We start from the raw sequence: 144,179 nt of genomic DNA, 5'->3' as shown, positions 1-144,179 counted from the left end.
GTGTAATTTGCTAGAAACTAAATGGCTTGAATTACCTAGAGTTGAGGATGGATGAACGCTCTCTCCTTCATCCCTTCCGGAGGTAGAAGCTTCTTCTTCTTGCTCCGAACTTGAAGAAGAACTCTCCTCCTCTTCTTCTTTAGATGTTGAGTGGCCCTCAACTTCTAAATTCATTCCTCCATGAAGTGAGCTACTTGGCTCACTTGACTCCTCTTCATGACTTGAAGTGGAGTTCTCCTCATGGAACTTTGCCAAGTTGTTCCACAACTCCTTGGCATCGTTATATCCACCTATCCTACACAAAACATCATTAGGTAAAGAAAATTAAAAAATTTTCAATACCTCATCGTTGACTAGGGATTGGTGGACTTGTTCCTTGGTCCACTCCTTCTTCTCTAGGGTTTCTCCTTTCTTGTCCATCGGAGGCTTGAAACATAATTGAACACAACTCCAATTTTCAAGGTTAGTCATAAGAAAGTACTTCATTCTTACCTTCCAAAACGCGAAGTCGTCGCGATCGTAGAAAGGTGGAATTGTGATGCCTTCTCCAAATAACTCCATTCTCTAGCTCGTGCTCCCCAGGGTGTTGATCCAACGAAGAGCGACCTCGCTCTGATACCACTTGTTATGATCGATGGATTGCGGCTAGAGAGGGGGGGTGTGAATAGCCGCCCCCAAATTCGCGTTTCTTTCTACAAATCAAGGTTAGCGCAGCGGAAATAAAAATAATAGAAACGAAAGCGGAGAAATCAAACCTCAACACGCGTTGATGTAACGAGGTTCGGAGATATACTCCTACTCCTCGGCGTGTCCGTAAGGTGGACGAAGCCTATCAATCCGTCGGTGGATGAGACCCCGGAAACCCGGCTAATAATCACTCCTTCTGGGTGGAGAAACCTCGCCACAATGTCTTGCAACAGCAAGATAAACAGGAGTACAAGAATACAGCAGGAAACTAAGTACAATACAAAAATGTAATAACCCTAGCTTGCCTTCTTGTCGACTGGATGAAGCAGCAACTAAGAATCCAGCAAGAAACTAAGTCCAATTCACAAATGTAATCACGCGAGCTTGCCTTCATGAAGAGCTCAACAAAGCTCAAGCGAAAAATACTTCAGCAGTCAGTAGGAAGAAGAGGAAGAAGTAGAAGATGTTTTGTAGTGCCTCTCGATCCTTTTATAACCTCCGATATCCCGAGCCAACCTGCGAACCCGCAAGGCAAAAAGGCCGGAACACAGAAGCCTGCGTTGAGTCACAACGGCTAGGCCTGGACCGATCAGGCTCCACCTGATCGGTCCAGGGTGCTGTTGATCGGTCATGGGGACCGATCAGGCTCTATCTTGATCGGTCCCTAGACCGATCAGAATGCTTCACAGAGAGTGCCCAACTCTGGCCATGTCCTGATCGGTCCGGGGACCGATCAGGCTTCATCTTGATCGGTCCCGGACCGATCGGTAGTTCAGAGGCATCGCGATCACTTTACGATCGGTCTCGGACCGATCGAAACCTGATATCCTGGATCGGTCTGCCGACCGATCAATGGCTAGGTTAGAGCTTGACTCTAAACCCTAACGCTGGTCTGAAGAGCGAGCTACAGGCCCTCTCGACCTAGTCCGGAGGCAGGCTGGGGCCCTCTCGGCCTGAGTCAGGAGGCGAGCTCAGAGCCCTCTCCGACTTGTCGGTCCGGAGCGAGCTCAGAGCTCTCTCCGACTTCCCATGCCAAGTTTTCATACTTGGACTTCTCCGTGCCAAGTCTCCATACTTGGACTTTTCCGGCCAAGCTCTCTGCTTGGACTTTTCTGATGTCAGTCAGTCAATCTTGACCCATCTGGTTTTCCTTGGTTTCACTCACGGGACTTTCCAACTTGCACTCACGGGACTTTCCTGTTGCACTTCACTCACGGGACTTTCCCACCGCCGGCTTCACTCAGGGACTTTCACTTTCACCTAGCTTCACTCACTAGGGTTTCACACTGCCTCACTTCATTCCAATGCCTGGCTTCACTCACCAGGACTTTTCCGTCTGCCTGGCTTCACTCACCAGGACATTCCAGTCAAGTATCCGGTCAACCTTGACCTATTTGACTCTTCTTCATTCAACCTGATCAGACCCTGATTAGTATCTCTCCGCATGGACAACTGCACCTGCATTGTCCATGTCTACATGTCTTTCTGTATTGTCAAACATCGAAACCATGACCAAGGTTTACGCTTGGTCAACTAGGTCAACCTTGACCTACTGGAAATTGCACCAACACCTTCATGAGGTGAACCTCAATTATTTCTCTCCCTCTTTTGTTCCTTGGTGTGGCCGGCCATCATCATCCTCTCCCTCTCTTCCTCTTGTGGTGGCCGAACCTCTCTCTCCCCTTGGAGCTCTCGTGGTGGCCGGATACTACTTGGAGAAGAAGAAGAAGAAGGAGAGAAAGCTAGCATCTCTTGGAGCTTGGTTGGTGTTTTGATTTTCTTCCTTGGTGAAGTTTCCTTATTGTGGCCGAACCTAGCTTGGAGGAGAAGAAGGTGGTTGGTGGTTTCTCATCTCGGAAGATCGTTGCCCACACAACGTCCGAGGTTAGAAGAGGAATACGGTAGAAGATCAAGAGGTCTTTCTAGAAGGTATAACTAGTAGTTTTTCCTTTTCCGCATCATACTAGTTATTTATGGAAATAATACCAAATACAAGAGGCTTACGTTCTAGTATTTCGAATATGTTTTTTCGAAGTTGTGTTCTTTTGTTTTATTTTTCCTTGTGATTTGATTGTTCTTTTCGGTTAACCTAAAGTTATTTTAGGAAATTAAATATTAGATTTCTATAAAAGGTTTTGTCTAGTCGGTGGTGGTTGCTCCCATATCCAAGAAGGTCATGTGCCTCGCCACGTCAGTACTGGGAACCAATTATGGAAATTAATATTTAATGGAATTAATAACTTAAGGTGATTTGGGTCGAACGTGTTAAGTTCCGCAGAACATCCAAGTCAAAACCTAAAAGAACAAATAGATTAAATTTTGGATCAAACGTGTTAAGTTCCGCAAGCGATCCAAAATTTAATTTAAAAGAACACATGGTAGCTAGGAAAAGGTTCAGACCTTTGTACAAAATTTTTGTACAGTGGAACCTCTAGGCTTTCCGAGTAGCAACCAACATTGCATTTCTGTAAAACTTTTAACGATTATAGTTGTTGCCCAAAGTAAATGCTCAACGAGCGTGGACCTTGGAGTAGGAGTCGCCCCAGGCTCCGAACCAAGTAAATTCTTGGGTCGTTCTATGTCATTGTTCTTCTGTTATTATTTCCGCTGCTTAAACTCTCAATTGTTTTACGATTCCGAAATGAGTGAAAGTCATGAGCGCTATTCACCCCACCCCCCCCCCCCTCTAGCGCTTTCGATCCAATAATTGGTATCAGAGTCAGGTTGCTCTGAATTGGTGAAACCATCAATCAAAGCAGGGGGTTACTTTCATTTTTTTCCCTCCAAAACTGTTTTCGAAAAATTAATTTTCGTCTTTTCACTATTGGTTGGAATTAATAAAATATCGCATTTAGCAAAATTTGAGATAATATTTTTTTTAATATTTTTTAATAATATTTTATTATTTTTTTAAAATTCGTGAATTCCTATTTCTATCTTTTTCCCGCACTACTAATCCAAGACCAAGTCTTGGAACAAGTTTTATTTTGTTTATTGTGCGAGATTCCTTCTTAATGGACTACGAAGATGGGTACAGCTCCACATGCCTACCACTTCTGTCTGGTGAAAATTTTACATACTTGAAAGACCAGATGGAGCACCAATTGAAGACCGAAGTAGAAATATGGACCATAGTCCATATTGGATTTATTCTCCCCACCGAAGAAGGTGTACCCATCACCTGTGACAAGTGGGATGCACAAACAATAAGAACATTCGAGGCAAATGCAAAAGCAACATGGAATCTCCTTTGCGGACTAACAAATTCAAAGCTTGATCGAGTCGGAAAGTTCAACAATGTTAAGGAGCTTTGGGAGAAATTTCTCAACCTTCATGAGATTCCTTCAGAGTCAGAAGATCAAGATAAACCAGAGTTTGAATCCGAGCATGAATTTCCAGAATCAACCTCTGAACCAAACTCAAAAGAATCGGATCAGACCGATTTTATAGCTTAATGGCCAGAGAAGAAATTGTTGAATCTGAGTCTGAATTCAAGACGGCAACAATCAAGGAGGAGGATCATGTCATGGATCAGAAAGGTAAAATTGTAAATTCAAATTTTAAATTTCACATAACGTATTTCAAGTGTAGGGAGAGAGGGCACTATAGAAACCAATGCCCTACTCGTAAGATTCGGTCGACACAACTAGAGAAGAAATCGATCCGGAAAGGGAAGATGTACATTGAATGCTCCAAGTGTAAACGAATGAGTTACTGTAAAAAATAATGTCCAGAAAGAAGATCCAAGGATCCAGAGGAAGAAATCAAGGTAAGTGAATTTACGTTACATGAAAATCTAATTTTTGCAATGCATGCTTGTCCCCTAACTAAATCTTCTTGCTCTAGTATAGATTTCTCTAGAAAATTAGACATACATGCTAACAATACAATGAATAGAGTTAATTCAAATCTAAATAAGAAAAACTCAAAATCATTTAATAAACATAAGAAATTAATGTTTAGAAAATTAGAAAACCAAAATAATATTTTAAAAGATAAAATAGATAAGTTAGAAAAGATTATTAATAATTTAACTAATCAACAAAAATAATATACTGGTCCCAACTATATTGATTGGAAAAGGAACCTGGACATTGTTCTTACTGCTGAAGCTATAAGTTTGTACTGACTGAGGCTTGCCCTGATGCACCTGACGGTGACTCTACCTCAGAGGAGATTGAGTATCATAAGAAATGGGTAAAAGCTGATGAGATGGTGCGGTGTTACATTTTGGCATCAATGTCAAATGTATTGCAATATCAGCATCAAGATTTACCAACAGCTTATTGTTGGTGCGGGAAGCATCCGACGATCGAACTCAAGTTTTGATAATGGCAAAGGGATTCAAAGTTAAGTTTAATTGTTATCTAATGTGTATGATTGAGTGTTTCAGGAAAGTCCTAGCTGCGGTTAGGCAAGGGGAAAATCCTAGGGGATGGTAACCCTAGGTCATAGGAGGTGGTAACCTTATGCGGAAAGTCTTGGCGGGTCAGAACTTCGGGCAAAATCCTAGGGGAAGGTAACGCTAGGTTGAAATCCTAGTGTCGCGAACCGTGTAGAAGTCTGGGCGGGTCGTGAACCGGACGTCCAGCATGAAGACCGGAAGCATCGGACGCTGAGCAAAAGTCCAGTCGGTCTGGAGGACCGAACTGGCAAAAGGTAAACTCTCCTGAGTGGAGTAGGTGAGGACGCATTCCCCGGAAGAGAGAACAGTAGGTGTCGGTTCGACCTAGGATTTCCAGTCGAAAATCCGAAGTCAGAACCGGACAGTCTGGAGACTGTCAAATTTATTTCTATATATTATCATTTGTGTTCTAACTCTGTTTTACATGAAACTAATATTTTTATGCAGAGTTAGGACTGACCCGGATCGGTCGACCGAACCCCCAAAACAGCAGAATAGATTTCCAGAGGTTGGACCGGGCTCGACCAGGGGATCGATCGACCGAACCTAGGGATCGGTCGACCGAACCAAGGCTGGGCGTCGACTAGATCAGGCCGGCTAGACTGAGTCAGAGCAGCTGATCGATCGATCAAACCTGTTTATCTGTCGACCGAACATGGGATAGAAGTTGACCAGATCGAAGCGGAGCGAGCGGATCGGATGAGGTGGAGGTCATCTGATCGGTCGACCGAACAGGGGATCGGTCGACCGATCCGGTTCGGGTCAAATCTAATCCCGAGGTTTGAGGATCTGGATCAGTCTTGCAGAGGCTATAAAAAAAGCCTTGGGGTGCAGCTTCAGCACAGAACTCGAATAGAACAACCTGTGATCTTCCGTGTGCTGCTCCAAACACTTCTGCGACGCTTTGCTACTCCGACAGTCAGCGACTACGTCTACATCTATTGTACTGTCGGTATATTTTCATTAGTGCACTTATTGTAATAATCAATTGTAAACTTTGCGATATTATAGTTGTTGCCCACCGGAAGCGATCTACGATCGCGGGCCTTGGAGTAGGAGTCGCTCAAGGCTCCGAACCAAGTAAACCTCTGGTGTCTTCTGTGTTTGCTTCTTTTCTTCTATCATTTCCGCTGCGTTACTATTGAATGATTTCCGAATACGAAAATTGTGAAAGCCACGAGCGCTATTCACCCCCCCCCCCCCCTCTAGCGCTTTCGATCCAACACTTATGATATAATGAACAATCTCAAAGAACTCTTTAGGCACCAGAGTCGAACTGCTAGGCAAGAGGCAATGAGAAAGTTAATGACAGCCACCATGTCTGAGGGGACACCCGTAAGGGATCATATCCTCAAAATGATGGCCTATCTGAACAAAATACAAGTTCTTGGAGGAGAAATCGATGGGGAACCCCAGGTCGATATAATTCTCCAAATGCTACCCAGAAGTTTTGAGCAGTTCCGCCTGAACTATAACATGAACAAAAGAGAGTATATGTTGGCGGAACTTCTGACAGAACTACAGGCAGCAGAATGTATATTTCGTCAAAGTTCTCAGATTCACTATGTAGAAAATGGTTCTACTTCTAAATCGAAAGGCAAGAAGAAGAAGAAACAGGTCTTTTCAACAAAGAGAGTGAATAAACCTCAGGGACAAAAAGCTGGAATGAAGAAGTCGAAGGGCAAGTGCTTCATCTGCAAGCAGTCAGGACATTAGAAGGCGGATTGTCCTCGTAGGAATCAGAACAATAAAGGTATATCTCATGCTCTAGTAGTTGAAACATGTTTAGCAGTGTTATCTACCAGCACCTGGTGTGTAGATACGGGAGTCACTGATCATGTCTGCAATTCTTTGCAGGGGTTCCAGGAAACCCGACGACTATTTGATGGAGAGATAACCGTCTACATGGGCAATGCTACTAAGGTGGTGGTTGTTGCAGTGGGAGACGTCTACTTATCTTTTGATAGAAATAAAAATTTGGTTTTAAGAAATTGTCTTTATGTACCCAGTTTTAGAAAGAATTTAATTTCAGTTTCTAAACTATATTTAGATGGATATTCTGTTTCATTTAGTAACAATGTCGTTATAAAGAGAAATAAGGTGATTATTTGTTCTAGTGCATTAGTTGGTAATTTATATACTTTAAATCCAATTTCTCCCACAAAGTAAAATATGGAAATTAATAACACATCTTCTAACTCTAATAAAAGAAAAGAACCTTCGGAAATGAACCAAACGTATCTTTGGCATCTAAGGCTTGGTCATATTAACTTAAGTAGGATTCAAAGGCTTGTCGCCGATGGACTCTTGGGTTCATTAGAGTTGGAAAACTTTCCAACATGTGAATCCTGCTTGGAAGGTAAAATGATCAAGAGACCTTTTAAGGTCAAGGGGTATAGAGCCAAAGATGCGTTAGAACTGGTTCATTCTGATTTGTGTGGTCCTATGTCTATCTAGGCAAGAGATGGTTATGAGTACTTCGTCTCCTTTATAGACGATTACTCAAGATACGGATACATTTACCTGATGCGCCGCAAGTCTGAATGCTTTGACAAGTTCAAAGAGTATAGGGATGATGTGGAGAAACGTCTTGGTAAAAGTATCAATACACTACGGTCTGACCAAGGTGGCGAATACCTCTTTGGAGAGTTTAGGACTTACTTATCAGAAGTCGGGATTCAATCTCAATTGTCTGCACCTGGTAAACCCCAACAGAATGGTGTGGCAGAACGAAGGAATAGGACTCTTATGGAAATGGTTAGATCGATGATGAGTTATTCAGAATTACCAAATTCGTTTTGGGGATATGCTCTGGAAACAGCAGTGTACATTCTGAATATGGTACATTCTAAAATAGTTTCTTCTACTCCCATGGAATTATGGAATGGGCGTAAGCCTAATCTGAATCATATCCGGATATGGGGTAGTCCAGCACATGTGCTGAAGGGAGATACTAACAAGTTGGAATCACGTACAGAAATTTGTCTGTTTTGGGGATATCATATCCTAAGGGAACGACAGGTGGTTTGTTTTATAATTCTAAAAATCAGAATATCATTGTTAGCACCAATGCTCGATTTTTAGAAGAAGATTATGTAATGAACCATAAGTCCATGAGTGAAATAATTCTAGAAGAAATAAGAGAGGATACGTCTGTTTTAATACCAACAGTACAAGATAAAGTACTACAAGAAACTGCAACACGTGTCACACATGATACACAACCAGAGACAGTGCCTCGTCGTAGTGGGAGGGTTGTGAGGCAACCTGAGAGATTCATGTTTTTGGGAGAGTCTTCGGACTTGATCCCGGGTAAACATAAACCTGATCCCCAGACATATGACGAAGCACTCCAAGATATAGATGCAGTATCTTGGCAAAAGGCAATGAATTCAGAAATAGAATCTATATATTCTAATAAGGTCTGGGAGCATGTAGAACCACCTGATGGTGTAAAAGTCGTTGGATGTAAGTGGATCTACAAAATGAAAAGAGAGATAGATAGGAAGGTAGAAACCTTCAAAGCAAGGCTTGTTGCGAAAGGGTATACTCAGAAATAGGGAATCGATTATGAGGAAACTTTTTCAGCAGTAGCTATGCTTAAGTCTATCCGGATACTCTTATCCATTGCCGCTCATATGGATTATGAGATTTGACAAATGGATGTCAAGACAGCATTCCTTAACGGAAGTCTTGAAGAAAACATCCATATGAAGCAACCAGAAGGGTTCATTGAAAAAGGCAAAGAGCATCTAGTGTGCAAGCTCAATCGGTCCATTTATGGACTGAAGCAAGCTTTAAGATCTTGGAACATCCGGTTTAACGAAGTAATCCAATCATATGGATTTATTCAGTGTCCGGATGAGTCTTGTGTATATAAGAAGTGTAACGGAAACGTAGTGGTATTTATTGTACTATACGTAGATGATATTTTGTTAATTGACAACAATGTCAAGGTATTATCGGACGTAAGGGTATGGTTGTCCAAACAATTTGATATGAAGGACTTAGGAGAATGTGCACACATTCTTGGGATCAAAGTTATAAGGGATCGCAAGAAAAGAATGTTGTGTCTATCTTAAGCTTAATATATAGATACGGTCCTTGCTCGTTTTAGCATGCAGAACTCCAAGAAAGGTTTCTTACCTTTTAGGCATGGAGTAGCCTTATCTAAAGAGATGTCTCCGAAGACATCAAAGGAGATGGAGGATATGAAAGCAGTTCCTTATGCTTCGGCTGTAGAAAGCCTTATGTATGCAATGTTGTGTACGAGACCTGATATCTATTTTGTCGTGGGAATGGTTAGCATATATCAGAGTAACCCTGGACAAAGACATTGGACTGTTGTAAAGCATATATTGAAGTACCTGAGAAGGAATAGAGATTATATGTTAGTTTACCAAGCAAACGATTTGCTCCCTGTGGGTTACACGGATTCGGACTTCCAATCAGATAGGGAAAATAGTAAGTCTACGTCAGGCTATGTGTTTACTCTAGGAGGTGGAGCCATTGCATGGAGGAATGTTAAGCAGAAATGTGTCTCGGACTCAACCATGGAAGCTGAGTATGTGGCAGCCTCTGAGGCAGTTAAAGAAGATGTATGACTCAGGAACTTTCTAATGGACTTAGATATGATTCCTGGTTTGCCCAAAATCATCACAATTTATTGTGATAATAGCGGTACAGTTGCAAACTCGAAGGAACCACGAGCCCATAAGGCAAGTAAACATATAGAGCGCAAGTACCACCTGATACGAGACATCGTCAAGCGAGGAGAAGTGGTCGTCGCCAAGATTGCATCGGCAGATAACCTGGCAGATCCTTTCACTAAGGCCCTTCTGGCGAAAGCTTTAGATCGGCATGTGGAGGGGATGAGAATCAGATGTATGGCAACAGATATAGCAGCTTAGTCTTTTAGTATAAGTGGGAGATTGTTGGAGTGTATACTAAAAGCCTAGCTTTTGTAAACATTTATTTTTGAAATAAAAGAATCACATTGGTCGATATCTACATTTATTTATTAAATGTAATTATTCAATTAATTTATATAAGTAGATAACATGGTGTGTGGTGTCACACTCAGAAGATCATGTTGTCGGTTCATTGTAAATTATAAACAATTGCTCACGACTAAGATGGAAAGGAACAAACCATCGGAATTGTTAGGTTTTTCGGGCCGCGAAAACCGCTTTTCGCGTCGCGGAAACCCCGAATCGCCCAAGCCACGGATCTCGTGCAAGGTAAAACCGAACGAAAATATGAGTACGAGTTTGAAAACTTTAATCTACAGTAGATCTACATAAGGATAAATCATTTATACCTTTGTAGCGAAGCCCTTCGCAATCCCGCTTGTCCTTGGTTCGCCGGATCTCAAAAGTGTCAAAGTAGACACTTCTCTATTTGTATCCACACAAGCAAGAGATGGAGAAGAAACCTTAGAGTGTGCTAGCACTCAAGCAAGGTCTCGGCAAGAAGGAGAAGAAGGAGAGAAGAATTGTGAGCAAGAGGAAGAAGATGAAAATCAATTAGCCTTGAATGAAAAATAAAACATTCATTTTACACTCAAAGTGGCCGGCCACATTAAACCTTGTAACCCCCATGGAATATCAAGAGTCACAACTCTTGGTAACTCCCATGAGGTGGCATTTGGTCAAGTCAAACTTGACCAAATGAAGAGGCCTTGATGATGTGGCATTGATCAAGTCAAAGTCAAGTCAAAAACATAACTCTTCATCTTCCTACTTAAGTCAAGTCAAACTTGACCACTTCTATTCCTTGTTTGATCTAATCTAACCATTGGTTCAAGCCAATTTTAATTTAATGAATCTCTATTCATTGAATTAAATTAATTAAATGAGTCTAAGTCCAAATTAGACTCACTTAACACATGAACCAACTTGAGTCCAACTCAATTATCCTACTTTGGATTACTCTTAATCCAATTTGGTTCATCATATGAACCTAATCATTTAGGTTCATCAAATGAACCTAGTCTCCATCTATTTGCCCTTAGTGTGTGACCCTATAGGTTCTTGTAACGTTGGCAATGCCCCTAAACCCATTTAGGAGCATAAGTAATGAGCGGTATCTAGCAACACATCATTACTACCCAAGTTACAAGAATGTCGAGATCCGACATCACCTTGTGACTACTAATTGTGACTCCTCACAACATGTGACATTGTCCTTCTATCCTAGACATCTAGATTGATCAATATGAGGCATAGACCGTGTCATCCTCTAATCAATCTAAATCTCCAAGTTAGACTCACTCGATCAAATGAGCTCAACATCTAATGTTGACTCATTTGGGCATATCCATGCACTTAGTGGTCTCACTCTATCAAGAATACCGATGTCGCTCCCGTCATATGGGAGGGATAGATTCCATCTACATCACTCACATCCCTCTGCATAATTCGTTATATACCCAGTAATCGCCTTTATAGTCCACCCTGTTACGGGTGACGTTTGACGAAACCAAAGTACATAACTCCTTATGTAGGGATCCATGGTGACTTCAGGTCAAAGAACTAATAGTCATACTAATAGCCACATGAGAAAGTATATGACACTCATATAATGATCCATGATACTTTCTCATGGCGGGTCATTCAGTATACATTCTCTAATGCATACCCATGTGTCAGCTTGATATCTCTATATCCATGACTTGTGAGATCAAGTCATCGAGCTGACCTACATGCTAGTCTTATTGTATTAACATTGTCCCTGAATGTTAATACTCGACTAGGAATAATTTAGAGTAGTGTTCCCTATATCATCTCACTATCGATTCAACTAATCGATTGATATAGGTATGAACCTTCTACTCAAGGTCTGAACCTAGAGGTTCCACTGTACAAAAATTTTGTACAAAGGTCTGAACCTTTTCCTAGCTACCATGTGTTCTTTTAAATTAAATTTTGGATCGCCTGCGGAACTTAACACGTTTGATCCAAAACTTAATCTATTCATTCTTTTAGGTTTTGACTTGGGTCTCCTGCGGAACTTAACACGTTCGACCCAAATCACCTTAAGTTATTAATTCCATTAAATATTAATTTCCATAATTGGTTCCCAGTACTGACGTGGCGAGGCACGTGGCCTTCTTGGATATGGGAGCAACCACCACCGACTAGACAAAACCTTTTATGGAAAGCTAATATTTAATTTCTTAAAATAACTTTAGGTTAACCGAAAAGAACAATCAAATCACAAGGGAAAAGAAAAAAACAAAAGAACACAACATCGAAAAAACATATTCAAAATACTAGAATCGCATGCCTCTTGTATTTGGTATTATTTCCAAAAATAACTAGTATGATGCGGAAAGAAAAATTACTAGTTATACCTTTTAGAAAGACCTCTTGATCTTCTACCGTATTCCTCTTCTAACCTCGGACGTTGTGTGGGCAACGATCTTCCAAGATGAGAACCACCAAGCACCTTCTTCTTCCTTGCAAATTTTGGCCATCAAAACTTCTTCTAGGATGAAGAGGTTCGGCCACCACCACCATGCTCCAAGGGATGCTAGAAAAGAGGCTTCTTTTCTCTCCTTCTTCTCCTTCTTAGTTCCGGCCACCAAAGCTATCTCCACCATGAGAAAATTTCGGCCACACAAAGGAGAGGAGAGGAAAGAAAGGGCCGGCCACACCCAAGGAAGAAAAGAGGGAGAAAAATAATAGAGTTGATCACCCATGAAGGCACCTCTACCCCCTCTTTTATAATCCTTGGTCTTGGCAAATAAGGAAATTTAATTAAAAACTTCCTTAATTCTTTTGCCATGAAAAAGAAAAATTATTTTAATTAAAACAATTTTCTTTTTTTAATTGCAATGGCCGGCCACCACTTTCCCCAAAACAAGGAGAGTTTTAATTAAAACAAAAATTAAAACTTCCTAATTTGTTTCTAGAAATTTATAAAAATTTCTCCAATAATTTTCATCCCTTCATGATTGGTTAATAAAAAGAAATTTTATAAATTAAAATCTTTCTTTTAAACATGTGGATAATTTCCAAAAAGGAAAGTTATCTCTAAAAATTAAAATCTCCTTTCAATCTACAAATAAGGAAAGATATTAAATCTTTTCTTAATCTTTTGTAGAAACTAATAAAAGAGAATTTTTAATTTTTAAACTTTCTTTTAAATCATGAATATAATTAAAAGGAAAGTTTTTACCAAAATTAAAATCAACCTTTTAATCTACAAATAAGGAAAGAGATTTTAACTCTTCTCTTAATCTTTTGTAGAATCTTATAAAAGGAAGGATTTAAATTTTTAAACTCTCTTTTAAATTATATTATCCACATAAGAAAAAATTTTAAAATTAAAATTCCTTTTTATTTTAATAGGACCGCCACATGAATTCACCCATGAACATACCCATGGCCGGCCCTAGCTTGGTCTCCAAGCTAGCTTGGCCGACCCCTATAGGATGGGTAAGAAGGTGGGTATAGGTGGGTATAGTACTCTATAATTAAGAGGCTACGATAGGGACCGAAAGGAGGAATTGGTTTTGGTCTCCCGATAAAATTAAGCATCCGTGCTTGAACACATAACTTAATTTTATCAATAATAATTCATTCCACTAGAGAACTATTATTGAACTACACGCAATCCCAAATTACATTTTGGGCTCCTTCTTATCATGAGTGTGTTAGTCTCCTGTTTAAGATATCGAATGTCCACTAATTAAGTGAGTTACTGACAACTCATTTAATTAATATCTTAGTCCAAGAGTAGTACCACTCAACCTTATCATCATGTCGGACTAGGTCCACCTGCAGGGTTTAACATGACAATCCTTATGAGCTCCTCTTGAGGACATTATCAACCTAGTATCTCTAGGGCACAGTTTCCTTCTATAATCAACAACACACACTATAAGTGATATCATTTCTCAACTTATCGGGCTTATTGATTCATCGAACTAAATCTCACCCATTGATAAATTAAAGAAATAAATATCAAATATATGTACTTGTTATTATATTAGGATTAAGAGCACACACTTCCATAATAACCGAGGTCTTTGTTTCTTTATAAAATCAGTATAAAAGAAACGACCTCAAATGGTCCTACTCAATACACTCTAAGTGTACTAGTGTAATTATACAGTCAAGATAAACTGATACCTAATTACACTACGACTTTCTAATGGTTTGTTCCTTTCCATTTTGGTCGTGAGCTACTATTTATAATTTATAAGGTACTGATAACATGATCTTCTGTGTGTGACACCACACACCATGTTATCTACAATATAAATTAATTGAACAACTACATTTATCACAAATATAGACATTTGACCAATGTGATTCTTATTTCTAGATAAATGTTTTATACCAAAAGCTAGGCTTTTAGTATACATTCTAACAGACTTCAGGTCAAAGAACTAATAGTCATACTAATAGCCACATGAGAAAGTATATGACACTCATATAATGATCCATGATACTTTCTCATGGCGGGTCATTCAGTATACATTCTCTAATGCATACCCATGTGTCAGCTTGATATCTCTATATCCATGACTTGTGAGATCAAGTCATCGAGCTGACCTACATGCTAGTCTTATTGTATTAACATTGTCCCTGAATGTTAATACTCGACTAGGAATAATTTAGAGTAGTGTTCCCTATATCATCTCACTATCGATTCAACTAATCGATTGATATAGGTATGAACCTTCTACTCAAGGACGCTATTATACTTAGTCTATTTGGCACTAATACAAATAAGTATAATAACCAAACAAATGCCTTTTATTAATATACAAGAATATGATACAATGAGTCCATACAATCATCAAATGATTGGCTCTAGGGCTCTAACTAACAATCTCCCACTAGCACTAGTGCCAATCAGTATAGGCTCTAAGGCCTAATGACCTAGTGTGACCATCATGCTTCCTCTGTGCCAAAGCCTTGGTCAAGGGATCTGCGATGTTAGCCTCTGTAGGTACTCTGCAAATCTTCACATCTCCTCTATTGATAATCTCTCGAATGAGATGGAAGCGTCGTAGTGCTTGGTCCGCTGGTGTGGCGAGGTTCCTTCGCTGTGCTATAGCTCCATTGTTGTCACAATAGAGCTCAACCGGTCAGCGATGCTAGGAACCACCCCAAGTTCGATGATGAACTTGCGGATCAGCGCCTCCTTTGCCTCGATGCGACAATGTACTCGACTTGTTGTAGAATCGACTCTTGTATCACCTTGAACTCTTCCGGTGTGGCACCACCATTAATGCAAAATCTGAACCCCGATTGCGATCTATAGTCATCTCGGTCTGGAAGCTAGCATCATTGTAACCCTTTACAGCTAGCTCATCATTGCCTCCGTATATCAAGAAATATTCTTTAGTTCTTCTTAAGTACTTAAGAATATTCTTGACCGCTATCCATGACTTTCACTTGGATCTAATCGTATCTGCTCGTCATGCTCAAGCATACGAGACATCAGTCGAGTACATAGCATGGCGTGCATGATCGATCCTATGGGAGGCATAAGGGATCTGATCCATGCGGTCTCTCTCTCTCTAGAAGAGGACTTTGAGTCTTGAAGACTCACGCCATGTGACATCGGCGAAATCCTTCTTGGAGTTCGCATGGCCCGAAGGAGTACCTTGTCGATGTATGTACTCGACTTAGGCCAAGCAATCTCTTAGATCTATCTCTATAGATCTGTATCCCTAGAATGCGGGATGCCTCACCTAAGTCCTTCGTTGAGAAGCAACTCCTAGCCAGTCTTGGACTGAAGCATAGGGATGTCCTTCCCAATGAGTAGTATGTCATCCACATATAATATGAGGAAGACAACTATGTCCCCTACAACCTTCTTGTAGACACAAGGCTCATCTTCGTTCTTGATGAAACCAAACTGTTTGATCGCATCATCGAATCGAAGATTCCAGCTCCGAGAAGCTTGCTTTAGTCGATAAATGGACCTATGCAGCTTGCATACTCTACTAGTATCTGTGGATCTACAAAACCCTCAAGTTGTGTCATGTACACATCCTCGAGTAGGTTTCCATTCGAAACGCAGTTTTGACATCCATCTGCCATATCTCATAGTCATGGTAAGTTGCGATAGCAAGCATGATCCGAATGGACTTAAACATCGCTACTGGAGAAAAGGTTTCATCATAGTCAATACCATGAATCGCTTGAAACCTTTAGCTACCAAGCGACCCTTATAGATAAGTCCATCCATGTGGTCTTTCTCTTAAAGACCCACTTGCACCCAATGGGTTCCCTTCGGTGGATCAACCAAAGTCCATACTTGGTTGGTGTACATGGATTCTATCTCGGATCTCATGGCTTAGCCATTTCTCGAATCTGGTCTCATCACAACTTCTTGATAGGTGGTAGGCTCATCCTCTATGAGCACAATGTCATCATGGTCGGACAAGAGAAATGAGTATCTCTCGGTGACGACGTACCCTATCGGACTGCAAAGAGGTATGTCTACATGAGCCGGTTGTTGTTCCTCAACTCCTTGTGAAACAACATCATCCACAACACTTTGTGGTTCGATTCAATTTCCATCGTGGCATGAGTGCTATTGTTCGCATCTTGAATTTCTTCAAGATCGAACGCGCTCCACTAGTCTTTCTAGAAACAAAGTCCCTTTCTAGAAAGACCCGATCTTGCCACAACTACCTTGTGTTGAATGTAGAAGTAATATCCTTAGTTTCCTTGGGATATCCGATGAAATAGCACTTGTCGGTTTGGGTCCTAATTTGTCGAGACTTGGCGTCGTACGTAAGCCTCACAACCCCAAATCCTCATGAAAGACACATAGGCATCTCTCCCATCCATATCCTATATGGTGTCTTTATCACGGCCTTTGATGGAACTCGGTTGAGTATGAAAGGCGTGTCTAGAGCATATCCCCATAGATATGTCGGAAGATCGTGTGACTCATCATAGATCGTACCATATCTAATAAGTGCGATTCCTCCTTTCGGATACATCATTCCATGTGGTGTTCCGGGAGGAGTGAGTTGAGATAAAATCCCACACTCGGCTAAGTAGTCACGAAACTCATGGCAAGTATTCACCACCTCGATCTGATCAAGTACCTTAATACTGGCGGGTCGTTACATTCATTCTTGAATTCTTTGAACTTTTCAAAGGATTCGGACTTATGTCATCAAGTACACATAACCGTATCTACTGAAATCATCAGAAAATGTGATGAAGTACCTATAACCCCCTAGCAACAACATTGAAAGGGCCACATACATCACTATGTATGAGTCCTAACAAATCGATTGCTCTCTCGCTATGCCTATTAAAGGCGTCTTGGTCATCTTGCCTCGTAGGCATGACTCGCATATCTCATATGATTCAAAATCAAATGAGTCCAGCAAACCATCCTTATGGAGTGGGATAAGCGCTTGTCATTTAAGCGACAGTGCAGAGGTAGGTTTGGTTCATGTCATTTGACTTGAACCTCTTGGTACTAATGTTATAGATGGGGCTCTCAAGGTCTAGAATATAGAGTCCGTTTATTAGAGGTGCACTACAATAGAACATATCTTTTAAATATACGAACAACATTTGTCTTTTATTATAAAAGTATCCTTTCTTGTTTAAACAAGAAACTGAAACTATGTTCTTAGTAAGGGCAGGCACAACAATCATCTAAATCTAGTACAAGCCCGGAGGGCAGAGATAATGATAAGTTCCTACAGCAACAGCAGCAACTCGTGCTCCATTGCCTACTCGTAGGTCCACCTCGCCCTTGCCAATGCTCTGCTATTTCTCAGGCACATCAGTACAAATGTGAGAAGCACATCCGATATCTAATACCCATGATGTAGAAATAGATAGATTGACTTCATAACATATATACCTAAAGTGGAAGTCTCACTTCGCTTCTTCTTCAGATCCTCCAAGTATACCTCTTCCAGTGCCCGGTCTGACCGCAGTGGAAGCAGGTAGCATCCTTGGCGACCCCTCCTTTAGGCTTCAGTGCCTTGCCTTTGCCCTTGGTTTGAGACTTTCCCTTACCTTTGGGCTTGCCTTTGCCCTTGTGCTTCTGGACCATCAGAATGGGCTTAACCTTCTTAAGGTTAATCTCAGCAGTTCGTAACATACTAAGTAGCTCGGGCGGTGGCTTGTCAATCTCGTTCATGTTATAGTTGAGAACGAATTGACTATAGCTATCTGGCAAGGACTGCAAGATCAAGTCGGTGGCGAGCTCTTGGCCAAGTGGGAACCCAGTCTTTGTAGGTTCTCTATGTACCCAATCATCTTGAGTACATAAGGACCTACAGGGGAGCCCCGTCGACATCTTGCACTGAAACAATGGCCTTGAGATCTCAAATCTCTCATGCCTCGCTTGTCCCGATATAGTTGGCGAAGATGCTCAACCATATCAGCGCCCATCAACTCATGTTGCTTGAGCTCGAGTTCATGGTCATGAGCATTAGACAGGACACATCTAATGCGTCGTCTTGATGCTTCTTGTAAGCATCTTTGCCATCTTGGGGCATTGGCGGGAGGAGCCTCGGAATGGGCTGCTCTAGAAACGTTTACGCTCCCGGTGAGAACTATTCTCAAGTTCTGCATCAGAAATTCTTCGTTGAGCTTGTCCTTCTCAAGGACGGATCGCAGGGAGAAGGAATTAGTGTTCGACGTCATGGTTATCTACAACAGAAAAATTTGCAGAAATAAATATCATATTCTTTAAAAATCATTTAATTAGGCCTTTTAATTAAATGATGCTCCCACTGAATTCTATAATTCTTGTGGGACAAGATCTACATCATACTAACCCTTGAGTTAGCTTTGGCTAATACGCCCAAGGCTTAGTATGATCGGTAGGTAACGATTACCAATTACATCTCTATGCAACTCTTGTTTATAGAATCAATATCCGCATTTATATTAAAACTCGAGTTAGCTTTGGCTAATACGCCCGAGAGTTAATATAGATGTGATATTGATCTATCTTTCCAACTATTGGAAGAATGCCTATAGTTGACTCGATCCAACCGAGTAACTATGAATACTCAATCTAATTGAGTTTGTATTCACCCATGCGTTGATAGACGGGACCAAGATTGTCCCTCCGTATCCTACCAAGATAATATGTATTGCTCTGCTTTGGCAGATTCAACAATACATATGATCGAGGTAGTGATAGGTATCACGGCACGGTTAGGCATTAGAGTTGAGTCGATTGAGATCTAATCTAATCGAGAAGGGATGCATCTTGTGCACGACTTAGATCTAATCTAATCGCAAGGGTGCATCATGTGCACGACTTAGATCTAATCTAATCGTAAGGCACTAATTAATTAACTACTTATTAAATATGCATCACATACACAAGCAATTAATTAATCTATTTGTGATTTAGTCATGGCCCTACTACGATCTTCTCAAGCCAATGAGAAGATCAATTGGTCAACCTAGGGTCAATAGCTTCTTCAAGCTACTCCCTTTTGTTGGTGCAGTCCCAACTGGTCCGCGTGGACCCTCCACCGCTCCAATTTGTACATTACAATTTGAAACTCGAGTTACATTCGAGTCTAGATCTAATTTACAACAAGAAAATAAGATAAGGCACGACGCCAGGTCGTGAATATAATACAACACTCGCAAACACACAACGGCACGCAGTCAGTATTATGAATACAACACAACCAATCATATTGGGCTTTGGGCCATGACTATCACAAATTAATATATAATTCAAAATTATATATTTTCATAATTTTCTATAATTTTAAAATTAATTTTACAATTTTTAATAAAATTTCCGGCGGTCCCGTTTAGCGGTTTCGGACGCAATCGCGGAACGGGTGGTTAGGGGCAGTACCCCTATCCGCGATCTAACCATCGCGAGGGTTCCTTTGCGATCCAACAACGCCTAAACCGCTGTCCCAAAGCGATTTGGGTCGAGACATTGCCGTTTCGGAAAAATCTTCCGCGGGTTCGTTTTAGCGATTTCGGTGCGATCGCGGAGCAAATCCTCTTGCGGGGGGAGTACCCTACCCACGATCTAACCATCGTGAGTTGCTCCTTTGCAATCTAATGGCACCCAAGCCCGCTGTCCCAAATGGATTTGGGGCAAAACGAAGCCGATTTTGAAAGATCTTTCCGGTAGCCGAAGAGACACTTGTGCTTCGCTTCTACGGAAAAAATTACCCATAAAATCATAAAAACTAATTTTACAGAAAATCACAGAAGGTTTTATTTTCATAAAAATAAAACAAACTCATACAAGCCTTGCGTGGCTCGATACCCTTTGTTGGGTTTTCGACATGGCAAAACCGCGTCGCGAAACCCGAATCGCCCAAACCACGGATCTCGTGCAAGGTAAAACCGAACGAAAATACGAGTACGAGTTTGAAAACTTTAATCTACAGTAGATCTACATAAGGATAAACCTTTTTATATCTTTGTAGCGAAGCCCTTCGCAATCCCGCATGTCCTCGGTTCGTCGGATCTCGAAAGTGTCAAAGTAGACACTTCTCTATGTGTATCCACACAAGCAAGAGATGGAGAAGAAACCTTTAGAGTGTGCTAGCACTCAAGCAAGGTCTCGGCAAGAAGGAGGAGAGGGAGAGAAGAATTGTGAGCAAGAGGAAGAAGATGAAAATCAATTAGCCTTGAATGAAAATAAAGCATTTCATTTACACTCAAAGTGGCCAGCCACATTAAACTTGTAACCCCCATGGAATATCAAGAGTCACAACTCTTGGTAACTCCCATGAGGTGGCATTTGGTCAAATCAAACTTGACCAAATGAAAAAGCCTTGATGATGTGGCATTGGTCAAGTCAAAGTCAAGTCAAAAACTTGACTCTTCATCTTCCTACTTAAGTCAAGTCAAACATGACCACTTCTATCCCTTGGTTGATCTAATCTAACCATTGGTTCAAGCCAATTTTAATTTAATGAATCTCTATTCATTGAATTAAATTAATTAAATGAGTCTAAGTCCAAATTAGACTCACTTAACACATGAACCAACTTGAGTCCAACTCAATTATCCTACTTTGGATTACTCTTAATCCAATTTGGTTCATCATATGAACCTAATCATTTAGGTTCATCAAATGAACCTAGTCTCCATCTATTTGCCCTTAGTGTGTGACCCTATAGGTTCTTGTAACGTTGGCAATGCCCCTAAACCCATTTAGGAGCATAAGTAATGAGCGGTATCTAGCAACACATCATTACTACCCAAGTTACAAGAATGTCGAGATCCGACATCACCTTGTGACTACTAATTGTGACTCCTCACAACATGTGACATTGTCCTTCTATCCTAGACATCTAGATTGATCAATATGAGGCATAGACCGTGTCATCCTCTAATCAATCTAAATCTTGAACTCCAAGTAGACTCACTCGATCAAATGAGCTCAACATCTAATGTTGACTCATTTGGGCATGGTCATGCACTTAGTGGTCTCACTCTATCAAGAATAGCGATGTCGCTCCATATGGGAGGATAGATCCCATCTACATCACTCACATCCCTCTGCATAATTCGTTATATACCCAGTAATCGCCTTTATAGTCCACCCTGTTACGGGTGACGTTTGACGAAACCAAAGTACATAACTCCTTATGTAGGGATCCATGGTGACTTCAGGTCAAAGAACTAATAGTCATACTAATAGCCACATGAGAAAGTATATGACACTCATATAATGATCCATGATACTTTCTCATGGCGGGTCATTCAGTATACATTCTCTAATGCATACCCATGTGTCAGCTTGATATCTCTATATCCATGACTTGTGAGATCAAGTCATCGAGCTGACCTACATGCTAGTCTTATTGTATTAACATTGTCCCTGAATGTTAATACTCGACTAGGAATAATTTAGAGTAGTGTTCCCTATATCATCTCACTATCGATTCAACTAATCGATTGATATAGGTATGAACCTTCTACTTAAGGACGCTATTATACTTAGTCTATTTGGCACTAATACAAATAAGTATAATAACCAAACAAATGCCTTTTATTAATATACAAGAATATGATACAATGAGTCCATACAATCATCAAATGATTGGCTCTAGGGCTCTAACTAACAGGAATAATCGTAGTGTAATTAAGTATTAATTTATCTTGATTAATAAATTACACTGGTACACTCTAAGTGTATTGAGTAGGACCATTTAGGTAAATTCTTTTTGTATTGACTAAATAAAAGAACTAGACCTTAGTTATTGTGGAAGTGTGTCCTCTTAATCCTAATATAATAACAAGCACATATATTTAATATTTATTTCTTTGACTTATCAAAGGGTGAGGTTTAACTTGATAAATCAATATGCCCGATAAGTTGGGAAATTATATTACTTATAGTGTGTGTTGTTGATTATAGAAGGAATCTGTGTCCTAGTTATCTAGGCTGAGAATATGCCCAAGAGGAGCTCATAAGGATTGCAATGTTAAACCCTGCAGGAGGACTTAGTCCGACATGACAATGAAGTTGAGTGGTACTACTCTTGGAGCTAGATATTAATTAAGTGAGTTGTCAGTAACTTACTTAATTGGTGGGCATTCGTTATCTTAAACACAGGGAGACTAACACACTCATTATAAGAAGGAGCTCATAATGTAATTTGGGATTGGTGCGGTAGTGCGATAATAACTCTCTAGTGGAATGAGTTATTATCAATGAACTTGAATTGTATGTTCGGGGAGAACACGAGATACTCAAGCTCATCGGAAGGCCAAAACTAATTTCTCGTCTAAGTCCCTGTCGTAGCCTCAGTATAGCCTCAAGTCCATCCAAATATAAGTCCATCTTGGTGTCCAAGAAGGGGGTTAGACCAATGCTTGGTGACCAAGCAAGGATCAGCCACATCCTCTTCTATAGGGGCCGGCCCTTTGCTTGGTGACAAAGCATGTAGGGGTCGACCACAATAATTCAAACAAGGAGGGGTGTTTTGAATTTTTAAAATCTTCTCTTTGTAGAAAACTATAAGTTTTAAAAGAGAGATTTTAATTTCAAAAACTTTCCTTATTTGAATTAGGTCACATATTTTAAAAGAAAGTTTAAAAGATTTTAAAACTTTCCTTTTTTTTAATCATCCTCATGGTTTAAGAAAAAAAAAGATAAGTTTTAAAATTTAAATTTTCTATCACCATTTTAAAAAAGGAAATTTTATAAGAGAAGTTTTAAATTTTAAAACATAGTTAGAACTTTCCTTTTTTAACTCCTACTTTAGGAAAGAGAGCTTGTAAAATTTTATAAGAGTTTTTCTTCTTATAAAATTTTATAAAAAAAATTATTTCCTTCCTCTTATAGGGGTCGGCCACCCTTGCTTGGTGCCCAAGCAATGTGGCCGACCAAAACAAAAAAATAAAATCATCATCCAACTAATTTGGTGATTGATTCAATCAAAAGGAAAGAAAAGGAAAAACTCTTGAAAGATTTTAATTTTTGTAAAAATTATTCCCTTATTTACCTTGGGCAAGTATTATAAAAGAAGGGGTGAGGAGGTTTCATGAGACAATTCTTATTCTCTTGGAGGAGTCTCTCTTGGTGGTGGTCGGCCCTCTCTCTTCTCCTTTTCCCTTTGCTCTCTTCTCCTTGGTGGTGGTGGTGGCCGGATTTTAGAGGAAGAGGAAGAAAGCTTTTGGGTGGTGTTCATCTTGGAGGATCGTTGCCCACACGACGTCCAAGGTGAGGCGAGGAATACGGCAGAAGATCTCGAGGTCATTAGCATACAAAGAGAATGTATAATTAGCAATTGTTTTCCGCATCATGCTAGTTATTTCTTTTTGTAAGAATTCTAAACACAAGAGGTATTAGATCTAGTTTTTCAAATTAGTTTTTCGAGTTTGTGTTTTCTTCTTTTTCGAATTTGTGATTCAATTGTTCTTTTTGGTTAACCTAGAGTTATTTAAGGAAATTAAATATTAGTTTTTCTTAAAAGGCTTTGTCTAAGCGGTGGTGGTTGCTCCCATATCCAAGAAGGTCATGTGCCTCGCCATGCAGTCTTGGAAGCCAATTTTAGAAATTAATATTTAATGAAATTAATAACATAAGTGGATTTGAATCAATAGTGTTAAGTTCCGCTTGCGATTCAAATCTAAACCATTAAGAATAGATAAGTTAAATTTGGAATCAATGATGTTAAGTTCCGTCTACGATTCCTAATTTAACTTCTAAAGAACACAATAGGTTATTTAAGGAAAGGTTCGACACTTGTACAAAAAAAATTTGTATAGTGGAACCGGTACGTTTTCCTAGGACTAACCAACACTTGGCATGGCCGTGTGAAACTCACACGGCCATGGCCACTTCCTTTCCTGCTGCAACCACACGGGTGGTGATCCTCACACAGCCTGGGCAACCCCCCATGGCAGGGCCGTGTGGCACACAAGGATGGTGTCTTCCTCTTTTGGTTTACTTGCAGATCTGGCCACAATCATAAATCCTTCACCAAATACGACTCCTGTGTATAGAAAATGCACAAAAGCAGATCTCCGAACAAAAAGAGTAAATATGCTAAAAGCAAAGCTAGAAGTACGAAAATACATAGATAAAACATGTGCAAAATATATGAATGTACTTCAAAACATGTTAAACAAGAGTATACAATCTACACACATCAGTCTTATACCTCCTCAGCTCGGGCGGAGGTGGTAAGGCGGTTTGCCATTGGGTTCGGAAGTGTGGCAGCCCGGGAAGACGTAAGTAGAAAAAATAATCCTTCCAGTGCTTATTGGAGGAAGGCATTCTATCAAAAAAGATTAAACCGATCTGAGATTGAAAAAGGAAATAAAGTGCCCAGCTTGGATTGCTTAGGGTAGTAAAAGTAATGGAAGATTTGAGGCTTAAGGGGAATGTTGTGTACTTTAAATAGCACGATCACGCTGCATAACAGGCGGAAAGAGTTGGGAACAAGCTGGGCGAGCCAGATTCGAAAATAGTTGCAAACCTCGATGATGAACGGATGGACAGGAAACTGGAGACCGGCCACGAACTGGTCCCTGAAGAAACAAATAGTGTCGGTCGACGGGTTGTGTGGCCGATCGAACGGTCCGGCCAGGATGATCTCATGGTCGGATGGGATGTCAAAGGCTTTAATAAGGTGTGTCGCGTCGCCCGCATCAAACCTGGTCTCCATGGTGGTATACCAGAGACCAGGAGCAGGGTCGACCAACTAGGAGGAACTGGCCATAATCAAAAAATGAAGCAAAAGGATTCGTTAAGAAGATCGTCGGAAAAACAGAGGGAGGTTCACCGGACAAGATGGTGGAACGTCAGAAAACACTAAAGGGAGAGGAAGGAAGAGGAAGGAGCATAAGGGGGAGCTTACAGGAAAAGAAAGCGTTGGAGCACCGAACGCGGACAACCGCTGGAGCACTGGACGCGGACAATCGCCAGAGCACCGAACGCAAAAGAATCGCCGAAGAGAACTGTCGGGGAACACGGAGGAAGCACAAAGGAGGAAATGGCGACGCTAAAGCTTTATAAAGATAGGGTCCGGCTGAGCGGAGTCGTCCGATCTAGGGCACAGGAATCGGAGTGCACATCCGACCATTGAATTCGAACCGCCAAACATCATATCAGCAGCTATCACCTCGGGCGTGCGGCGACTGCGCCAACGACACATGGCATCCTCCCACAAGACATCATTTAATCGGCGCGTGCTCGGCCTTAATGGAAGTGATTTGTACGCATCACGAGGAGATTCGGACGGCGTCAGCATTAGCTGACCGGCCCGCGCCCCTTCGAAAGCGATGAGGAAAGGTATCCAAAATATCCAAGTACAAAGACACGAAGCACCGATCGGGGGAGAAAGATCAATCCTTCGGAGACCGAGCGAGATCCAACTCATCTATTAGCCGACCGCCCAACCGTTCACCAGGCTACTTGTCCAGTCAGTCGGACTTGCAGCCTCCTTCGACTAGACTTGAGAGGGAGGCACGTGATCCGATGGTAAGATGAGGCCCACCCGGTAGGAAGTCAAAGTGGTCAGCATCTAGGGTAGGCAGCCGATCGGGTGAGATACCTTCCCGAGCGGCAGGAAGAATACCCGACCCGGCATCTCGACAGCTCGGCTCGGTGCCGAGTTTCCGACGCTCATAAGGCAAAGCAGGAAGAGACGAAGGCCGAACGGACATCCCGCTCGGCTAACCAGGAACAGGACATCAACCCGACAGTTAAGGCTCCCTCGCCCGACAGGGCGGAATCGGACATCAAATCATCAGTCGAGCGGGCATCCGAGTCGGTCTGACCTTGGTGTCACTTGGAGGGCGTTAGCCGAGCGGTTCCTTCGCTCGGCCAGGGAAAGGCGTTAGCCGAGCGGTTCCTTCGCTCGGCCAGGGAAAGGCGCTAGCCGAGCGGTTCCTATGCTCGGCCCGATAAAGGACAAAGGGAGCAGTTGGCGATATCTTCCTAGGAACCAGTGCTGCCGACAAAAGGCATGGTCGGCGGCATGGTCAAATAGGAAATCGTACGGTGGAAAATTCCACTATCACGTCAGAGATATGCTCGTGCTACTAAGGTATGGCGTCAGGCACGCTTTTCTGACACATCTATTCCAGGTATGCTTTAAGGAGCATGCACGCCTTGGGGAGCGTGCACGCCTTGGGGAGCGTGCGAGCGCCTCTGGGGAGCCTTATATAAGGACCCCCAGACTTCGATGGAGGTATGCTCATACATATACTGTAGCTACAGTTCTCGTTTCTTCTTTGCTATACTCTTTTTTCATCGGAGATCTTACTTGAGCGTCGGAGGGCCGACGCCGGGGAACCCCTCCCCGGCTCGGCGTTGTGTTTGCAGGTCCATGCCAGCAGGATACTTACGCCTTCAAAGTCCTCAACCAGTCAACAGGAGCGTCACATCCCCAGCGTCCATCGACTCAGCTCTCGGACAGGATCAGGTAGACTACCTACTCTTAGACCGCAGCGACTGACCGTCTCCTTACCGTCTGGTGATACATTGGACGTCACTCAGGAGGTCAGAGGTTGCCCGTTAGACTTTGCCAACATGGTACACATGGTTGATTTATTAGTACTGGAAATGGCCGAGTTCGACATTATCCTTGGCATAGATTGGTTGTCTGCATATCATACCACGGTTGATTGCCAGACAAGAGTGGTCACATTCCGACCTCCGAACCAACTCTCGTGGGATTTCACTGGCATCAGGGACGATGGTATATCGACCATTTCTGCGATTCAGGCTCAGAAGCTGTTGTCGCATGGTTGTCAGAGATTTCTTTTGTCTTTAATTAATACTAACGACAATAGTAGTTCCAAGCTCTCAGACGTCCCAGTGGTCCGAGAGTATCTGGATGTATTTCCAGATAAGTTACTAGGCTTGCCTCCCTGAAGGCGACGAAGAATGCGATCGGGCGTTCGAAGATCTGAAAACATACTTGAACTCTCTTACTGTGCTAGCCAAGCCAGCCATGGGTGAGCCACTTTGTATCTATTTATCTTCAACTGAGCAGGCAATCGGCTCGGCACTAGTAAGGGCGAGCGGAGAAGAACCTGTGTATTTTCTAAGTCATATTTTAAAAGACACTGAATCTCGCTACACTGGGCTCGAGAAGTTGGCTTTCGCTTTGATCCTCGCCGCTCGGCGCCTCCGTCCCTATTTCTTGGCTCATACTATCATCGTTCGAACGAATAGTCCCTTGGGAAGAGTGCTGTTGAATCCAGAAGCGTCTGGGCAGCTCATCAAATGGACAACGGAGTTGAGCGAATTTGACATTCAATATCAGCCCCGTTCGGCGATAAAGGCTCAATCCTTGGCAGATTTTATCACCAAAGTGCAAAGGCTATAACCCGAAGCCATGTGGAAAATATTCGTGGACGGATCGTCCCTCGGCTCGGAAGCGGGATTGGCGTACTATTACTCTCTCCTCAAGAAGAAAAGATGCACTTATCCGTCCGGCTGGATTATAGAGCTACAAATAATGAAGCAGAGTATGAGGCCCTTATAGTCGGCTTATAGGCCGCCCGGCATGTGGGAGTCGGACGGGTGATGCTGCATTCAGACTCTCAGTTGGCCGCTCAGCAACTCTCTGGTACTTTTGAGATTAACAACGCTCGTCTCAAACTCTACGCTGAAGCCTTTGAGAAGCTTAAAGTCAATTTCAGAGAAGTCATTATCCAGAAGATACCCCGAGCGGAAAATCAAGCGACCGATGAGTTAGCCAAACTCATAAGTTCAATAACGCTGGTCGTCATCCAGCAGCCAATTGAACAAGTATCTTTGGTGGCGCACGTCGACCGGATGGAGGGCCTCTCGTTTCCGAGTGATTGGCGGACATCCATCATAGAATTTCTCCACTCGGGTACTACCCCGTCGGATCGGGATGAAGCCCAGCTTCTGAGGAGGAGAGCTGGTCGGTTCACACTTATTGGAGATCAACTCTACAAGAAGGCTTTTTCCCGCCCGCTGTTGAAATGCGTGAGCTCGGAAGACGCGGCGTACATCCTCAAAGAAGTGCATCAAAGATCGTGCGGAGGGCATCCGGGCGGACGATCGCTGGCTAAGAAGATCCTGCTGGCCGGATACTTCTGGCCAACTAATCTTGGACGTCCCGTACAAGTCAAGAAAACTAAAAATCATCTCCACACAAATTTCCCTAGCAATACCTAGAAGATAGTAAAAAGAATTTAACTAAGAACATCTTAAAGATCACTAACAATCATGAACACAATTCAAACAATAATCAGTAGGTATGATAGTTTCAATCCAATTGAAAAATTAAGCAAGTTACATTCTCACAAGGAATTTATCTATTCTAGCCCTCACACTCAAAATAGCATATATGTGGAGTTCACTCAATGTCACTCATAACATTTCACTACCATAAGCTTGCTTATTTTCTAATTCTCCACCACTATAAACATAGCATACATGAATCAAAAGGATTTTATCAACAAGAATTAAAATGGAAGCAAAAAGAACAATTTAAGTGAATGAAGTGGCAAAGGAAAAAAACTTAAATGAAGAAAATGAGAGAATGAGAGTATGGAAGGAATATACTTGATGAGTTGACCAATTTTGATGTGTAAAAGATGAATACCATTTGTTTTTATCAATACAAAGTATCAAGTTAACCTCCCCTTCAATTTGATGGCAAACAAAGAATCTTGATACTCTTTTGATTTACTTTTTGGATGTGCCATTTTTCTCCTCTTCTTCACTGTTTTTTTTTTTTTTACTAAAGCACTGTTTTCCACTTCAATTCAGCACTTGAAACTCAAAAATAATCTCAAGTCATCTCATGGAGAAGAACTCCCTCCCCCACACTTAAACTTTGGCCGTCTCGGACAATAAAGAACTCATTATGGCACTCATCTAACCACTTAAAAATACTTTCTTCATCAATTCTGCAGGTTTTTCTGATCCTCTGTTTCTGTCTTTGGCAGAATCCATTAAGACTGATGTCTCTGCTCTTCCTTCTAATGAACGTCCTCAAACTAAAATTGGCAGACATAAATCAAAATGTTGCTAAGACTTTGCAGTTAGGTTAAAGGCAATTGTTCCAACAGCAAGCTTTCTCACAGAACTCAGCATCAATCAGCACAGAGATAGCTCTGATTAAGGTTTAGCATGCATTGATTTAATACAATAAGCTGTGTTTCCTGCAGCTTCATTCAGTTTCAATGAAATATCTGTAATTCAACAATTAAGAAACTTAATACAATAAAGTTCCAATTCAAATCAGTTTCGATAAGTTTGCTGATAACATTTTTGCACATACTTGATACAACTCAAAATTGAATTCTGTAAACTTCCAGCTCTTAAAACCTCCTTACAACTGCTATATTCTTAACTCCAAGCTCACTGCCAAGTCCATTAACCAAATTCAGTTCAAATACTAACTTCTATGGCCACAATTTCAGTCACCTTCCTATCTGCAGAATTGTTTATTCACTTCAATTCTCAAAACCCAGTTTTCACCTTGTGCCAATATTTGTATCAAACTCACAATCTGCATATTAATTTTACAAATGAAATGCAAGATCTTATTTATCAACATTCAGCAATTAGCTGACTTCCAAAGTCCAATGATCACATGGCTTAAAACTTCCAGATTACCCATCAAAATGCAGATACTTATTTTAGCACAAATGCACTCACCAACTGTCTCAGATTCCTTGCTACTTTCGAAATCAGTGATATTATTCAGCCTTTCATTTACTATGGAATTCTTTAGTTAAAACTTCATAATAATCATTTCAACTCCTGTTCAGCAACATCAGCAAGTTAGCTCAGCAATAAACAGTGCAATGCACTTGAATAATTCCATAAATCAGTTAGTACACTCTTGCTGAATTTCAACAGCTTCATCTATATTTCTGCACTTTTAGTACTAAAATTCTGAACAAATGTTCAAGCATCAGAAATAATTTCCTGCATTTTGAAACTCCCTTATGCATTTCTGTTTAAAGCCTCAACTTCACCTTTTGTATAGAATCCTGATTCTGTAAAATTTCAAACTTGAATTACCCATATCTTCCAAAAAGAAACCAAACAATTAACATTAAAGCAACAAAGGAGAGAATTTTGTTTGGCATGCAACAAATTTGAAAATAAGCAGAAATCAAAATCAGAGTTCTGTATGCAGAAATCAGCATCAATTTCCAGAAGAAACAGAATTCTTGCTGCTATTACACAAAATTCAGCATATCATTAGGCACAAACAGGAACTCTTTCAGTGTTCTTCCAATTCTGTATTTATTATCAACAATTCTCTGAATTCAATGCTTTTGCACTAATTTGGAAACATTCCCCTATAGCCTGCAACATCCTCCCAAATTGGTGTATATGCAACAATACCATTCATTTCTTTTTACAGATTCATTTAACACTTTGTAAGCTCCTTGATTCCATTCATTACTTGTCTAAAACAACAAAAAGAATTAAATTAAATTTCTAATACATCACAGATTCTGCACAATTTCTGTATTTGTCAATCTGCATAATTTCCTTTCTTTCTATTTTTTTCTCTGTGGTTTTTCTGGTAAAGAGCAGCAATTAGCAATTGATACACTAATAAATTCTGTCCTCTACTGTTAATGCAGACTCCTATTTCCATATTCAGATTTTCCAACTTTTCTAGAAAATAGCACAACACAATTTTGAATTCTTCATTTCTCAACATTTCAGAATTCTGAATTAGGAAATATTTAGGCTTGGTTCTGCAGCGGTTGGAACTAGGTAAGGAACTCATTTAACACTCAATCATTTTGATCTTGAATCCAAATTTCTGTAATTCGAAAACAGCACAAAGTTTTGGCACAAATCAGCATTACATTTCTGATTTCTTTTCTGCACTTCCTGCCAAAGTTCCAAATCTGATTCTTTGAATTGCTGACCACTCCTTGAAGTTTTAATCTCCCTACAACAACTTATTAAGCATCCAACAAACAACATCTCAAATTCATTCCAGCTCAACAAATCAATTTGCAGATTAGAATGACCCTTCAACTCAGCCCTTTTACCATTTCAGACTCCATAATTCGAATTCAGCATTTGCAACTCCATTTCCATTTCCTAATCACTTGATATTCATTGTTACAGGATAACATTTCAAATGCTCTTGGCAGCTCTCAGCCATTTTCAGAAATGCACATAATTCTGAATTTTCAGATTGGTCAGACTCAACAAATAAAATTGGCACTGAACAGTTCATTTCCTGAATATTTCCTCACTTCTACAGCTTCCTGCTTCCTTCATTTACCAGTAAAGAGTCCCAAACAAGGTTTAATACTCCAACAGTAATTTTTATACCGAGCTCCCAACCACTTATGCAACTAACAGCTCTTGAATACTTAGCCGGATCATGAAATTAATCTTGGAAGCAACATCATACAAACAGGTTCCTGTTCTGTAAATCTGCAATCCTCCAGCACTTTACGATTTGTTCATCAAATTTAAAGAATTTAGGTTCAGATTGCTCTAAATTCTGGCAGATTTGAAAAGATTGAGAGCTTGAATGAACTCATAACTGATTTAAAGGCCACAACAATAACAAATTCTGTGAATTGGATTTAGACACTGCTTGTGCCAATTTCAATTGTAGAATGCCCAATTCTTGTGTAGCTTCCTGAATAAAGTGTCAGAATTCTGAAATTCAGAAACAGTTCTTGATACTTCTAGTTTTGATCTGAATTTAACTCTTGAATTGCAATACTACTGTGATACAATGTGATCAGCTTCTGACTCCACACAGTAGCAATGTGCAGTCCAATTCCCACAGCCTTTCTTTTGTGTTACAGATTCAATTCCTTGCTCCAGATCAGAGAAAATTTTTTCCATTACATACCTACACTTCATCACTTCTAATTGTTAACGAAAGGGCAAAGCTTCCTTTAAAAGAAAACCACACTTTGTCACTGAAATGATAGAGGTTAAACTTCATGTTGCTGCTAGTTGAAAAGAGCATATATCTTTAGCACAACATTGACACTAAGCACTTCATTTACATATTCCTGCAGCCTCAATTTCCTGCAATTAAGCTTTTGAGACAACCTTTTAGAAACTTGGGTGTTGAAATGCTGAAATTGATATCAACAAAAGGATTCTGAGCATTGTAAGAAACATTTCTGAATTTTCAGCCAGACCTAAGGTCAATTCTCATGAAGCCATCCAAAACCTTCAACATCTTCAAATGTATACCAATCCTCCCCCACACTTAAACCTTTACCCATCTTGCAACTCTAACTCATCAAGTATTCAACCAAAACTCTCAATTAAAGAATGACAAGCAAAGATTATCAAGAATTAAAATGCTAGATAAGAATGTTTCAAGAAAATTGTGGAGAAAGGAGTTAGAATTTATGATGAAACGAAAATGACAAATATCCTTCATTTCATGCATACATATGCTATTGTGACTTTGAAAAGAAGCAAAGCAAGTTCTAGAGTTTAATTTGCTATGAGTGCATGCCACACAAAGATAAAATAGTGTTTAGGCTTAAAGTGGTCCTCACTTGGTAATTTTTTATGCAATTCATGCCTAATTGATCAAATTGGAATCCACCACCAAATTAACCAATATCATGTAAGTAGAGCATCCAATCATGTCACATGACCTAAATTGATGATCAAATTTAAGAAGCTTTTACCATCTTAAAAATATTACTTAGAAAATTTCCATGGAGAATCTTATCCAAAAATGACATGCTATGTAAGCAAAATGCAAAGTATGGAAGCAAAGTGTGAAAGCAAAATACAAGTATAAGAAAATGATACTAAAGGAATTTATAAAACAAAAAGAAATAAAAGCAAGGAACAAACTCCCCTTGATTCCGGACGGTTGAAGTAGATTTAAAAGAAGAATCCATGCCGGCAGTGGAGTGTCCTTGGTTGCACTCAATTTCTTTTTATTAACCATTTTTCCATCAAAAGCTTTTTCTGGAGGTCTTAGGCGGTTCAGTGTAAGCATCCACTCCGGGAGCTTGTGTTCTCCTACAACATCATTAAAAGACAAAACCTCCCATGCAAATGTGGGGTAAAAAGAAAATATGAAAGTATTAGTGTGGGTATAAAATGTATTAAGAAATGAATCACAACTAATAAAATCAACAATTGGTACCTCAATCAAATTTTCTGAAAAATCACACAAAATACTCACCTTGTCATTTTGAAAGGTACTTGGAGTGGTGGTTGTTACCTCCTTTTCATCATGATATGGCTCAAGCTCTTGTTCTGGTGATTGTACATCCTCATGTAGTGATTCTTGGGTACTTGGTTCTATAGCACAAGTCCCTACACTTACATCTTCAATCCTTGGTGATTCTTGAGGTAATGCTTCCAGTAAACACTCCCCTACACTTAAATCATCTTCAAAATAATGTTCAGAACCTGATTCACTAACAACATCATCAACAACAATATCATTAGGATCAGAAATTTGCATAATGACATAATCATCACAAAAAATATTAGAAAAATCATGTGAATCAATGGAAGTAGGGTCAGGCCTGACAGAATCACTACTTTCCATCTCTCCACTGGAGTTTTGTGCTTGCAGCTGATTGATGGTTGATGCAATTTGATCTATCTGACTCTGTATGTTCTGAATCCTTGAAAATTGCTGCTCTTGATGCTCACTCATTTGTTGCATAATTTCTTTGAGTTTCCATGTTGACTCATCCATCTGAGGAACGTTTTGTTGAAAAGAATTTGGCATAAATGATGTTGAAACTTCTTGAACCCCATATGAACTCTGGAAGACTGGATATGGTTCAACAAATGGTCCTTGTGCACTTTCATAACTGAAACATGAATTATCTACCCAATTAGCATTAAAACCATTTGAAAATGAATCATACCTATTTTGTTGATCCAAATTTGGGTAAATTTGATACTCAGGCTGGAAATGTTGATAACTCTCTATTCCACCTCCAAAATTCTGAAAATATGGATCCATGCTAAAGAAATCTCCTGTTCTTCACTACAACACTCAAAAATCAAGATTAGAAGATTCAAGAGCATAAAGTTTCATACACATGAAAACATGAACAGTAAAATCACTAAACATTTCAAGAACAACCCAACATGAAAATACAAAAGAGAAATAAGCAATCAAATCAATCAAGAAAGATGCTAACAAATAAAATCACTCAATGATCATTCTAAAATAAACACACTACTAGTTAGTTTCTTCCCCGGCAACGGCGCCAAAATTTGGTGTCAACCATTTCGCATGTCACGAGACACTCCAAATTAATAAAGATTGGAACTCATTGTAATTAAAGTAATCACATGTAGTAAGGAGTCCCAAGTCGTATTTTTCCAAGGGCTAACTAGTAAATGTGTGAGTTCTAGAATTGGTTCCAATCAAATTATTACATCAACAAAGTCAATTAAGTTCATCCTTTGACTTACAAATCAACTTGTCCTCATCTAATGCATTCAAGAATAGAATTAAAGAATCATTCACCATCACAATCAAAGTAAACACTCAAACACTACATTTTCAATTCTCAAACATATTCTATAATGCCAAACAAAGATGAATAATGAAGACATTTTGTGATCATTCCAATATCAACTTCAGCGCAGTACCACAAAGTTTAAGAATCAAATCAACTCTAATAAAGGAAATCCAAATTAGTAGCTAGACATTCAAAACAAAACTCTAGATAAGCTCTTGTTAGTGACTAAACATTAGCTAGCTTAACCTAAAATTAAGAACACAAAATAAGAAATAGATTGCAAACTGAATTAGTAGCTTAACATGGGTGGAGTTACTGAAATTTGAAGTAATCAGAAATGCAAGTAAACAGAATTGAATTGCAAATAAGAAGATCTAATAACAAAACTAAAACTAGAATTCATAAATTGCAAGATTTAAATCTAAACCATCTCTACCCAAATCTACTCTTCTAATGAGTCTTCCCTTGCCGTCACACAAGGAATCTGAATGGTGAAGGAGCTCTCGATCACTGACTCAGTACCATCTCATCCAGCACCGAAGAAATGCTTCCAGGAAAAGCTGGTGAAGATTAACACTACCGAGCTTGAAATTCTGCAGATCTGAGGAATGCAGTCTCTGGATCGATGCTCTCTGATGGAGGCGAGCCACTGTCACCAAGGAATTCCTCCGATGATGGCTGAAACAGAGGAAATAATCGCACAGATCTGAGCTCCGGAGAGGAAATCGCCGGCGCGTGCAGAAGATCGAGACTTGGAAGCCAATGGATAGAAGCTCCAACGCCAACGAGAATCACTGAAAAGTAGATCTGGAGAAGGATGGGGAAGCTGTGGCGTCGCGCGAAGAAGATGACACTGTGCTGGAAAATCGCGACGCCGAGCTCCCTGTAGCTTCTCACGCGAAGCCCCTTTTAAATCTCCTCAGTTCAGATCCAACGGCCTAGAATCATCTGAGCTTGATCAACGGTGGAAAATGTCTCAAATCTGGATCCAAGTGTACTGATCTTCATCTACGGTCCAGATCTGCTCTCCCTTAGATCGGATGAGCCCGATCTTCAACGGATGACCCAGATCTGCTTGATCTTCAACGGACGGTCCAGAACACTCTAAGGCTTGATCACTTCGTTTAGCCCTAGATTTGAGCCCAAGTGTGGACTGATCTGATCTGGTACATGACCCTTTTGATGCCTACAAAATAATACACAAATATTAGGACCAAATACCATGAAATTAAACCAATTTGCAATTAAGTCCAAGATAAAATGAAATTATGAAATAAAGAATGAATATGAATTTAAGATATAAGAATACCATTAAAAACACGCATTACGAATCAAGATAATATAGCCAAAATCATGGTTATCACCAACCCTACAAGCAGACGCCGCTCGGACCGTTGCAACGTGCCTTTCTTGCCAAAAGTACCATAACTTCTCCCACCGACCGACGGAGGAAATGAAAGCAGCTACCGTGTCCTGTCCATTCGACCAATGGGGAATGGATATTGTGGGTATGTTTCCTATGACGACCGGGCAGCGGAAATTTCTACTAGTGGCGGTCGATTACTTTTCCAAATGGGTGGAGGCCGAGCCGATAGCCAAGATCACCGAGCAGATGGTCAAGAAGTTTATCTGGCAACACATCATCTGCCGGTTCGGCATCCCTCGTCGACTTGTTTCCGATAACGGGCGGCAGTTCGCGGGAAAGTTTCTCGAAGATTGGTGCAAAAGCTATGGCATCGAGCAACACTTCACGTCCGTGGCGTACCCCCAAAGCAATGGTCAAGCCGAAGTAGCCATCCGGGAAATTCTTCGCATTCTGCGCGCTCGGCTCGACCATGGGTGGATGAAGTGTCGGGCGTCCTATGGGCCATCCGAACGACCCCGAAGGAGGGAACGGGTGTGACGCCATTCCACTTAGTCTATGGGGGTGAAGCAGTGATTCCAGTTGAAGTAGGTGTCGAGTCCGCCCGGATCCAGAATTATGATAATGACAACGCCGAGCGGAGGAACATGGAGCTGGATTTGGTCGACGAGGAGCGAGCCAAGGCATCCGTCCGGCTGATGGCGTACAGGCAAAGAATGAAGCAGAACTATAACCGGCACGTGATCCCTAGAGCATTCCAAGTTGACGATCTCATCTGGAAAAAAGTAAAGCCAGTCGGCGACGTCGGTAAGCTGGAGGCTCCTTGGGCGGGCCCCTTCAAAGTCATTGAAAAGCTCCGCTCGGGTGCTTATTATTTGGAGGATGAAGACGGTCGGCGGCTAGATCGACCATGGAGCGCGAATCATCTCCAGCCGTATCGAGCTGGGTGAGAGGTGCGCTGATGCAATTTTATATATGTTTTGGTCGTCTATGTCCTTGTAATGCAGGAAGCAGAAATAATTAAAGGATGACAAATAGCTTCGCCGAACGGCAGTGTCAAAATTAGCCTTAATGGTCGTCGAGCTCCGACGTTAAAAATCGAGAGACGAGCCGGCGTCTATAAACCCTCCGAGCGGAAGATCGTCGAGCTCCGACGTTAAAAATCGAGAGACGAGCCGGCGTCTATAAACCCTCCGAGCGGAAGATCATCGAGCTCTGACGTTAAAAATCGAGAGACGAGCCGGCGTCTATAAACCCTCCGAGCGGAAGACCGTCGAGCTCCGACGTTAAAAATCGAGAGACGAGCCGGCGTCTATAAACCCTCCAAGCGAAAGACCGTCGAGCTCCGACGTTAAAAATCGAGAGACGAGCCGGCGTCTATAAACCCTCCGAGCGGAAGACCGTCGAGCTCCGACGTTAAAAATCGAGAGACGAGCCGGCATCTATAAACCCTTCGAGTGGAAGACCGTCGAGCTCCGACGTTAAAAATCGAGAGACGAGCCGGCGTCTATAAACCCTCCGAGTGGAAGACCGTCGAGCTCCGACGTTAAAAATCGAGAGACGAGCCGGCGTCTATAAACCCTCCGAGCGGAAGACCGTCGAGCTCCGACGTTAAATATCAGGTCACGTTGACTAAGATAATAAAGTCAACTGAGATATCGTTTTGCCGAGCGGCCAAGAAACCAAAGGTACTTGGCGAATAGCTTGCGAAAAATTCCATTTGCGAAAAAGTAGACCTTCATCGGAGCAGACTATCCACGCGAAATACTTCATAAAAACCCCTTTCGAATACAAGAAAGGTGGGATGAAAGGGAGAACTACGAGGAGAGGCAGGCGAATATAAACGGTAGTTAGCGAGCCGAGTGGACAACACGCATATGGATTAGCAAAGGGAAAGGCATAGCATTATAGAAACTAAGGCCGAGCGGCCAAATTACAAAAAAGGTAGTCTTCGCCTGAGCGGCTGAATTACATCTAAATTTCTTATTCAAGATAATCGTATAGATCCTTCGGGATATTGTCAAGAAGACTTCAAATATGTCATCGTGGCGGTCATAGCAAGGTCAAACGCAGTATACATCCTCTCGCAGACCTTCTCCGAAAATTCGGCCGAACGGATGTATTTCTGTTGCAGGGCAGCGACTCGGCTTGGTTCGGCCTCCTGCTATTCTTTAAAGGCCGCTCGGGAAGCATCGGTGGTTGCCTTGTGCTCTTGTAAAGTCGCCTCGAGCTTTGCCACCTCGTCCGTTCGGGAGACCTTTTCTTTGGCCAGTTGGTCCATGAGCTCCTTCACTTTCTGCTCCAGCCCCCGAGCCTCGACATTCTTTTTCTCCAGATCGGAGATGGCCGTGTTTTTCCGAGTGGTGGCCAAGGTTATCTTTTGGTCGAGCGTCTTGACTTGCCGCTCGAGCTCACCCAAGGCGTGGGCCTGATTGGTCGTCTTCTTCTGCTCGGCCGCCAGCAAAGCTTGAGCCTTCTTCAGCTCCTTCTGCAACTCGACATACGAGGGGCCTTGAGAGTCGGGCGGACCGCTTGCAGCTTTCAGTTGTCTCAATTCCTCGTCCACCATCGCCAGGCGGTTAGAGATAGCTATTTCCTCCACCCATCTCTGACGAATAAGAAAAAATAGAAGTTGTAGGTGGCCAATCGGAAGGAATGCATACAAAACTTGGAAGAAAACGAATTTACCCCCGTGGCCTCTTGTATATGGTTGTTAGCCAAATTGCGGAGGGGGATCATCGCGACGCGCGCCCGAGCGTCGGCCCACATCTCGGCTAAGGGCCCCTTCAGGGTAATTGTGTGCTCGGGCGCGGTTGGGCGATCGTCCTCGGGTAGCAATTCTTCAGTCGGAAGGTGAAGTGTAACCCGGACAGTGCGGCCATGACCGGGGGTTGTCCGAGCGGATGACGGGAGAGGATCGGAAGCTGGCGCCGAAAATTGAGATAAAATTGTTGAACGCTGGACTTGACGGGGAGCGGGCGGAAGGACGCTGACTGGAACGGCCTCAAGAGGGTCCGCCGGCGCGTCCAAGTGAGATGGAGTCAGGTCGGAGGAAATAGCCTCGACCTTTGGAGCCTTGCCGCGAGCGGTTGCAGTAACGCGCTCGAATGGTTGGACCGCGGACGTGGCCGATCGGAGTGGAGTCTCCACTCTACGCCTCTTTTGTCCGGGTTGTTCCTCTCCCCGAGCCGAACCTTCCTCTTGGACAGTTGGTCCTCCGCTGGGGGTGGCTCTGCTTGCCACGTTCTGATGAGAGGCCTGAGCGGCCGACTCTTCCTGAGTCTCGCTCTCCCCTTCATACGAGCCGACCGGTTGGATGCCGAGCGTCTCCATTTCTTTGGCTGCCGCGGCTTCGAGCGCCACCGCCTTTCTCTTCAGAAGACCGGCCATCACCAACTCCATGACAATATTCGCTGCAAAGGAAAAAGGAAAAAATCAGTTAGCAAGCAAGGCAAATGTACAAAGTGAAAATCTTACCGAAGCCGCTCGGGAGAGGTGTTCTGATCGGACTCAGCCCGAATATGTACATAACACCTTCTGGAAGAAATTTGTTGATATCAAAACGCAGACCGGCAAGCATGTTGGCGGCGTGGAGATAATCCGGTCGGGTCTTGAACTTTTTGAGCTCTGGGGGGAGAGGAAGGCCGACCTGCCACTAGGTTCGGAAGGTAGGCCGTTCGGAAAGGCGAATGTAGAAGTAGAATTCCTTCCAATGCTTATTGGAGGAAGGTAGTTTATTGAAGAAGACCAAGCCGGGCCAGGCTTGGAACATGTAGGTGCCCGGCTCGGATTGCTTGGGGTAATAGAAGTAATAGAAGACCTCCGGCCGGAGGAGAATGTTATAGATTTTGAAGAGGACGACTACACCGCATAAAAGGCGGAAAGTATTGGGAACTAGGCTTCCGAGCGGAATGCCGAAAAAGTTGCAAACTTCTACAAAGAAAGGATGAATGGGGAGTCGCAGACCGGCCGTGAACTGGTCGCGGAAAACACAAAACGGTCCGCGCGGCGGTTTGTGTGGCCGAGCGGAGTCTGTGGGTAGGATGATTTCAAGGTTGGAGGGGATCTCAAAAGTATTAATCAGAAGGTCGGCGTCGCGCCGATCGAAGCGCGACTCCATGGTAGTGTACCATGGGCCGAGGGTTTGGTCTTGGGATCGGGAAGATTGGGCCATTGTCCAAGCGGACGAAATCAAAAAAGACAAGGCAGAGGATAAAAGCAAGAAGACGGCAACAAAACAGTACCCCGAGGATGAAAACTTGGGAAAGAAATGCAAAGAAAACGTCGGAAACAAAGAGGGAAAGAAAGAGAGCCTTACAATGAAGACGAGGATCGAAAAAGGAGCACCGGAGATCGCTGAAACCAGAGGAGCGAGATCGCCGGAAAGCTGGAACGCGAGAAACTGGAAGGCACGCAAGAGCAAGGGTGCGGCGAAGGAAGAAGACAGAGCTTTTATAGGGTGGAGCCCGAGCGGCCTCCACCGTTGGATCCAGGTCGCAAGAATCGGAGCACGCATCACGCCGTTCATTTCGAACCACCTCAATCCCATCAGAGCACCATGCCGCCGCCATACGATGACGGCAGCATCGCCACGTGGCAGCCAGCCACTAGAACGCATTTAATGGGCGCGTGCTCGACCTTAATGATAGAGATTGGCGAAAACTTCGAAGAGATGCTGAGAAATGTGGCCGTTGACCGGCGTTTTAGCTACCCCCTTTGTTTCCGAGCGGATAACAGTTGAAGGATGTCGCTCGGTTCAACTGATGGTCTAGTCAGTTGGACTAATCGCCTCCTTCGACTAGACTTGAAGGGAAGGCAAGTGATCCGGCGGTAAGAACAGGGGACCCCCCGTTCCGAGGAGTCAACGCCACGTGGAAGTCAAAGGGCCAGGTGGTCGATCGGACAAGGATGGACCGACCGGATGACCGAGAAAAGGTTGGATCGACCGGCTGACCGGAGAAGGGTGGACCGGCCGGCTAACCGGTGTCTAACTGATAGCAAAAGGCGCCCCGGCGGGAGTCGGGGTTCCGACGCTCATGTTGAACAAGGGCGTATGGCCGAGCGGGTGGCTCGCTCGGCCAAAGGCATAAAGTAGTAATACTGCTAATAGTCCACGGAGCACACTACTGGGATTCTCCCGAGCGGACCGACCGGCCGAACTTGATGGAATTGCCGACCGAGCGGACCGACCGGCCGGATGCTCGGCATGAGGTAAGAAGAGACAAAAGGACAAGGAAACATCTTCTGACAGCGGGCATGTCCGACGAGCAGGCCATACGCAGGATCTTATGACAGAGGGCTCCGCTGTCCCATCAGAGACGTGCTCAGACTGTAGCAGTATGGTGTCAGGTAAGTTTGTCTGACAAGCCCAGGCTGAGGTATGGGCTGGGGACAGGTACGCGCTTCGGTATGTGTGCACGAGCCTCTTCGCGGCTCTATATAAAGAGCCTCACCCTTCATTGGAGGTACGCCTTCTGGCATATTGGGAGCCACTTTTTTGCTGTCCACTTACCTGACTTGAGCGTCGGAGGGTCGTCGTCGGGAACCCCTTCCCGGCTCGACTTCTTTGCAGGTTTGCCGGAGGGCCGTACGAACGGTCGGAGATCTACGTCAGCAACTCGGAGAACGCCACGTGCCCAGCGTCCATTGATTCAGCTTTCGGACAGGATCAACAGATAAAGAAACAGGACCACAGGATTGAGTCCTTCTAAGATTGTCAATGGGCGAAACTCATATGGGGTTTTGGACTTAGCCTTGTTCCACGTGTGAGACGATTTAGTCCTAAAACAGATGATATGACAGAGCATCTTCGAACATTCATGAGCAGGTGAAACTGATAATTCTAAATAGCAATACCAAGTACAAAACTCAAATTGGCAGTCATTGTAGTCAGGTACTTTTTAAGGTAGGAGATTTTATCTTGATTATGTTAACTCATGATCGTTTCCCTGTTGGCGAGTACAATAACCTGAAGGAATAGAAGATTGGACCGTATGAGATATTGCAAAAGATCAATGACAATGCATACAGGTTGCACCTTCCTAATCATTTGAAGACGTCTAATATCTTCAAGCACTTGACTACGTACTCGGTGGATGTTGATGATGCTACTATGAGCTCGAGAGCAAATTTTTTTCAACTCGAGAAAACTGATACATGATCAACCCAACATGACCCCTTGAACTTCAAAGGGTAACTTTTGACTCGGAACTCAGAATCAAACTTTGTCGAATCTCATGTGTGTAGAATTCAGAGACCTACATTTATTATCGAGGAACTTGTAACCACCAAATTTTAGGCCCAAAAAGCAACGTTTAGACCATTGCCCGAGCCTTCAAAGATTTTATTATTATTTTTCAATTATCTTTATTTTTATTTTTATTTTTATAATATTTAGGATAATTTTGATATTTCTGTTAATTATGGGTTCTTGTTTGTTTATATAAGCGTCTTGTTCTATTAATTTTTATTTTTGTCAAGAGATTTCCTTTTTTGAAAAAATCTCTTTTCTTTCGATTATTGTTCAGAGATTTCCTTTTCTAGAAAGATTTTTTTTTCTTTCTCTACTACTAGATTGAATTGAAAGTCCATTATGATTTCTTTCTTTTCTTAGTCTTAGTGTCGCGGTCAATATAAATATGTTTTATATATATTTAGTGATTTGAGAAATTAATCCTCTATTCTGAATAATAATTTTCTTTTTTGGTAGTGATCCTGTCCGAATGCTGAACCAACGGACGCTGGGCACGGGGCACTCTCCGGCTGTCGACGTGGATCTTCGACTGGTAACACAGCTCCGGCGAACCTGCACAGAAGTCGGGCCGGGAAGGGGTTCCCGGCGGCGACCCTCCGACGCTCAAGTCAGGCGAAGCTCAAGAGAGAAAAAGTGGCTCCAGAACTCCTAGAAAACGTACCTCCGGCGAAGAATAAGGGCCTTTATATAGGGCAGCGAAGAAGTGAGTGTACGCCTTCCGAGGTGTACACATGTCCATAGCCCATACTCCAGTAAGGACTTGTCAGTGAGTTTCCCTAACCCATACTGCTACAATCTTAGCATGTCCTCGATGGGACAGCGGAATCCCCGAACACAAGATTTGGAGCATGGCCCCCACGTGAAACATACCTGCTGTCAGAAAAAGATGTTCCTTTTCCTTTTTGCTCCAAATCTAGCTTCCGGACAGACAGCTCTCTCAACATCCGGCCGAACATATGCGATGGTTTACTTGGGGAGATCCTCCATCACGTGCTTTATGGGGACTATTAGCAGTGTTACCTTATGGCTTTGGCCGAGCGTGAGGTCCGCTCGGCCCATGACCTTTTCCACTGAGCGCCGGAACCCTGATTTCGACAGGGCGCCTTTAACCATCAGCCGTATATCGTCCGGTCGGCAAGCCGATCGGACCCACCCCTCTCCGGGCGTTCGATTCCATTGGCCGGCCGGACGTCCGGTCGGACCCGGCCCTCTCCGGATGGACGATTGCCACTGTGGCTTCCACGTGCGCGTTGACTTCACAGGGCGGGGCCCCCTGCCCTTACTACCGGATCACTTGCCTCCCCTTCAAGTCTAGTCGAAGGAGGCGGATAGTCCGACTGACTGGACTAAGAATCCGGCCGAGCGGTTCCTCCGTGCTTGTATCATCCTCTCGGCCGACCATAGAGGCAGCCTTAAGCGAATCAACAATGGTCTTCACCGGATCTCCTCGTATTCTGCGCCAATCTTCGACATTAAGGTTGAGCATGCTTTCATTAAATGCTCCGAATGATTGAATGCCACGTGGAGCAATGCCATCGGTGTACGGCGGCGGTGGCGTGGTGTTTTGATGTGATCGAAGCGATTCGAAATGGACGGCTCGATGCATGCTCTGATTCCCGTGACCTGGATCCAACGGTGGAGGTCGGCCGGCCTCCGCCCTATAAAGCCTTCGTTTCCTTCTCTCCCTCATTTGCTTCCGCGATCTCGACCACTGCCTCCAGTGCTTTGGAGCTCCGGCGATCCTGTTTCTGCTCTCCGACGCTCTCTGGCTCCTTTTTCGCGATCCCTTTCCTCGCAGTAAGATTTTATATCTTTCCTTCCTCCTTTCCGGTGTTTCCTCCGCATTTTTTCCTCAGTTTCGATCCTTGAAACCTCCTTTCGTTTGCTGTCGTTTTTCTCCTGCCTTTTTGCCTTTTGATTCCTTCCGATCGGCCAATGGCTAGTTCTTCAAATCCCGAAGACCAGTCGCTCGGCCCATGGTACACCACCATGCAGTCCCGATTCGAACAGCGGGACTTTGATATTTTGACTGACAATTTCGAAATCCCAGAGGATTTCGAAATTCGTTTAGCCGGTCCTTCCGCTCGGCCTCATAGGCCGCCGCGCGGAGCTTTCTGTGTCTTCCGAGACCAGTTTACCGCCGGTCTTCGCTTCCCTGTACATCCTTTCATCATAGATGTCTGCAATTTTTTCAGTGTGCCGCTCGGCAGTCTAGTACCCAATACCTTCCGTCTCCTTTGCGGTGTTGTCGTTTTGTTTAAGATTCACAACATCCCCCTTCGACCGGAGGTCTTCTTTTATTTCTATTACCCCAAGCAAGCCGATCCGGGCACCTTCATGTTCCAAGCTCGACCCGGCTTGGTCTTTTTCAACAAACTCCCTTCTTCCAATAAACATTGGAAGGATTATTTTTTCTACATCCGCATGCCCGATCAGGCCACCTTCCCGACAAAGTGGCAAGTCAGCTTGCCCCCTACTCCCGAGCTGAAGAAGTTCAAGACCCGACCGGACTACCTCCACGCTGCAAACATACTAGCCGGTCTGCGACTCGACATCAATAAGCTCCTTCATGAAGGAGTGATGTATATCTTCGGTCTGAGTCCTATACGGACTCCTCTTCCGGCCAGCTTCGGTAAGAACTTTACTTGGACATTTGCTTTGATCGCTAACTGATTTCCTTTCTTTCTTTTGCAGCGGACATCGTCATGGATTCAGTGATGGCCGGCGTTTTGAAGAGAAAGGCGGCCGCTCTGGAAGCCGCGGCGGCCAGAGAAATGGAAGCTTTGGGTATCCATCCGGTCGGATCCCACGAAGGTGAGAGCGGGACTCAGGCTGAGTCGGCCAAATGTGGCCAGCGGAGCCACCCCTCCCCAAGAACGAACTGCACCCGAGGAAGGTTCCGCTCGGGAGGAGGAGCAGCCTCTACAAAAGAGGCGCCGAGTGGAGACTCCTCTGCGCTCGGCCACGTCAACGGTCCAACCGTCCGAGCGAGCAACCGCCGCCGCTCGAGGTAAGGCGCCAGAGGTCGAAGCCATTTCGTCCGACCGGACTCCTTCTGAATGGGACGAGCCGGAAGCCCCCATTGAGGCTATTCCGGTCAGCACCCGCCCACCCGCTCGGCACCCGGTTAAGAGCTCAACTATCCATTCGCAGTTTTCTGCGCCGGCTTCTGATCCCGGTCGGACAATCCCTGGTCACGGCCGCACAGTACGGGTCACCCTTCATCTCCCGACTGAAGAATTGCTGCTAGAGGCAAACCGGCCAACCGCGCCCGAGCATACCATCACCTTGAAAGGGCCCCTGGCCGAGATGTGGGCCGACGCTCGGGCACGCATTGCAATGATCCCCCTCCGGAACTTGGCCAATAGCCATATGCAGGAGTCCACGGGGGTAAGTTTTCTTTTATTAAGCTTCACTTGCATTTTTCTGCTCGGCCTTTGACAATTTCGCCTTTTTGCATCAGCGATGGGTGGAAGAGATAGCCGTCTCCAACCGCCTGGCTATGGTGGACGAGGAGCTGAGGCAACTGAAGGCGGCAGGCGGTCCGTCCGGCTCTCAGGGCCCGTCTTACTTCGAGCTGCAAAAGGAGCTGAAGAAAGCTCAAGATCTGTTGGCGTCCGAGCAGAAGAAAACGGCCGATCAGGCCCACGCCCTGGCCGAGTCCGAGCGACAAGTCAAGTCGCTCGACACAAAATTAACCCTGGCCACCACCCGAAAAAATACGACCATCTCCGATTTGGAGAAAAAGAACGTGGAGGCTCGGGGCCTGGAGCTTAAGGTAAAAGAGCTGATGGAGCAGCTCGACAGAGAGAAGGTGGGTCGCTCGGCCGACGCGGCAAAGCTTCAGAGTCTGAATGAGGCCCTCACTGGCTCCCAGGCGGCCTTCAAAGAATATCAAGATGCCGAGCCGAGTCGAGTTGCTGCCTTAAGACAGGGCTACATCCGCTCGCCTGAATTCTCGGAGAAAATCTGCGAGCGGATGTACACAGCCTTCGACTTGGCTATGACCGCGACCACCAACTATCTGAAGTCCAAGGGTCTTCTTCCAGAGTCCACTACCATTCCGACCGGCGATCAAGTGGCGCTCCTGGAAAGCATTCCCAAGACCCTTTACGATTACATAGAGTAACTTTTGTAATTCGGCCACTCGGCTAGATATGATCCTTTTTGTACTTAGGCCGCCCGGCCTAAAGTTTTAATTTGAATGCAGTGTTTTCCTTTTGCACGCTGTCCTTTTAAGTTAGCATGTGTGTCGTCCACTCGCCTATTATCACTCTTCTGGCATTCGAAAGGGAGTGTAGCGAAGTACTTGGAGTTACCTTTCCGCTCGGCTATTTATTTCGAGTGTAGCGAAGTACTTGGAGTTACCTTTCCGCTTAAGTACCTTTGTGCTCTGAGCCGAGCAGGACGTGGAGTCGGTTTTATCGATATTGAAGGCGAGTTTCCGGAGGAATTGCATCCTTCTTATTGGCCTCACCCACACGACGATCTTCCAATCGGGCGTTTATAGACGTCGGCTCGTCTCTCGATATTTAACGTCGGAGCTCGACGGTCTTCCGCTCGGAGGGTTTATAGACGTCGGCTCGTCTCTCGATATTTAACGTCGGAGCTCGACGGTCTTCCGCTCGGAGGGTTTATAGACGTCGGAGGGTTTATAGACGCCGGCTCGTCTCTCGATATTTAACGTCGGAGCTCGACGGTCTTCCGCTCGGACATTTATAGACGCCGGCTCGTCTCTCGATATTTAACGTCGAAGCTCGACGGTCTTCCGCTCGGAGGGTTTATAGACGCCGCCCCTCGATATTTAACGCCGGAGCTCGACGGTCTTCCGCCGGACGGTTATAGACGCCGGCCTCTCGATATTTAACGCCGGAGCTCGACGGTCTTCCGCCGAGAGGGTTTATAGCATCGGCCTCTCGATATTTAACGTCGGAGTTCGACGGTCTTCCGCTCGGAGGGTTTATAGACACCGGCTCGTCTCTTGATATTTAACGTCGGAGTTCGACGGTCTTCCGCTCGGACGTTTATAGACGCCGGCTCGTCTCTCGATATTTAACGTCGGAGCTCGACGGTCTTCCGCTCGGACGTTTATAGACGCCGGCTCGTCTCTCGATATTTAACGTCGGAGTTCGACGGTCTTCCGCTCGGACGTTTATAGACGCCGGCTCGTCTCTCGATATTTAACGTCGGAGCTCGACGGTCTTCCGCTCGGACGTTTATAGACGTCGGCTCGTCTCTCGATATTTAACGTCGGAGCTCGACGACCTTTACGGTTAACTTTAACTGATTATATATGCCTTGCCGAGGGGCGAGGGGCCTTCGTTATCGAGCGTGCGGCTCATATATTTATATGCCCCGGCCGAACGGCCAGGGGTCTTCACGCAGTAAGCAGTTCGGCGGAGATTGCTCAATGTGTTTTCATCTTTTTGCTTCCTGCATTACAAGTACATAAGCGACTAGCATATACACAAAAATGAATTATATTCGTGCACCTTTCATCCAACTCGATAAGGCTGGAGATGATTTGCACTCCACGGTCGATCCAACTGCCGTCCGGCTTCATCCTCCAAATAATATGCTCCTGAGCGGAGCTTTTCAATAACCTTGAAGGGGCCCGCCCACGGTGCCTCCAATTTGCTGACGTCGCCGACCGGCTTGACTTTCTTCCAAACAAGATCGCCGACCTGGAATGATCTGGGGATTACGCGGCGATTGTAATTTTGCTTCATCCGTTGCCGGTACGCCATCAGCCGGACGGACGCCTTGGCTCTTTCCTCTTCGACCAGATCCAGACTCCGCTCGGCGTTGCCCTCATCATAGCTTTGGATCCTAGCGGATTCGACTCCGACTTCAACAGGAATGACTGCTTCACCACCATACACCAAGTGGAAAGGCGTGACGCCCGTCCCTTCCTTTGGAGCCGTTCGGATGGCTCATAGGATGCCCGGCACTTCATCTGGCCAACTTCCTCCCAAATGGTCGAGCCGAGTGCGCAAGATACGAAGAATTTCTCGATTGGCCACTTCGTCTTGACCGTCACTTTGGGGATAAGCCACGGACGTGAAGTGTTGCTCGATGCCGTAGCTTTTGCACCAATCCTCTAGCATCTTCCCTGTGAATTGCCGCCCATTGTCTGAGATCAAGCGGCGAGGGATGCCGAACCGACAGATGATGTGTTGCCAGATAAATTTTTTGACCATCTGTTCGGTGATCTTGGCTAGCGGCTCGGCCTCCACCCATTTGGAGAAATAATCAACCGCCACTAGCAAAAATTTCCGCTGCCCGGTCGCCATCGGGAATGGACCAACAATATCCATTCCCCATTGATCGAACGGACAGGAAACTGTTGATGCCTTCATTTCTTCTGCCGGTCGGTGGTTGAAGTTATGGTACTTTTGGCATGAAAGGCACGTCGACACTGTCCGAGCGGTATCTGCTTGTAAAGTCGGCCAAAAGTATCCAGCTAGCAGGATCTTCTTATCTAGTGCTCGTCCGCCCGGATGTCCTCCGCACGATCCTTGATGTACTTCTTGGAGGATGTAAGCCGAGTCCTCCGAGCTCACGCATTTCAACAACGGGCGTGAGAAAGCCTTTTTATAAAGCTGATCACCGATGAGTGTGAACCGCCCGGCTCTCCTCCTTAGCAGCTGGGCTTCATACTCATTGGATGGTGTGGCGCCCGAGCGGAGGAACTCTATGATGGGCGTCCGCCAGTCGCTTGAAAATGTGAGGCCTTCCATCCGGTCGACGTGCGCCACCAACAATACTTTTTCAATTGGCTGCTGAATGGCGACCGACGTTATTGAGCTCGCGAGCTTGGCTAACTCATCGGCCGCTTGATTTTCTGCTCTGGGTATCTTCTGAACAATAACTTCTCGAAAATCAGCTTTGAGCTTCTCGAAGGCTTCAACGTAGAGCTTGAGCCGAGCGCTATTGATTTCGAAGGTACCAGAGAGTTGCTGAGCGGCCAACTGCGAGTCCGAGTGGAGTGTTACCCGACCGGCTCCCACATATCGTGCTGCCTGCAAACCAACTATGAGGGCCTCATACTCTGCCTCATTGTTTGTAGCTTTATAATCCAGCCGGACGGACAGGTGCATTTTTTCTTCTTGTGGGGAGAGCAGCAATATTCCAATCCCGCTTCCGAGTCGAGTGGACGATCCATCCACATATATTCTCCACATAGCTTCCGGCTCCGGCATTTGCACCTCAGTCACAAAATTGGCCAAGGATTGCGCTTTGATCGCCGAACGGGGCTGGTATTGGATATCAAATTCACTTAACTCCGTCGTCCATTTAATGAGCCGTCCGGATGCCTCCGGATTTAGTAGGACACGTCCGAGCGGACTGTTGGTTTTGACAATAATGGTATGCGCCAGGAAATAGGGACGAAGGCGCCTAGCGGCGAGGACCAGAGCGAAGGCTAGCTTTTCGAGCCCAGTGTAGCGAGATTCAGCATCTTTTAAAATGTGGCTCAGAAAATACACCGGCTGCTCATCGCCGCTAGACCTCACCAGTGCTGAGCCTACAGCATGCTCAGTTGAAGACAGATAAATATAAAGTGACTCACCCCCGATCGGCTTGGCAAGTACAAGCAGAGAATTAAGATACGTCTTCAATTCTTCGAACGCCCGATCGCATTCTTCGTCCCAGTGAAATTTTGTAGCTTTGCGTAAGATCTTGAAAAAAGGAAGGCTCCAGTCGGCCGTTTTGGAGATGAATCTGGATAGAGCGGTTATCCGACCGGTCAAACGTTGTACTTCCCTTGTATTTCTTGGGGGCGGCATGTCTTGTAGGGCTTTCACCTTGTTGGGATTTGCTTCAATTCCCCGCTCGGTCACTATGTACCCTAGAAAACGCCCCCCTTTTGCTCCGAACAGACACTTCTGAGGATTTAGCTTGACTCCATATTTGCGCAGCGTTCGGAAGGTTTCCTCCATGTCTTTGAAGAGATCTGCCGCTCGGACGGATTTGATGAGAATGTCGTCCACATAAACTTCTAGGTTCCGCCCGATCTGCTCTCTGAATACTTTATTCATTAAGCGCTGATATGTGGCTCCCGCATTTTTCAATCCGAACGGCATCACATTGTAGCAATAAGTGTCGTCGGCCGTCACGAAGCTGACCTTTTCTTGATCTTCACGGGCGAGCGGCACTTGGTGATAGCCCTGGTAGGCGTCGAGCATACAGATTAATTCGCAGTCGGCCGTAGAGTCCACCAGCTGATCTATCCGGGGCAGGGGGTAAAAGTCTTTCGGGCAAGCTTTGTTGAGATCCCTGAAACCTATGCACACTCTCCATTTGTTGCCCGGCTTGGAGACTAATACTACGTTCGCCAGCCAGCTCGGGAACTGAACCTCGCGAATATGGCCGGCTTCCAGAAGCTTCTCCACCTCCACCCGGATGATGACGTTCTACTCGGCGCTGAAATCTCTTTTTCTCTGCTTTACCGGCCGAGCGTCCGGTCGGACATGTAACTCGTGTTGCACTATGCTCGGCGAAATTCCGGGCAGCTCATGTGTCGACCAGACGAAGACATCGTGATTTCTTCGGAGGCATTGGATCAGCTCCTCTTTCTGCTTCTCCTCCAGATCGGACGCAATAAAAGTCGTGATCTCCGATCGGATTGGGTGAATCTGTACCTCCTCTTTTTCTTCATAAATTAAAGAAGGTGGCTTCTCAGTGATGGCGTTTACCTCGATTCGGGGCGTCTTCCGAGCGGAGTTGGCTTCTGCTCGGACCATCTCGATATAGCATCGCCGAGCTGCTAGCTGATCTCCCCGTACTTCTCCCACTTTGTCCTCCACTGGGAACTTGATCTTCTGATGGAAGGTTGAGACGACCGCTCGGAATTCGCTGAGCGCCAGTCGTCCCAAAATGACGTTGTAGGACGAGGGAGAGTCGACCACCACAAAATTTGTTGTCCTTGTCCTTCTGAGGGGCTCTTCTCCCAGCGAGGTAGCCAGCCGGATCTGTCCGACCGGCTGAACTTCGTTTCCCGTAAACTCGTAGAGCGGAGTTGTCATGGGTACCAGCTCGGCTCGATCAATTTGCAGCTGATCGAACGCCTTCTTGAATAAGATGTTGACTGAGCTCCCTGTGTCAATAAATACGCGATGAATTGTGTAATTAGCTATTACCGCTTTGATGAGCATAGCATCGTCGTGGGGTACTTCAACTCCTTCCAAGTCCCCTGGCCCGAAACTGATTTCCGGTCCGCTCGCCCGTTCTTGGCTGCAGCCAACGGCATGGATTTGGAGCTGGCGGACGCTCGCCTTTCTAGCTCGGTTGGAGTCTCCTCCGGTCGGTCCGCCAGCAATAACGTTGATCTCGCCTCGAGAAGTATTGCTTCTATTTTCCTCTTCCCGAGTGGACGGTCGGGACCGTTCTCTAGATGCTCGGCGATTCTCCTACCTTGGAGAACGATGCCGATCGGGAGTCTGTTGCTGCTGTGGCCTATCAGCTTGCGTCCGACCGGCTTCATGAGCTCTTTGTCTCCTGTCGACGGAGGGAGATCGTCGTCTGGTATTCCGGGGGACGGGGTGAGCCACGAAGGGGAGACTTCGACAATCCCTTGTATTGTGCGTATCCGTCCGGTGGAAGGAGCAGAACATCGGGGTCCATTTCTTCTTTGGCTTTGGCCGAGCGGCAGCTACCTCTTGCACATGGGATCGGACATGGAGGGATCGAATTGCTTCGACCCTTGGTCCTCTGGGCGGCTGATGAGTGGCGTGTGGTTTTCGCTCGGCCAGGGGAGCCCGCTCGGTTGGAGCTTCTTTTTTCCTAGCCGCTTGTGCTTCTTCCATGTTGATGTATTCGTTAGCCCGGTGTAGCATGTGATCATAGTCTCGGGGCGGCTTTCGGATGAGCGATCGGAAGAAATCCCCATCCACCAGGCCTTGTGTGAAGGCGTTCATCATGGTTTCTGAGGTGGCCGTTGTTGGTGCAACCTTAGGTCAAGGTTGACTTGGTTGACCTGACTCGAGTTGACCTGACTCGAGTTGTGTTTTGATGTTTGACGATGTTTGACGAGAAGAGAGTTGTATTCTTGATGTTTGACAAGAATAGGTGTTCGGGAGATTGTAGGTGCAACATTAGGTCAAGGTTGACCTGGTTGACCTGATTCGGGAAAAGTCCAAGCAGGGAGCTTGGCACGCGAAAAGTCCGAGCAGGGAGCTTGGCATTGGAAAAGTCCAAGTATGGAGACTTGGCACTGGAAAAGTCCAAGCAGGGAGCTTGGCACGCGAAAAGTCCAAGCAGGGAGCTTGGCATTGGAAAAGTCCAAGTATGGAGACTTGGGAAAAGTCCAAGCAGGAGCTTGGCAAGTCCAAGTATAGAGACTTGCACGGAAAAGTCCCAGTAGGTGGCAATGGAGAAAGTCCTAACTGGGATGTTAGGCGGTTGGAAAGTCCCGTGAGTGAAGCCGGGCAGAGTCCTAACTGGGATGTTAGGCGGTTGGAAAGTCCCGTGAGTGAAGCCAGCGGTGGAAAAGTCCTGATGATGTTAGGAATGAGAAAGTCCTAAGCGGGATGTTAGGCGGTGTGGAAAGTCTGGTGAGTGAATCCGGGCAGGGAAAATCCAGATGGATCGGGAATGATCGGACTTACGGTGTTGGAAAGTCCAAGTAGGTCAAAAGGATTGACCGGACACTTGGTGAGGAATTAGCAGGTCGAGGAGTGACCGATGCTTGGGATGAAGTACCAATAGGTCAAGGTTGTTGGATATTGGTTTGGAAGTCTTGGAACTTGGTTTGGGCAAAACCGACTGGATCGGTCACCGGACCGATCCAGGGATGTTGCCTCGATCGGTCCGGTGACCGATCGATCTCAGAAACTCTACGATCGGTTCATCGACGGCCTAGTGACCGATCGGCAACAGAAAAGAAGGCGGTGATCGGTCCACGTCGGGCCATCGATCGATGCGACGGTCCGGGACCGATCTGATGATCGCGGGACCGATCGAGAGACGATGTCGGAAGCGGATCGGTCGCGGACCGATCCAGAGCCCGATCGGTCCGCATCGATCGTAGTACGCATGTAGGTTCTGCACTAACCGATCGGCACGGGGACCGATCGATAGGCCCGATCGGTCCGTAGACCGATCAGGTTTCTAGCCGTTATGACGCAACGGCTAGTTTCTTCGCCTTCTTCGCAGTATAAAGGGGTCGAGGGCTGCTGCTGCGCGACAACTTCTTCCTCTTCTCTTCTGCCAAGTGCTGCTGGTGCTTGAGCTTTGTTGAGCTCTTCTTTGCAAGCTTCGCGTGAGCTTGTAGGTGTTCTGAGGAGCTGCTGCTTCAACGAAATCCAGTCGGCGAGGAGGCAAGAAAACCTGTGTTTTTACATTCATTGTTCTTGTCTTCTTGTATTTCTTGTTGTATTCCTTTCTTGCTGTTGCAAGAATATTGTGGCGAGGTTTCTCCACCCACAAGGAGTATATTGTATTAGCCGGTTCTCCGGGGACTCATCCACCGACGGATTGACTGGACTCGTCCACCTTACGGACACGCCGAGGAGTAGGAGCCCTAATCTCCGAACCTCGTTACATCGACGCGTTGAGGTTTGATCTTCTTGTTTTCGTTTCCTTGTTTGTTTTTCCGCTGCGCTAACGAATTATAGGAAGAAAAACGAGAAATTGGGGTCGGCTATTCACACCCCCCTCTCTAGCCTCGTACAAAGGATCCTAACAAGTGGTATCAGAGCGAGGCCGCTCTTCGACGGATCAACACCCGGGGGAGCACGGGCTAGAGATGGATCTCTATGGAGAAGACATCACCATTCCACCCTTCTACGAATGCGGCGACTTCGCGTATTGGAAGGTAAGGATGAAGTACTTTCTTATGACTAACATAATGAATTGGTTTTGTGTACAAGAAGGTTTTACTCCTCCGGTGGATAAGGAAGGAAAACCACTTGAGAAGGAGGAGTGGACAAGAGAACAAATTCACAAATCCGAAATCAACGAAGAGGTAACGAGAATAATTGAATTTTCATTGCCTACTAACATCTTGTGTAAGATAGGTTACAACAATGCCAAGGAATTATGGGATAACTTGGCCAAGTACCATGAGGAGAGCTCCACTTCAAGCCATGAAGAGGAGCCTAGTGAGCCAAGTAGCTCACATCATGGAGGGAGCGAATTGGGAGTTGAGGGCTACTCAACATCCAAGGAAGAAGAGGAGGAGAGTTCCTCTTGTTCAAGATCGGAGCAAGAAGAAGATTCTACCTCCGGAAGGGATGAAGGAGGGAGTCATCCATCCCAAACCCTAGGTAACTCAAGCATTTTAGTTTCAAATAAATTACATATATTATGCTTTGAGTGTAGGGAGTATGGACATTACAAGAGCAAATGTCCAAAGAGAGTTAGGAAGACTCCACCGGCGCCAAAGGTCAAGGTAGCCGGAGTCCCAACACGCAAAGGCAAGAAGCACGTGGTGTGCTTTCAATGCAAGCAACGGGGACACTATAGGAGCCATTGTCCGAGGGGGAGGCAACCTCACAAGGGCAAGAGACCGGGCACATCGATAGGGGGAGCTAAGGCAAACCCTAAGGTATCTTTTAAGGCTCATTCGTGCAAGTCTAGTAGGATACATGCTAGTAATTTTATTGCATTAGTCAATAATGATAAGCATGTTAACACTAGAAATCAATACATGTGCTTAGGTGCTAAACATGTCAACCTAGATAGGGATACTACTAGGAATGCTAACCATAGGATTAACACTTCTAAGGTTAAGGAAAACCTAGGTAGAAACCCCAAATCAACTAGACACATGCCTAGGAATGCCTCAAAGAAGAATGACAAATCAAAAATTGAGGTATTAGAGAAGGAGAATCAAGTCTTGAGGTCAAGACTTGATACTGGGAAAAGGCTCTTAAAACTTGGAGAAGTCATCTCTAGGGTTTAAGGGTCAAAAACCAATGTCCAAGGACAAAAAGGGTTTGGGTCACAAACCTAAGTCCCAAATGGTCAAGCCCACCTATCATAATGTTCCATTCGATTATGGAACAAAACCTAAGGCTAGGAAGACCATTACCAAGGTCACAAGGGAAGTCACCCCTATAGTTGACCTTGATGAGACCCAAATGACCAAGGCTTTAAAGCCTAAGAGGGTCATTAGGAGGGTTGCTAGGGAAGTCATCCCTAGTGAATTTTTAGTGAACCCAATGAGCTCAAGTAGGTATTGGGTTCCTAGGAGCATTTTTCTACCCCATAGATGGGTTAGAGAGTGTCAACTCCAATAAGAAGGGTAGTTAACCCAACTTTGAGGAAATTGACACTCAAGGAGCATTTTCAAGGTTTTGGGAACCTTTGAAAATGAAATGGAATAATCTTTATCATTCACTCCTTGGAAGAGTAAAGTGTGCCAAAGTGAGAATATATTAATCTTACTTTAAATTGACACAATGTGGAAAAACCTAGAGAAATATCAAATTGGGATTTTTGATATTCTCTTAGGTAATCAAGGCAATCCGGGCCTTAATTTAGAAGTGCTACTCTTGTAAAATTTTTAAAATGGTATAAATCAAACAAGAGATCAAGAAATGCCAATTTGGGTTTTGACATTTTCTTGGAGCACTTTGGGCAATCTAGGATTAGAATTTAAGTTAACTAAGTGATTAAGGATACTTAGATAGGTAATCTAGGTATTTTATTTGTGTTAACTTACCATGGTTGTTTGCCATATGACATGTCATGACATCATGTTTAGTTTTATCATCATTTGAAATGTCATGATAGTGCTTAGGCTAGTTTATATGTCATGCTCTATTTAAGTTTTCATACTTTATGCCATGACATCATGACATTGGCACATGTTTTCCATTTATGATATCATTTATGCCATGTCATCATCTCTTGCATTAATAATCAATTGAATTGATTTAAGGATGAAGAACACATCTTGATATTGAGATCAAATTTGTGTTTAGAAAATGCATGAGACCTTAGCCTAAGTTGACCTTAACCCATATCTCACATCAAATTGACTTGAATGTGGTTTGATGCACCTTAGATGTGTGTGAGATATTAGGATCATGAGTTAGGATCAAGGTGCATAGTCATTGTACCTAGATGACCCTAATTCAAGAAATTAAGGATCATAGGGAAAGCTTGTGTACAAGTCATGTACATCTAGCCCTAAGATTATGGTCCTAAATTCAAATGGTTTTAAAAACATTTTAAAATTGATTTGAAAAACCTTGATGAAACTTTCCTAGTGATAGCATTCTTCATTGAGCAAGATGATACAAAGATGACTTAAACTTGAACTATTTCAAAGTTTTTGAACTTTGTATCAAGATTGAAAAATGGAAACTATTTTCATAGAAAATTATTTTTCCGTGATAGTATATGGTATGAGGAGTGTATCCTCAAAAATTTTACGATTTTTGGAATTTTCTGGAATTTATTAGGAGTTTCTGAATTTCCGGGAAGGGAAATCAGAAATCTCTGATTTCAGAGTGTGGATCGGTCACCGGACCGATCCAGGGAAGTTCTGATCGGTCTGGTGACCGATCAGTGACGATCCAGTGCGATCAGTGAAGCGTGGATCGGTCTAGGGACCGATCCAGGGGGATACTGATCGGTCTGGGGACCGATCAGTGCGTGCCAGTTTCTGATTTTCAGCTGTTGGTCTGAAATTTCAGCTGGAAGTTGGGTTTTGTGGATTTCTAAAGGTTTGAAACTCGCCAAGACATTGTTGGTGCAATGGTCAAGGGGGAGTTGACCTTTAGGGGAAGTTTTACCTAATTGTCAAGGGGAAGTTGACTTTTAAGGGGGATTTTTACTCCAAAAGACTTTTAAGGATTAGTGATATGGGATTATCACTAAGTTGATTGTTGAGTTTAGTATCAAGGGGGAAATTAAGAGTTTCAAATGAAAGGTATGGGACTTTCATTAGGAAGAAACTCTTGACCTTGATACCCTCCTTTTTCTCTTTGATGTGTGTCAAAAAGGGGAGAGTGTTCATTGGAGAATTATTGGAGAACCCAAGTTAGGTTATCGGGTTAACCTAAGCTAGGGAAAGAATGTTCAAGGAAGAACATTGGAATACTTTTTGATGTGTGTCAAAAAGGGGGAGAATTATTGGAGAACCCAAGTTAGGTTATCGGGTTAACCTAAGGGGAGAATGTCCGGAGAATGTTCAAGAAAAGAACATTGGACATTGGAAGATGGTTGGAAAACCTAAGTTAGGTTATCGGGTTAACCTAACTTGATTTTGGATTTTGTCAAACATCAAAAAGGGGGAGATTGTTGGTGCAACCTTAGGTCAAGGTTGACTTGGTTGACCTGACTCGAGTTGACCTGACTCGAGTTGTGTTTTGATGTTTGACGATGTTTGACGAGAAGAGAGTTGTATTCTTGATGTTTGACAAGAATAGGTGTTCGGGAGATTGTAGGTGCAACCTTAGGTCAAGGTTGACCTGGTTGACCTGATTCTGGAAAAGTCCAAGCAGGGAGCTTGGCACGCGAAAAGTCCAAGCAGGGAGCTTGGCATTGGAAAAGTCCAAGTATGGAGACTTGGCACTGGAAAAGTCCAAGCAGGGAGCTTGGCACGCGAAAAGTCCAAGCAGGGAGCTTGGCATTGGAAAAGTCCAAGTATGGAGACGTGGGAAAAGTCCAAGCGAGGAGCTTGGCGCGAAAAGTCCAAGTATAGAGACTTGGCACGGAAAAGTCCCAGTGAGTGGAGGCTTGAGAAAGTCCTAAGCGGGATGTTAGGCGGTTGGAAAGTCTGGTAAGTGAAGCCGAAGGGGAAAGTCCTAAGCGGGATGTTAGGCGGTTGGAAAGTCCCGTGAGTGAAGCCGGAAAAGTCCTAACTGGGATGTTAGGCAATGAGAAAGTCCTAACTGGGATGTTAGGCAGTGTGGAAAGTCCCGGTGAGTGAATCCAGGCAAGGGAAAATCCAGATGGATCAGGGATGATCGGACTTCTGGTGTTGGAAAGTCCAAGTAGGTCAAAAGGATTGACCGGACACTTGGCGAGGAATTAGCAGGTCAAGGAGTGACCGGATGCTTGGGATGAAGTACCAATAGGTCAAGGTTGACCGGATATTGGTTTGAAGTCTTGGAACTTGGTTTGGGCAAAACCAAGCTCGGATCGGCCACCGACCGATCGGATGTCTATGTTGCTCGATCGGCCGGTGACCGATCGACATCGAAACTCTCGATCGGTATCGATCGGCCTAGTGACCGATCGCCAGTAACAGAGGCGAAAGAAGGTGATCGGTCCACGCATCGATCAGGATGTCCCGATCGGTGGGGACCGATCAGAGACGATGTCGCGGAGATCTGGGGACCGATCCGGTCAGAGCCTGATCGGTCCACAGACCGATCAGAGTACGCACAGAAGGTTCTGTGCACTAACTGATCGGTCTGGGGACCGATCAGCACAGGGCCTGATCGGTCCGTAGACCGATCAGGGTTCTAGCCGTTGCGACGCAACGGCTAGTTTCTTCGCTGTCTTCTTCGCAGGTATAAAGGGGTCGAGGGCTGCTGCGCGACAACTTCTTCCTCTTCTCTTCTGCTACAGAGCTGCTGTTCTGGTGCTTGAGCTTTGTTGAGCTCTTCTTTGCAAGCTTCGCGTGAGCTTCTCGACTGGGATATCCTGCTGTTGTAGGTGTTCTGAGGAGCTGCTGCTTCAACGAAATCCAGTCGGCGAGGAGGCAAGAAAACCTGTGTTTTTACATTCATTGTTCTTGTCTTCTTGTATTTCTTGTTGTATTCCTTTCTTGCTGTTGCAAGAATATTGTGGCGAGGTTTCTCCACCCACAAGGAGTATATTGTATTAGCCGGTTCTCCGGGGACTCATCCACCGACGGATTGACTGGACTCGTCCACCTTACGGACACGCCGAGGAGTAGGAGCCCTAATCTCCGAACCTCGTTACATCGACGCGTTGAGGTTTGATCTTCTTGTTTTCGTTTCCTTGTTTGTTTTTCCGCTGCGCTAACGAATTATAGGAAGAAAAACGAGAAATTGGGGTCGGCTATTCACACCCCCCTCTCTAGCCTCGTACAAAGGATCCTAACAGCCGTTGGGATGTCCATCGCCACTTGGTTAAACCGCTGGATGTAAGCTCGAAGCGATTCACGGGCTTCTTGCTTGATGGCGAACAGGCTCACGCTCGTTTTCTGGTAGCGTCGACTGCTTGCAAAATGGTGGAGGAATGCCGTTCGGAAATCTTTGAAGCTTGTGATGGATCCGTCCGGCAATCTCCGAAACCACCGTTGAGCCGAGCCCGAGAGAGTGGTAAGAAAAACTCAGCACTTTACTCCATCTGTATATTGATGGAGAGTAGCTGTGTTATCGAACTTACCCAAATGATCATCCGGGTCGGTCGTTCCATTGTACTCGCCGATCGTCGGAGGCGTGTAGTGCTTTGGCAGAGGGTCTCGTAGGATAGCCTCCGAAAATTGGTGATTGATCCGCTCGGGCGATACGTCCGCTCGGGGGGCTTTCCCCTTTCTGTTATCTCGTCTAGGCATTTCATCCGAAGAAGATCCCCTATCCCGGTGGGCTGCCACGGCATCAGGGGTGCGGAACAGAGCCCGATGAAACGCTGACGTTGCTTGCTGCTCTGGCCGCTCGGCTGATGCCTTCTGTTTTTGCTCCACAAGCTTGGCGGCCCTTATCTCGATCAGAGCGTCGAGTTCCTCAGTCGAAAGTGTCACCGCGTGTTGTCGTCCAGCCTCGTCCATTGTTTCCGATCGGATGCAGGAGCGTTCCCACAGACGGCGCGAAATTGATCCTGTCCGAATGCTGAACCAACGGACGCTGGGCACGGGGCGCTCTCCGGCTGTTGACGTGGATCTTCGACTGGTAACACAGCTCCGGCGAACCTGCACAGAAGTCGGGCCGGGAAGGGATTCCCGGCGGCGACCCTCCGACGCTCAAGTCAGGCGAAGCTCAAGAGAGAAAAAGTGGCTCCAGAACTCCTAGAAAGCGTACCTCCGGCGAAGAATAAGGGCCTTTATATAGGGCAGCGAAGAAGTGAGTGTACGCCTTCCGAGGTGTACACGTGTCCATAGCTCATACTCCAGTAAGGACTTGTCAGTGAGCTTCCCTAACCCATACTGCTACAATCTTAGCATGTCCTCGATGGGACAACGGAATCCCCTGTCACAAGATTTGGAGCATGGCCCCCACGTGAAACATACCTGCTGTCAGAAAAAGACGTTCCTTGTCCTTTTCCTCTTTGCTCCAAATCTAGCTTCCGGACGGACAGCTCTCTCAACATCCGGTCGGACATATGCGATGATTTACTTGGGGAGATCCTCCATCACGTGCTTTATGGGGACTATTAGCAGTGTTACCTTATGGCTTTGGCCGAGCGTGAGGTCCGCTCGGCCCATGACCTTTTCCACTGAGCGCCGGAACCCTGATTTCGACAGGGCGCCTTTAACCATCAGTCGTATATCGTCCGGTCGGCAAGCCGATCGGACCCACCCCTCTCCGGACGTTCGATTCCATTGGCCGGTCGGACGTCCGGTGGGACCCGGCCCTCTCCGGATGGACGATTGCCACTGTGGCTTCCACGTGCGCGTTGACTTCACAGGGCGGGGCCCCCTGCCCTTACTACCGGATCAAGTGGGTTCTCATTTTATTTTCTTCTTAAATCTCCTTTCTTGTTAGCCAACCGGATAATTGTTGCCCAGCCTAATGTCACCTATATAGTTGTAGAAGGGAGTCGTTGAATAATGCCGAGAGACCCGAATCGTCTGGAGAACTTGCGAGTAAAAGAATGAGGGAGGAGTTAGAATAGAGGTGGGGGTGTCCTAGCTCGTCCACTCCGAGGTTCAAATTAGTCTATGGCGTGAGATGAAGAAGGTAAATAGTAGTAGAGTAATGGAAATAGATGTGTGTCCATATGTTCACGTACCATGGTCCGTGAGGACAGAGCTCCTTTTATAACACAAATAAATGGGATCTCATATTCAAAGTTGTCATGAGAAATAGTGCACTTCTGGCAAGATGTCATATTCCGATAAGAAGGATGTCCCATAATTATATCAAAAGATTACATCGCTCATATTTGGTACCGTTGAATATCTCATGGGATCAAGTCAACCATGCTACTCTACATGTTCTGACAACACACGGACTGTCTCATGCGTTATTGACTAGTTGGGATGAATGGCTGGTGGGTTTGACCTGTAAAGGAGTGTTGGGTCAACATAGCCGAAAGGAGCTCTGGATCGACGAGGCTGAATGGATGCCAATCGGTGGAACTGGGATCGATGAACGGAAGTGGACTTGAGGATGGCGAGCCGAATGATGAACCCTTTTGCCTCGAGCAATCACGGCTATAGAATGGCAGGCCAGCAGGTAGCTGCAGAGTCAGGGCCCCGCGGCAGCGAGCAGAGAAGCGGCAAGGAGTACAAAGACTAAGGGGTGGGCCAGTCGTGTCTAAAGGCAAGGGTGCCGACCGGGTGCATGGCTGACGAAAATGAGCGGCGGGGCAACAAGGGGCCCAAGTGGCGTCGACACGGTGGAAAAGGCAAAGTTCGGTAGCAGTGGAAAGGTAGAGACCTCATCATCTCATCATCGCCATGGAGCGCCGTGATCCATCGGCGGAGGCGGATACCACGAGGCAAGAGCTCCCTCCCTTTCCTTCGGCAAGGAAATCTACGAAAACCTACAAACAAAAAAAAAAAAAACTCCTCGCCACGTGACTCTACCATCTACCCCATATCAGTCACCTTTCGAACTTCATGTATCTTCTTTTATGATGTACTATGAGAGGAACAAGATCCTATCAACTACTTATGTGATATACATCTAAAGGATAATTGCACTAGGTATCCCGCTCTCCTATCAAGCTTCAACTGTCAACAGAATTTGCAGAGGCCCTTTCATGAGGATGGTCTCCTATCAATGAGGGATTTCATTGGTGTAGCTGATCTGTGGCTTGACCAACTATTGTTCCAATTGTGCCAACATTAGATTGTGTTTCATGAAATAACTGCAGATATGCAATTTCTCATTTCGATCAAGACTGAATTTGAATTTGAGAGCAAATGGCCAATGATTTCAATTGTTTCCCCAGATTTACTATTGGCAGACAACATATCCAATGCACAAAGAACCCTGTTTCAGAGATGAACTGTGGTTTCTTTTTAAGGATGATATTTTTCACGTTTAACAAAATTTATGCACTTAATCTAGATGTATTGTACATGGAGGTCAGCTTTCTATGCATCATTTGTTATAGATGATAAATTATCAAACGAATTTGTTGTTTGGATTTCAAGTAAAGTCGTACATTAACATTTGGCAAGTTGAGTTAGTTTCAAGTAGATCTCTTGATGATCAAGTATATTTGTAAACCCTTATGTGGACATGTAAATCCCCTCGATACAACTTGATTTTTAAAGATCAGAACCAGTGGCTCACTTTTCCTAAGTAAAGAGAAAAGAGGATGAAAACATGCCACTAAAAGACAACTAAGACAAAAAAGATGGGTTGTCAATTTTAGTAAAAGATAATTATGTTAATCCTAGACGTGTTTCATAGTTCATCTCAAGTTATATGAAGAAAAATAAATTATGAATTCAACTTATAACTGACCATCAAGTTAGTTAAAGGATAGGAGAAGTTAAAAGATGAGTCGTCAAGTGATAAAAAGTGATTCGTTCGTCCCGAGCACTCCTGTCAACCCGTCATAGATCAACACGGAGGAGGTAAATCACGGATGACTACTAGACATTAGTGTAGGTGATCAAGACATAAAAAAAGACATACTCGGACGTACTGAATTTTGATCTTAAGACCTCATATGATAACATTATGTCTCAACCACCGTATATCTCAACCACAGTACACCATAAGAGGACTTACAAAATGAGCCGAACATATAAGAGGTAGGCTGACTAGTTAATCAATCTAGTATGGATCTTGCATGTATGATAGTTGAAGTCAACGGCTCCCTTAGGGATTGCTTATTTGGGATCTATAGGAAGAGGATCAAGCTGGTCTCTACAAATAAAAATTCATTCCCTCAGTGGAACTAAAGATGGCGTGTATTCCACCCTCTTGCATTCTACTACTCCCTTTAACAATATGTTGTTGTCACATGTTCCATTTGTTTCTTAAGGAATTAATTGTAATATTAAGAAAAAGTAATTCCATAGTTGCCTTTCAAGTTTAAGACATCCTCACTCATTAGAGCTCTAAATAAATATTTTTTTTATCACCAATCTGCTATATCAAAGTCACATCAAAAATATAAAAAATTTACTTCTCTTTTTATTATTAAAAAATCCTTTCAATAATTTTTTTTTACCCTAATCATACATTTTTATTAAAGAGTGGTCTCACCAACATTACTATTTTTTAGAAAAAAAAAATTTAAAATTTCAATACAGCTCTTTAAATAAAAACCTCAAACCTCATAGCCACCGTGGTTCGAGCTTTTTCGTTCAACTTTTTAGTTTCACAAAGCTCTTGGAAAACTTTGAATTGGAGATGCCAAGCTGGTAGAAGCAAATAATTTATACAGGGTTGTTACGTTGCTTTTTGCTCTTTGATACGATTAGTCGTTTAAGTTCATGGCGATAGTTTAAGCTGAAGCTATAGTACTAAATTAAAGTTAAAGTAGCTCTAGATAGCAACAAGCTCCATCTTATATTTTGTTTTTATTTTTTTTTATTACGTGGGAAAGGGACTTTACCAACAAGTTATATGATCATATTTTGTTATTTATAGAAAAATCATACTACTTGCTAACATATGATAATATTTTGCTTTTTATAGAAAAAGCATACTACCTGAAGATTTTTTTCTAATATATGATCATATTTTTCCTGTTGCTAGATAGAATCTTATAGAACATAAGACACTAGATTTTGCATGTACTAGAGCTGAAAGGGACTTTACCAACAAGTTATATGATCATATTTTGTTTTTTTATAGAAAAATCATACTACCTGAAGGTTTTTGCTAACATATGACCATATTTTACTTTTTCTAGAAAAATCATACTACCTGAAGGTTTTTTCTAATATACTAGTGATCATGCAAACGCGTTGCGTGTAAACATCTCTAACAATTAAAAAAAAATCCAATGTTCATTCTGTATCTAATGTCCTGAAGGAAAATATAATACTAACTTTTCTATCTTCTTGTTATCAGATTTTTCGTAGTTTGTTCAGAAACTCCTCTCAAAAGTGCAACATACATTGAAACCACATTGACTCTTTATAATGAAATTAAATTATATTAATTAAAGTATCGTAGTATTAAAATACTAAAGTAGAGTCATTAGGGTAAAGTAACTGCCTTTTGAAAATCTAAATTATTTGGGTGTTTGAAAATCCGAATTGTTTGGATTTTCGAGTATCACCCTTATGTTCAGAACCAAGAATTAATTATTTGGGTAAGATTCGTCAGACCCATGCAATAGTGCAATAATGCAAGGGTGACGCTAGAGAATCCCAGCAACAAACTACTGTAATGGGCTTCCCTATGTAAAAAATTAATTTAATTTAATATTATACTTATCTTAGTAAAAAAAACTAAGAAAAGTATATTTTTTAACATCGTTGGCCTAAAATATTTATAGAAACTTCTTTGATCCTAGTGTTGTCAATTCTAAGATGTGAGACTAAAGAGAACTATATTTTTTTATATAAAACAACCAGAGAAAATTAATGATGAGAAAAATTCATAATAATATGCCGCAGTTGAATCTTGAACTCTAGATCAATGATTGTTTAGCTTGTAGAATTACTAATAAACCTTGGAATTATTTTTAAAGTGAATAGAAAAAAGGACAATAACGTAAATTTATTTTAGGCTTCACCAAAGTTAGTTAGTAAAAGGGAAAGATTTTTAATAAAATAGTAAGATGATCATATTTTTCTTGTTGCTAGATAGAATCTTATAGAACATAGACAGTAGATTTTGCATGTACTAGAGCTTAAAACCCCTCCAATGGAAATACCAGTACTAGTCTGGTACTCTATCATGTATGCCTAATGTTGCACTAAATCCTATAGTTCTTCCTATCTGGTATCATTCGGCAATTGCTCAAAAAAGCACCTAAATGAATTAGACTATGTTGCAATGGTAATCATCCTCTATTGTCTTTGTCAAAATTTGTCTAGGATAGCAACCTACATTTTAGTATGATTTTGAGACATATTGATGATGATTTTGCAGTACTTTTCAGTTCTAACTCATGTTACTACAGAATCTGATGGATAGGAGAAGAAATAAGTGCAGGTTGAGCTTACCATTTGCTGATTTGTAGTTTTCATATGGAATTTGATGTTTCCTGGACAATGCTGCAACAAGTAGTTTCTGAAAGGAAACAATCTGTACAATAACTTTCGTTTATCTCGGTTGTCTTTCACATAAGGTGCATATCAGAACTTAAGAGGAAAAGGAAGCATCTGGTTATATTCTATATCTCGAAATTTGGGGAATGTGGAAATAGCTATGTAAATTCTAATAGCATAGAAAGATCAAGTGAAATTTGACTAGAAACAGTAGTTTTTCTCAGTAACACAGAATGAACCGATAAGAAAAAATTTCATGTCATGTCCACAAACAAATATCACTAATATTGATTAAATCATGTTAGTCTTTAGGGCTAATTGATAATTCAAGAAGTTATATGATCAAGAATATTATAAGGAAAAAATCAATGAGTTGTGTGGGCACATGGAAGGAACTAAAATGACTAATATTGATGATCGTTTCTCAATTTCATACTAATACAACTCACAACGACAAGCAAAAAAAAACATGTGTAATCACGTAACAAAAATACAGTAAATCACACAACAGAACAAGCGTTCATATAGATGTCATTTTAATTCAAAAAGGTTCAATCTTTGGCAATGGCAGAATCAAGAGGTAAATTAGAAGACCCGACCTTGTTTGCCTTGTCAGTTAGGTCCATTAGAACTCTCGGCGTCCGCCAACGGAGGGGAGACAACATCGTTCTGGTGTTTGGCAGAATTTGTGCCTGCTGTGACAATCTCCACCTCTTCATCTGAATCCAACGTAAAATTGGAAGGCGAAACATCCGTCATTTGCATCTCCTTACTCAAGGGCCTGTAACCCTGTGCGTTGTCCGTCCTCCCGGCCATGACCCCGTAGACCGCATAGCCGACCAAGACGAGGAGCGCGAGGTGGCAATTGAACTGGAGAGTGGCGATCGCCCTTCCCCGGTGGTAATCCTGATGAGTCTTGCACTTTATGGTATAGTTAACACCGCCCCGCTCGTGGAGGAAACAGCCGTCGGCGATGACGTTGGTGAAGAAGGAAAAACCCATCTGGATGAACCAGGTTCCTTGAAGGGCGAGACCAGCAGCACGACCGACGCGGGGAGCCGGGGAGCGGGGACGAGTTAGAGCAAGGAGAGTCGACACGGCGCAGACGAGGATGGGGGCGAGGAGAAGGTCGAAGTAGCGGTTCTCGACGCCGTCGATGTCCTTGCGGCGAAGGTAAAAGAGAAGGAACTCCTGGCCGAAGGAGAAGAGGAGGAGAAGGTCGAGCAGGGAAGGGGGAAAGAGAGCGAAGGGGGCGAAGGATGAGGAAAGGGAGAGGAGGCCAGCGAAAGAGTACAAAAGGAAAGGGGTGACGGCGCCGAGGGAGGAGAGGGGGAGGGCGGCGCCAAGGGGATCGGAGGCGGTGGTGGAGGAGAGGAAGGAGGAAATGAGGCAGGAGAGGATGGAAAGAGAAGAGAGGGTGAGGGAGGCCAGGAATCGGAGTCGGGTGAGGGTAGGGTGGAGGAACGAGGGGGCGGAGGCAGCGGATAGGCACTCGAGGGCGGCGAGGAAGAGGAATCCGAGGCCAACGACGGAGAAAGGAAAGAGGCTGGCCATGTTTTTAGATCTTCCGGTGCGGCCGCTGCCAAGATTCTACCGAGAGAAGGCTAAAATCGAAGGAGAGACGACGGCTGCGGCGACGACGGCTGCGGCGGTGCCGGGGTTTCAACTCCGGGTTTTGGTAAGCGCCAGCGGTCTCCGCAGCATCGGGGTTTCGAGGAGATGAATCAACCCGAACCGGAACTGGTTCCATTTTCGTTTGTATTATTTGCGTATTTTATATATTTTTGACTCCATGTGGTTGGATCAATTAATTAATTTTACATATATGTGCAAGTAATTTTTTATCTGATTTATCATAAAATTAACCTTTACCCTTTTTTTCATAATATCTATTATGAATCACTCTAAAATCCAGCTGCGCTTGAGTAAAATATCATCTTGGTTTATTTATCTGTATTTTATTATGAGATCGTTAATACTGAGCGGATTGAGATCGATATCACTTTTTTACTTTAATAAAATCATTAAAAAAATTATTTAGTCTGAAATGATAACATTAACTTATATGCCAAGCAGGGGCAGATGGATTGGACCATTTTTCCACTTCTTCGACGTTGAAACCAGCAGAGGTGGGGGCTGGTTTCCAGCCTATATACAAGGCCCACTTAAACCCATGAATATGCATTATTAATCGGTAATTATCATTTGCTACTGCTGTATTATAAATATGTTAAGGAATACTTTTTTTAATCTTAGTATAGAATTATACTGTGAGTATACTTTGGAGAATATGAATGCTTTGTAGATAAGATGGAGGTCATCGTTTAATGTGGATTATGTGAGACCTTGCAAAACTAATGCTGAAGTTAAAAAAAAAAAAATGTACCGTAAGAGTTTAAAACTAAAGAATGGGGAAAGACTTATAATTAATAAGTTTTTAATCGATGAGTTTCAGGTATAATAATATTGGTTCACAGTGTTATAAGAAATATCTTCATTTTACAGTTAAATTATACTCATGAAAGTGATGATTGTAATATTAGTTTGTGATTTGTGTAGAAAACTATAACGAGAATTCAAATAATCGAGTAAACGAAGTAACGTCTCATTTAAGCAAACTGCACAAACAATTGATATATGACATGGTCATAAACATCTATATTAATTCTTATATTTATTATTTATGATGTTTTTATTTAATTAACATATATATTTTACTTTCCTTTTATATATCTTTTAGGGAGGCCAGGATAATAATCCACCTGATATTGTAACAATTTTCTATGAGACTCGATATAAAAATGGAAAGTTTGTTGAGCCAGAAGTGCAAGAAACATATGTAACTATCACTACTTAATCTTTTAACTTAAATTTATTGTTTATCATTTATTTAAATGACATATGAGTGATGGACCTTTGTAGGATAAGATTGTGAAGATAGTTCAATCTAATGCATCACTCTCACATATTTGTTCATGCAATTTTTTTTGAGTTTAAAAGTTGACCAGGTTGATTAAATTTGAGTCTTGGTATTTGAGTTTTGATGTTTGACAATATATAGAAATTATAGGTGTAATTGTCCATATGAGAGATTAACGGTCAAAGATTGACCAGAAGAGTCAAATAGATCAATGTTGACCAAATATTTGACTCGAAAAAGTCTAACTAGAGGTAGGCAAGGACAAATCTGACGGGAATGTTGGCAGAAGAAGAAAAATTCAGGGTCAATGTTAACTGTGTTGGTGCAATCGACCTCTAGGGTTTTGATATTTGACAATGAACCTTAGTCTGGTCAGTTTGACCAAGAGTTGATTTAAACAAGATTTAATGTTTGGAAGAGAAAATTTTAGTCAGAATTAAATGACTAGCAAGGGTAAATCCTAATCGAAGTATAGGCAGGTGAAAAGTCTACTAAATGATTAGTCCTAACTGGAGGTTAGGTAAGGGGAAGCTCTAGTGAGTGAAGTTAGATAGTGGAAGTCCTGGTGAGTGAAGTCGGGCCCTAGTGAGTGAAGTTAGGTAGTTGAAATCCTGGTGAGTAAAGTTAAGCAATGGAAGTCCTGGTGAATGAAGTCGGGCCCTAGTGAGTGAAGCTAGGTGGTAAAGTCTTGGTGAGTGAAGTCAGACAATGAAAGTCATAGTGAGTGAAGCTGGGCATCCCTAGGGAAAGGTAACCCTAAGTAATATGTGTTCGACTAGTTTTTGGTCGACCACGCGCGTTGTCAACCGGACCATGAATTATTAATAATGTTAACACTGTTATGTCTTTACCATTTTATATCTATTGTGCTAACTCAGTGTTGCAGATACTCTTAGTAGATCAACTTGGTTAGATACTAAACAAAGCCAAAGAAAGTCCAGACAGGTCAGAAAGACCATATGTTTGGCAGGTAAGTAAAGATAAGTCACTGGAGGAGAGTGACTCGGTGAGGTTGCGTCCCGATTGAGGAGGTGTCGGTTCAGGTTAGGTCTATTTTGGATCCATAATCTAAGATCTTAACTAGTTCCTAGTCCTAGGAGGACAAGAGCTAATTACTACTTCTTATTTTTACTGTACTAACTTTATTTTACAGGTTAAATATTTTAGTTTTGAACTAACATAACTTGCAGGGCAAAAGGAGCAAAAAGTCTTCAGATGAACAGTACTTGAAGGTGCCTTCAAGCATTGGAAGGCGCCTTCAATAGCTTGAAGGTGTCTTCCAAGGGATCAAATTTGGATCTTAGCGCAGAAAAGGTATAGCAAAGTCGGGATAAAATCTCTCTCATTGGAGGCACCTTCAACACCAATGGAAGGCGCCTTCCATGCCCTATTTAAGGCATTCTTGACCAAACTTCATCCAACAACTACTATACGAGCTACTACACGTCTATTTGAGGTTTCGATTGTTAGACCGATACGCACGTGAGAGGAGGGTGAATCACGTGGTTTTCAGAAACTCTTCTTATCTTTTTAAAATTTAAAGTATATAAACGCAGCGGAAAAGAAACAAACAACACAAAAAAAAACACGAGTGATACTGTTAGCAGTTGCGTGAGCTGCAGAGTCCTTCCATTGCCACATCTACTCTTCCTGTGCCCTAGCTCCGATGCATCACCGCAGTGCTGCCCTCTTTTCTAATCGCACGATCACCTGCTCGCACTGGAGCATCATCGTCCGTTCACCAAGCAAAGGGCATCCTGGCAACGTTGCCATTTTCCCTTGCTCTGAGTCGAGCCCTAGCTCCCGATTTTGCTGCTTCATCGATCAGCCACTGTCAGCACCTGAATGCATCTGATCGGACTCAAAACTTGAAGAAGTGGATGACAATCGAGGCATTGCTATCTCTGTGGATTCATTGGTTGGATTGTTAGGCTAGCAAGTGAAGGGAGTGGGAGGGGGCAGCAGTAGCTCTCTAGTGGCGGTCGTGAAACACCATCAACTATCTCCGGATTTGGGTAAGAGGTAAGAATGATTTGTGTTTAGCTTCAACGGAATTGATTTTGAAATGCATGAAATTGTTAGAATGTAATTGAGTTGTATATTTGGATTGAGGGTTGCTTAGGGTTATTTGTTTTGGAAGGCAGCACCTTCATCTTGTTTCGGGCATCACTGTACATGGGCAATCCATAACTTGGGCCATCATTTCCGGTAGCAAGATCTTCAGCCGTGAGATAATAAGGGAGCAACCAAATTAAGGTAAGCAATGTATGGAGATTTAATTTCATTTATGTTATGGGTTGGTGGATATGAATTTTGTATCAGATTTTGTTGAAGGAAAAGGTAATGTGAACTATTTGTTAATTAAGATTTAATTGGATTAAATCATAATAGGATTAGTTGTGCAAGAAGTGGTGGATCAGTAAATGGAATGAAAATGTTGATTTCCTAATCGGTTTAGGATAAGGATTAGCTATTTGGCTTGTGATAGAACTTAGTAGTACTATGTATTCTGTGTTGCAGGATACTAGTCAGAGACACATCTCGATATGACATTATTTATCACGATCAACAGATAAAGGTGGGTATTTCTTGCTTTATCTCTTTAGCATATTGATCTTAGTGCATGAGCTATATTTTCGGATAGTTCCTGTATTTACCTTGATTCCACTCGTATTTTTCCTAAACTTGATACTTGTCCACTCAATCTTTAAGCTACTCGTTTTTATATCTATACCGTTTTTCGTTGATATCTACGATATTTAGCAGATACCAAACATCATATATTAGATACTAGATATATAGATATCAGATATCATGTTTACTTGCTTTGACTGCTATTTATTCATGTTTCTTATTGAGCATGCTGGCTTCATGTAGCATACCTGTTTTTGTTTATATATATATGATGGCTGTTGTGTTTTTCACATCATGCCATTGCATGCATGCCGGCGATCATGTCTCCCTTGTGGTTGAGAGGGTCATTGGCCAGGGTCACACACTCGGCCACTCATGGGTAGTGGTAGCTGGAGTGTGTCGCTTGTCTTGACGTGCTCCCACTCGCTCACTCATGGGTAGTGATAGCTGGAGTTGCGAGCAGCAGGGATCCCCACCGTATATGTAGCTAGTTAGATACTATGCAACTGTCCCCTCGGCCACTCGAGAGTAGTGGTAGCTAGAGTGGTGTACAGTCTGTCATTACCCCTGCCTCTCGACCATACAGGGGTCATGGTACAGGGGGGTGGACGGGAGTGATTATCCATGCATACGTTGTTATTATTATACCTGCTGATGTTGTTGCTTACTTATGATGTTATTGCTTACTTATGTTGCTATTACTTACTTATGCTGATATGCTGACATAGGTTGAGATATATATACTTGAGGTATGAGTTTAGACACTAGTTTACTTATTAGTAATATGTATATACCTCACATGTTACCTATGTAGTTATGAGCAGTACTGTAGCAGATATTTGCTACACATGACCTTCTACTACTAGCCTAGGATATGATTTTAGGTATGTACACTTATTACGATATCACTGTTGTGTCTGCTATTTTTCCTACGAGATTGTATACCTTGTATCTCTAGTTCTTTAGTATGTTTATGCACTACCTGTTTATTACCTGCTGAGTCATTATACTCACCACCCCGTAAACTGATTTATTTCGCCAAGTAGCATGTAAAGGATTTATGAAGACGCCTGGAGATCCTGTCCGCCAGTCTCATATCACATCGAGCTTCCCGTACCGTTAGTGCTTCTATATGCTTTATTGGTTTTGTACTTGTTCGTGTATTTGTATTTTTTATATGGAGTTTGCCTTTGCAGTATCTTGTATTTGGTTTGATGTGGTGGTTGTCGTGTCAAGCCGAGTCGGCTCGCAGTTGGTTATATTATGGTTTTGTGATCGTTATTTATGATTTTCGCTGTGTTTTATTTTCAGTCATGTGGGTTGTTTAATATATATATAATTGCATGGCTGTATTTATTCTTATTCCAACCGAGTGAGTTGATTATATAACTGCGTGGTGGTGTATATATTCCAGTTGTATGTGACTGATGTATTTTGTATGTATGTATGTTTCATATTGTCACTAGTACTAAAATAAAGTTACGATGTTATGGAAATCAATCCCTTCTGCCGATCGGATAGCTGGTACGAAGTCCAGATAGGTCGACGGGTTGACCGGATATCTAGTAAGAAGTCCAACTAGGTCAACAGGTCGACCGAATAGTTGACATGAAGTCCAGATAGGTCGACGGGCTGACCGGATGTCTAACAAACTGGTAAGTTAAAGTAAGTCTCTAGAGGAGAGTGATCAATTGAGGACACGTCCCTGTTGAAGGGACGGTAGGCGTCAGTCCAATTTAGGTTCATTTGAGATCCCTAAGCTGAGACTTTGACTAGTTCCTAGTTCTAGGAGGACAGGAACTAATTACTACTCTGTATTATTATTAAATTGTCCTAATACTTGTTTTGCAGGGTATTTGGACTAGTATTGTTTTGCATAGCTAAGAGAAGAAAATTGTCTTCGAATGAACAGAATCCGAAGGCGCCTTCAAGCTTGATGGAAGGCACTTTCATACTGTTCATAGAAGGCGCATTCCATGGCTATAGAAGGCGCCTTCTGCGGGATAAAGTTTGGCCGAAGTCATGGATAAGCACCGGGCTATTCAGGATTGAACTTGCCTCGTTGGAGGTGCCTTCCATGGCTATGGAAGGCGCCTTCCACAACCTATATAAGGCAGGCTCGACTAAGCAACCAAAACAACCAATATTCAAGCTACTACACGTTCTTTTGAGGTTCCAATTGCTCCAGCCTCCTGCTACGACTCTGCTGCAAAGCTGCTGCACCTGATGACTACTCCGAGAACTTCCGATCGCGACCGCGAGACCGACATCGACACAAGCGCTCCCACTTTAATGTCTAAGTGTTGGTAATTTACTTTTGTAATTAATTACTACAAAAGGACAAGTGTAGTGTGTTGCACTTGCTCAACTTACTTTGTACTTGATTTCCTCTTCCGAAGGTACTAGAAGAGGCCTTTAGTGAATTACCCATCGATAGATCCGCGAAACCTAGGTTTTGGAGTAGGAGTCGTCAAAGGCTCCGAACCAAGTAAACTGTTTGTGTCTTCTTGTGTTATCGTTCTTTTTAGTTTTTTCGCTGCATTCGTATACTTTGATTTCAAAATGAGAAAACGAGTTTTTTGAAAACCATGTGATTCACCCCCCCCCCCCCCCCCCCTCTCACTTGCGATTGATCCAACATAAAGGTTACAGTAAAATAAAGTTATGATGTTATGGAAATCAATCCCTTTTGCTAAGCAATATTAAGTTCTGCCAAGCATTAGAGTCTCCAAAGTTTTTGGTTAACAATGCGTGGTGATTAGAGAGTGGAGAAGCGAACAATGGGTGTCGTAGATGGTTTCCTTGATTTCTTTCTCCTAATACGTGACAATTAATGAATGGAAGAGAGTATAACGGACTACCAGAAGGCTCGTCTTCACCCACTCACGAGAAAAAGTAAAGGGGCGCGCGGCTTATGATGTAGAGATGTTTTTCTAATAACTATATAAACACCACGGATGGTAAGTTTACCGACATTAGTCTTCTCTTCTCCATCCAGCTTCTTTCCTTTTCTTCACTTTGTCTTCTTCCCTCTTCTCCGTGACTAACTTGAGTGTTAGAAAAATCGTGCCAAAAATCTAGCCTAGACTTTAATAGGTGTTACTTCTCAGAGTACCGAATGTTGCGAGTTGAAAGGACAATCCAAGATTTTCGAAGTGGAGTCCAAACGAGTGAAAAAAAAGATCATCATATTTTGAGACTTATTTAAACAAATACTTATACAAATACTAATTTACGTCAACATGTGAAGATCCGTTGTACATATTTCATTAGAGTAAAAGATGAAGTCGTCATTTTAATAATCCTTTTAAGATGATCCCACACTCTCTACTTTCTAAAAAAGATAAATCATAAGTATTTGTCCTATTATAGTATAGTAATCTTTTTTATATGAATGAGATAATGAGGTACCTACACCGGTTAAAATTGACTCTAAAATTGATCAAAGTAAATTAGCATCGACTCGTGGAAATCCATTGCACATGCTTCATCCTCTGGCCAACCTATATATATTCTATTTATTGAACAACAGCTTTTGCTCTCTCTATTGATTTATTAGCTTTTTTTCTGTCAAATTAACGAAAATACTAAAAAATGATTCACCGAATTTCATCCACATTCACGCGCGCACACATGTTGAATTGCGCGTTGAAGTCAATTATGGATCATTAATTATTGCACTCAAGTGGTTGTGACGTCTCTACTCCGACACCATTTCTCATATTATAAAACTCACGTGAATTACATGGCGATGAATATAATTGTAGTATTGGAATGCCATTTTATTTATTATTTATTTATTTATTTATTTATTTTATCGATTTTCGTACCCACCGGTTGAGCCACTAATTATTCAAGGCAGAAAACACAGAACCAACAAGTTGCCCCCAACACGTGACCAAACAGCCACTTGTTTCTTTGGCTTGTCTCTCGGCCGACACGTCGGGATGAAATGTATCATGCAATTGCATGTTCGTCAATATTTGACTGATTAAAATTGAATATTAAAATAGTCGAATTTAATCTGTTTCCTCACAATTATCTTATTATATCATTATATTTTATTAGTTCGCAGAATAATATATTAATATTTTCTTGTTGGTGTTATGTCTTAAAAAAAACTTTTAATTATAATAATTATTATTATTTTAATTAATATTAAATATCTAATTTACACCGATTAAATTTGGGATGATCTTTATATTTAAATGCTTGATAAATATAATTGAGAAATTGTGGTGCGATGGAAAGGAGTCAACTCACTGTTTTTGAATTTATCTGGAAAATTTCTATGAAATTAGGTTAATATTTTTTTAAATGAATGAAGAACACACTAGAAAGTTTTTGCAAAATGATGACGGTCCGATTCAATCAATGGAACTTGCTCACACCTGATTGGCACATCCATGCCGGATTGACTCAGTTAAGCTCTTTGACTGTACTAATTTAATCGATTGAATATAGTTGCACTCTACTAAATCTTGCCTCCAACTTACCCGACTGAATATAGAGTTAATATTAAGTGGGCTCGACCGAGTTGGTCGATGGAGTTAATGTACCCACCGTGATGGAGATTACTTACCGGACGATTCATTCCCAAATCCCAATCGATTTCACAACCGCACCGAGCACCCAACTGCTTTTAATCAGGCCGAATGCAGTTCCTGGCGAAATCAGAACATCTGTCTCCCTATATTTAAAATAATAATTAATATATAAGAAAAATATTTATTTTGATTTTATCGAAATTTAAATTTATAATAATTCCTGACTCCCTGTGGAGAATAAAATAATTAAAAACTTACGAGTTGTTCAACCTTTCCCAACGAATAAACAAACTGTAGATTGCGTTTTTATTACTTGTCATGTTGGACTATGTTTCACGAAGTAGAACACGTGTTCCTTCTCCTCCAATATTTCTTCTCCACTTAAAAAAAAAAGTATTGTTAATAATTAAATAATAATCACAATTCAACACGTGCCTTGTTTAACAAATCCAATCCTTTCTTTCCCCTTTCCTCTCGCACCAGCTGATCCATTATAAGAACAAAATACAGAGAAGAAGGCACAGGAATATGTAGGTGTGTTCGTTCGTTTACAGGACACAGACGATCTAAGGGAGAAGAGTAATGGCAGAGAAGATGGGCAAGTCTCAGTTTTCTCTCACATGTAGCCGCTTGAGCCAATACATGAAGGAGAAGGGGAGCTTTGGAAGCATCAGCCTTGACATGGCCCCTATGACTCTTCACCACCACCCTAAAGGCAAGATTTAATTCTTTATTTCTTCTTCTTCTTCACTTTTTTTTTTTGCTTTTGTTCTGAGGATCTTTGTCTTCTCCACAGAGAAATCAGGAGCTCCTACCACCTTGAGTTTGCTACCAGGAGTGGATGTGTCCACCGAGGACCAGTCCAACACAGAGAAGAATACTCTGAAATCCATGGAATTGTTTCCACAGCACGCAGGATTCGATTTCCCAGCTGCCAAGGAAGAATCTGTCAAGGCTCCTTCAAGCACCAAGAAGTAAGATCTCGATCTTTGCATTTCTTTTCTCTGTTTGGAAGGTGGGTGGTCGGTTCCAGAAAATAAACTGACTCCATTCGACTGCTCTGTTTGCTTCAGGGAGGCAGAGAAGGCTAAGTTGACCATCTTTTACAACGGCATGGTGCTGGTTTTCGACGATTTCCCGGAGGAGAAGGCCAGGGATCTGATACGGATGGCAGGGAGAGACAGAAATCTTGCAGCTCAAAAATTTATCTCCGCCACCGGCGGTCAGACGCCGGTGCCCCCGCAGAAGCCAGCTGATCAGCCTAATGCGTCCGGTAATTAATTAATCGATTCCCTTTTACTTAATTTCAGCAACAGTTTCTGGTCAAGTACATTCCGATCTCCCCGAAACATGGAGAACAGGACCAGATCTGTTCTCTGGGAGAACTTAATTGTTTTGGTGATCGTAATTAATGTTAATTATTTGCGTACTTGAAGCAGACATGCCCATAGCAAGGAGAAACTCTCTGCACCGGTTCCTGGAGAAGAGAAAGGATAGGTGAGCATTTGTCGATCATAATTAGTTTTTTTTTTTTTCTGCGAAGAGCCGCAATGAATTTTTGTAAACTCGATTCTTCCAGGATTAACACCAAGGCTCCGTATCAAGTCAACGGCGGTGTCTCGCCGGCGCCGGAGGACGCAGGCAAGCCGGAAGACGGCCAGGCTTGGCTTGGCTTGGGTAGGCGAGCTGTGAAGCAAGAACCTGGTTGCGAGAGCAGCAGATAGATCTTCTAATATTTATCATCCTTTAGTTAATCTTTCTGATTTGGGAAGAAATTAAATCCTGGAGTATTTTGTATAAGTTCTAAACAATTTTTACTCTTTTTTTTTTCGATCTCGGCAGTGCCTTGCTGAGATCTTGTTCTATGAAGAACAATCCTGCTGTAACTTGATATGGTGGAATTAAATTTTTAGTGCTCCCTTTCGACAGGGGAATCTAACTGCTCATTTGGTTGGATCTATACTTTTAATCACTAGATCTTTTCTAAAAAGAAATTGTTGCCGTATATGGTTAAGATTTAGGACAATAATAGAAAAGTCAAAGCTGAATTAAAGTAATAGCAGCCAGGATAAGGATTCAAAGACTAGACCCCATGCCGAAGGCGCATGAGAAACATGTTCAAAAATATTTTACTCGAGAAAAACTCAGCTTCAGCACACCGGAGTTGATAGAGATAAGATCGGTGCTATTTTTTCCTTTATAATTAATACGAGTCTGGATCCATTTCCAAAGGTCAAATATTCTCTTGTCGTTTTAAATCGTGCAGCGTGGACCACTAATTCCAACGCGATGTTCCCCAATTTCCTCACGCGTTTCTTCAAGGAGTTTACTTTCTCGCTACAGTATGGAATACGACGTTTAAAAATTCAATCACAATTTAATTAATTTAATGGATAATTTTTTTATGGATGATTAATAGGAATTTTCGTAGGATTGATGGGGGCGATTAATTTCAAAATTAAATATAAATTCAATTAAAAGAAAATTTTTTGAAAAAGTGGTGTAGTTTCTTTTTCTTGGACAAAGTTTTCTTTGTCGGCCAGAGAAAGGTTCGGCGAAGGCTGCCGACTGGCAGTGCTAACACGTGTTGGAATCATCAGAGATGAACAAAATATTTTCCTTTTAAGGGGAGAGAGAGAGAGATTCCAAGGTAATTTCTTACAAATCTACCAGACTTCCCTGTGTACTCGTAGGAACTTGGAAAGAATCATTTTTTTCTTTCGAATGTAATGAATTATTGAAATATTTATGGCGAATTATAAGCTTTTTCAAATTCCGTTTTCTAGCATGTGGATTTCATTAAAATAATAAAATATTCTCGGATAAGAATTCATCCGATTACTGATGGCGAAAAAGATAGTATAAAAAATATAGCTTTTTATCCCATCATGTAAATAAAATTTTGAAATTACTAAATCATATGAGCTTATTAGTTGGCTGATGTTGTAGAACAGTCAAATTAATTTAGTTGATTTTAAAAAACTAGTTGGCTTATTTATTTTTTAATTAAAATTAATTTTAGATAAAATTAATTGATATATTGACATGAAATTAATTTTTATGTATTCATCTCTCTTGATTATATCAGTATTCTCATTTGACATTTGGTATATCGATTTTATCTAAAACCGTCTGATTGACATGAAACTAATTTGTATGTGTTCCTCTAACTCTCTTGATTATACTATGTCCTCATACGTTAATTTGATTAAATATATTGAAAGTAATGATTTTTTTTACATGAATATATTTAAAAAATTTAATTCATGTTCAAAATTTCGGCTGATTAACCAAGACTTTGAATTGATATAAAATTAGATTCTATGTGTTCGGCTAGTTCTCTTGATTATATTCACACCTCAAACTTTAATTTGACCCAATAAATTGAGAGCAATGATTTTTTGAACATGAATTAAAATTTTTCAAATATATTCATGTTAAAAAAATTATTGATCTCAATATATTAGGTTAAATTGAAGTTTAAGGACATAAATATAATAAAGAGAGGTAGATAAACACATAGGAACTAGTTTCATGTCAATCCGAGGTCGTTTGATCCATTAATCAGTTTTGCTCGAAATCGGCTGATGGACCAAATGATCTCGGATTGACATGAAACAAGCTTCTATATGTTTGTCTACCTCTCCTTATTATATCAATGCTCTCAAACTTACCTAATATATTGAAAGCAGTAATTATTTTGAACACGAACATGTTTGGAAATTATAATTTGTTAAAAAAATATTGCTCTCAATATATTAGATTAAATTAAAGTTTGAGGGCATCAATACAATCAGGAAAACTAGCCGAGCATATAGCATTTAGTTTCATGTTAATCTAAGGTCGTTTGGTCCATCAACTGATTTTAGATAAAACTGGCTGATGGATCAAAGGACCTCGAATTGACATGAAACTAGTTCCTATGTGTTCCTCTATCTCTCTTTATTATATTTATATTCTCAAATGTCAATTTGACTCAATATATTAAGAGAAATAACTTTTTGAACATGAAAATATTTAAAATATTCAATTCATATTTTAAAATTTTGACTGGTTAATCAAACGACCTCGGATTGATATGAAACTAGATCCTATGAGTTTGGCTAGTTATCTTAATTATATATATGTCTTTAAACATCAATTTGACCTAATATATTGATAGGAATAATTTTTTGGACACAAATATATTTAAAAAATTAATTCGTGTTTAAATAATCATTGCTCTCAATATATTGAGTCAAATTGATATTTGAAAACATGGATATAATTAGGAGAAATAGATGAAAACATAAGATCTAGTTTTATGCCAATTTGAGGTTGTTTGGTCCAGTCGATTTTGCTCAAAATTGGTTGATGGACTAAATTATCAAAATTGGTTGATGAATAAAATGACCTCGGATTGACATGAAACTAGTTCTTATGTGTTTGTCTATCTCTCTTAAATATACTCATGCCCTCAAACCTCAATTTGACTCAATATATTGAAAGCAATGCTTTTTTGAACATGAATTAAAATTTTCAAATATATTCATGTTCAAAAAATCATTGCTCTTAATATATTGAGTCAAATTAAAGTTTGAGGACATGAATATAGTAAGGAAATATAGATGAACACATAGGAATTAATTTAATATCAATTTGAGGTCGTTTGATCCATCAGTCGATTTTGTCAAAAATCGACTAATGGACCAAATAATCTCAGATTGACATGAAACTAGATTATATGTGTTCAACTAGTTCTCTTGATTATATCCACACCATCAAACATCAATTTGAATTCATATTTAAAAAATTATTACTCTCAATATATTAAGTCAAATTAAAGTTTAAGGGTATGGATATAATTAGGAGAAATAGCTGAACACATAGGATCTAATTTCATATCAATTCGAGATTGTTTGATCCATCAGTCAAATTTTTTAATACGAATTAAATTTTTTAAATATATTCACGTTCAAAAAATCATTGCTCTCAAGATATTAAGTCAAATTAAAGTTTGAGGGGATGGATACAATCAAGAGAGGTAGAGGAACACATAGGAACTAATTTCATGTCAATTCGAGGTCATTTAGTCAATCAGTTGATTTTAGGTAAAATCGGCTGATGTACTAAATATCAAATTGACGTTTGAGAGCATGGATACAATCAGGAGAGATAGACAAACACATAAGAACTAGTTTCTATATGACTGTAAATACGTTAGAGGGGGTGAATAGAGTTAATAGAAAATCGTGATTTAAATTAAGTCACGCAGTGGAAAAGAGAGAGAACTTGTGAAGCAGTATTCTAACACATAATATGAAGAAGTCTTCGTTCTTCGAACTTCGGAGCAGCCTTTCAGTGTCGTCGAAGCCTTTTCGAGGCAGTGTACGAATATGAATGTCGTAACAGATATTCTTGTGAAGCTGCTGGTCGAAGACTACTTTTATAAGCCCGTCTAGGCACCCGGATCCCCTCCCGAGCTCCTGGACTATACTGACATGGCGAGCTCTTATCGAAACTTCATCCGCAAAGTTTATCCACCTTTGGGTGCCTAGACCATTGACATGGGCTCAACCAGTCAATGCGCTCTAACTCAAGTTCTAGATAAATTTTTTAGTCCGGATGCCTGAACTAACTCCGGGTGCCCAGATCGCCCGGATGTCTGGCCACTCGCTCGGAAAGATGGTTCGGGCGCTTGGATCAACTCTGAGCGCCTAGACACTCTTTTCTCAGTCTCTTCTTTCCTAAAAAAAGAGTTAGTCTAAGCAACCAAAATAAATTTATCCTGCAAAATAAAGTTAGCACAATATGTTGAAATACAAACAATCTGTTGCCGGAGATATACAGAGTATTAGCTGAATTTAAACTGCTCTGAATTAAATTCAACTTACAGTAGAGATGACCTGAGCGGATGATCTCAGGCTGCCAGTAGGGGCTGGTTTCTACTATGAGCCGAAGAATTGCCGAGCAAGAAGATCGGCTGAGCTGACAGGTCGAGCTGACAGGCCGAGTTGATAGGCCGAGCTGACGGGCGGATCGACCGAGCAGATGGATCGACGGAGAGGAGAGAGGATCAGCCGAGCTGACAGGCCCGAGCTGACAAACCGAGCTAACTGGCCGAGCTAATGACGGATCGGCTGAGCAGATGGGTCGGTAGAGAGGAGAGCGGATCGGCTAAGCTGACAGGCTGAGCTGACAGGCCGAGCTAAGGGACCGAGGCCTGCGAGTCACAGTTTCCTTGAAACAAATTCGCCCACCTCCGACTGTGCTTCGAGGGTTACAAGGTACGTCTATTTCCTAGGATACAACGGTCGACCGTGAATCCGACCAAGCACTGGTGGTCACGGCGAGCTGAGTGGTACCCGAATGCTATCGCGGGAACTCTTCAGAGCAAGAATTGCACAACAGAGGAGGGGAATGAGGAGGAGAGCTTCTGCTTTCTTTATTGTGTCTCTCTACCCGTGATTGGAGCCTCCTTATATAGGAGCTCAGATCAATAGCAGCGTTAATGGTCGATTAATGACCATTACTCGCCGAGCAGTGAAACGTCTACCGTTTCACTCATTATTCCTCGGTCGTTTTGCTTATACATTAATCTCGAATTTAATGCATCAGTTTCACAGTAGCAAAATGATCAACGTGGCAAAAATGTTGGTTGCTCCACTTGGGTAAATCTTTGCCCCGATCGGTCCGGCATTCGTGTGCGCAGGTCGTGCTCGTATACGAGTCAACTTGGTTCAGTGCAATCCGGGCCCTGGACTTGCACCCCCCCTGCGCACCCACGCGTGAGAGAGAGCCTCTTCCCATGCATTTGTTCACATCCTCAATGTACGTGAATCAATATAAACCAACAAAGATGCCAAGAAACTCCCAATGTGGGACTAAAGTCCCATGCACAATAGAGCTTATTCTCTTCCACCTCTTCTCCATTCACACTTATTCAACAATCCCCCACATGAATGGAGATAGGGTATGTGATAGCATTCAGCAGTTGAGTCAAGTATAGGATAGGTAGGTTTTACCCTGTGAACCTTCCCTTGTGAAGATCTAGTTGCTTACTGGCTGATAATAGACACGATGTCCTTGAATTATATTGCCGTCTGTGTAAGCAGTGACAAATCTCACCCAAGACTCTCCCTGATACAACTTAGTTCTCATGAGTGTGTTCGTTCTTGGCCATAAACACGTCTGGTTCTGTGAGAAGTTCTAAGAATTGTGCCTCCAATTCTCTTCAAAGCGGCCCCACTTCTTTCTCACATAGGTGATCCCTCAAGAGTTGTCATCTACTCTTCTTGATCATTAAAAGCCCATCGGCTTATCTTGATCTAGTTACTGTTTCATTGGGCTATCCTCCTACAGTGTGTCTAGTCAGTGCAGATTATTGTCCCTTTGAACCTAGTTATTGGGATCTCCAGTCAGCATAGGTTGGGTATCCTCTGTACTGATCGCTGACAACAGCAACAAGCTCATTCCTCTTGATAAGCTTGCAACTAACTCTCGATTTAACCCATTGGTTAGTGGATCCGCTATGTTATCTTTTGACTTCACATAGTCAACATTGATAACTCCTGTTGAGAGTAGTTGTCTAATGGTATTATGTCTGTGACGTATATGTCTAGACTTACCATTATACAGATGGCTTTGTGCCCGACCGATTACAGATTGACTATCGTAATGTATGCCAATCACCAGCACTGGTTTTGGCCATCGTGGAATATCTTCTAAGAATTGTCGTAGTCATTCAGCCTCTTCACCACATTTGTCAAGAGCTACAAACTCAGATTCCATCGTGGATCTGGTTATTACGGTTTGCTTAGAAAATTTCTAGGAAATGGCTGCACCTGCTAGAGTGAAGACATATCCACTCGTAGACTTAGAGTCTTTTATATCAGATATCCAACTCGCATCGCTGTATTCTTTGATCACAGCAAGATATCTTGTATAGTGCAATCCATATTCACGAGTATACCTCAAGTACCTCAGTGCTCTTGTTATCCCTTTCCACCGCTCAACATCGGGATTACTCGTGTATATACTCAGTTTGCTTACTGCGTAGATCAAGTCTAGTCGTGTACAACTCATCAAGTACATCAGACTTCCAATTATTTGAGAGTACTCTATCTGAGAGATACTTTCACCTTGATTTTTCGATAGATGTTTACTCGTATCCATCGGCGTTCGTGCCAACGCAGTATCACCCTTGATGAATTTCTCAAAATTTTGTCCACATAATAAGACTGACTAAGAACAAGTCATTCTGTTGTTTTAAGAATTTTGATTCCTAGAATCACATCAGCTAGACCCATGTCTTTCATATCAAATCTTGAGTTTAGCATGTTTTTAGTGGATTTGATTATCTTATCATTACTCTCAATGATAAGTATGTTATCTACATAGAGGCACAAGATGACATAGTCACTATCTGTGGCTTTCATGTAGACACATTTATCACATTCATTGATCTTGAATCCACATTCCTTCATGACATTATCAAATTTCTCATGTCATTGCTTTGATGCTTGTTTCAAGTCATATAATGACTTCACCAATCTACAGACCTTGTTTTTCTGTCTTGACACAGAAAACCCCTCAGGTTGGTCCATGTAGATTTCTTCTTCTAAATTCCCGTTTAGAGAGGTTGTTTTTACATCCATTTGATGTATTTCGAGATTCCATAGAGCGACAATAGCCAACAATACTCTAATGGAAGTTATTCTCAACACCGGAGAGTATGTATCAAAGTAATCAAGGTCTTCTCGTTGTCAATATCCTTTGATTACCAATCTGGCATTGTATTTATCGATTGTGCCATCTGATTTCATTTTCTTCTTGAAGATCCACTTGCAACCTAGTGGTTTACTTCCCGGAGGAAGATCCACAATTTCCCAAGTGTGATTTTGCAAAATAGATTCTATCTCAGATGCAATTGTCTCTTTCCAGTGAGGTCCATCAGAAGAGCCTACAACTTCTGAGTAACTTCGGGGCTCACTCTCCAACATGAAAGTGATAAAATCCGATCCATAGGATTTTTCTACCCGAGTTCTTTTGCTCCGTCTAGGCTCAACCTTCACGGGTTCCTTGTCATCATCATCTTCTTCTTCGCCTTGTGTTTCGTTTGCCCGTTTTGAGGAGCTAGCATCCTCTCGGGTCTTATACGGAAATACATGCTCGAAGAACGAGACATTTCTCGATTCGATTATCGAGTTCTTGTCTATCTCTGGTATGTGTGACTCATACACACAAAATCTATACACAGTGCTATTTTATGCATATCCAATAAATATGCAATCAACAGTCTTTGGTCCTATCTTAATTCTTTTTGGATCTGGCACCAACACTTTGCCAAGACAACCCCATATTCGTAAATATTTGTAGGGCGGTTGTCTTCCATTCCACAACTCATAAGGGTTCTTATCTATTTTCTTCCGGAGCACCTTATTTAAAAGGTAATTAGCTGTTAACACAGCTTCCCCCCACATGGAGTCTGGTAATCCAGAGCTCAATAGAAGAGCATTCATCATCTCCTTTAGAGTTAGATTCTTTCGCTCAACAACTCCGTTTTGCTGAGGAGTATAAGGAGTTGTTGTTTCGTGTCTGATCCCATGTTCAGCACACAACTCAGTGAACGGTGACACATATTCACCGCCTCGGCCACTTCGAACCACCTTAATTTTCCTATTAAGTTGGTTTTCAACCTCATTCTTATAGAGAGCAAATTTCTCTATAGCTTCATCCTTACTTTTGAGAATATACACATAACAATATTTTGTGTTATCATCTACAAAAGTGATGAAGTATTATTACCACCATGTGTTGGTGTACCTTTTAGGCCGCACACGTCAGTGTGGATTAGGTCAAGTGGTTCATTACTTCTTTCAATATGTTGAAAGGATGACCTTGTCATTTTCGCTTCAACACAAATCTCACACTTGTGTTTTGGGTCAAGGTGGAATGCAGGTATGCTTTGCATATTAATTAATCTATACAATACATTGTAGTTAACATGTCACAGTCTACCATGCCACAAACACGAAGACTCAAGCATATAGGTGGAAGAACTTTCAGTTTTATTTATCTTAGGCCTAATCGCCATTACATTGAGCTTAAACAACCCATCAGATACATAGCCCCTTCCTACAAACACTCCATTCTTGGACAATACAACTCTGTCCGACTCAAAGACAATGCGAAAGTCATGCTTGCTTAACAGTGATCCGGACACTAGATTCTTTCGAATCTCCGGAACATACAACACATTGTTTAGAGTGAGATCCTTGCCCGAGGTCATCTTCAGCACCACTTTTCCTTGGCCCATGATGTCCGAGGTTGCTGAGTTCCCCATGAATAGTTTGTCTCCAGTGACTTCCTCGAAGTTGTGGAGCAGCTCCATGTTGCAGCACACATGTCTGGTGACTCCAGTATTGATCCACCATTACCGTGGGTTTGAACCGATCAGGTTCAACTCAGAGACCACAGTGTAGAGGTCGTCCATTTCTGGTCCCTCGTTCAGGTTAACCTCTTGCTTCTTCTTCGGCTTTCTGCACTCCGAAGATTTGTGACCCACTTTGTCACAGTTGAAGTACTTCCCAGAGAACTTCTTCTTGTTGATGCCTCCTCTGGGTCCCATCTTGGAAGACTTGGGGTTCTTCCGTTTCGAACTTTGATCGTGCTCGACCACGTTGGCTTTCACAGTAGCCCGAGAGAACAGTTTCCTCTTTTAACTCTTGTTGTCTTCTTCGATGTGAAGTCGAACAATGAGTTCCTCCACATTCATCTCATTCTGCTTGTGCTTCAAGTAGTTCTTAAAGTCCTTCCAGCCGGAAGGCAACTTCTCAATGATAGCAGCCACCTGGAAGGTTTCACTCAGAACCATCCCTTCTGAGTGGATCTCATGCAAGATCACCTGAAGTTCTTGGACTTGGCTGATCACTGTCTTAGAGTCAACCATCTTGTAGTCCAGGAATTGGCCCACGATGAACTTCTTTGCCCCTGCATCCTCCATCTTGTATTTCTTGTCCAGGGACTCCCACAGCTCCTTAGCCATTCTCTTCATGCTATACACAGCGTACAGTGAGTCGGCAAGGCAGTTGAGGATGTAGTTTCGGCAAAGGAACTCAGAATGAGTCCATGCCTCCACTGTACTGATGGTCTGCACATCAGTATCCTCAGCTCACTTGGGAGGGTCCTCGGTCAAGAACCGAGCCAGGTTGAGCGTGGTCAGGTAGAAGAGCATCTTCTGCTGCCACCTCTTGAAATTCAGTCCACTGAACTTCTCGGCTTTTCCCCGTGGTTGATTGGCACAGTTCCAATCGGGGCGGAGGGGACCTGCACGTATTGAGTCTGTTGCACCTCAACATTCCGTTCCGTGGCCATCTCAACAGAGTCAAGTCTGTTTCAAGATTGTTGGAATACAAACAATCTGTTGCCGGAGATATACAGGGTATTAGCTAAATTTAAACTGCTCTGAATTAAATTCAACTTACAGTAGATATGACCTGAGCAGATAATCTCAAGCCTCCAGCAGGGGCTGGTTTCTGCTATGAGTCGAAGAATTGCCGAGCAAGAAGGTCGGCTGAGCTGACATTATGAGCTGACGGGCCGAGCTGATAGGCCGAGCTGACGGGCCGAGCTGACAGGCCGAGCTGACGGGCAAATCGACCGGGCAGATGGGTCGGCAGAGAGGAGAGAGGATCGGCCAAGCTGACAGGCCGAGCTAACTGGTCGAGCTGACGGTGGATCGGCTGAGCAGATGGGTCGACTGAGAGGAGAGCGGATCGGCTGAGCTGACAGGCCGAGCCTGAGGGACCGAGGCCTGCAAGTCATAGTTTCCTTGAAACAGATTCTCCCACCTCCGGATGTGCTTCGAGGGTTACAAGGGCGTCTGTTTCCCAGGATACAACGGTCGACCGTGAATTCGACAAAGTACTGGTGGTCACGGCGAGCTGAGTGGTACCCGAATGCTATCGCGGGCACTCTGCCGAGCAGGAGTTGCACGACAGAGGAGGGGAATGAGGAGGAGAGCTTCTGCTTTCTTTGTTGTGTCTCTCTGCCCATGGTTGAGCAGCAAAAAGATCAACGTGGCAAAATGTTGGTTGCTCCACTTGGGTAAATTATTGTCTTGATCGGTCCGGCATTCGTGTGCACAGGTCACGCTCGCATACGAGTCAACTTGGTTCAGTGCAATCCGGGCCCTGGATTTGCACGGACTTCCACCACCTGACTTCACTTACTAGAGCCTAGTTTTACTCACTAGGACTTCCACTACCTAGCTTCACTCACTAGGCCCCGACTTCACTCACCAAGACTTCTACTACCTAACTTCACTCATCAGGACTTCTATTACCTAACTTCACTCACTAGGGCTTAGCTTCACTCACCAGGACTTCCACTACCTAGCTTCACTCACTATGGTTTAGCTTCACTCATCAGAACTTCTCTTTGCCTAACCTCCAATTAGGACTAGTCACTCGGCAAACTTCTCACCTACATATCCTTTCATTAGGACTTACCTTTACTAGTCATCTAGTCCTAACTAGACTTCTCTTTTCCAAACATCAAATCCTGTTTGGATCAACCCTTGGTCAAATTGACCAGACTTAGGTACATTATCAAATATCGAAATCCTAAAGGTTGATTGTACAAACAATCTTCTCCTTTTTGATGTTTGATAATTTTCTTAAGTTAGGCTTGGGTCTTTAAGGGTTAATTCTCAAAGTTGAGAGATTCGAAAAGTTATGGGAGATTAGAAATATTTTGGGAGATTAGAAATATTCTTAACTTTTCTAACTTAAAATCACTCTCCACCTTTGACACACATCAAAAAGACATAAACTTAAGGTTACTCTCCATTAGGTTTTGCACCAATAACAATATTTAAAAGACATAATTAAGTGTTTCAAAAATATAATTTTTTAAACGTAATTTTCTAAAATAATTTAAGGGGGACTTTCAAAATAATTTTTTAAAGTGGTATTGCAATCTAATTTTTAAAGTTAGTTTTCAAGGCAATTTTTTAAGCAACTTTTGATAGTTAATTTTCAAAATATTTCTGAAAGAAAACTTTTCTAGTATTTTTGAAAGACATGTTGCACATAATTTTTAAACATAGAATTTTATAAGAATTTTGTAAACTATTTTTTAAGGTGTTTTCAAAGCAATATTCCAAATAATTTTATGAACTAAGAGTTTTACAAAATAATATTTCTTAAAAGATTTTCAAAGTAATTTTTAAAATATATATATATTTTAAACATAGTTTCAAAGATTTGTAAAGCTATTTTTCGAAAGAATTTTAAAAATTATGTTTAATCTTTCAATTGGAACTCCCCCTTAATTTAATTTAATTTTAATTAATTTAATTTATTTAATTTTATTTTATTTAAATTTAATTTTTATTAAATTTAATTTATTTCTATTTAATTTAATTTAATTTAATTTAATTTATTTAAATTTACCCTTATTCATCTCACCGAGTCTAGTTTTCAAATAAAGGGATTCTATGGTTTTGTGAGATGAGTTAAATTTAAATTTCAGGGTTTGCCTTAACTTGTGTTAGGTTCAGGTTTACCTTTGGGTTTAACAAGCAGACATTCTTTAGATAAATTTCTAAGCTGTGATGAGTCACCTGGACATCCTTAAAGTAACTATGTCTTCAAAATTTTCTAAATAATTTTGCCCACTAAACTTAATGCAAAACTTTGGTCTAACTAGTTAGGATTAATAAGAGGTAACTTCAGTTAGTTCCACCAAGTCACATGCACCAGGTTGAAATCATATCTTCCTAGACATGCATAGATAGAGTTTCCCTAACCTACTGTCATCCAAAACTTTTCCAATACTATTTATCAAGTTAAACTTTTTTCTTATTTAACCTAGTCCTAATTACGTAGCTGGGTAAATTATTATATGGGAGGTGCCAACTAATTTGGAATCTCCCCCTAAATTATTGAACTTTAGGTTTAAGTTTTAGGTTTGTGTAGTTTAAATTTGATTTAGACTTATAACCCAAGTCTAAATTTTGTATGTTGATAAAATTATCAATAATTGTTTCTAGTTTATCAAGTTTATCTTTCAAAAGCTTATTTTATTATTCTAATTTTCTAAAACTTGAAGATATATTTTTAAACTTTGAAAGATTATTAAATGATTTTGAATTAGCTTGATTAGTTAAATTAATTGATTTGTTTGAGTGAGCATGCATATCTAATTTCTAGGTAGAATACAAACTTGAGCAGTAGTAATTATCTAAGTTACTAATATGTGTAGAAAAAAAAATAATTTTCATATATTGTAAATTTACTAACCTTTGCTCCCCTGGATCTTTAGGTTTTCTTTCTGGGCATTGATGTTTGTAATAATCCATCTTTTTACACTTGAAGCATTGGATATGCTCCTTCCTTTTTTGAACTTTTGGTGTCGACTTCTCTTTTACCTCCGGTTGTGTGATTTGAGTTTTATAGGTGGGGCACTTACCTTTATAATATCCTTTTTCACTACATTTAAAACATATTATATGATCTTTGAATTTTGAATTTTCAAATTTACCTTTTGAATCCTCATTAGGATTCTCCTCCTTGTCCACCGTCGTCTCAGATTCAGATTCCGACTTTAATTTGTTCTAACTCTGATTTAGATCCTTCTACCTCCTCCTTTGCCATTAATGCCATGACGTTGGTTTTGTCTGATTCTCCTAAGTCTGATTCTGAGAATGACTTTAGGGATTCAGACTCAAATCCGAGCTCAAGTTTAACTTGATCTTCTAGTTGTGGCAGATCCTCGTGAAGTTCGTTTAACTAGGTCCAAAAGTCGTAGGCATATTTGAATTCTCCGATTCTACACACAATTTTATTAGGCAATAATTCTAAAATAAAGTTTATTACCTTAGCTTTTAATTTGCTTCTGAATTTTGGGCGGATCTTTCTGCCTTCTTCCTTTCTGCCTAGGCTTCTTCCATATGTATGCATTCATTGGCCTTCCTGAGCAGATGGTCAAAGTCCCTGGGCGGCTTCCTGATGAACGATCGGAAGAACTCTCCTTCAGTCAGCCCTTGAGTGATGGCGTTCATCATTGTCTCGGATGAGACCGAGGGAATATCCATGGCTACTTGGTTGAAATGTCTGATGTATACTCGAAGCGCTTCCTTGGGCCCCTGCTTTAAGGTAAAGAGGCTGACGCTCGTCTTCTGATAGCGTCAGCTGCTGGCAAAATAGTGTTGGAACGCAGCTCGGAAGTCCTTGAAGCTACGAATTAATCCATCCGGCAGTCTTCGGAACCAATGCTGCGCCGAGCCGGAGAGAGTAGTGAGAAAGACTCGGTACTTCACCCCATCCGTGTACTCGTGCAGCGTACCCGCGTTATCAAACTTATCCAAATGATTATCTGGATCGATCGTTCCATTGTATTCCCTGATCGCCAATGGGGTATAGTGCCTGGGTAGAGGGTCACACAAGATTGCTTGGGAGAACTGCAAATTGATCCTCTCGGACGAAGCATGACTTCTAGGCACCTTTCCTTTTCGCGCATCCCGAACGAGAGCGTCATCCGAAGATGACCCCCTTTCCTGGTTCGTTTGAGCTATTTCTGAGGAGGTTTGGAACAAGGCGTGATGAAAGGGGATGCGCACGGACGATGTTTCCCCCTGAGTATCGGTCGGCCCTTTATTATGCCCCCATATGGAAATTGGTTCCGGTCAGTCTTCCAGTCCTGCTCGCCCTCCTGCTGCCGACGTCGCCGGCTATTGTACTAGCCGATCGGCTAGTGCTTGTTGCTGCTGCTCGAACTTCTTCGCTGCTCGAGCTTGTACGAGCATATCGAGCTCCTCTTTAGTGAGCATCATGGTGGCGAGTCATCCAGCGTCCTCCATCTTCTCAACTCGGATGCAGGTTAAGCTTCCTACAGACGACGCCAAATATGATCCTGTCTGGAAGTCGATGAGATGGAAAGTTGGGAATGTGGCGCTCCCGCTGACGTCCTGTGGACTCCGCTCCAACCTACAACACAGATTGCGTCAGTACCGAGCCAGGGAAGGGGTCCCCGGCAATTGCCCTTTGACGCTTAAGTCAGTCACCGACGATGAAGTAGAAGGCGGAGCAGCAAGAATGAACAGTAGCAAGAACAGTGTCTATCGCGTATTAACGTACCTCCGCCGATGCTTGGACCCCCCTTTATATAGAGTTCCTGTAGCGTGTATGCACGCTCCCCAAGGTGAGCACTCTTCCCTAAGTTTCCCCTGAAAAGACTTGTTAGTAAAGTGTCACTGACACAGTACCTTAACAAGCTGAGCATATATCTGAAGTGACAATGGAAGGTTCCGCCGTACGATCTTCTGGTTGTCCATGCCCGGTGTGGCGCTAACTCCCAAAAGGATGTCGATGGATAACAGAGGGAGTATGCTGCTAAGCCGAGTGGGTTGGTCACTCAGCCAGAACTCCACTGTGCCTGTATCACGTCCGCTTAGCCAGAACGTCACTGTACTTGTGTCACGTCTGCTTGGTTGAAGCTCCATTGTGCCTATGTCATGTCCACTCTTCCAGGGATCTAATGTGTCAATGTCTAGTCCTGCTGCCTGGCCGAGTGGGGTAGCCACTCAACCCGGCTTCTGCACATCGTCTCTAGCGTCTACTCCCTTATTGAGCGTCGGCTATTTGACGCACGCCCGAGTTAGAGGTGGGGTTGGATCGAGCATCCTTTCTTCCTGGTCAGGGCAGCATTGTCCTTCATCGTAACAATTACCTCCTGTGGAGTAGAACTCCTCTTTATCACTGCATCATATATTAAATATAATAATAAACCTAATTTAAATCTTTGTCAAATATCAAAATCTAATGTACCCAAATTACTTCAACAAAACTGATCGTGCTAAGTTTAACCTGTCTCTCCAGATCTATAATGGTGTTATGCACTAAGAGATAAAATTCTACAAAATTAGAATTCACCTCAATCTTTGAGGAATTCCTTTTCCAGAATGGTATTTTATTATTTATTTTTTTTACAAAACACAACACAATTTCCCCCAAAGTAGTCAGTGTGTTGATTGCTAATGTGCTTGAGCTGTTATATCATAAACAAAACATACGTCCATTCAAACCTCTAAGTATCTCCCATGGAGAAATGAATCAATCTAAGGAAATAATGTATGACACAGACCTCGACATAACACATCTCCTCCGCTCGGTAGCCTTCCCCCCAACTCGGCCTCCCCTCCCGACCTCTCCGTGCTCGATAGCTCGACCTCCCTCCTTGCTTTGTTTTACTCTTCTCTGCTTTCTTCTGTTTTTTTTTCTCTGTCTATCACTTGGTGGCTTGACTACTTAACCTTCCTAATCAGATTGACCTTTTTAGACAGCTTAGCCGACCTTCTTGATAGCTCGGCCTACTCAATCCAAGTTGGCAACAAATAAAAAAAAATTAATCATTGGATAACATCGAATTTGGATAATTAGTTTGGTCTCACATAAATTTTTCATTGACTATCAGGATAAATCGATAAGCGTTCGTAGCGTACAGCTCAGGAGTCCAACATTCTTTAGTTGCGTGCCTCATTTGAAGAGAAAATTTCTATAAATTCATCATAACTATAACTCGAACCGTAAATACATGAATAATAATCTAAATATCCTACCGCTACGTCGTAACTGGAGGCAAGTTGACAACAAACCAAGCTCATTTGGGCAAACGAGATGAGGCTCATCCGAATTTAAATTTAATATATTTTTTATTCTTATCTCTGATAATGGTCTTAAACGGACTAAGTTTTGTCCAACAAGACTAACTTTCTTCATCCCTAAATCCTAAATCAGCATTCCGGAGACATTTCTTTTTAATTGCACCGTAATTTTTTTAAAAAAATAATAATATGAAAAGTGACCATCCATGATATGCGAATAAAGTAGAGCCGAGTACGATAGCTTCTCTCTCAACTTGGCTAGATTCTTTTATCATAAGAAGAAGTTGCTTCGAAGTTTGCAGATGGGGCAGGGCAGTAAACCACGAAGCAAGACTAATGGCACCACCAAATGCCTCCAAAAGAGACAGGGCTGTGGGGACAAGAGTAATAATTAAATCAATCGGAAAGGATTGGTCCCTTAGGACATCTACAATGGGAGCTAGCAAATTTGAAATAACTCTCTTCCGCGATGGAAGAGAGCATTTTGGGTTTAATCGAAGAAGCGGCTCTGTGATTACGACGCCGCTTCTTCAACTTTTTTCTATTTTAATTTTATATGATTGGCGAAGCAAATGCTGGTGGATTAAGTCGGCTGAAAAGTGAGACAAATGATCAGTCAATGAAGTTGTTAGGAAGTGAAGTGACAACATTGGCAATGTGTTCTGATTCAACTGGCTAAATTGAAAATTGAGGAACGGTCTGGCTTTAGTTGAATCAGGTTCTTTTGCTTTCCTGTATCAAATAAATCTGGAGAATATTTGTTTTGAGTGGAATTTTACTTTGCTTCAAGATTTTTTTTTTTTTAAAAAATCAACGTAGTAAAAAGAACCGCCTGTTGAAAGTGGTGTCATGTCTCATTCTGTCTTATCCATGAATGCATGATTAAAGATGATTTCTTTTTGCCTTTTCCTAAAAATAATTAATTACCTTGTATTTGAAATATGAGTGTTTAAGAGTCAGTTTCACTTACCATAAAGTAAGTCGGCTTGATAGTTCAGTTAGTTTTATATCTTATAGAATTTTCTTTTAAATAATATATATATATATATATATATATATATATATATTATTATTATTATTATTATTATTATAATAATGTAGTAGTAATTACTATCTCAATAATGATAGCAGATCTCATGCTCCATTTTTGTATAGACCAATGAATGAATCATTAATAATTATTATTGGATCGTGCTTCAGTTTTTTTATAGACTAATGAATGGATCATTATTAATTATGATTGGATTGTGATCATAATTTGATCGTAATTGGTTGTGATCTTTTTTTAGATTTATCGTCCCCTCTAGACAAATTGCTAGTACAGACAGAGATGACCTCCGAGCGGTCTTTGGGTGACTTTCCGACTATCTGTTCCGAGCCAAACCATAATCTGGAGGGTACAGTAAATCTAAAAAAAAAAATATAATTAATTATAATTAAATTATGATCACGATCCGATCATAATGATGAGTAATCTATCTCTTGATAAAAAAACAAAGGACCAATAGATGTACTGATGTACTCTCCTCTATCAGCAAAATTGAACTTGATTTAATGAAAATCAAATAAAAAACATTTATTTAGTTTTCCAAAAACTAAAGATGATTTGACCATGCCGATGGTAAATAAAAGACAAATAATCAATTACCTAATTTTCATTAAGTAGACAGCATGAGCAAATTTAAATTGATGTATCTGATAAATGTGAAAAAAGATTGCTTTTGAGTGGCACACAATCGAATACATTTGCCAAACGCGTAGGTTTTTATCACAAGTGTATGAAAAATTATGAAATACTTTCAACAGGGGATGTAGCTCATATGGTAGAGCGCTCGCTTTGCATGCGAGAGGCACAGGGTTCGATTCCCTGCATCTCCACTATTTTTGTCCCCATTTTGATTTCTATATTTTTTCCTAAAAAAAAACAAAAAACGATGAAAAAGACAATTTCTCTCGCTTTCCACATCGAGAAAAATGAAAACGTGTTTATCAACAAAGGGTGCATTATTAAGCAATTCAGAAAACACAGCTGTCTTACACAAACGACGGATTCAGTATTTTAGAGATGGATATGAATGGGAAAATAATGAGTTAAATATCAAAATAAAATGAATATAAAAAATAAATTATTCTCTTTGATATCAAATTATAATTATAAAATATCTATTTTTTTTTATTGGATTCGAGTCCACAAGAATCCTATCTTATATCGATATTTGGATTGTTCTAGACCGAATTGATATAGACTGTAATGGACTCTCATCCAATAAAAAAAATAGATAAGTATTTTAAAATTATAATTTGACTTCAAACAGAATTATTTTATTCATTTTATTTTGATATTTAAAATAGACCATATGTCGAATTAAGATCTCTGAGATTTTGAAGAGATCAGATAAAGGTTAAGATTCAGTCCCAAATTAACCGCCAAACCAACCTTGATTCGTTTTTTTCCTTTTAAATATTTGAATTGTTTTTTTTTTAATTTTTTTTATATAGATATTGAAAAGAAAAATGTTTTCACTAGGCTTCATACACGAATCTCCTAGATTCCGACTAAATATCCTAACAAATTAGACTATAGATATTATTGCTTTTTTAAGTTAGTTAATTATATAATCATTATTCAATACTTTTCTAATAATATTATTAATAATTTAAAAATAGAAGTGACGTTTATTTATTTATTAATTCGGTAAATAATTTTATATATTAATTAATAATAAATTAATAAATTTTTATTATATAATTATTAGTTTAAGTAAACAATTTTATAAATATATATATTTTTTTAAAATAATATAATAACCTTAAACAATGATAAAACTGATTATTTCAAATTGTGAATTGTAATCATGTTAAAATTAGAAATCGTCGAACGAACAATTTCAAACAGGCCAAACTATCATTTAAATTAATCAGATAAATAATTTAAAAATTATATTTTAAGTATATATGTAAGTATATATCTTCAATATTAATCGGGTGAGGACAGAGTTGAGTTCAATCATAATACGGCTCAGCCCACGTAAAAGGTCGGGACTCGAGCCTGAATGGATCCATGCCGGCTCGCGCACAAAGGAAATATTTCTTTTGGAAATTATATAAAATAATACTAAATGATTGGGTAAAGGATTCGGGTAGATGGGGTAAAGGATTCGGGTACTGGCGACGGCCCCATGCCCGCACCACACTTAAGCGCGGGAATTGTCGACATTTCCCGCCAATTCGTCAACTACATTTCTTCGTCGCCTCGCCTGCCCAACTCAAACCCTAGTTGTGCTCCGGCCTTATCATTCTCAGAGTAGGAGTAGAAGTTGAAGGAGCCGCGTCTAGTCCCGTCTCGTTACTGCCGGAGTGGAAGGAAACGCGACTTGTCCGATGGTTAGTCCTTTATTTTCTTCCCTGTTTGTCTCCGTCAGATCTCATCGATCCGTCCTCTCTGTTAACGATGCGGTCCTCGTGTAGGATAATTCCGATAACCATCCGTCGACTCCCGGGTCGCCGACCTCCGCTGGGTTCAGTACTGACCGGTTGCCGCCAAACACGAGCCGCAACACCGATTCTTACTCTGACGAGGATGAGGCTGCCGTCGACCCTCATATCATCGGGGACGACGACGGTGGCGATGGCGACGGTAATGAGGAGGACGAGGAGGGGGAGGATCTGTTCAACGATAATTACATGGAGTGGGTACCCAAAATCTAGTCTTTGTATGTTGTGTTTTTCTTGACGTTACTGATTTGGACGGGGATGGTGGGGCTGCAGAGATTACCGTCGGATGGATGATCAAGACCAGTATGAGAGGGTCGGACTCGACGACTCAATGGAGGACGAGAGGGATCTGGACCAAATAATGGCCGATAGGAGGGCAGCAGAGGTGGAGCTCGATGTTAGGGATGGCCGCACCGGCACTGGTGGCATCCTTGATCGGAAGCTGCCCCAGATGCTCTATGATCAAGGTGTAAATCTGTTAGAATTGATGCATATTTTTAGCTATATGTTATCTTCCTTTGCAGTGTTGTGTATTTTCATGTTTCAGGTGGTTCTGCATTAACTCACACACAATGCCTTGGTTTTACCCTTACCACTGCTAATTTGGCCTTCAAAAAATGTTATTCATGTACCTTGGGACGGTGATTCTATACTCACTTAGGGAATGTACTAATTTATGTTAGAAGTTGAGCCTTCTGATTCAGTTATTTTGCTGGTATTGAAAAAAGCTTGTTAATTAATAGTGCATTATGACTAAATATGCAGGAAGCATCTGTAAACACGTCTAATAGTAGTACATTGTGACTCCATTTAATTCTGACCATTGAATTGGGCCACAAAATTATCGAATATTAACTTGCTTACATCTCTATATATTTTTTAACATTTAACATTTACTACACCATACTATCATTAACTGTTGACCTATCCATAGTTCCACATTAGTTTATGATTTTTTTGCTTGGAGAGATTTGAGAGTAAAGAAGTTAGGAAGGAGCTAGAAAGAACAGTTAACTCATTTTATCCCCCCTATCTTCTTTCTTCTCATATATATCCAAGTAAAACAAACTCCTAAACTATTTTGTTGGAATGTTCCACTATTAAGACCTCTCAGCTGCTTCCTTGCATATTCTACAAATGCAAGTCCATCTTTTTTTTAACTTAGTAGTTCATGATTGCTTATTTAATATCATCAGGCCAACAAATTAATTTGTTAAATTGTTTCGGTTCACTGAAGAATGGTCAATGTCTCTATGTTAATAAATCTTATAGCATAACAAATTCGCAATAACTCACCATTAATCTCGAGTGTATGGCTATGCATCCTTTCTGCTGTATTTTTCCTGGATTTTTGTGAGAATCAAGTGGTAAGTTGGCAAAATAAAGATATGCGTTATATTATAAGGTTGGTTTTACTATTAATAGACATACAGCGAGACTGACATGACTGGCACCATGTTTGTCAGAATAATCGCTTTCTTCTCCTAGGGCACATATGCATTGACTTAATTAAGGTAGTCTTAGTTATAAGAGATACGTGTTTTTTGGGTACAGACACAGATGATGATACCAACATCAGGCGTCCAAAAAGATTCAGAGCTGATTTTAGGCCACCAACTGGTGGAAGAAATGATGACACTGATGGTGGCTCTCAAAGTTCACCAGGAAGATCCCTCCAAGGACACTCTAGAGAGGATGTTCCAATGACTGATCAGACAGATGATGATCCATATGAGGTAGTATATACATCTATATTTTCTGATTTTTTGAAGTTTCTCATCTATTTTTTTTCCCTCTTATAAACCCTGTTTACTGTATTTTATTTTCAACTTAATTTCATTTAACAGGATGAATATGATGAAGAGGGTGAGATGAGTATGTATCGCGTCCAAGGAACTTTGAGAGAATGGGTCACAAGAGATGAAGTTCGTCGATTTATTGCGAAGAAATTCAAAGAGTTTCTTCTTACTTATGTGAACCCTAAAAATGAACGAGAAATTGAATACATCCGCTTGATAAATGAGATGGTTTTAGGTAATTGCTTATTTCGCTTGCAGAATCCTAAGTGATTGGAAACATTATATGAATTGAGTTGTGTCACCATACCAACATAGTGATTTTTTCTCTCTTTTTTGCTCCATTTACACATTTCAAGTTTTTTAGTTTTTGACTGTTGTTTTTGGCTTTGCAGCTAACAAGTGCAGTTTAGAGATAGACTACAAGCAGTTCATATATATTCACCCAAATATTGCCATATGGTTGGCTGATGCTCCACAATCTGTGCTTGAAGTTATGGAGGAAGTTGCTAAGAATGTTGTTTTTGGTCTTCACAAGAATTATAGAAACATTCATCAAAAGATTTTTGTGCGAATAACTAATTTGCCAGTGTATGATCAGATCCGGAACATTAGGTAGGATTTTAGTTTGTTGAGAAAAAAACTATTCTGTCTCTCCTTTTGTGATTGAGATTTGATGTGTTTAATCCGCATATGAATTTTTGCACCACAGGCAGATTCACCTTAACACAATGATTCGTATAGGAGGTGTTGTTACACGACGGTCTGGAGTTTTTCCTCAGTTACAGCAAGTGAAATTTGATTGCAACAAATGCGGTGCTGTTCTTGGTCCTTTCTTTCAGAACTCTTATTCTGAAGTAAAAGTGGGATCTTGTCCTGAGTGCCAGTCGAAAGGACCATTCACTGTAAATGTTGAACAGGTGAGTCCTTTTTCAAATATTGTTTGGTGTCTCAGTACACATTAATTTGCATTGATTCTTGCATTTAGAGCTTAACAAGTTTAAGTTTCATCTTTACACATTAATTTTGCATTGATTCTTGCATTTAGAGCTTAACAAGTTTAAGTTTCATCTTATTAAGTGCCACTGTTTTCATCACAGACAATATACAGGGACTATCAAAAACTTACCCTTCAGGAAAGTCCTGGAATTGTCCCTGCTGGTAGGCTTCCAAGATACAAGGAAGTGATACTTTTAAATGATCTGATTGACTGTGCCCGACCTGGAGAAGAAATTGTAACTTCTGTTTATGTCTATATATGGTTGAGACAGTGCAAATCATGGTAATTTTCTGATATTAAGAATGTGATTTTTCAGGAGGTCACAGGCATATACACAAACAACTTCGACTTATCTTTGAACACAAAGAATGGATTCCCTGTGTTTGCTACAGTGGTTGAAGCCAATCATATTGCTAAAAAGCAGGATCTTTTCTCTGCCTATAAACTTACCGATGATGACAAAGCTGAGATTGAGAAACTGGCAAAGGATCCAAGAATTGTAGAAAGGGTTTGTTACTTGACATATTTTTTTTGTGTTTTCTTCCTTCTCATAAGCACATTTGGTTTAAATACAAATGAATCACAGATTATAAAATCTATTGCGCCATCAATCTATGGTCATGAAGACATTAAAACAGCCATTGCACTTGCCATGTTTGGAGGACAAGGGAAGGATGCTGAGGGAAAACATCGGGTAAGGGGGGATATAAATGTTCTCCTGCTAGGTGATCCAGGAACTGCAAAATCCCAATTTCTTAAGTAAGATCTTTTCCAGGCCATTCTTCTTTCATTCGTCAATCTCAATGTATATATCAATGATTGAACAATATATCAAATAGGTATGTGGAAAAGACAGGGCATAGGGCTGTTTATACAACAGGTAAAGGTGCTTCTGCAGTTGGGCTTACTGCAGCAGTGCATAAAGACCCAGTAACAAGAGAATGGACTCTTGAAGGTGGTGCCCTTGTTCTTGCCGATAGAGGAATATGCTTAATTGATGAGTTTGACAAAATGAATGATCAGGACAGGTTAGTTCGTTTGCTGGTTAAATTCAACCGACAATATGTAGACATTCCTGTTAGTCATTGTCATTGGTAATTTGCATAAAACTGAATGACAGAGTGAGTATTCATGAAGCCATGGAACAGCAAAGCATCAGCATATCAAAGGCCGGAATAGTTACATCACTCAAGGCCCGTTGTAGTGTCATGGCAGCAGCAAATCCAATAGGAGGAAGGTAACAATCACTCTTCTGGTATGTGACTGCAATCGTCTATATTGAATGCTTAACTGTATGTATGTATGTATGTATGTTTAGATATGACTCATCAAAGGCGTTCTCCCAAAATGTAGAGTTGACAGATCCAATCATATCACGATTTGACATTCTCTGTGTTGTTAAGGTCATTATTCCATCTCAAAGTTCATACTTTATGGTAGAGGTTATTGATGGTGTCAATTTATCAGCTTTGTCCATGGGAAATTCTGGTTGCAGGATATAGTTGATCCCGTCACCGATGAAATGCTTGCGACTTTTGTTGTAGACAGCCATGCCAAATCACAGCCAAAGGGCGCTACACTTGAAGACCATCCTGCGAGCATATCACAAGATGATACTCTGGGTTCTGATAGACCAGTTGACCAAGAGGTAAACCTCTTTCAGATTTATTCTCTTACTAAAATTTATTTTGCCCGCATGTATGATAATCTTTTTGCTACAGATTCTTTCTCAAGACATGCTGAAGAAGTATATAACTTATGCGAAATTAAATGTATTCCCCAAATTACATGATGCTGACTTGGATAAATTAACAATTGTTTATGCTGAACTACGCCGAGAATCATCTGTAAGAATTTATAGCAAGCCAGCATCTTCTATTTATTCTACGAATGTTACATTCCTGTCATACACTTGATGGGTTTTCGTAATTAATAAGCTTTCTGGTGACTGGTACAGCATGGACAAGGGGTTCCAATAGCAGTTAGGCACTTTGAATCCATGATCCGAATGTCAGAAGCTCATGCGAGGATGCACTTGAGGAGCTATGTTACTCAAGAAGATGTAGACATGGCAATACGAGTCCTGCTTGATTCTTTTGTCTCGTGCCAGAAATTTGGCGTCCAAAAAACTTTACGAAAGGTATGACAAACAGCTTATATCTCTTTTAATTTCCTGGTCACAATGCTAAAGGCAACCAAAGAGTAACAGATACAACTGGTTGCAGTAGAGACCCCTCTTATAGGATATGGATGGTAGATATGCATCTAAGCCTAAATATTTAAATGGACCTTGCTCACCAATAAACATACCATACAAACTTTTGCAGAGTTTCATGAAGTATATGACCTTCAAGAAGGATTACAATGAGCTTCTCTTGCATCTTCTGCGTAGTCTTGTGAAAGACGCACTGTATTTTGAGCAGATTGTATCAGGCACAACTGCTCGTCTGACGCATATAGAGGTGAAAATGGAAGATCTAAGGAGCAAGGTAAAACATCAGACACGTCTGTTTCTCCCTCCGTTGCGTTAAACATTTCTAATCTGATCTTTGTTTGATGCAGGCCCAAGAACATGAAATCTATGATCTGAAGCCATTCTTTTCCAGTGCTCATTTTGCCAGTAACAATTTCGTTTTGGATGAAAGTCGTGGCTTAATTAGGCATCCGCTAGCAACTTAGAGCACGAGGGCCAAGCTCACATTTGCGTTTGCTCACAAGCAGGCTACTTCATATTCTTACACTTGATCTTTGGCGATCATTAACATGACAAGCTTCCTTATTCTGCTACTTCTGTTAATTATTTTGATTTAAGGTGTTCGAGTGCAATGATCCATGATGTTTAGATACTAATAGTGCCTTTATTTGGCTGATGCAATGGGTAATCATTTAAAAGTTCATCTTTTATCCTTTTGAACCTTTTTGAAATTAATTAAACAGGATCAAAATCGGCCAAAAACAAAAGGATAACTGACCAACAAGCTATCTCCACATGACTTCCCTGTCACGTAAATGATAATCAAATGACATAAATTCCGATCAAACCAACCTCGCTCTCTCTTGCGTCGGATGATTGTTACCTCATTTATCTTTCCTTGCTGTTTCAATGGCAGTTTATCCTTCTTATTGACGACTATGACGCCGTCTCCAAAACCTCTTGGGGCAAACTGTTTCCAATTGTGCAAGCTTTCTTCAAATTTCCTGTTTTCATGTACATTTAGAAAGCTTTAATTTCTTATCTCATTATTAGCTGGAGTGTCTGGAGCCTGATTCCTGTTGAAGATTTCTTTCCACGATCACATTCAGAAACTGATTGCTGCTGATAGAAGGAGAATATTATCAGATTACATTAACGTAGCAGGTACTTGTCGTACGAAGTAATGTCAGGGACCTCACATGGTGGATCTCAATCTGTGGTCTCAGAACACAAACTTAGTCATCGAAACATATAATCTTGTTATACATTTTCTCAGAACTCGACAAGATTCCCCATAGAACTCGTCTCGTCGCCATCATGTGGTGCCATGTTACCCAAATCCACATCCCTGCTTTCTCGCTTTCATACTTAAACATGCCCTCTCATGCTCTAAATCCTAAACTAGTTTATCAGATATTCATTGTCACATCTTCCCGATATTCCTTTCATTTCATTCCTAAGGCGTTCATGATATTCGTCTATCGTGATTAGAAATGCTTTAATCACCTCTGTCCTTTTGTCTTGCAATATATTCCAGCTTTTTATTTGTCGGACTAACAAATACTAAATACTTCCATCTGATCTGTTTGGATCTTTCATGAAGGAATTTCTTGTTCAGTCGAATCTATAAAGGCCAGAGCTCAGTGAGAGTCGATGACCCTAAATCCATCATCTACCATGAGCGACGAGGCGGCGAAGGCGACTGGCATGAGGCAGATTGTTCAAGAGTTACTTCAGAAATGGCAGCCCCTCGCGGTTAGGCCAAAGGAAGACCAACCCAAAACGTCCGGCAATCCCCCTTCCGTCGACAAGCGGCTGAAGAGTCTGTGTTGGGACTCAGACGAGGAGTGCTGCCATAGCCCGGAGGCCCCTCCGGACGTGCCCAAGGGATACTGCCCTGTTTATGTAGGACCAGAGCAACGGAGGTTTGTGATACCGACGACCTACCTGGGCCTCCCGGTGTTCAGGCTGCTGCTCGAGAAAGCCGAGGAGGAATTCGGTTTTAATCACAAGGGAGTGCTCACGATCCCCTGCGAGATCGAGACGTTCAAGTACATCCTCCAGTTTATGGAGCGGCATGCAGAGGGCCTCGTCGATGATTATGGTGACTCTTTGCCTTATCCAATTCACAGCTATGTATTTTCTTCTAACCTGTGGTTTTGTCATCGTAGAAGGAAATCCAACTGGGCGAGCAGGGGCTGAGGAATAGCAACGCCTGGAATTGAATGCGTTGATATCGAGCTTGCACTCTCTGAATCGAATTGTTTGTTGTTTTCTTGTGACAATTTTATGTTAGAGATGGGATTCAGTTTACAAGCTGAAGGAATTGGTTTCTTACATGTTTTAATATTTGACATTGTTTAAAGGCAATGATTGAGCTTACATCGAGTCGTTGTTAGCTAGGCCTTAAGGCCCACTGAGTGGCCCAGTTGGCCTATCTACGGCCCATGCAAATTAACCATAAAAAATGTAAAAAAAATGTTAATAAATTTAAACCAATTTTTTTTTTACACGTTATTATTATTATTTTTCGTAAAAAAATTTTTCTTTAATAAAAAAAGGTGAAAGAAACATGACTCTTAAATTATTGATGACCCACTAGCCTTTCATAATTGCAGGGAAATGAAGTACCATGATTATTACCACACGTGCTCATCGTCCCCATTGAGGAGCATGATGCCTCACTTAACCTACCGTCGTCCTCGGTGAGAACAATAATATTTTTATTGATGTAGTTGAAACTTAATAGAAATACAAGTCTACTAATGTTTTTATAAATAAAACTGAGCTAATATGAATTGATTATTTATTAGCGTGAAAATTTGAGGTAGTAGGTGGCAATTAATTTTTGTCAATAAATTGTCTACAATTTCATGCATGAATTCGTGTTAATTTTTTTTATTTAAAATTCAGGGATATATAAATTAATCATTCAATATTATTATTTTTATAGGTCCTTTCATTTTATTTTATGTGTCAGATTTTCCTTGAGATTTTTAATATATCATTTTTCATTTTCTTATTTACATTAAAAAAAAATCATACCATTTGATGATCCGTGGATTAGAGAATACATTATAGTTAAACTTGGATCACTCAAATTAGTTTTACATTTTTTTTCATTGCATATACTTGTTAGCCACCTAATAGGCCTTCTTGGGATGGTACGATGGTTAAAACATAGAGTGTCATCACATAAAATTCTAGGGTTGAAAATTCGATACATCCGAGTATGCTTTTTCCTATGCCTTTATCGTCTATAATAATGGCTAGTAGTTATCCATGATTTATTTCCTCCGTATTAACCCAGGGACGGATTGACGAGACACTGAAGACGAACGAATCACTTTTTTACTACTTGTTAGCTATAAGCTTCCAATGCAAGATATTATGATTAGATTCTCCAATAATATATCATGCATCTAAAATTTAATACTTAGCTGTAATGTATTATTGAAAATACTGATTAAACTAACGTAATTTTTAAGGATACTGATAATCAGGATGAATTTTAATTGAATCGATCACCTAAAATTCAACGTTTCACTAGTTAATCATTTTTTTAATTTTTTAACCATCTAATAATCCATATAAATAATGAATAATTTTGCCCAACAAAACAATATGCATCTTAAACATAAAATATACAATTTAATTTGCAAATTTACATTCATATCAGAAATCGTAGAAATTAGAGGAAAGCACAAGAAGAAAATTACACACACGTCCTTGATTACAGGGACTAAATAGTAATTTAAACTAGTTAACACATACTTCTGCCATTTCTGCAATTCCGAATTTTTCAAAATCTTCACTTTTCGTCATGCATTCTTACATAATCAACCCTACATAAAAAAAAATCTCCAAATAAACCCTGCTGCTTAGCTTCTTCTTTCTAGTCGCTCCCGCCACCTCGGGCTCCGCCGCCGTCAGCATGAGTAGAACTCGACCAGCTCCTCCAACGACTCCGGCTGCGGCTCGGCGTTCTCCAGCATCCACAGCAGGTGCTCGAACAGAACCACCTCGCACCCCACCACCACCATCGCCGCGCCGGCGCCGGCATCGTCTCTGCACCGCTCGACGAGGACCTGGAAGAGCGGGTGGCCAATGACGCCGGCGCTGACGAGGTACCTCCGGCGCGACTTGCCCACGTACACCGGGTGGAACCCCGGCGGGACCTCGTCCCCGTGGAACGACGACGACGACTGCACCCACCCGTCGCCGTCCTGCGACCGGGAGGACGCCCCTGCGGCGGAGGCGGCCTCTCCGCCGGAGTTAGAGCCGGTGATTCGGCCCGAAGAGTTCCAGCGCTTGATCATGCACTTGAGCTTGCTCAGCTTCCCGCCGCCGCCCTTCGCCATCGGATCAGGACGATTGGGGAGGAAGGGGGGGTCTGACTTAAAAAGGGAGCAGAGACTGGAGTGGGGCCCCTTGCGGAGGTTGAATCGTCTGTATAAGATTTTTTTACTATAAATGGAACTCAAATCCAATTGCGCATTAACCGGGTGAACCGATAGATACGATAAAATTTAAATTTGACCTGACAGCGAAGGGTGCGGTTGTGGGTGGGGAATACTCTGTTTGTCGTGCGCGAGGCCCAGAGAGAGCATGGTATTTATGCATTTAACAATAACATTTTAAAATAAATGGAGTGAGTTAATGTGAGTTAGGCGTTCTAGCTGTTTGGTTAATTGGTTCCAAATATATGGAAACATGACAGGCCAAACCAAAAGCGATGTCCCCTCCATAACAAAGTTTTGTCCATTATTTGTCGGAAAGGACTCATGGCTAGGGTTTGCTTCGAGTCCTTTGGTATGGCCATGCATGTTCTAATAGCTCCATTAGTTTTTAATGCGGTCTCAATTGTAGCAATTATGATGGTGGTGGTTTAATCAACTCCATCATTAAAAAAGTTAAACTCATTGTTTTCTAGTACTATAATCGACATGCATGGATGCCTATCCTTACATTCCTATTACATTAAATAACATAAAAATGAAATCTTAATTATGGCTTTAGGTGAATTAAGTACATCTTGATGTGGGGCATCCCTTGTTTATTATCTTAAACTATTTATTGTACAAATACATCTGATTTGATTGTAATTAATTTTCCAATTGAATTAGTCAGAAGTCTAAAGCGATTGGAGGATTTTCCATTGTTACTTACAACCAAAGGGATTTCAGAACTTAGAGTATGCATTAAGGCAAAACCATTTTATATATTGTGTTCTTGGTTCTCTTTGAAGTGCTGGCAAACTCAACTACTTCACGTATTTAACAACTTAAAGAAAACTTAATCATATGCTTATACTTGATCTGTAGCGAACTTGCTTGAATATTATATAAATAGATAGGTATGTTCCAGTCCATTAGCTGTCAATGGTCCACAAGCTCCATAAAGTTGCCAACCAAAAACGAAGGAACTAATTAAGGGCTGTTCAGGTAGGTAGAGCTGATGCATGCCCAGAAACTACTCTTTTAGTTGCGTCTGCAAGCGAATTCTAGTCTGTCATGGAAGAACAAATTCAGTGTCAACTTGTTTGGCATGCCAAAGATAGACCAAGCCATGCTGATGCTCTTGCAGACTGTGTTCCTGTGAACCTGTGACTTCTTGCTTAGATGACATCTAGCCTTTTGCTCCATTTAGCTTATAAAATCATCCTGCTAGGAATCAAGTAGGAATGGTTAGGCGACAATATGTACATTGAGTCCATCAATTTATAAGTGGATTCCAGAAGGCCTGCCTCAAACTCATATCTTAACATATCTTTTGTACCAGGCGTGCATATCGTCAAGATCAAAGAGATGCTGCTCTTTGTCAACTTATGGGCTTTGTTTGATTCTCTGAGAGTAAAGACATTTACTTGAAGTGACTAGTTTAATCAAGATATCAAGTAAAGGTATGTAGAGACAACCCAGCAATTAGATACAGAAACAGAATGATGGTTTCGTGTGACAAAGGTTCTGAAGAGGGGTTGGAGGCATCTGGATTTAAGTCGACAGTAGAAAGATTACATAAAAGATTGGAATCTTTGTAGTTGAAGGAGCATTAATGAAAAAGACATAACTAGTTGTTTTAAATGGTTAGAGTTGGAGAAATCCAAAAAATAAATGTGCGATGCACACTTCTCTTTCTGCTAAACTGTGGTTGGTAGGTGAATTGATTTAAGTTTAGCCTTTACACAGTTGAAATCCTATTGAAACTTAATAAGGAGAGTGCTGTTCCAATATCATGTCAGAGTCTGAGAAAAACTGTTTGGAAAAGGATCGATACATTTACATTCTCAACATTGAGAGATGTTGCAACTATATTAAATGACTAACTAGATTGAGTATTTATTTTGGGGGGAAAAACAAATGCCAAGTGCTATAAGGTTATCTAGTAGCATCCATGAAGATATGAATGTTGCAAGGTGCAATTTACCTTTGAATCCCAAAAAACAATTTACTTTACCACACCTATGCGATTTTTATTAATCAAAGCTGCTTTGACTGCAAACTCTTGTGCCTCACAGGTTTCGTCATAAGATTCATCAGGCACATAGGTTGTTCGATAATTTGTGATTCTGTATTCCACATGAATTCTAGAAATTGAAAGAATTCTAAACAGGAATTACACGAGGATCTAGTAACACCATAAGCATGACATAATAATAAAATATAGAATAACGGCAATGAAATTTGATTGTAGCAGAAGAGCTATAAAGCATCATCCTCGAGATCTCGAGATCCTATGGAAGCAGAAGGAGAAGTCTTTCCAAGGAGCTAGGGGGGCAGTGCCAAAAACTTCGTCAATGGAAAATGAAGAGTTCTGTTAGATTTCTAACTAAACATGGACTAATCCATATATAGAAGATTTGTATCTATTATCAACTCATAGATAATGACGGTGCTAGTTTTAGGGTTCTACATATACGAAGTCCATATCCAATAATCAAAACTCAATAACTTTGAGTTAGATTACATAACTATTTTACTTCATAAATGACACATATTCGTAAGTACAAGTTATAAGTCCACCTAAAAGAGATAAAATTCAACATAGGCAACCAACAAGAAGGTAGCCAATGATTCAAGAGGGCAAACTGTCTACTTAGACACCTGAAAACTCACCATGAGTTCAACATTTAGGATAGTTGGATAGTGTCCACCATGATATGGGTGTTAGACTTATCCATGGATCACCTCAAATACTACAATTCCATCTATTATGAATTTGTTGCTCTAAGTTCTTAGATGCAATTCTAAATGATCCTAAGAACCCAAGATGAATTATCTTTTAGGTGTTGACGTCAGACATGATAGCGATTTAGGAGAAGACAAGAAGAGAAACGATCGAAAATAAAGAGAAAACTCATCATTCTATAAGTTTTATAAAAAAAGAAAACTTTATTAAAAATAGAAGATAATCTCTCAAACAGCTAAGCATGATTCTTATATAGACAAACCCTAACCCATAAATACCCAACATACCAAAAATATCATAAAAATAAAAATTACTAATAATAGCAAAAAGATATTCAAATCCTCTTAAAAGGACATAAATGATATTTTTTGAGTTTGAAACTTGACGGTTATGGATTCTCTGGTAACAAACGCAGATCTCTAAATTTTGGATGTGTGAGCATATATAGAGTCTAATTTCGAGTCCCAAGTCAAAAGTTATGACCCGTTGAAGATTGAGTATTTCTATGTTAGTCTTGCATCAGTCGCCTTGGGTTGAAAAGAACTCGTACTCAAGTTTGTAGTAGTATCATCAGTATTTACAGAATAAGGAGTCAAGTAGTGCTTCATATTGAAGACATCAGAATTTTTCAAATGACTAGTAAGACACAACTTATAGGCATTGTTGTTGATCTTCTGTAGTATCTCACATGGGCCAATCTTCCGATCCTTTAACTTATTATACTTGTCAACATGGAAACAATTGAGTTAAAATAGCCCAGATAAAATCTCCGACCTTAAAAAGTACCTGCCCATGATGACTATCAACCTGAGTATAAATAACCATTATATAAAATAAAATCATGGTTGTGATGGCCATGTATCTCGTAGATTATCTTTCCAAATAAAGGGCTAGTTGTATACATGTCTACAAAAACCTTGAAGCCTGCAACTTTGATACTCATGGTTGTAAGTAATGAAGAGTGACTGACTCAAGACATCTGCAACATAGTTCAAGCTCCCGACTTGGTGTCTTAGCTTAAAGGTGAACTCCTACAAATAAGCCACCCACTTGGCATACTGCATACTCAACTTGTGTTGACCATTGATATACTTCAAGGTTTCCTGATCAATAAACAGGATGAACTCCTTTGCACTAGATATTGATGTCAATGCATCAAGAATTGAACAATGACATAGAACTCCAAGTCGTAGATAATAATTCTTTTTGGATCTGGACAATTTTTTATTGAAGAAAGCAACTTGACGTTCAGACTAACTCAGAGCACCTCCTATACAAATGTCGGATGCATCACAGTTGATCACGATTACTTTGTCAAAATCAGGAAATGTTAGAACTGGTGCCTCGGTTACCTTCTGCTTAACCAGTTGAAAACTATCCTCCAATTTTTCAGATCCACGTTAAATCTTGTCCCTTGAGACATTCGGTGATGGGAGCAATCAAAGTGCTAAAATTTTTGATAAGCCAGCAGTAGAAAGAAGCTAAGCCATGAAACTTTTGACATTGTACAAGGTCCTCGACTAAGGCCACTTCAACGTATCTTTACTTGATCTGTGTGCACACCATTAAAAGACACAATCAAGCCAAGGAAAGTTACCGATATAGTAAAAAAAGAGCACCTCTTATTGACAAATAAGCACTCTGTTTCAACTTTTCAAAAATAACATGGAGGTGATCGAAGTGTGATGGCCATGTCAAACTGTTGATGAGAATGTCATCAAAGTAAACCAGCACAAAGTTTCCTATGAAAGACCATAGGATGTGATGTATAAACCTCATGAATGTGTTGAGCTCATTGGACAATCTAAAAGACATAACCATCCACTCATATAACCGATGTTGCGTTTTGAATACTGTCTTTCATTCATCTCCCAGCCTTATTCTGATTTGGTGATATCCACTCTTAAGGTCAATTTTTTAGAAGATCCTTGAACCAGATAACTGATCCAACATGTCATCTAAGAGGGGAATTGAAAACCTATACTTCATTGTAATATTGTTGATGGTTCGGCTGTCAACACACATATGCCACAAGCCATCTTTTTTCGTCACTAGAGAAGAAGAACTGCACAGGGGTTCATGCTCTCACGAATGTGACCCTTTTCCAGCAATTCCACCACCTGATACTGTAATTCTTTAGCTTTCTTAGGACTGAGATGATATTCTAGTCGATTAGGCAAATTTAACCGTAGAATAAGATCAATTTTATTTTGAATATCTCTTATAGGTGGTAACCGAGTAGGAAGATCTTCTGGTATCAATTCAGCAAAGTCTGCTAATAGCTCTTGTTATCCTGCTAGTAAGACAATGCCTATGGCTATGACATTGTTCTGGCAAGGCAGCAAAACATATACAATGTCTCCATGATCCATCTCATCTAAAAACCTAAATATAGAAAATATATTAGTAGTTTTGGCTATTGAAACTGGGGTGTTTTGTTCTCGCCACGACACCAACACAATCTTCTTTCGTTTAATGTGAAGGGTATAAGTATTCTTTTGTCCGTCTAGATAACGCTGCGGTTATACTGTCAAAGCCACTCCAACAGTTAATGATATGCATCCATGGTCACCACATTATACCAAGCGTTATCAAAATATTTACTGCCAATTGAAAAAGGTACGAGGCATCACTTGCCTACTATTATCTCACTATCTTTATTCAGTCACGATAACTTATATTGCTTAGGATGATGTTCCATCTTCAACTGTAATTTCTGGATAGCCTCTTTGGATACTATGTTGTTACAGTTGTTGCTGTCAATGATCATCTTGTAGACTTTATTCGCGATAGTACAAATCGAATGAAAAATATTGGTTCTCAACCATTCATCCCCTGAATCGCCCTTAAGAGTTAGTAGATTCTTGCGAACGACTAGAGTCTCCTGGTCATCATCATAAAACATGTCATCATCTTCATACATTGATTCGCCAATTGTTGCGATCTCTTTTTTCACATCTCCCTTAATCAATAAATTTTTTCCTTTCCCATCGGGAGTAGGTATCTTGTATTGGTTTGCCCTATGTCCTTATTCACCACAATGATAACATCTGAAAAGAGCCTCAGAATTAACCTATGGTGGTTGTTACTGAGAAGGATGAGAATCTTGTGGGTAAACTGGCTGACCCACTGATTTCCGATTCTACTGTTTTTCAACCGCCAGTGCACGCTGGAAGGTCTCTAAAATCGTCTATAATGAATGAAGGTTGAGGACATCTTATAAAGTCTAGCACAATCCCCTTAAGTATCGTGCTGCCATCTGCTCCTCCATCTCGGATAAGTCATTTTGAGCAACCAACTGGTAGAACCCATCCGTATATTCGTGACCGATCTTATGCCCTATTTTTGTTGGGATATGTCTGATGCGGGTGCGTGCTAGAACATGTTTCGTAAACATGCGCAGCAAAAAATAAAATAATAATAATTTTTAATTATTACATCACACACACCACACACATACAAGGATACAACATGCCAAACATGATCATATAATTAAAATTTCATGGAAAGTAAATTTACGCTAGGTATACCTTACGGATGACCTGTAATGAGAAGAGCATCAACTGTAGTGATGTTGTCAAATCTCACCTCTATTCGTATTCACGCCGAGCTCCCCAAGACAACTCCTTGAGTATAAACCTCTCATTCGGAAGTTGCAAGCCACGAGCGAAGAAGAGGGATCAAGAGGAAGAAGAAGAGAAACACACAAGGGAGAGATTTTCTCCTTTGTGGTGGTCACGACAACAAGAGGGAGAACCCTCATGTTGGCGGCAGGAGAGAGAGGAGAGGTAGAGGAGGATTGGGTTTCCAAAAGCCAATCAATCAAATAATGAAACTTCTATCTAATTTTCTCCTAATTACATCTTTATATAATCCTCTTTAATGAGTTAGATTAGAAAGCCCAAATCCAACCCATTATCTCTTAACTAAAAATTAATCCATTAACCATTTTGTTTGGTTCACAACTAAACTAAGTTAGTTCATGACTAATTCATGATTAAATCAAATATAGTCCAACTTTACCATAAGAGATGTAGCACATCCGCGCTGCCATTATGATAAATATTTTCATATTTATCTTATGTATGATCCAACCAAATATTTATCTCTTGATCTAAGAATCCTATTCTTTAGCATATTTTACGTCTTTTAGATATTTGTTAGTGCATGTGACCAAATAGGTTCCCGATTTATCTTGACCAGTCATAATTAACTACTTAATTATAGAATGATCTGTTGGGGTAATTTTCCTAGGTCAAGTTTGACCAGTTTGACTAAACTTGAGTTGAGTCAAGCTTGAATCGAGATTTGAGTTTTGATATTTGATAATATAAGGAGATTGCTAGAGCAATCGTCTAGTTATGGAGATGGTTAAAGGATCGACCAGGTTGATGATAAGACAAGTCGAGTAGGTTAGGGTTGACAGGAGACTTGACTGGGTAAGTCCTAACTGGAAGTTAGACATTTGGAAGTCCTAACTGGAGGTTAGACATTTGGAAAGTCCTGGTGAGGAGCTAGGCAGGAGAAAGTCCTGGTGAGGAGCCAGGCAACGGGAAAGTCCTAGTGAGGAGATAGGCAGGAGAAAGTCCTGGTGAGGAGTCAGGCATTTGGAAAGTCCTAGTGAGGAGCTAGGTAGGGGAAAATCCTGGTGAGGAGCTAGGCAAGGAGAAAGTCCTGGTGAGGAGCCAGACATTTGGAAAGTACTAGTGTGACTTGGCAAGGAGAACCTGACAACTAGGATGAGGCCGAAGGAAGCTCCTGAAAGCAAGGCGTGAAGGATGGGGAGATATCTGAGGGACGCAAGGCTGATGGAGGAGGCTAGAAGGCTAGTTCGAGGTTGTTCAGGTGTGGCCAAATGCTAGGCATGAAGACCCAACAAGTCACGGTTGATCGGGAGTTAGGTTGAAGACTTTGGACTTGAGATTGAGTCAAGTCCAGGCTGGTCAATCGATTGGGCAATCGATTAAACCAGGGTCCAATCGATCAACCGATCGATTGGAGTGTGCTTCGAAGGAAGAAATTGTTGGGACCTTGACGTCCGCTAGAGGGGGGTGAATAGCGGCTCACCCAAATCGTTCGTTTCCTACGTTGTTAGCTTGCGCAGCGGAATAATACAAAAATAAACAAGCTAAACAAAATACAAGACAAGAAAGAATGCAAACCAAGCTACACGATCATTTACGTGGTTCGGAGATAAAGCTCCTACTCCACGGCGTGTCCGTAAGGTGGACGATCCCTATCCGTCGGTGGATTACTCCCCGGAAGACCTCCGGCTAGCTCAAACTCCTTGTGGGTGGAGAAACCTCACCACAAACTCACCAAGACCTCTTGGACACAAGGAAAACTCTTGAGCACTTGTAGACTACTAATTAGACCTTAACCAAGTCTAATTCGTCAACCCAAACCAAGCTCCCAAGCTTTGGTTTTATAGCCCGCGGGTTGAAAACCCCGCCTACCAGTCGACTGCTAAAACATGCAGTCGACTGCCCTCTGTGGAAATTCGACCGTTACACCCCAACGGCTCGATTTCACACATTCTGTTCGCTGCCAGTCGACTGCCCCAGTCGACTGCACCAGTCGACTGCTAAAACATGCAGTCGACTGCTACAGTACTGCTACAGTAGCGCTACAGTACTGCTACAGTAACCCCTAATTCTATTATTTTACTCCGAGTACAATCTCTCAGCACTCGTCCTTGCCCGACCAACCTAGACCTAGCCTTCTAGCCTCCTCCATCAGCCTTGCGTCCCTCGGATGCCTCCCCATCCTTCACGTCTTGCCTTCTGGAGCTTCCATCGGCCTTGTCATTGTTGTCGGGTCTTCCTTTGCCAAGAGGTCGCGCCTCCGAGACTTCATCCATTGCCAAGTTACACTTGGACTTACGTTGCCAAGACTACATGCTTGGACTTACACCGCTAAGACTCATCCTTGGACTTTCCTCCTTTGCCATGATCACACTTGGACTTCCTTGTTGTACATGTATCCTGCACACTCACAATGCATATCAAATACAACAATAAACCTAACTTAAACCTTTGCCCAAACATCAAAACCTAGGGTCACTAGATTGCTCCAACAATCTCCCCCTTTTTGATGTTTGGCAAACCGTTTACGTTAGGGAAACAATATATCAATAATAATGCAAATAAACATGCAATCTACACATGCATAAATAAGGGAACCTAATCCTAGGCTCCCCCTTCACCTAAGCTCCCCCTTGAGTTAGGATTTATTGCAAAGGTAAACTTCTCCCCTTTTGCTAATAAATGAGCAATCGCTCCCCCTTCACCTAAGCTCCCCCTTGAGCTAGGATTTCTTGCAAAGGTATGCAAGTTTCCACTTAAACCTAAACTTCTCCCCCTTTGCCATACATCAAAAAAAATTCCAACAATATCCCAATTATTGGACTCTTTGACCTCTAATGACTATAAACATCATGTATTAATCTCCCATAAGATTACATACATGTTCACCACTCTTTTGGTCATTTTCTAATGCTTGAAAAATATTTTCAGACCGTATCAGTCGACTGCAAGAAGTACCAGTCGACTGCCCCCATGAAAACGAGCTTACAGAGACATTCTGTGCCCGTGAACAGTGTTACCAGTCGACTGGTACACTATTCATGAAAAAATTAGCCTTTTCTGGCCAACTTCAGAAATGCGCCAGAAATTCCACAGACCTCCAAAAATTCTCAAATTTTGTGGAGAGGTCTATTATATCAATATCTACTTGGGAAAAATATATATAAAAATATATCTATCATCAATCCCAAGATTGACACAAAACACAAAACTAGCTAAAAAGTTCAATTGAACCTTGACCTAAAGTCCTAGTTTTGGCTTCCTCTTGATGTATTTGTCCATACTAAACCATAATGCATCACTAGCATTAGTTTATATGACATCTATACATCAAAAACTAATTTTCATGCAATATGAACCCAATTCATATTTCTATGCATGAAACTCAACTCAATTGTGCCAACCCACTATGTTAGAGACTTAAGTCCGTCTCCTAACCACTTGGCACATTTGATAACCCATCTACCATGGGTCCCAAAGGCTCTTCCTAACCTTAGTCACCTTCCTTGGTGACACATCCACTATAGCTAGGTCACTTCGATGCACCTCGGATGACACTTGGCCTACTAAACTCACCTTCTTAACCTTAGACACCTTGTCTTTGATTAATTTCTTCTTGTCCTTAATCTTGGACACCTCATCCTTGCTATAATTATATGCTACCCTAGCATATTCCTTCTTATTGGCCTTGGATGACTCTCCCTTGTCCTTGGTAACACCTCCCATACCAATGTCATGTGCTACCTTAACATTTGACGTCCTTTTGGTCTTGGAAAAGATTTTTATGTTTTAAAGGAGTAACTCCCCCTAAAAATATGGTTAAACTTCTATCATTGCACCAACAATGACTTGGGGTTCCTAAATAATTAGGAAAACCAAAACTTGAAGTTTTGAGGTTAAAAATTCAATAATGAAACTAACCTCAACCGAAACTTCACTTTGATTTTTCTTAACCAAATCATACTTGTTTTCATCATGAAAACTCATGTAGACATTATTTAGAGTATACTTTATCAAGGAAAAATAGTTTTCTATGAAAATACTTCCTATTTTCAAAGATTGACACAAATTTGAAAACTCTTGAAAATTTCAATGTTTTCTCCTAGTTTGTGTCTAACTTTTCAATGATGATTACTATCAAAAGATAGTCTTCACCAAGGTTTTTCAAAAGTATTTTGAAATCATTTTTAAAACCAATATCCAACCACGTTCTTTGGGCTCAATGCACATGACTTGTACATTAGCTTTCCCAATGATTGGAAGACACATAACTATGTGTTTTGATGAACCTAAAACTCAACAAGATGCACTAGATCAACATCTTGAGTTTAGTTCACCATCTTAACATCTCACTTGTATCTAACGTGTATTAAAACACATACAAGTCACCTTATAGTTCTTTGTGAGATGTATATTTGGTCTTGCCCTAAACTAAGGGATCATGCATCTCTATCTAGGCATTGTAAAAATCATGATCATCCATCTAGGATGCCACTTGATATAATCCCTCTTGTTGGGATATTTACCATTTATAATAGATGCCATTTGTCCTTAAATAACAAGGGAATTAAAGTAATACATGATGTTACATGACATACATCAAAATAAGCAATTTTCAAAATGAAAAACAAGCTATAGCTACATGATGTATGCATGACATGACATGGTATTTTTGTATTTTTCATAATAAAATATGAATGCTAAATATAAATATGATGTCATGACATATGATAGGCAAACAAAACATGGCAAGTTAGCATAAATAAAATTTACCTAGATTACCTATCTAAGTATTCTTAACCCTAGCTAACTCAAAATTTAACCCTAAATTGCCCATGATTTTCCATGAAAATGCCAAAACCCAATTTTGACATTTATTTTTCCTTTCTAAATTTGTGTCATTTTACCTTAAACAAATTTCTCAAAGTATGGTACATTTTACTCTTTCCAAGAGTAAATGAAATCAAATTAAAACTTAGATTTGCCTTTTACCTTTTAAGAAAATATCAAAACCCCAACTTGGCATTTCTTATCCTTTTCTAAATGTGTCAATTTAAATTAAGTTCAAAACCTCAAAGTTTGACACATTTCACTCTTCCAAAGAGTGAACATCTTACATTATGACCTAGATTTTTCTTTAATTACTCTAAGAAGATACCAAAATCCCAATTTGGTATTTCTTATGTTTTTCCACATTGCGCCAATTTAATTCAAACATAATTCCTTAAGATTTGCCACATGTTACTCTTTTCCAAGAGTGACAATTTGGATTAAGGTTTACATTTCCCTTAATTCCATAAGAAAATGTCAAATTCCAAATTTGGCATTACTTTTGCTTCTCTCTAGTGTGTCAATTTAAATTAGATTTAACTCCTCAAATTTTGACACATTTTACTCTTTCAAAGAGTAACACTTATCATCCTTTTCATTTTCAAAGGTTAACAATCACCTTGAAAATGCTCTCAAGTGTCAACTTTCCCAAGGTTGGGTTAACTACCTTTCCAATTGGAGTTGACACTCTCTAAACCCATCTAGGGTGTAGAGAATATGTTCCTAGGAACCCAATACCTATTGGTGCTCCTTGGATGCTCTAGGTACTCACTAGGGATGACTTCCCTAGATACCTTCCTAAGGACCTTTCTTGGCTTATTAGAAGCCTTGGTCACTTCCATTAGGTCACTTCTAGGGTTAACTCCCTTTGTAACCTTATTTGTGACTTTATTAGGCCTTTTTGGAGCCTTAGTCACATTGGTCTTGCCAAAAATACTCTTAAGGATTCCTTCCCTAGTATCTTTAACTTGACCTCTAAACCTAGGGTTGGTCCCATAACTATATGGAACCCTATGAAAGGAAGTCACATCCTTCTTGGCTTTAGGTTTGTATCCCAAACCTCTATAGCCATTGGATGACTCTTGTCTAGCTTTTCTTAGCTTATGCTCATTTTGACCCCTAAGAATATTTTCCATTCTTGTTAAGGTCCTTTCTAAATTATCAAGTCTTGTCCTCAAGACTTGATTTTCACCCCATAAATCCCTAGATTTTGGTTTTTCATTGAATCCTTGAGCATTTCTATTTTTAGGCATATATCTAAAATCCTTGGTGTTATTGCCTAAGTTGCTATTTACCTTCCTAACCTTAGGTGTGACAAATCTAGCATGAGGAGGAATATATTTATCCTTAAGGTTATCATGCCTCCTATTCTCATGATAAATAACATTAAGATGATAAGAGTTGTTTCTAGCATGCTTTTTATCATGTGTCAACGGAATGAATTCATTAAATGATACCTTGGTTTTTACATTGGAAGCTCCCTTCTTCTCCCACTTCTTCAAGTACGCCAATTTCATGAGCTCTCCTTTCCTTGGGCACTTTGTGTGGTAGTGACCCCACTCACCACATGTAAAGCACCTAATGTGCTTCTTCTCCTTCTTCTTCTTCCTACAACTCACATTAGTTTCTAAATTAACTTTAGTGAGTTTAGGGTTTACCTTCTTTACCTTCTTGAGTGAAGGACACCTACTCTTGTAGTACCCCATCTTACCACACTCAAAACATTTGATGCGGTCCTTTGTGCTCTTCTTGGTAGTTGAGGTGGAGGGTTGAGCTTCCAAGATCTCCTCTTCCTCGGATTTCTCTTCTTCCTCTTCACTTGAAGATGTGGATAATTCCACTTCTTCCTCCCTTGAAGATGTGGATGATACCTCCTCATCTTCCTTCTCCTCCTCGAATGTTGAACTTATGTCAACATTCGATTGGTCCTTCTCTTCTTGGACCAATGAACCCTTCTCCTTGGGCTTCTCCTCTTCTTGGATTTGTGTAGGGTTCTCATGATGGACAATGATCTTTTTCCAAAGATCACATGCACTTGTGTATTCACCTATACTCAAAAGGATGTTAGAAGGTAATATATTTAACAAGATTTTTGTTACCTTCTTATCGGCCTCCGCTTGTTCCCGTTGCTCTTCGGTCCAATGCCGAGGTCGGAGGCGTTTACCCTTTTTGTCCGTAGGAGCTTCAAATGGGTCACTCAAGACAACCCATTGGTTCCAATCCATTTGGAACCATGTCTCCAACCGCTTCCTCCAATAATTGAAATCTTCTTTGTCGTACGGAGGTGGAATTCGGATATCCCATCCGAGAGGTCCTTCGGACTCCATCTTCTTCTTCCTCTAGCTTCTTGCTCTCTTGGCGGTTAGTCCGTAGAAGAGCGCCCTCGCTCTGATACCAATTGTTGGGACCTTGACGTCCGCTAGAGGGGGGTGAATAGCGGCTCACCCAAATCGTTCGCTTCCTACGTTGTTAGCTTGCGCAGCGGAATAATACAAAAATAAACAAGCTAAACAAAATACAAGACAAGAAAGAATGCAAACCAAGCTACACGATCATTTACGTGGTTCGGAGATAAAGCTCCTACTCCACGGCGTGTCCGTAAGGTGGACGATCCCTATCCGTCGGTGGATTACTCCCCGGAAGACCTCCGGCTAGCTCAAACTCCTTGTGGGTGGAGAAACCTCACCACAAACTCACCAAGACCTCTTGGACACAAGGAAAACTCTTGAGCACTTGTAGACTACTAATTAGACCTTAACCAAGTCTAATTTCGTCAACCCAAACCAAGCTCCCAAGCTTTGGTTTTATAGCCCGCGGGTTGAAAACCCCGCCTACCAGTCGACTGCTAAAACATGCAGTCGACTGCCCTCTGTGGAAATTCGACCGTTACACCCCAACGGCTCGATTTCACACATTCTGTTCGCTGCCAGTCGACTGCCCCAGTCGACTGCACCAGTCGACTGCTACATTACTGCTACAGTAAACCCTAATTCTAGTATTTTACTCCGAGTACAATCTCTCAGCACTCGTCCTTGCCCGACCAACCTAGACCTAGCCTTCTAGCCTCCTCCATCAGCCTTGCGTCCCTCGGATGCCTCCCCATCCTTCACGTCTTGCCTTCTGGAGCTTCCATCGGCCTTGTCATTGTTGTCGGGTCTTCCTTTGCCAAGAGGTCGCGCCTCCGAGACTTCATCCATTGCCAAGTTACACTTGGACTTACGTTGCCAAGACTACATGCTTGAACTTACACCGCCAAGACTCATCCTTGGACTTTCCTCCTTTGCCATGATCACACTTGGACTTCCTTGTTGTACATGTATCCTGCACACTCACAATGCATATCAAATACAACAATAAATCTAACTTAAACCTTTGCCCAAACATCAAAACCTAGGGTCACTAGATTGCTCCAACAGAAATGGCTCAATCGATTGGTCGATCGATTGAGAGCATGAGTCGCGAGCACAGAGGCCTTCCCAATCAATCGAGTAATCGTTTGGGAACCTCCAATCAATCGGTCGATCGATTGGAGCTGGGAGTTCTCGCGCGATCGTGAGAACACAGAGAGCATCTGAATCGATCCACCAATCGATTCAGACTGTCCCAATCGATTGAGATTCGACCGTTGCGCAGGATGCAAGTGATGGACGGCTGAGATTGTACAGAGCTGACGTGGTAATCGATTGGAGTTGATTTCAATCGATTGGGAGCACAGGATATAGCCGTTGCGGAGCGTTTTCTCCGCAGATCTTTGCGATCTTCTCCTACGAGCTTACAGTGATCTTCATAGCGATTTCTTCAACACTCACGCCAGTTCTTGAAGGCACTTGGGGAGCATCTCCAAGGTTCAAGAGGCAATAATAAGTAGAAAGAAGAAAGTGTATTCACTTGTATTCTTAGAGTTTCTTCTTGTATTTGTATTTGTGTTGTGTGTGAGTTTGTACGAGGCTTCTCTGCCTCCGGTTGCAACCGAGAATGAGTTGTTCTTAGTGGAGATAGCGTGTCATGTGTGGATCCTTGGATTAATCACTTCTTCTTGAGGTGAATACCAAGTAAATCCTAGGTGTTAGTGTTTTGGTTTGTTGTGTCTTTCTTTCCGCTGCATATCATCAAGACGACGCAACCAATGAGCAAGCGACGAGAAGCTATTCATCCCCCTCTAGCTGGACACAACGGTCCCAACAATTGGTATCAGAGTGAAGTCGCTCTTCTACGGATTAGCTGCCAAGAGAGCAAGAAGTTAGAGGAAGAAGAAGATGGAGATTGAAGGACCGCTCGGATGGGATATCCAAATTTCACCTCCGTACGACAAAGAAGACTTCAATTATTAGAGGGTGCGGTTGGAGACATGGTTTCAAATGGATTGGAACCAATGGATTGCATTGGAAGACCCATTTGAAGCTCCTAAAGATAAAAAGGGGAAGCGCCTCCGACCTCGACTTTGGACCGAGGAACAAAGGGAACAAGCGGAGGCGGATAAGGAGGTAACAAAAATTTTGTTAAATCTATTACCCTCTAACATAATTTTGAGTGTAGGTGAATACACGAGTGCAAGTGATCTTTGGAAAAAGGTCATTGTCTATCATGAGAATCCCACTCAATTTCAAGAAGTGGATGAGCCTAAGGAGAAGGGCTCATTGGTCCAAGAAGAGAAGGACCAATTTGATGTTGACACGAGGGCAACATTTGAGGAGGAAAAGAAAGAGGAGGAGAAGGAAGATGAGGAGAGATCATCTACAACTTCAAGAGAGGAAGAGGTGGAAGCATCCACATCCTCAAGGGTTGAAGAGGTGGAAGCACCCACATCCTCAAAAAGAGAAGAAGAAGAAAATGATGCAACCTCCACAATGCAAGATAAATCAAATGGAGGATCAAGCACCATTTCTACACGTGAAGGTATAATTAGCTCAATTAAAAATAAAAATCATGTCATTTGCTTTGAGTGTAGGGAACATAGACACTATAAGAGCGAGTGTCCAAAATTGGCCAAGAAGAAGGGTCAAATGGCAACCAAGGCTATGGAGAAGCCTAAAGTGGTTGGTCCCGTGGAACGCAAAAGCAAGGAGCACATTGTGTATTTCTTGTGCAACCAAAATGGACATTATCGAAGTCAATGTCCAAAAGGGAAGAAGGCAACTAAAGTCAAAGGAGGAAGCACAAGTCAAGGGGGAGCTTTTAAGAGCAAACCCAAGGTAATTTTTAATAGTGCAATTTCTCTTAGTCATGATAAAATGCATGTTAGAAATAACCCTTATCATTTTAATGCAAATGATTATGAAAGTCGGAAGCATGATAGCGTTAAGGGAAAATACATTCCTCCTCATGGTAGAACTACCACACCTAAGTTTAGGAAGGTAGATAGTATGTTAGGCAATAACTCTAAGGATTATAGATATATGCCAAAATATAGAAATGCTCATAGGGGTCAAGAAAAATCCAAATCTATGGATTTAATGACAGAGAACCAAGTATTGAGGTTAAGACTTGATAACTTAGAAAGGACTCTAGAAAGAATAGAAAATATTCTTAAGTGTCAAAATAAGCAAACTCTAGGAAGAACTAGGCAAGAGTCATTCAATGGTCATAGAGGTTTGGGATACAAATCCAAAGCCAAGAGGAGTGAGACTCAATGCCATAGGGTTCCATATAGCTATGAGACCAACCCTAAGTTTAGAGGTCAAGTCAAAGATACTAGGGAAGGAATCCCTAAAAGTATTTTTGGTAAGACAAATGTGACTAAGGCTCCAAAAAATCCAAACAAAGTCACGAAGAAAGTTACTAGGGAAGTTATCCCTAGGAGTGACCTAGTAGAAGTGACCAAGGCTTCTAAGAAGCCTAGAAAGGTTCTTAGGAAGGTGACTAGGAAGGTTATCCCTAGTGAGTACCTAGAGTATCCAAGGAGCATCAATAGGTATTGGGTTCCTAGGAACATACTCTCTACACCCTAGATGAGTCTAGAGAGTGTCAACTCTAATTGGAAGGATAGTGAACCCAACCTTGATGAAGTTGACACTCGGAGAGCATTTTCAAGGTTTTACTAACCTTTGAAAATGAGAAGGATTAATTGTTACCCCTTGAGAAAAGCAAACGTGCTAAAATTTGAGGAGTTGAACTTAATCTAAAATTGGCACATCTAAGGAAACTATAAGGAATGCCAAGTTGGGATTTTGGCATTTTCTTATGGAATTAAGGGAAATGTAAACCTTAATCCAAATTGTTACTCTTAGAAAAAGTAAAATGTGCCAAATAAAATTTGAGGATTTAATTTTTAATTTCAATTGGCACAAATAGGAAAGGGTAAAAGACATGCCAAGTTGGGTTGTGGCATTTCTTCAATAGGCAATCTAGGATTAGAATTTAAAGGCTTAGCTAAGGGATTAAGGATACTTAGATAGTCTATCTAGGTATATAATTATATATGCTAAAGTGCCATGATTGATTGCTTATCACATGTCATGACATCATGTGTTGCATTCATTTTTAGTATGAAAAATATAAAAATACCATGTCATGCCATATATACATTATGTAGTTATAGCATGTTTTTTTCTTTTGAAAATTACTTATTTTGATATATGTCATGTAACATCATGCATTATGTTAATTTCCTTATAATTAAGGACAAAAGACATTTATCATGAATGGTAAATATCTTAACAAGTGGGATGACACCAAGTGACATCCTAGGTGAATGATCATAAGTTTCATAATGCCTAGATAGTTATGCATGATCCCTTAGTTTAGGGCAAAACCAAATATACATCTTACAAAGAACCATAAGGTGACTTGTATGTATTTTAGTACACATTGGATACAAGTGAGATGTTAGGATGATGAGCAAAACTCAAGATGTTGATTTAGTGCATCTTGTTGAGTTTTAGGTTCATCAAAACACATAGTTATGTGTTTTCCAATCATTGGGAAAGCTAATGTACAAGTCATGTGCATTGAGACCAAGGAACATGGTTGGATATTGGTTTTGAAAATAATTTTAAAAGGCTTTTGGAAAACCTTGGTGAAGACTATCTTTTGATAGTAATCATCATTGAATAGTTAGACACAAACTTGGAAGAAAACACTAAAATTTTTACAAGATCTCAAGTTTGTGTCAATCTTTGAAAATAGAAAGTATTTTCATAGAAAATTATTTTTCCTTGATAGAATATACCCTAAATAATGACTACATGAGTTTTCATGATTTTTAGAAGTTTGTAGAATTTTTGAGGAGTTTATGAAATCTACTGAAATTGAATTTCAGAGAAATCATAAACCCAATTGATCAGTTGATCGATTGGATGAGTTTCGATCGATCAGTCAATCGATTGGAAAGTTCATTCCCATGAACAGAAGGTCAGTGAATCGATCAGCCGATCGATTGACCCATGATGGATCGATCAATCGATCGATTTAGAGGGAATTTCTGCAAGCAGAAGCTTGCGGAATCGATCAATGGATCGATTGAAGTAGCTTCAATCGATTAAGTCTCAACTTCAATCGATTGGGAAGTCTGATTATGGCTGGAAAAGCCTGATTTCAGCACATTAAGCCACTTCAAGTTCCAATAACCATTCCAAATCCCTTGGAATACATTTGTATACATTTAGGGGGAGTTTTCTTGATGAAAACATGTATAGTTTGGTTAAGATAAATCAAAGTGAAGTTTAGGATGATGTTTAGTTTCAATTTCAAATTTTGGAACCTCAAAACTTCAAGTTTTGGTTTTCAAGGGTCATTAATCATTCCTAATCCTTTGAAATACACTTGTATACATTTAGGGGGAGCTTTCATGATGAAAGCAAGTATGGATTGGTTAAGGTAGACTTAGGTGAAGTTTATGTTGGAGTTTAGTTTCATTATTGAATTTTGAACCTCCAAACTTCAAGTTTTGGTTTTCCTAACTGTTTAGGAACTCCAAGTCATTGTTGGTGCAATGACAGAAGTTTGACCATGTTTTTAGGGGGAGTTACTCCTTGAATGCATGAAAATTTACTTCTAAGGACCTTGGAAGGGGGTTAAACCTTCGTGATGGATTCAGGGTCGAGTATTGAGGAACAATGGAAGATTGATTATCTTCATTGCTAGGATGATAAATACTCTCGGATGAGCATTGTGAAGTAGGTTACTGCTCAAGGGGGAGCATTGGATTAATGAAGGGGATCGAACCTTCATTGGTAAAGTGAAAAATGCTCTTGGATGAGCATTGAGAAGAAGATTACTGCTCAAGGGGGAGCATTGAATACAATGAATGGGAGCTTCATTGGGAAGTTGATGCATGCTCTAGGATGAGCATTGTGAAGTGAAGTAGAGCTCAAGGGGGAGCTTTGGCGGCAATGAAGAATATGAGATCTTCATTGTGGGGTTGTTAACAACATATGCGGTTGTAAATAATGTAGAGTTAACTCTTATGGAGAAGAGTTTGTTTTCAATTTTTGATGTGTTACAAAGGGGGAGAATGGAAGGTTAAGTTAGGCCTTCATCCCAAGCAGGGGGAGTTTGCCCTCTAGGAAAGGGAGAGAATGAAGGAAACCTTCATTCAAGCTTTGTGATAAAGAAGAGGTTAAGACTATGAGATTTAGCCTTGGTATAAAGAAGAGGTTAAGGCTATGAGATTTAGCCTTCTGATAAAGAAGATGTTAAGACTATGAGATTTAGCCTTGGTAAGAAGAAGAGGTTAAGGCTACGGGATTTAGTCTAACTTAGAGGTATTATCAAACATCAAAAAAGAGAAGATTGTTGGGGCAATTTCCCTAGGTCAAGTTTGATCAGTTGGACTAAGCTTGAGTTGAGTCAAGCTTGAGTCGGGATTTAAGTTTTGATGTTTAACAATATAAGGAGATTGCTGGAGCAATCGTCCGGTTATGGAGATGGTCAAAGGATCGACCAGGTTGATGAGAAGACAAGTCGAGTAGGTCAGGGTTGGCAGGAGACTTGATTGGGTAATTCCTAACTGGAGGTTAGGCATTTGGAAAGTCCTAGTGAGGAGCTAGGCAGGAGAAAGTCCTGGTGAGGAGTCAGGCAACGGGAAAGTCCTAGTGAGGAGCTAGGCAGGAGAAAGTCCTAGTGAGGAGCCAGACATTTGGAAAGTCCTAGTGAGGAGCTAGGCAGGGGAAAGTCCTGGTGAGGAACTAGGCAAGGAGAAAGTCCTGGTGAGGAGCCAGGCATTTGGAAAGTACTAGTGTGACTTGGCAAGGAGAACCCGATAACTAGGATGAGGCCGAAGGAAGCTCCTGAAGGTAAGGCGTGAAGGATGGGGAGATATCTGAGGGACGCAAGGCTGATGGAGGAGGCTAAAAGGCTAGTTCGAGGTTGGTCGGGTGTGACCAAATGCTAGGCATGGAGACCCAACAGGTTACGGTTGACCGGGAGTTGGGTTGGAGACTTTGGACTTGAGATTGAGTCAAGTCCAAGCTGGTCAATCGATTGAACCAGGGTCCAATCGATCAGCCGATCGATTGGAGTGTATTGTGAAGGAAGAAATGGCCCAATCGATTGGTCGATCGATTGAGAGCATGAGTCGCGAGCACAGAGGCCTTCCCAATTGATCGGGCAATCGATTGGGAACCTCCAATTGATCGGTCGATTAATTGGAGATGGGAGTTCTCGCGCGATTGCGAGAACACAGAGAGCATCTGAATCGATCCATCGATCGATTTAAACTGTCCCAATCGATTGGCCGATCGATTGGGATTCGACCGTTACGCATGATGCAGGTGATGGACGGCTGGGATTGTGCGGAGCTGACGTGGCAATCGATTGGGGTTGATTTCAATCGATTGGGAGCACAGGATATAGCCGTTGCGGAGCGTTTTCTCCGTAGATCTTTGCGATCTTCTCCTGCGAGCTTACAGCGATCTTCACAGTGATTTCTTCAGCACTCACGCCAGTTCTTGAAGGTACTTGGGGAGCATCTCCAAGGGTCAAGAGGCAACAACAAGTAGCAAGAAGAAAGGTGTATTCACTTGTATTCTTAGAGTTTTTTCTTGTATTTGTATTTGTGTTGTGTGTGAGTTTGTACGAGTCTTCTCCGCCTCCGGCTGTGACCGAGAAGGAGTTGTTCTTAGTGGAGATAGCGTGTCATGTGTGGATCCTTGGATTAGTCACCTCTTCTTGAGATGGATACCAAGTAAATCCTAGGTGTTAGCGTTTTGGTTTGTTGTATCTTTCTTTCCGCTGCATATCATCAAGACGACGCAACCAACGAGCAAGCGACGAGAAGTTATTCACCCCCCTCTAGCTGGACACGACGGTCCCAACATAATCATGAGTGACACCTAGTAGTATATCATGATCCCCAATTAGTCTAAAAATCTAGTTGATTTTAAAACTAATTCTAAACCCTTTAGTAGCTACAATGAGTCGTGCCTTGTTCCTTTCATTCGTCTTATACCCACTTGGTTTAGGACATGATCTATGTGTCTGTCCCTACTAGACTGACTACGTCACACCTAGCCTAAGAAATACTTTCTCGTTCTATGGATTCAAATTACTCATACATGTGTTTAAGAGTCTCGCACTCTTAACATGTAATGCTTTGACTAAAAATTTTGAGTAATAATCCTAATGAATGGTCATAGGGTATACGTCTCCTCGCAAGGAGCGATAAATACTCTGTTGGCTATCCAAATATCTTCTAACATTTTGACTTATACCTAATCATTCCGGGTCTACACATTAATGAGGTGCTTGTTTAAGATGTCAAAGTATAGATCTTCATGACTTATATACCTCAAGTCGAAGGAAACTTGCACTCAATCTATAGTAAAAGCTTCACAAACATATCCATATGAAGTCTTACAGTGAGTTACTCTAATAAATTAGTTACCATAACTAGTATCCATGTTTAACTCTTGACATTTCAATGTCTCCAACCAGTGAGAAAATAGCTGCTTGGTGAATCAAAGAGTATAACCCGTGCTAGTTTTACAGAATTGATGATGTCCGAATGCATCAATTTTATGACTAGGAAAATTTTAATACATTCATAATTGCACATATAGAGATAATCAACAGTTGTGATCCAATCACAATTTCTCTTATGCTATGAATTGTATTACGGATATTCAGTAAATGAGTTTAAGACAATCAAATATATAATATGCACTCAAATAGTGAATCTATATTTAGTAAAAATCGTAAGGTGATTGTCATAGGACATTCCTCAAAATGTAATAGTTTCAACGAATGAAATCTCTGGAATAGAGTTTTGGTATAGTTGAGAGGAACGAAGTGCTCCCTCATCATCTTCTTCATTTTCTCCTAGTCAGTTATTTGAGATTTGCCCTATTTGTCTCGTGAACGCCACATCTGTTCCTACCACGCCGATGCTTGCCTCTTGAGTTTAATGGCAATCAACTTCAATTTTATCTGATCTGGAACTTGCTTATAATCGAAGATTCACCCCTTTTCATTGATCCAATTAACGAAACCCTCTGCTTGTAAGGTGATTATCTTAGGACATCCCTCAAAATTTAATAGTTTCAACGAGTGAAGTCTTTGGAATAGAGTTTTGGTAAAGTTGAATGGAAGGAAGTGCTCCCTCATCATCTTCTTCATTTTCTCCCAGTCAGTTATTTGAGATTTGCCCTATTTGTCTCGTGAGTGCCGCATCTGTTCCCACTACGCTGATGCTTGCCTCTTGAGTTTGATGACAATCAACTTCACTTTTATCTGATCTAGAATTTGCTTATAGTCAAAGATTCACCCCCCCCTTCATTTATCCAATCAACGAAACCCTTTGCTTGTAACGTACGAAAAAATTTGGATAGTTCAAGCTGAAAATTGAGGTCTCCATAAGGCTCCTCCCGACCACAACATTCCCGATATGTAGCCCGATGGTATGAGTTTTCGAAGGTAGACTCAAATCCACAATTTGAGATCTCACAATCTTCGAGATCTCGCATCGCTAGATGCTGGATTAAATCTGTAACTTGCTTCTATAAATCCTCAATCGTCAACTCATGAATGCTACGGTCACGGTGCTCGGCATCCTCAATAGGAACATGCCTGTTGTTGCGACAACGACCACAACCATGACGACTTTCCATTAGATTTAGTCCGCTTTGATACCAGCTGATGTCGTGCAGAATAACGATTATCCTGTCGGCTGATGAGAAGGGTGAATTGAGAAGAAGACAAGAAGAGAAACCGTCGAAAACAAAAAGAAACCCCTGCCATTCTTTATTTTTTACAAAAAAAAAAAAGGAGAAAACTTTCTTAACATAGAGGATAATCCCTTAAACAATTAAATAGGATGCTTATATAGACAAACTCTAATCTATAAATACTAGACATATCAAAAATATCCTAAATATCATAAAATAAAAATTATTAAAAATAGTAAAAAGATATTTGGATCCTCCGAAATGGACCTAAACGTTATTTTTTGAACTCCAAACTTGACGGTTACAGATTTCCCGATAATAAATATTGATCTTTAAATTATGTACATATGATATAGACAGATCCTGATTTTGAATTAGCAGTCAAAAATTATGGTCCATTAAAAATTCAATACTTCTCTGTTGGTCCTGGATTAGATGTCCACCTAAATGCTGTAAAAAACTTAATGGGAGAGTCAAAAATCATTTGAATAGAGAGAGAAAGGATGCAATCTTGCTTTCTCAATTTCAAAACATAGACATACATGATTTGTTATAATATCATAAACTAAATATTTAGTGTAGTTTTGTTAGTGCATAACGTAGAGTATTAACGGAAAGAAATAAAATACTCATATGAAATAATTGTTTGAGTTTTTTTGTCTTCCAGAATTGTCATCGTGTCACTCAAGAGTTCAAACTGAGCATACACCTCGGAGAGACCATTCGTGACAAAATCACTCTTGCCAAGACCAAAACCTGACTACAACACTATGAACGGCATAACCCATTCCAAGAACGCAGCTTTTAAGAACTCCGACGAAGCTAAATTCATCAAGGAGACACTGCACCAAGACATCTCTTTGAAGCAGGCAAAAAAAAAGTGTAAGATTTTATTTTTGTTTCTCATTGTTCATTTTCTAGGCGAATCAAGAGGCCTGCACTGAGGTGGATGGCAACGGGAACTATTCCAGAAGGTATAAACATTGAAGAACTTTCATTTCATTTATTTTTAAGCATATATAATCAAAACACTCCTCTTATATTTATTTCTTCAAATTCTTAATTTTCTATGCTTCTACTAAAATCCTCCTCCTCCTCCTACGACGACCAGATTCACGAAGACAACAATGGTGAGTAGCCTTCAATCTCTCTCTTGTGCTCGACACCTCCATCTCTTTTCTTTCATCTATCAAAATTTGGTGGCCTCGACATTCCTCGCTGCAAAATCCCTGATCACCCCTGCTTTCACTAGTTCATCAGCCATTAGTTTGTGAAACACAAGCCAATAACAGAAAAGAAATCATTTGGAATTCATAGCCCAAACATCTTGAGGAAGCAATAGTCGAATACCTATACATGTAAACATCCTCATGAGGACTCACCTCAGTTTTGCACAGGAAACAAATTTTCAGAAATCCAATCTGTGTGGCAGAAGTAGCCCTGAGGCTGAGCAGATGATGAGGCATGCAAGAGTAGAATGAAGACTTGATCACGACATTCGATCGGCGTGTGGAATGCTGAATGACAATATGAAGCCCTTCGAGTCGCTCGATTGCTCCTCTCGAGCCGCTCCGGCTCTCCGAAGCTAAGGCAGCAGTGGGCTTTGTGGCCTCCCAACCTTCCTCCCCTACATGGAAGATGCTCTGAGTTCTTGGTGGCAGCATCTTTGGTGGAGAAGTAAGGAGAATTGTGGAGAGGGAGGGAGTGATGGGTACTTAAAACTACTTGGTGGCCACAAGAGAACCCATCATTTAATTTGTTTCACATGACACATTGAAATCTTCATGTTTCTTGATTGAGACGGTAATTGAGTCTTTGCTTGCATGACTTAGATTTCTGATTCGAGCAAGGGCATGCATTCACGCAATCAAATTGACAAAAATGCTGATCAACATGTAAGTGATGGGCCAAGTAGCTTTAAAGGATGATAGGGTATGATGAAGCTATGGAGCAAGCCAGAAAGCAAGAAGACATCTCATATTTAAGGTCTTTTTATCTGTCTCTTTCTTATTTATTTTTTTGTTGTGTTGTATTAAACAAATGGGAAGAAAAGAGCAAAAGATTTGCAATTTTGCATTCCTATAAAGAAGGAAACATGCAGCATCTTATAACAGTTCGTCCACTGTAGTTTCATAATCATGAAAGTTGCACTCGGCAAAACCATTTACTGCAAGTCATGATAAAATCTAATTACCGAGAAAAGATCACTTGAATTATTAATTTTATCTCGAAAAGAAGTGGTCCTGTCCAATCAAATTGACAATAATGGCTTGAATGCCAATTAGGTTTCAAAAGTTCGTAGGATTTGGAATATATTGCAGTAAAGCTTCCAAAACTTGTGGAATATTTCTTAAGCTCGGCAACTGAACACTCCACCTGAAATGAAAAAAAAAAAAAAAAAAGGGAAAGAGAACAACAACTGATGCTCTTCTAATACTGGAGAAGCCAAGTATGCTTCAAAAAAGCTACATGACTTTTTGTTCCATTTTCCTGTGTAGCAGCGTCCATTAGAATCCAATTCTTTGCTAGAAAGCATACAATGCTATAGGAGAAATATTTGTAGTTATTTTTATTATTACATTTTATTTAATACATCCTATTCCTCCCTGTGTGCAATGAAGAATATTACCTTGTTTCAAAGCATGAAATTTATTGAACTTTCAACTGTATCGCATTTATGAAGCAAGTTGTTTATTAAAGATGAAGAAAAAAAGCTTGCTCCTGGATGCCGTGGTAAAGGGAGGTCCACTAGGTACGGGTTAAGGATGGAGATAGTAGTTAATGTAAAGGTCAGACGGTCAATGCTAAAGAACCAATGGGCTCACCAAAGGTGGGCCGAGCCGAGGTCTACTGCAGTTACCGATCGGGCATGAAGTGTCCGATCAACAAATGGTTGGTCTGAGCAGAACGCCCGTACAGCCAAAAGCACTACGGTAAAAACATTAGATGCTCATCACGGAGCGGAGGAACGTCAAAATGACCGGAGAGCTTGTCCGATCGGATAGAAACAATCTATTGAACCAAGTCACTACAGGAAAAGTAACAGAGGTCGACCGAGCGAGGATCCCCGGTAGAACGGCTCACCCGCTCTGCTAAACAGTAAGATCTCTCTCATATCTCTTAATATCCATTTGGAAGATAATGCCACTGACAACATAGTCAATAGACAGATGGTAAGACGGAAGTTTCTACTGTCTCATCAGGAATTTACAGACCCTGTTAAGGTATAGTGTTAGAGATACTTTTTTGACATGTCTTTCATTGAACACTTAGGGAAGCGTGCCCGCACCTTGAGGTGCATGCACGTCTCTCACTGGGTCGTTATATAAAGGGGGTTCATGCATTGGTGGAGGTATGCATTATTCACTATTCACGCCCGTGTTTACTGTTACTCCGCTTTCTTTCATTTTTCCAGTGACTGATTTGAGCATCGGAGAGTCAACACCGGAGACTCCTTCCATGACCCGACACTGACATTTCTTGTGTTGCAGAGCGGAGTAAAGTCTACACACGGTCAACCCAGAAGCCACGTAATCTCCAGCCAGCTTTCTTCACAATTTTCGGACAGATCACTTCCTTTGCTATACTTGGAATTCTTGTCTTGATTAAGGAGATAAAGTTTTGTGGGAAGACATGAAAATATAACTTCGCCAATTGCTTTCATTCTTCTCCATGGTTTTCTTGAGCCTTACACATGAGAGCATCTCCAATGAGAGATATTTGGAGAGGATATTTCTTCAAATATCCCCGATTGTGGAGGATATTTGAGGGATGATTAGAAATCACCAGGAACAAATGATTGGAAATCACCGGGCACAAATTTGTGCCCGGTGATTTCCTCTTATGGGGCCTACCAATATGGTGGGCGCCACTGTTTTGAGTTTTTTTTTTATTTAATTAAATATGATGGGCCCCACAAAAAATGGTGGGCTGTCGTTACTTTTAGTTTTTTTTGTTTTTTTTAAATTTAATTAAATTTAGAAAATTAAAAACAAATCAAACATTCGAAAAATCAAATGTTCAGAAAATTAAATGTTCGAAAAATTAAACGTTCGAAAATGTTCGAAAAATTAAACGTTGGGTAACGTTCAATTTCTCCCTATATATACATCATTTCTTTCATCTATTTTCATCATTTTCATACTCATTGCCTACCAAAAATTTAGAGAGAAATGGATAAAAATTCTGGTCATTATTTTAAGGATTTGTTCAACTATCCAAATATCGATGAAAATTCTAGTGAAGAAAGTTCTCGCCTCCGTCCTAATTTCTTCAATCCTCAATTTCCATTTCCCACTCAACATCCACCAAATTTCCAACTTTTTCCATACCCACCACCATATTACCATAATTTTCAAAGTTATCCAAATTCTTTGAGTGACGACACTCGAGCTCCGTTTTATACATATCCTCCAGAATATTGGCAGAGTAATCAGTATTTCATGCAAGCCCCATTTCATGGAATTAATCCACTTCAATCATCAGAGATTCAATCAAATGAATCGAGAAGAGCTAGTGTTGATGCAACTGACAGTGATAAAGGTACACCTTATACAGTCCCCGATTCATAATTTCCTCAATTCTCATTTGAAATAGGGTCCGACGATATTATTCTCAATCAAGCACCAGAGATAGGCAACGAATCAGATGAAGACCATAGCAAGCGAACAGTATGGACAATAGCAGATGATAAGCTCCTTGCAGCGGCCTACACAATTATGAGTGAAGATTCAGTAGTTGATAATGCCCAGAAGAGTGAGTCATTTTGGAAACGAGTTGTGGCATACTTCAATACCAATCGAGCTAAGGGAGCTAAAAAGAGAACTGCGGAGAAAGCAAAATCACATTGGACTTCATTGAAAACGATAGTAAATAGATACAATGGAATCTACAATAAATGGTATAATGATTGACCAAGCGGATGGAGTGACGAGGATTTGATTGTGCGAGCTCATGAAGAATACAAGAGTACTTTTAAAACTACTTTCCAATATGAGCATGTGTGGAGAATCGTGAAAGATAGTCCGATGTATGTTCCTTAATCCTCAGAGCGACGGGCTATAAAAAAAAGCAAGAACATCAGAACCATCAAGTGCACATACTGACTCTTCTAATCCTAAGATAACTGCTAATATAGATGATAGAGAAATCAGATCTCATCCAATGGGACAGAAGGCAGCAAAGAGGAAAGACAAAGAAATAGTAAGCCTAATTGATGAATTAATTAGGCTATGCAATAATCAATGACACATTTGGAAGAGTATAATAACAATAAGAAAGTTGATCAACTCATCCAAGCACATCAACTTCTCGTAATGGACACACGAGGCATGACTGAGGAACAACTTCAAAATCATCTAGCGATATGTGAACAACTGAAGAAAAAATTGAATATGTAGTTAATTTCTATGGTTTATTTTATCTGCTGCATGTTTATTTTATTAATTGTAATTTATCGTTATATATTTTATTAATTTAATATGATTTGTATCTCTGTATTTCAATTTTAAATTTATAAAATATTTATATTTGTATGAACTTAAATTTATATATCTTCTATTATATTTTTCTTAAAATTAAATGTAAGTTAATTAAATGATCGTGGACCTCATAAATATTTGGTTGATGAGATATTTGATTGTGGAATTGAGGATATTTGAGAGTGAATATTTGATGAGTGGGACCCATAAATATTTGATTGATGAGATATTTCATTATGAAAGTTCAGATATTTGAATAGTAAGATATTTGAAAAATAATGTGAAAATGGGGATCATAAATACTTGGAAGAAATATCTATCCCTAGTTATCATGGATGCTCTAAACAACATAGGGAGGAAATAGCTTGTACTCAAGAAAAATATCTCATAGAGCTAAAATCTGCAAAGTTTTTGTTTTTATTTTTATGGATGATGACATCTATTTTTCCTTCAAACAAACATTCTCATCCGGCTGTGATTGAATGATTTAAGGCAAGGCAGAGGCTGAGGTTAGCTACTGGCTTAAGAGAAATGACAAAGTCTGAGATCAGAATTTATCAGTTGCAAAAAAAAAAAAAATGTTTACCTGCATTAGTTAAAAGATAAGTTATTGACAATTAATTTAGTGTCACAAGAAGAGAGATAACTCATTGGTCTTCTTCGTAGTTGTACTAAAATCCTTCCCAAGAAGAAAGACAAAGTTGGACCAGCAAAAAGGAAATTCTGTAACGATTCAATAAATGAAACCGCACTGTTCCAACAAGTTTCATGCATGATTTGAAAGATTTCAGTCACTTTTTAGCTATAAGAGTAATTAAGATCAGCCATTTATTAGCTATATTTCACAATGTGACCAGACCTAAATTTGTAGTTTCTCTCCCCCTTTTCAGAGCCAATCTTTTTCCATAGTGAACATGATTTAGACATTAGTGAATACATGGCCAAGCTTCTGCTCAATTGTGAAAAAGAAATAAAAAGGATTAGTGAATAATACGATGATTCACTCATGCTTAAAATCAAGTTGTTGGAATAACTTCTACACGTTGCCTTGCTTCCCATGAGTTGACATTTTGACGCTACTGAAGCTTGTACCAACTTTCCTTTCCATGTTCTCATTTCTTAAAATGATTTGCATCCTGATTTTGTTAGCACAGGAAGTATTAGATAATTGAATCTAAATTTTGATAATGACAAAGGGTTCAAAGTTAAGAATTATTATGACTCTAATAAATCTGGCTGAGTGTACAAGAAAGTCTTAAGTGAGTTTAGGTAAGGTAAAAGTCCTAATGAATACTAAACAGGTGGAAAACTCTAGTTGAGACTAGGTAAGAAAGTTCTGGTTAGAGAGACTGGGTAGAAATCATAGCAAGTAAGGATATCGGGCGGAATATCCTACTAGTCGAGGATAGTAGGTGAAAGTCCTGAAGGTTGTGGATACTAGGCGGAAGACTGGACGAGTCGGAGATCGGACGTCCAGCAAAAAGTTCTGAAGTCTCGGATGTTGAGCAAAACTCCAAACGGTTTGGAAAACCAGTTTGACATCAGATAAACTCTTCTGAGAGGAGTAGGTGAGAACACGTTCACTATCGAAGAAACAGTAGGTGTCAGTTCGATCTAAGATTTCACGGAAAATCCAAAAGTCAAAAGTAGACAGTCCGAGACGATCAAATTTTTTAAGTTTTTTGTAATCATCAAATTGTTAGTGAATTGTCCAACAAAAATGATTGTCGATCATAGATTTTGGAGTAAGTATCGTCACGTACTACGAACTAAGTAAAACTAAAAAGTGTTAACATTATTTTTTATTTCCACCATCTTTATTATTCTGAATATTTAAAAAAAAAATGAAGAAATCATAAATACTATTTATTCTCTCCGCTTTTAATCCTACAGATCTGACCATGGTGAGTGCAGTCATGTCAGTTTATCAACAACGATTGGCATTAATAATTATTTCCAATCCAAGAGACAGATGCTCGAGGTGAGACTAGGGCACTCATTTGATTGAGTTGCTTCCTGGCCATGCCACTTTTCTCTCTATATTTGTGGCCTAAGTTTTTTCCTCTATAATGTTCAAACTCATGCATACTAAAATTCTGAGGTCGTCTAAATAATGCTAGAAGATAGCAAACTTTTTTTTTTTTTAATTTGCAATGATTATTTCACATGTATTCTGTCTATGACATCGCCGTCTACTTATATATGAGCTAAGATCAAATGTACTAGAAATATAAGTTACAGCAGCAATATTCTTTACTAACAACCTTATCCTTTCGTGAATGGTGTTAATACACCATGATAGTTTTCAGAGAGTAACGTAACAAGAATCAAGGGATATTTACAAACTCTTCAGGTCTCTTGGTCCATAGTTCCCATTTCTTCAATTTCTAGTCCATTTCCTACTTTGGAAGGTACACAATGCTATGATACGATAGTTTAGAAATACCTTTTTTTATGTCCTCATAAAAAAAGTTCAACAAGTGAGAGAATTTCTTTTATGTTTATTTATCAGGGGAATTTTACACTTTCGATGTCACTGTACACGATCTAACAGCACTTTCTGAAAGAAAAAAAAGTTGCAATATCTTACAAGGGATATGAACAGTCTCGATAACTCCTATACCAACTGACATGAGATGGTTGAAAATATAGTGGCATTGGACCATAACATTGAAATAATAAAAATAATTCCCAGTGGCAAAGAAAATCCAAATCAACAAGTTCCTTGGACCTTTTTTTTTTTTTTGATCTTTGGCTCACCAGTAATCTCTGCAAGAGCATGCCCCATCTTTGAAGTGATGAAAAGAATATCGATCCTTGATCAATATTTCATGCTTATATGTCTTAGAAATTAACTTTGAAGTGATATGACAATCTGAACACATCCGTACACTTTTAATGATCCGAATGGTCCTAAAAGCAGGCAAATTATCAAGGCCAAAAGTAATTGCTAGCTTTTCAGAATGCGTGCCAATGATCTCTTCCTTTTCTTCTTCAAACTCAAGTATAATGTCATCCAAAAAAGATGTAGCTACCTTCATAGGTGCTACTTTGCTATTGATTTCATCTAGTTTAGTTTGCAAAATTTGGCCTCCATTTAAGAAGGTCATCACTTGGTTATTGACTTCCATCCAACAACAACCATGAGCATCACCAATCTGGATAGCTTTCTTAAGATTGCACACTTTTGAAGCAATGCTAGGACTCTCATATAAATCTTGTGCATGTGATAGAAGCCTTTGAACTTCAGGGTTCCTTGGCTCCAAACGGAACAAATGTCTTGCTGCAAGGTTTGCCATCTTGATATCAGTATACATTCTGGCTGCAGTAAGAAGTGCATACCAGACAGCAGCATTTGGCTCAATAGGCATATTCTTGATAAGCTCACAAGCTTCTCTAAGCTTACCAGAACGTCCTAAAAGATTTGTCATTGCAGTGTAATGTTCTAAACCTGGAGACAACTTGTACTCCTCCATCATGCTAGAGAAAAGTCTTTTCCCTTCATTCACCAATTCATCGAGAGCATAGGCATTGATCATACTGACAAAAATTGCTTCATTTGGATTAATGCCTTCCTGTTTCATTTGTTGAAACAAATCTCGAGCTTCATGAGAATATCCATATACAACAAGTGCAGAAATCATAGAGTTCCATGTGATGAGATCCCTTGATGAGAGACCATTGAATACTACCCAAGCATTTTCTATATTTCCAGACTTTGAGTAAGCGTCTATGAGAGCATTTGCAATTGCTGTATCACCTTGTAAATTGCTGTGTAATATACAAGAATGGATTTCTTTTACGTTTAATTCAGATAACAGATTTGTACACGCTGGCAGGATGCTGAGGAAGGTGACCGAATTATGGCGTACCATGAGTGTCTGCATCAGTTTGAATATTCTGAAGGCCTTTTTTGTGTCACCATTCTGCAATGAACCAGCAATGAGTGTGTTCCATGTAGCTGTGTTTCTTTTAATGCCATCTACTTCCATCATGTGAAAAAGCTCCATGGCCTGGTCCTCATCCTCATTCTGAATGAACCCCGAGATCATGATGTTCCAAGTTACTACATTTCGGTGCACACCCAAACTCTCCATCCTTGAGAACAGTTCGTAAGCTTTACCGCAATAACCAGCTTGTGCGTAACCTCCAATCATTGAATTCCAACTGAAAACATCTTTCTCCAGCATCCCGTCAAAAATCTTTTGAGCATCCGCAAGTCTATCACATTTTGCATACAATTCAATCAAAGAATTTCCCACCAGAATGCTGTGTGAGCCTCCAAGTTTAAATGCATACGAGTGGAGTTCCTTTCCTTTGTTCAATGCTTGCAAACAAGCACAAGCAAAGAGAGCACAGGCGACGCTCATACTGTTTGGGTTCACTCCTGAAAATTGCATCTCATGAAAGAAACTCAAGGCTTCATCTGTCCTCCCATTCTGGGTAAGCCCTGAAATCATGCTTGTCCAAGTAAAAACATCTGGCACAGTTCCAGAACGCTTCATCTGCTCCATAAGTTCCATGGCAAGTTCTGGCTTACCAGTTTGATGGTAGCCGGTTATCAATATGGTCCAAGTGATCGGACTTGGTTCAATCCCTTCAGCTCTCATCCTAGCAAATAGCCTCATAGCAACTTCATGTTCACTCAATTGGCAATGGCCAGTAATGATTGAATTCCACGAAACACTATCTCGCTTACCCATCCCCTCAAAGAACTTAGTGGCCATCTCCAGTTCACCGCACTTGGCATACATTGAAAGCACTGTATTGCTCAAATAGGATGCTCCTGACGAATTCAAAAGTCCCGTTTTGACGGCAAGGGAGTGGAGCAGCCTCCCCGCCTCCAAATTGCCAGTGTTAGAGCAGGCCTGCAATATCCTCGGAAGCAAGTATCCATCAGGGATGACTACGCCTTCGCGCATCATGTCGAAGAACAAGTCGAGAACCTCACTCCACCGATGCTCACGGACGTAGGCGCCGATCATGGCCGACCAGGCGAAGAGGTTACGTTGGCCCATTCCGTCGAACACGCGTCGGGCGTCGTCCAAGCTGCCGCATTTCGCATACATGCTGACGAGCTTGGTGTCCACAAAGACGTCGCGGTCCCGCACGGAGGCGATGGAAGCGTGGAGGCGGCAGCCCAGGCCGATGGAGTCGGAGTCGATGCAGGACTGGAGGAGGGAGATGTAGGTGCGGGACTCGATGGGGATGCCACGTTCCACCGCAGCGATGGCTTCTTGGAGGTCGCCATTGGTAGTAGGAGTTGCAGGTGATGGTGGTGGTGGTGGTCGAGCAGATGGTTTGGGGTTGGATTTTTGGGCGAGAAAGATAGGTCTGGCGGCGGCGGCGGCGGCGGCGGATGAGGATTTGATGGATGGTAGTAGTTTGAGGTGGAGAGAAGATTGATTTGGGTGCTCAGCGAAGAGATTGGCGGCAAGGTCTGTGCATCGACAACATAGAAATGCCTTTTCCATTAGGTGGAAGAAGACGGCGGTTGTAACACAGTGCCACACGTTCCTGCGTTATCTACCTCTTCGTCGATAACATAAGAATAAAAAATTAATTAATTATTTTTTTTAAAAAACAAATCATTAGTTAAAAATAAATAAATAATTAATTGATTTTTTTTTAAAAAAAGAACAAATCATTAGTTAAATTGCCATTTTGTATAGTTTAGACGAATTTTATTTTTCTTTGGTCATTTTGTAGTAACATTACAAGGTATTTTTTAATGGATTCGTATAGTCATTAAAAAATTGTATTTTATTTCATATATTATTGACAAATTTAATTGCAATTACAATAAATATAAAATTTATATTTGAGAAGTTAATAAAAATTAAATTTAGATTATGGGATATTGCTAAAAGTCTTCACAATTTTCATTTTCTTTTTCAATTTAGCATACCATTTTTTACAATTTTTTTTGAAAACAAAACAATTTTATAAATTAAATTAAAATTTTATTTTTAAAAATAATAGGCAATTATTGAAAGTACTTGGATTACTGAAAATATCCTCCAAATGGGATGTGTAAAATGGCATAGTCAGGGCTAGGCTTTACCTGGCTCTAGCCCAGTGTAGCACAGCAACCGAATAATTTTTAGGCTTATATATTAAGACCGAATTTAGCAGTCTAATAATTTTTAGACTTTCATCCCAATGAAACCCAGCAGCCCAATAATTTTTAGGCTTATATATTCAATTCAAATCTAACTGTCTAGTAATTTTTAGACTTATACATTGAGTCCAAATTCAAAAAGGGTTTTCTTTAATTTATCGTTCGACACATCGAGGAGTAGCAAATCATAAAAAGCACAGTCATAGAACAACAATAGCCCAGGGCAGTTGAAGATCATGACTACAACATTGCGTGTAATCAAGAAATATTGAGCTTTTGGACTGTTGAACATGAGCATTTTTTAATTTATCTTGATGATTCATAGAAAAATTATGTGGGATTAAACTGATTACCGTAGGACTAGTTGGATTTATCAATTTTTTAAATTACTGAAAATAAAGTAATGGTGGTTATCATCCGAAAAGAATAAGTCAATTTACTCCGAAGACCTAAAGTCATCTTATAATATGAGACGGAATGAAGCTAATTTAATTTGAAAATTCTCTATGGTAAAATAATAAAGATAAAATCATTCTTGGGATCAAACAATGTTACGCGATAAGCAGTTTCAACGTTAAAGGATTAAGAAATAAGATTCTGATAAGCATAAAGATCAGATTTCATGAATTAGAAAATGAAGCCAGTTCTTATAATGGGTGAGCTGTAGATATCAAATCTAAAGAATCAGAATTGCATTACACATACAGGTGGCAAATCAAATCTAACAAGATCATATTAGATCATCAGTCCAAGTTCTCTATGATCTTTAATTAGGTGATCGCAATATATTAAATCATATATGCCTCCTCTACCTTTGGGTCATATATATATAATTGTATAATACAGCTAGCTTGCACATTGTGAATTGCTCGTATTTATATACACACTTGACTGCATGATAGCCTAATTAACAGGTTCACAAATGAATTAACTTGAAGATAATATGATACGGATATTGCCTGAGGGCAGAGAGTGTAATAAGAAGGAAGAGGGAGGGTAATTAGGTCATTTGACTGAGGTAGGTTTTTTGTTTTAAAGGTGCAATGTTGATCGTGTGAAGGGGGGGGGTTTGGGTTTTCGCCGTCGCCGCCGTAGAGAGGAAGGAGGTGGAGCATTCCTCTCTCGCCACCACCTTCGCGAGGCCGCCGGCCAAGCATCTTTCCCATTCCTTCTCCTCTTCTTGAAGCCCTGCTTATCGTCGGTCCCTCTTCGCACCGACGACGTTGACGCCCTCCCTCTCTTCCCGCAGACAGCACTGCCTTCGGCCCTCTCGCCGACCGTCGCCGCCAAAGGACCGGACCGCCGCCTCTACTTCTCCTCCTCTCGCCGCAGCCACCATGAGCAGAGAGGAGGAAGCTCTCCTTTTCCTCGCGCAACCACAGGGGTCGACTCACTGCTCACAGAGCCTGCCGCCGCTCCTTCCGGCACCCACCGCAGCTCACAGAGCCTGCCGCCGCTCCCTCCGGCGCTTGCCGTAGCTCAGAGCGCCTGCCGCCGCACCTTCCAGCACACACCGCAGCTCACAGTGCCTGCCACCGCTCCCTCCGGTGCTCGCTGCAGTCCACAGCGACTGCCGCCGCTCCTTCCGGCACCCACCGCAACCTATAGTGGCTGTGAGTGCCGCTGTCGACGCCTCCGGACAGCCTCCTCCGGCGCCCTTCGGGCAGCCACCGTTCGAGTGCCCAAGTATCGTACTATTTGTCTATTCCGGCCTGCGAGCCAATATGGTGTCCGGCCTTCGTTCCGCTGCATGCCGGCCTACGAGCCGAGGTTGTAGTCAGGTCGTCCGTTGCCTTGCGAATCCATATCGCGTCCGGCTTCTAGCCACCGGGGCCAGCTACTCATCTGGCAGACATCTACCTACTCCTCACGACCGCGACGACTCAATCAGCGCCGCGACCAGCTCATCCATCCATCCGAGGGCGCCCCCACCCCCCCGGGGCTAGGGTACGTCACCGTATTCATTTTGTACTTGTTTTATTATCCTGTTATTATGTGGATGCTTATATATTCGCGAGGCCCACCTCGAGCATCGAGGTACCAGAGATCGGGGCAATCCGGTCGCTGGCTGCAGGGATTGTTGACCAGAGGACTTCAGGCGACTTGGTCAACGTAGAAGACAACTCGCCACCGGGTCATGGGGATGCGGTCAACCTTTCAGACACGTCACACCGGCAGGGCCGTCTTCTCAGCTTCCCGACAGGATCAAATTGGCGTCGTCTGTGGGAACACACCTGGTCTGGAACGTGAAGATGGATGACGCTGGAACTTTCTGTCATCCTCATTACCTCGGTAGATTCTGAAGAATATATCATATCCTCCTCACTTCACGGTATTCGGGAGTTGAGGAACTGAGTCAGATTCTCAGCTGGTCGGTAGGTCAGTTTTTTTCGTTATATTCTTTCTTTTAGTTATTTAATCTGCTAAAGTTCCTCGATCGAGAACCCCTGCGCCGATCGGCCGGGTGCGTGTTATATCCGAGCCACGGGCTCGATGTCAAAGAACTCGTGTCAATCGGCCGGGTGTATATTATCTAAGCCTCGAGCTCGATGTCGAAGACCCCGCGCCGATCGGCCTGGTGTATATTATCCGAGCCCCGAGCTCGTTGACGAAGACCCCGCGTCAATCGGCCGAGTGTATATTATCCGAGCCCCGAGCTTGTTGATGAAGACCCCGCGTCGATCGGCCGGGTGTATATTATCCGAGCCTCAAGCTCGTTGACGAAGACCCCGCGCCGATCGACCGGGCGT

The 144,179-nt window shown here is 41.3% G+C and overlaps 6 protein-coding genes, 1 long non-coding RNA gene and 1 other non-coding gene across 9 annotated transcripts; 4 read left to right on the top strand and 4 right to left on the bottom strand.

The window, feature by feature from the left end:
• Positions 1-66,278: 66,278 nt before the first annotated feature.
• LOC122035181 lies at positions 66,279-67,634 on the bottom strand. Its single transcript, XM_042594586.1, has one exon. The coding sequence runs from the start codon at positions 67,444-67,446 to the stop codon at positions 66,505-66,507; it is 942 nt and encodes a 313-aa protein (XP_042450520.1). The 5' UTR covers positions 67,447-67,634; the 3' UTR covers positions 66,279-66,504.
• An 8,842-nt stretch (positions 67,635-76,476) lies between these two features.
• Positions 76,477-77,939, top strand: LOC122034988 (protein TIFY 10b-like). 2 transcript variants are annotated; one of them, XM_042594348.1, is made up of 5 exons: positions 76,477-76,708; positions 76,790-76,967; positions 77,067-77,266; positions 77,430-77,490; positions 77,573-77,939. In XM_042594348.1, the coding sequence occupies exons 1-5, from the start codon at positions 76,576-76,578 to the stop codon at positions 77,715-77,717; spliced, it is 717 nt and encodes a 238-aa protein (XP_042450282.1). In that variant the 5' UTR covers positions 76,477-76,575; the 3' UTR covers positions 77,718-77,939. The 2 variants fall into 2 exon arrangements, with proteins under 2 accessions (XP_042450282.1, XP_042450283.1); XM_042594349.1 differs by having other exon boundaries at positions 76,486-76,708; positions 77,433-77,490.
• A 17,506-nt stretch (positions 77,940-95,445) lies between these two features.
• Positions 95,446-95,518, top strand: TRNAA-UGC. Its single transcript has one exon. It is a non-coding gene; the product is annotated as a tRNA-Ala (tRNA).
• A 1,350-nt stretch (positions 95,519-96,868) lies between these two features.
• Positions 96,869-102,835, top strand: LOC122035268 (DNA replication licensing factor MCM2-like). The gene is made up of 18 exons (XM_042594688.1): positions 96,869-97,024; positions 97,109-97,329; positions 97,409-97,602; positions 98,690-98,871; positions 98,983-99,169; positions 99,327-99,546; positions 99,644-99,851; positions 100,032-100,166; positions 100,248-100,439; positions 100,518-100,690; positions 100,771-100,959; positions 101,052-101,168; positions 101,250-101,334; positions 101,427-101,579; positions 101,653-101,778; positions 101,889-102,071; positions 102,259-102,420; positions 102,494-102,835. The coding sequence occupies exons 1-18, from the start codon at positions 97,022-97,024 to the stop codon at positions 102,608-102,610; spliced, it is 2,847 nt and encodes a 948-aa protein (XP_042450622.1). The 5' UTR covers positions 96,869-97,021; the 3' UTR covers positions 102,611-102,835.
• A 125-nt stretch (positions 102,836-102,960) lies between these two features.
• Positions 102,961-104,507, top strand: LOC122034704 (protein SMALL AUXIN UP-REGULATED RNA 10-like). Its single transcript, XM_042594037.1, has 2 exons — positions 102,961-104,229; positions 104,297-104,507. Exons 1-2 carry the CDS (start codon positions 103,779-103,781, stop codon positions 104,332-104,334), a joined length of 489 nt encoding a protein of 162 aa, XP_042449971.1. The 5' UTR covers positions 102,961-103,778; the 3' UTR covers positions 104,335-104,507.
• A 1,252-nt stretch (positions 104,508-105,759) lies between these two features.
• Positions 105,760-106,501, bottom strand: LOC122034730 (auxin-responsive protein SAUR76-like). Its single transcript, XM_042594068.1, has one exon. It carries the CDS (start codon positions 106,484-106,486, stop codon positions 106,055-106,057), a length of 432 nt encoding a protein of 143 aa, XP_042450002.1. The 5' UTR covers positions 106,487-106,501; the 3' UTR covers positions 105,760-106,054.
• A 24,310-nt stretch (positions 106,502-130,811) lies between these two features.
• Positions 130,812-131,805, bottom strand: LOC122034714. The gene is made up of 2 exons (XR_006126767.1): positions 131,211-131,805; positions 130,812-131,067 (listed from the first exon to the last, which is right to left on the bottom strand). It is a non-coding gene; the product is annotated as an uncharacterized LOC122034714 (long non-coding RNA).
• Positions 131,806-137,803: 5,998 nt separating this feature from the next.
• LOC122035236 (pentatricopeptide repeat-containing protein At1g19720-like) lies at positions 137,804-140,823 on the bottom strand. Its single transcript, XM_042594654.1, has one exon. It carries the CDS (start codon positions 140,780-140,782, stop codon positions 138,065-138,067), a length of 2,718 nt encoding a protein of 905 aa, XP_042450588.1. The 5' UTR covers positions 140,783-140,823; the 3' UTR covers positions 137,804-138,064.
• Positions 140,824-144,179: the final 3,356 nt, after the last annotated feature.

Source organism: Zingiber officinale, chromosome 11B (genome assembly GCF_018446385.1).
Source record: "Zingiber officinale cultivar Zhangliang chromosome 11B, Zo_v1.1, whole genome shotgun sequence".
NCBI lineage: Eukaryota > Viridiplantae > Streptophyta > Magnoliopsida > Zingiberales > Zingiberaceae > Zingiber > Zingiber officinale.
The sequence above is the reverse complement of the archived record's forward strand: the minus strand, read 5'-3'. Positions and strand labels throughout refer to the sequence as shown.

Coding starts and splice junctions, on each gene's coding strand:
- LOC122035236 (XM_042594654.1), bottom strand. CDS start 140,782: ATGGAAAAGGCATTTCTATGTTGTCGATGCACAGACCTTGCCGCCAAT.
- LOC122034988 (XM_042594348.1), top strand. CDS start 76,576: ATGGCAGAGAAGATGGGCAAGTCTCAGTTTTCTCTCACATGTAGCCGC. Junction 76,968..77,066: donor GCTCCTTCAAGCACCAAGAA/GTAAGATCTCGA, acceptor TGTTTGCTTCAG/GGAGGCAGAGAAGGCTAAGT. Junction 77,491..77,572: donor CTGGAGAAGAGAAAGGATAG/GTGAGCATTTGT, acceptor CGATTCTTCCAG/GATTAACACCAAGGCTCCGT.
- LOC122034704 (XM_042594037.1), top strand. CDS start 103,779: ATGACCCTAAATCCATCATCTACCATGAGCGACGAGGCGGCGAAGGCG. Junction 104,230..104,296: donor GGGCCTCGTCGATGATTATG/GTGACTCTTTGC, acceptor TTGTCATCGTAG/AAGGAAATCCAACTGGGCGA.
- LOC122034730 (XM_042594068.1), bottom strand. CDS start 106,486: ATGGCGAAGGGCGGCGGCGGGAAGCTGAGCAAGCTCAAGTGCATGATC.
- LOC122035181 (XM_042594586.1), bottom strand. CDS start 67,446: ATGGCCAGCCTCTTTCCTTTCTCCGTCGTTGGCCTCGGATTCCTCTTC.
- LOC122035268 (XM_042594688.1), top strand. Junction 97,330..97,408: donor TTCAACGATAATTACATGGA/GTGGGTACCCAA, acceptor GTGGGGCTGCAG/AGATTACCGTCGGATGGATG. Junction 100,440..100,517: donor ATCCAAGAATTGTAGAAAGG/GTTTGTTACTTG, acceptor AATGAATCACAG/ATTATAAAATCTATTGCGCC.